The sequence below is a fragment of the Microchirus variegatus genome (genome assembly GCF_963457635.1).
Source record: "Microchirus variegatus genome assembly, chromosome: 5".
Classification (NCBI taxonomy): Eukaryota; Metazoa; Chordata; class Actinopteri; order Pleuronectiformes; family Soleidae; genus Microchirus; species Microchirus variegatus.
The window spans coordinates 6,140,137-6,284,315 of NC_139806.1; the positions used below are offsets into that span (position 1 = coordinate 6,140,137).

At 40.7% G+C, this 144,179-nt stretch overlaps 3 protein-coding genes across 3 annotated transcripts; 2 read left to right on the forward strand and 1 right to left on the reverse strand.

Annotated features, from left to right (window-relative positions):
* Positions 1-4,308: 4,308 nt before the first annotated feature.
* LOC310927705 (contactin-associated protein-like 4) lies at positions 4,309-117,205 on the reverse strand (the record flags this gene model as incomplete). The annotated part of the gene is made up of 24 exons (XM_083890076.1): positions 4,309-4,632; positions 6,400-6,471; positions 8,848-9,066; positions 11,985-12,072; positions 12,836-12,969; positions 13,729-13,953; positions 21,937-22,176; positions 26,128-26,346; positions 30,752-30,922; positions 31,461-31,588; positions 33,912-34,074; positions 36,985-37,185; positions 37,304-37,423; positions 38,986-39,092; positions 51,066-51,240; positions 52,163-52,312; positions 53,196-53,463; positions 57,111-57,257; positions 57,342-57,517; positions 62,249-62,455; positions 67,915-68,062; positions 75,468-75,661; positions 86,494-86,604; positions 117,121-117,205. 24 exons carry the CDS (start codon positions 117,203-117,205, stop codon positions 4,436-4,438), a joined length of 3,945 nt encoding a protein of 1,314 aa, XP_083746202.1. The 3' UTR covers positions 4,309-4,435.
* On the forward strand, positions 14,864-16,525 carry LOC310927611 (tripartite motif-containing protein 16-like; the record flags this gene model as incomplete). The annotated part of the gene is made up of 1 exon (XM_083889956.1): positions 14,864-16,525. One exon carries the CDS (start codon positions 14,864-14,866, stop codon positions 16,523-16,525), a length of 1,662 nt encoding a protein of 553 aa, XP_083746082.1.
* On the forward strand, positions 19,486-21,141 carry LOC310926660 (E3 ubiquitin/ISG15 ligase TRIM25-like; the record flags this gene model as incomplete). The annotated part of the gene is made up of 1 exon (XM_083888844.1): positions 19,486-21,141. One exon carries the CDS (start codon positions 19,486-19,488, stop codon positions 21,139-21,141), a length of 1,656 nt encoding a protein of 551 aa, XP_083744970.1.
* Positions 117,206-144,179: the final 26,974 nt, after the last annotated feature.

Here is a 144,179-nt window from a genome sequence, read left to right on the forward strand (position 1 = left end):
GTAAAAAAAAATAAAACAAAATAAAAGCTCCAAAGATCTAATTCCCAAACCACAGTAGGGGTTTCCAGGACAGAAGACGACAGAGAACACAAAGACAGACGGTTTCAAAGGAGCAGAAGTTCTCAGTCGTCTGCAGAGAATATTTCTTAGATTCCTCTCAGGTCGGGCTTTAAGAGCACCTCGACTCTTCACACCTTTCCTTCTTCAAACGAGATAATGCCAGGGCCTATAATCTCGTAGTAGAAGAATATCAGTCCCCGGGGGGAATCTGCGATAATCTGTAAAAAGAAAATAACAACAACTTTTCACACACACTGACTGTGTGAGGACGACTTGTTCTTTTTTTTAAAGGATGGTCGACTCTCTCCAGCTCCTCCTCTCCGGCTGCTTCCACACAGAGTCGGGATAGTTATCGCCCTCACAGCCTCGCCATCCCATAATAAATCGACTTCCTCCTCAAAACACATTACAGTTTCACCTCTGTGTGGTTTTTTTTAACGTAGCGGGGGGGCGATAAGAATGAGGAAGAGAACGCAGCACCGCGACGGATCAGAACTGGGGACGACCTTGAAGATTCATTAAGATCTTTAGTCTGAGCTTTGATAAGAGGCTAAAGACGCAAATCTGAGCGAAGACATAGATCATTTAGACTCAGCGTGAAGTCGATTAGATCATGTTGATACAGAGGAGACTCTCAAAGTGTGGCACGTGTAGCAAGCTTCCTCTGGTGGTACTTTGAGGAAAATCAATCAATAAATACTGTTCTGCTGAGGAATTTAGACCAACAATATATATATATATATATATATATATATATATATATATATACATATATATATAGCGATAGATAATGTGACTTTAATTATTTCATTGGTATTGTTTAATTTATTATATATATATATATACATATACATATATATGTATATGTATACATATACATATATGTATATATACACATATATATATGTATATGTATATATATATACATATATGTATATATATACATAACAATACCAATGAAATAATTAAAGTCACATTATCTATCGCTATATCTTGTGATTTTGTCGTTAAATAAAACACTGAAATGACAAACATTCATTTATTTTAAAGGTCCCATATTATGCAAAATCTTAATGTTTAATCACTTCAATACATCTATTTGGGACTCTGGAGGCCCTATCAGTCACCGAAGTGTGATTGATAGGGCTCACAGAGCTCCGCTATGTCCGCGAAAAGTTCTATTCTTGGCTCTACAGTGCAGCACAGAGTTCTACACAAACATCTATATTTGTCGTTATGCGATAAACTACAAACAACGTGTCCTGTTCCCGTTTCAAAGTAAAAGCACCCTGCTGTTTCAGTCCCCCTGAATTCCATAGACATTTTCACTGTGAAATATTTCCCGGAGCGACAGACTGCGCAGTATTTAAAAGTTTAAAAGCATTTTTTTTAAAGCAACAACCATAAACTATACAATAACAAGTGAAGTTACTTTTAAACTACAGCGGCTAAGCAAAAATAAAAGTGTTACTTTTTAAAAAATAACAAAAACAAATGGGATGAATGATGCACTTTAAAACATCTCTTTCATTAAAACCCCATCAGCTCTTTGCAGAAACACTGAAGAATATTTGATGAACAGCTGCTGTTGATCCTCTGTCTGAATTATAACACACGGCGGCGTTTTTGCATCATCCCCAGCGACTTATCGTACATGTTTTCTATACACTTTAACGTCTGCTCGACACTGTGCCTCTTGGATCACCTCCCGGTCTCATTTGGATCGTGTTGCCGCTTTCTATCGAGTCACAATCCACCTGTCAGACGGAGGTGGATTAGCATTTCAAAACCACATTAACCATCTCTGTGCGTCGCGACGGAGGTGACAGACAGACAAGCGGTCACCGTTAAAAGCTTCAGGGGGAGATTCAGGCTCATTTATACTAAGTAAGGAATAAACAGCGTGCAATTTTTCGCGATAAGTAGCATTATTTCCATGTCTGTGATTGCGAATGGGGGGAAAATCATTAAAATTGCATGTGGCCTGAGTGGCTTTAAAGTGTTGCCTCACTCGCTTACATAAGAGTAATAATGATTTATTTTCAAGTACCACAAGGGGGAGCCTGCATTTTTTCCAGTTATTCTAGGACTGGTGGAATAAAGGGAACAAATTAATATGCAGCATTTGAAGAACGAAACAATCATTTTCTTTGTTTTCGTTCGGGTGAAAGTGCGCATGATTTAAATCCATCTATGGAAAGCTGGCAGATAGTTTCCATCAGGGACAAGAAAAGAAATTGGAGTTTGAAATTGAAAATTGGAAGTGAACCTGTTTTGAGAGAAACTAACAAAGTTAAATGCTCATGGATGTTTCTCCCCTTCCCCATAAGCTTTCATATTACAGGGAAAAGGAAAGAAGTGCAGTAAAAGCAGAGAGGAACAATGGAAATAAATTGGACAAATCAATCAAATCTATAGAAATGTCTGTCTAACAGGAGTTTCCAGACATATCCGCATTATGTGCTCATGGTCGTGTCCGTGACTGGAGTGACTTAAGACTTTGAAGAGGCCACAGAAAATCTGTGGTGGCGGTACAGCGTGTTACATGCATGTTAATCGATAATGGAGCTTTTCCACTACATGGTACCGGCAGCACTCAATTCGCCTACAACTCTTTTGCTTTTCCATTAGCGATAATAGAGAGTAAAGAAGTAAAGAATCAACTTGTAGATCTTACTGTAGATCAGTTAAAAGAGTAAAAGATCCATGTGAAATCCATAAAAAACATGTGTTACTCTGCAACATTTAGCAAGGACATGTCTAAATTCATTTAACATTTAACAGGACACAGCAATTTCATGCAGCGATGACTCCGCCCACATTGAGGAGGTACTATAGTAATGGAAAACGATGAAAACTCTGCCGAAAAGCGACATTAGACAATAATTCAGTTTTCTTAATGTCATGTAAACACAGTTAGTCCAACTAAATCAAGCTTAGACTTAGTCAGACTAACATACCCGGATAATGCGATTCATAGTCCGATTACTCCTGCATGTATACGCATAGTCGGAATTGGAGTTCTGCGCATGCACCAACATTTTTCTTCTTTGGCTCGGAAGTAGGAGACGACATACGTTGCGGTCGTCTTTCTACAAGAGATTTGTATCACGATAAGCATTTACAGAAGTCAACAGGAAACCGATCCAACACATGCTAGCTTATAGAGAGATACAGCGCCACCTACAGATGTGGAGTCACACGTACACGGCCAATGAATTGTTTTTATCCTCCACATGTATAATCGGACTCGACCAGTCTTAGTCGGACTACGGCCTTAGCTTGATTAAGCTGTGCATGTAAACATACATGCATACATAGTGGTGAAAGAAATGAAACAACACAATCCAGCCTTGGTAATTGGGCGGTCTGCAGATTCTCCAAACATACACAGGTTTTCAGGGCCGACAAAGACGCCAATAAACTCACCATCAAACGTCCACACGGACCGCGCCGCTGTGACTGACACGCTCTTTCTCGAGGGCCTCATTAGGAGACAAACACTTCCACCGCTAATTTGGAGAAGATGTCCGTTCATCATCCTCACAGAAAAGTTTCCAAGCACAATGATCAGGGGGGGATTTGAAGCGCGTCACGTCTCGGCCTACTGTCACGTCCAAAGGTATCTTCCGATCTGCGGCTCCTTCTTCCTGGAACAAACTACGAGATCGTCTGAAACTGAAAAATCTGGGTCTCATTGAACATTTTTTTTTTTAATGTATTTTTAAATGAATCAAATGGCTGAAGAAGTTTTGTCTAAAATGCAGTTTATTGATTTTATTGAATCATCTCCTGATTATGTGACTTTAAATCACACACCCTGCATATGATAAGTACTATTTAATGTACATTTTATTTGTGTATGCTCGAGTGGTTGTACATGTACTGCTGTCTGTCTCAACCAGGACACTCTTATAAAAGAGATTTTTAATCTCAACGATTTTTCATTCCTGGTTAAATAAAGGTTATTATTATTATTATAATAATAATAATAAAAAGAGACTTTGGGGGATTTGGGCGAAAAGGAAACCTGAGGGATTCCTTCAAACCAAAAAGAATCAAGCCTGTGGCATTGGGTCGAGATAAAGGGGAACAAAGTTGTGCTTGGATTAATGTACAAAACAAAATGACGCCAGCTGTTTTTTTCATATTTACAGTTTCTGAAACAAGGAATATCAAGACCTTGCGAGTCCAGTTTTGTTGCCTGTTTGTATCAATATATACACAATATACAGAAAAATACCCATTTGTTTTTTTTCTATTTTCTCTCCCATTTTAAAGCTGAAGTCAGTGAAGTATCCAGTGCATCCAGTGTATCCTGTGCTTCAGAACCCACCAGTTCATCGGGTCACCAGGTCCTCGCAGGTCGGTGCGCTTAAATGAAATACTCCTTTGGGTTTTCACAGGACACGCTCTGCGAGTCAGTCTGGTTGTTGAAAGGAAAGTCTGGGCTGTCGTCCTGTTTGACTCCCTTCACGTCCCGGTTCCGATACGTCTCTTTTCGTCGGTACAGGAGTCTGGCGGTGATCGCCAGGCCGGTCACGACCACGAAGATCACCACGGCGATCACACCTGCAAGGGAAAGGAAACCAGCCATGAAGCTCTTTTACACTATGTTAAAAAAAAATAAGCATCTTTTAGAAAACTGGAAAAATGAAGATGAAAACATATAAAACTGGTATTAATCAAAAGGCATTAACCCTTTAAAACCAAGCGTATCGCGGATGACGCGTTTGCACATTGTGCATCACTGTAGCGGCATTTTCGGTTGCCAAAGTCAAAGCAAACGTGTTATTACGGTTACCTAAATGTAACATGCGAGATGAGAAGTTATTCTGGAAAGACAGGCAAAAGAACTGAGTTACAGGACATTTTGAGGGTTAGGTGTTAGAGGGTTAAGTTTATTCAAACTATATGACCTAATTAGGTGAATATTTCTAAGTTTGTAATAGCGGTTTTCTTTTTTTCAGCAAAGGTGTCAGAATTATTGGGCCTCATTTATTGATAATCCCATAATGAGCATCTCCTCTGATCTCTTAAATTTTACAGTCTGGTGCATACATTTACCATTTATTTTATTTACTTTTGTGAAGAAACTGGGACTATATTATGGGAGTAAATTCATAAACCTTTACATGCCTACGCCGTGGAAAAATGTCATTAATATATAGCATTTAGAGCTGCAGGGGGCAGCATTGCTGGAGAGATTATTATTTGTTGAGTTTGCATACAACTAAAATACATTGGTTTTAGGGATGTTTGTTGTTTTTTGAATGTTTATGCTTGATTCATTTGGCTCAAATTTGTGTATAAAAAGGGGAATTCAGTTTGTTATTTGCCAAATAATTTTTTTTTTTTTTTTTTTTTAATTTAAACAAGCTTTTGTTCTAAAATATCCTAACGTATTTGTTTTCTCTGTGTTTATAGCAATATTGTGACATTTTACTGTATGTGCAATTACCCAGTGTCCGTCGGAGTATTTTCAAACAATAAAATACAATATTTTTGAAAGATGAAATCGATATTTTATTTGCTTTAAAAAAGTCTAATTCCATAGTGGGTCAGCATGAAGCTCAGCCGTAACAACTACACGCAACCATGTTCGCATAAAAACAATTATTTATCTAGGAATTATTGATCTCGTGTGTCATGATGCAGGTTTCAAATCTTCAGTTTGCGAACGGCTGCTTGAGGCGTCGGGAACAGAATCACGCAGAACAGCGAGCGACACTTTCAAAGCTGTGACAGTTTGCAGTTTGTCTTCACGCCGCCGAGTCGTGACTGGCTTGGTGTTTGCTAACTGACACAAAATACTCCGCTCAGTAAATCAGTCACAGAGGACTTGGGTCCACAGAGTTTTGTGAGACTGGTCCGTGAAGTCGTCTCTCCCTCCTCTCTCTCTCTCTCTCTCTCTCGCTGCCATCTGGACGTTTAAGTAATTGAACGCACGCACATTCCATTATGTGGGAGAAGGTTTGCTTTAATTGGAATTCCAGACTACGGCTGAAATTAAATTTGCAGGATATTACTCTGGTTTTAAAATGTCCACACGTTTGAAGATAAACACGCGCGAGTCATTTCAGGAGAGCTTTAATTAGTTTGGCTCAGCGTCACAGATTGAATCGAGCGTTTTAAATAACTTTTGAGTCACATTTTTCCCCCCTTAGTGACACCGTTATACTGTAGGAGACCATGCAGTCTGATTTTTGCACACCTTTGTCGACCTTCGACAGACTACCATCGAGTAAAATATTCAGTGTGTACGTATGTGGAGGCAGATACAAGCGTGCTGAGACAAGGTGACACAGGTTTTCAGTGCAGTGAAAGCTGTGGCGGTACCTCCGATCAGAGCTGAGTCAGTCCTGATGGCATTGACTAAAGGTTGACCTGAACCCACTGAACCAGACTGGTCTACAGCAAAGAGAGAGAGAGAGAGAGGGGAGGTAGAAGAGAAAAAAGAGGAAGATTAAAATTGGGAAATAGAAGCAATCATAGAACAGCCACAAACAATTATAAGAGGCAGCGAGGTGGAGAAACACGGAAATGAATACACGAGACGAAGAAGTGTGAGAACGAGAGAACGGGCCAGAAAATGAGAAGAACTTTCAGAAACAATCCCAAATTACAGTAAAGGGATAGATTAGATTTTTTTAAGGGTGCTACCTGGGCCAAAGGCAATGTTCCGCCTCGGTGTACAGTCTTTTCTATTCTATTCTATTGCGGAACTATTCAGGATTTACAGTAACAGCTTTGGAGCTTGCTGTAGGAAGACTGGGGGCCGTCTCCACTCCCCCTACCGTGGAAATAAGTGGAAAAAACTCTCGGGTCTCGCGAGAAACAAATTGCCAAGATCGGCATTCATCATGAATTTTCAGAGAAAAAGAACCTGAGAAAACTGTTGTCTGAAGAAGCGAGGAAAGAAAAATCACCAGACTGACGACATATTTACTTCAGAATTAATCATCTTTTGCAATAGTACGCTACCGTTCAAAACTTTGGGGTCACCGTTCAAATTGTTTTTGTGTTTTCCACTAAAACGCACTCTTTTATTCATCAAAAGAGTTGCAAAATGAATAGAAAATATAGTCAAGACATTGACAGGATTAGAAATAATGATTTGTATTCAAAATAATAATTTCGCTCCTTCAAACTCTGTTTTCAGCTGTGCCAACATCATTGCACAAGGGTTTTCAAGGGGTTTTCTGATCATCCAATAGCCTTCTAACGCGATTATCAAACACAATGTACCATTAGAACACAGGAAATGGGCCTCTATACACCTATGTACATATTCCATTAAAAACCAGACGTTCACAGCTAGAATAGTTGTTTACCATATTAACAATGTATAGAGTGTATTTATGATTCATTTAATGTTATATTCATTGAAAAAAAGTGTTTTTCCTTCAAAAATAAGGACATTTTCTAAGCGAACTTTTGAACGGTAGTGTATATGATAACTAACTAAATAACTAGGAGCCTCAACAAGTAGTTCATGAATCACTAAATGAAAGGATAAAGGCCATAAAGGTGTTGCAGGTGAGCCTCAGACAGCGATATGGAAAAAGAAGCACATCACACAAGCACAGTGTGGAGTTTGTCATCACATAACAATTGTTCCTAAATGAAAAGCAACACATTCCACACACACACACACACACACACACACACAGCCTTAGCAAAAATCATGGTTACCAGCAGGGGGCAACGAGAAAACACATTTTAACGACTTCGCAATAGGCACCTCTCGCTCTAAATCTATACCCGCTAAAGCTATTTCACGTGAAGGTTTTTTCGAACTCATTCGGGAGCATAAACAGCACCTTTGATGCGAGTAATGGAAGAGAGCGCGGTGCACGACCTTTAACGACCCCTGTCTGACCAGTTCAATACCCATCAATATGGATGAGCACAAATCTGGATTCAGATGAAGATTGAATGCTGATGAGCAGGGACGCTAAATCGATACACACACACACACAGTTTGTATGAAGGTGGTGGTGACAGTTAGGATTTCAAATCTCATGATATGTAGAAACCGTGTGTGTGGGTGGTGAAACTGATACAGATACATAGATATGACTGATGTGATGGTTTTTAGAACACCTTCACATTTGCAGATACATGGTGAAATAATGATTTTGACCTTCACATGATGTGGGTGGTGATAATCATGAGGCAGGAGCCTCCATTAAAGTGATAGTTGGGTTTATGTTACGGGCTCATATTCAGCAGGGAAAAAAAAAACATGGATTTTCAACACTCATCTCTAAGAAAATATTTTTAACCAACATTATTTTAAGAAAATCTTGCAGCCATGGAAGGCTTTCCTTTATTTAACCAATATTTTAACAAATAACCTTATGTATAAAGCTCTAAAAAAAAAAGGCATTTCAGTGCACTTTCTTTATTTAAACTGTTCAGCCTGAAACTTTACTGTTATGGCTCCATCTCAGCACTTTGATGGTGCTGTTTTCAGTCCCAGCAGGCAGCTGTTAGCAGCAAAGAAGCTCTAAAACCCTCCATACACCACCTGCTCAGCACCAGACAGCAAACAGACACAGTCAGAGAGTGGCTGCTGAACACAGTGGAGCATTTAGCAGCCAATAAAGAGCCAGACAACTCCTTCAGGAGCGTCGGAGGTTTGAGCTCTGGATATTGTACACTGTTAAATATGTGTTGTTAAATCAACGGCAACACGCGACACATGATCAATCTGTCTGTCTGCATAATGGTAAATCAATAACTACCAGTGTCAAACTTCCCCAACAACCCTGTCCCCCTTACCTGACAGGTGGCGCTTGTTCTCGGCTGCGTAGGGATCGGCTGAAGTCGAGGAACCACAGCTGGACTGGACTAAAGGTCCGGTGACGACGACCTGGCTGGTGCCTGGGTGGAGCAGAGCAGCTTTCAGCGGGCTGATGGAGTTGAAACGGACGACTGAGAGACAGCCGGTGAATCCAAGAGATCCCAGCTGTGACAGGTCTGGGTCCAGCTCATCATAGTCTGACGAAAAAAAAGAAATAATTATTTTTGAATAAAAATCCTTATTTCTAATCTCGTCAATGTCTTGACTATATTGCAACTTTTTTGATGAATAAAAGTGTGACTTTTAATGGAAAACACACACTTTTGAACAATAGTGGATATTATGTAGCTTCTCATTAACGCTATTGCTTTTATTATTATTCTCTTCCATCTTTCATCTAAACCTTGTCCTTTTCTGAGGGTCGAACCCTAACTAACACGCAACGTTCAAGGAACGTAAGCCCATGGTTCTCCTAAGGTTAGTTAGAGCCAAACCAAAAACTAACGTTTAGAGAACATTTCCTCAGGGTAATGTGGAAGCCTAACATTCCCGAAAAAGTTGAGGCAACCAAAAAATGAAACGTTCTCCTGTGGTTGCTCCGTTCTGACAACAGCGTTCTGAGAAGGTTCTCCAGAGACTTGAATGTCACCTTACTTGTTCCTTGTAAACGACTTCAATTCCTCCATTACTGCTCAACAGCAACAAAAACCCCAACATTAACAGAGCGTCTGTTCGCACGCTCTAGACGATCGTTTTAACAGGACAATTTAGCATGATGACGAGAGCAGCAGGAAACATCATCTCCTCACTCGATCATCACCTCCTCCTCCTCCTCCTTCTCCTCCTCCTGCCTGTCTCCCTGTATTCCTTCCGGGTCCATTAGTCAGGCTGATGGATGAGCGCTTTGGAAAGGAGCGACAGAAAATCCACTTTCCCCCCGTTGCTTTTTCGGATCTTGATCTGACTCTGTGTCACTCATGGTTTGACAGAGGCGGAGGTACTGGACACACGCTGACATGACAAGGTTAAAAAAAAAAAAACGCTGAGCGACACTCATCGGCCCGAGATACCGATGATTTATATCCAAAGACATGAAAACATGGAGAGACCGTACGATGTGCTGTGTGGCTGTCGTGTCTCTTGTGTTCTCCCGATGCATCACAGACAAGATGCTAAAAGTAAAGAATAAGTGAGCTGTGTCCGTCAAGACATCCATGCAAGATTAAGGCAAATCAGTGTGACGACGAGTGAAACAACAGTTCCACTCCAGTCCACCAGGTGGTAGTAATGTAATCGTCTGATGGAGATTATTCCGTGTCCTCTGATGGTTACAGAACATTTGGCGGCAGCTACTTAAAACACCCACGTGTTTTACTTCTAGTTGCCAATTTGTTTCCTTGCTCGTTGCAGGTCTTGAGTCTCTCTCGTCAGAGACACCTGTGACCGGAGCTCCTTGTGTTATTAACAGCTTGTAGCTCAGTCCGCCTCTGATGGATCTGCTCAGAGGGAACATGAATAAGTCACGACACTGCCAATTACTGTCCCTCCCTGACTGTGGTACTGCTCCCCCTGTCCATGAAATAAAAACAGCAGCTTGATGATAATGATGTACAAGACGACAGCACTTCCATGCCGGACATCTGGAACAGCTCTGTGCTCCCTGAACCAATGTTATCTATTATACTTTCTATATCGAGGACATTTTATGTATAATATACATAAACTTTGGTTTGGCTTGATATGAGTCCTTAAAAGCATAGCTGCACAAACCTGTGTGTGTGTGTGTGTGTACGTATAAGTTATTACAGAAGGTGAAATGATTTTCACAACAACTCATCAATGATGCATCAAGTCCTTCCAGATTTGTTCTGACATCTAAATGAAAACCGGCAATTGTGGAGGTGCAATTTGCACAATGTCGGGGGAATAAATAAGCATCCTAATCAGATGTGCATCTCGCTTCGGCATCAATAATTCACCTTGATTTTTATTCATGATGAAGTGCTGAAACTTGTTTATATAGAAAAGATGGAATTTAGGCTATTATCATGTTTCCTGAGTAGACGGTGCAAACCACTGCATGGTGGTTGCATGTTGTTCCCGTGTGTGAGAGTTTTCTCTGTCCAGGGTTAATTGGACTCTCTACATCAACTGTATAGGTGTGAGCACTTGTTAGCGAAATACAGTGGATGGACCACAAATTGAAAGACTGACCGAGACAAACGCAACAAATGTATCACATGAAGTAGAAAAACTGGCAAAGCTGTGTTGGCTTCACACATATAGTGGAGCTATAAAATAAACGCTTTTACCTCAAGATTTTAGTTTCAAATTACACTTGATCCAAACTTAAAATCACATTATAATAGTGGGAATAACACACAACTCTTTATATAGACATCCTGGGCTGTGTGTTTGTTGTGAGTTGTTGAGTTAAGGCTATGATTCATTTTATATCATATCATATATATTTTATTCTTCATATTAAAAAAATAAAACACAAATATGGTAGTAGCGATAATATAATAGAGTTTTTCTTTTAATTTAGTTGATAAAAAACGAGCCAAGAGAACCTGAACTTTGATGTCTGTCCAAAAATTGGAGTACCTTTTTTACTCAGGTATAGGTTGTGCTGAAAGAAAAGATATAAGACATAATACTCTCTATTGCACATTGTCTTATACTCGGAATATACGTTTTATTTTAATAGTAATGGAAAAAAGCAGCCCCTACTGCAGTAGCACATACTAACCAGAGGGATAACTGAATCTTCCTTTTGTCCTTTTCCTCCTCGCAGTCCCTTTTTAGTGCATGTAATGGTTCATCCACTGATGCTATGGAATAATGATGCATATAGCAGCAGGCTAGCAGCACGGGGCCTTGTTAGGGGACAGAATTGTCATTGCTGTGGACTAATGAACTCAGATCTTCCCAGGGGGCCCCCCCTCAGATCAGGGGAGGCAACTGCCTGCTTTGCCTACCTTGTTACAACGTCCCCATTCACAAGCCTGTCATTCTAGATATGTGCTTTAGTTTATGTCATTTTCAGCAGACAGCTGAAGTCTTTTCCCTACGATGTCAAGAGCCTTGTACTTTACACGGATTCCTCACTTACCCCGTATTCTCCCCAGAACCAGAGACTTAATGGCATTGAATTCTCCATCAGATGTTAGGTTGAAGTCCTCTCCGTCATTCTGGTTAACCTGAAAGAAGAAAAATAATTATAAACCACCTTTTTTTTTGCAGGGAAACTTCTTTGTGTTTTCAGTCATATTCCAACCTCTTTGCAACCGTCTTGCTTTACAAGGGAAATGTTGTCTCTGTCTGTCTGGACATGAAATTAATAAACTCCAGTGTGTGTGCGCAGCAAGCAGCCATGCGCTTTGGTCAGTTATGTGTCGTTTATGGCTCTTTTACTGTCGCATTACTTGTCCAACTGTGCGGTGCAATGCAACTCAAAGTCCTTCACAGGATAGAAACAGAATCAAAGGAAGCGGCGCACACTGCCCAGCGACCACTTCAGCCGACAAATGGCCGGTGTTATGTGTTAAAAAATGGCAATTGAGAAGTGGAGAAGTGAGATGTAAGGGAGGGAAGGCAGGGGTGAAAAGAAGAGAGGAAAGGAAGTGAGGAAACACTATCATGGAACTAACAGCCGAGAGCGAAAAACACTGGAGACAACGGGTGATCCAAACAGGTAAAAGACAATGTGAGAGAAATTAAAAGCATAAATAGTAAGAGATAAAATAATAAGAAAATCAGTACTTAAAATAAATGAATAAATAAGGCAATAGAACATGATAAAAATAATGGTTGAATAAAATAGAACATTTACAATTTTGTTAAAAGACACTAAAGCATAAATAATAAAAGCCAGGTTATAAAGGTGGGTCTTAAGGGTCTTTTTTTTTTTTCTTTAAATATTCACATTAATATACTGCAGTGTACTGTGTGTGTGTGTGTTACCTGCACAGACACAGAGTTGCTCAGTCTCCTGACAGTAACGCTGTGTAGTTGTCCGTTGGACAGACTCTTCACTCTGCTCCTCAACACCTCTGCTACTCTGCTGCTGTCCAGCTTGTACCTCACCTCCAGCTCATCTTCACACACACACACACAACACACACACACACACACACACACACACGTGTCACTGATATTACCACATTTACAAAAGCAAACATCATTTCAAACACAGTATTTTCTAGATAAAGTAAACATTGCCACTGCTTCATAATCTTGGCTGACAAAAAAAAAAAATCCACTTTTTTAATCCTTTCAATCTCATAAAGAGGAGCTAACACCCCGTCAATTCAACAGAACTAATAAAATTATTTAGATCTCATTATAACGAGCATATTTAACCGAGACCCTGCGATGTGTTCAGTGTCAACTAAAAATCAGGGGAAAAAAGCTATATTCAAAAGACTTCAAAATTATTTTAATAAACCTTACAAATATAAGCGCAAGGACATTTTTTGACGCTTTGTAAATGCATTCAAAAGTGAACGATTTCAGGATGATTTAACATGACACTTCAAGTTTCAGTCCCGCTCCGGGCACTTTTCCACTGTAAAGTTCCAGCACGGCTACTCTAAAAGTACTCGATAAAGTTTTATTTTGAAATCTTTGAATATAAATTGTGAAGTAGTTTTGAGCTCATTTCACCCACTCTGACTGTTTTTTTCCCCAACAAGGTTGGAAGTTTTGTACATGACCGGTTTAGTGGCCCCGTGGTCACCTGAGTTTGAGAACCCTGGTGTGGTGTAGGAAAAGTAGGGGGAGGGACCAAAATCAATTTTTATATGTCAATCAAACAATCCTACTCCTTCAAAATAAAAGCCTGGCGTTCTCCTCACCGTGCTTGTTAATGAGCAGGGCCATGTACTCCCTGTAGTAGGAGCTGATGTAGAGCAGCAGAGCCGGACTCTGGTTGGTCCTGAAGCTCAGGGAGACGTTTTCTCCTCTCAGTGTCATGTCGGAGTAGATGGAGGACGGCAGAGCGCTGCTGTTCCTCATTAACTCGTACGGCTCCTTGAAGGTGAAGCTGACAGACGTGGCTGACTCGAAGGATGCCGACACCTCTGGAGAGAAAGATATCTTTGATTTTTGCGGATCAGATGTTTGAAATACGTAATCGACGGCTGCACTTAAAGGGGGAGTTACATTACACTCAATATAGATATGCATCCTATTCTGTAGCATTAATAAAATGTTTATGTAAAATGTATATATCAGTATGTAAATTAAGAAAACAGAAATAAAACAGGCGTCACACACAGTCCACAACAGAATGAAGAAAACAAATAATTACAACCTCATATTAATCACACAGCGCCATTCACGATGTCAACACAGACACACATCGGTGTCTTTAACCCGTGCTCAAACTCACGGGGCCAGGAAACCCCGTAATCACTGCCGCTAGCATTAAGCTAATCCATACATCCATTAACGTTTAAAAGTCTGTTTTCTACAACAATTTAACAAACTGAAAGTTACGTGCACAACGGAAATTTAACCCGCTACTTATTATTATTTAATTTATATATTTCTTTTGTTAATCATTTCATTTTCTATGCAGTATTAAGTATGAGAACCATGGTATTAGCACTTTAACGACATGTCAAGTAAATAATGTCAAAACAAGCTCTACAAAGTAGAAGAAGTGAAAACAAATCCACGTATCCACTCCCTGTATCAGATTTCACGGAAAAGTTTTGTATGATGCTGCCAAATGACACAGACACACCGAAAACATAATGTCCTCTTTCTGGAATGAAACAAAACCGGTAAACACCGCCTCCGTGAGCTCATTTAAAAGTTCTTTGCTGACTTGTTTCCTCCCATTCAATGAGCTGGTTTAAGTTTGGTGAACACGAAGTGCAACGCTTGTTCGCAAACGGATTTCGCAAACGGAGTTCTCAAGGTGACGAAAGCCAAGGAGTTAGAATTTAGGTTCAACTTTTGTCAGTTTCCCTTCAGGGATAAGAAATGGCAGCCAGAGGAGTTCAGCTGGGGCAGGAAAACATACGCTGTGTGATCTGTCTGGATCTGATGAAGTATCCTGTGACTATATCCTGTGGACACAGCTACTGTATGCACTGTATTAAATCCCACTGGAACACGGAGGACGATAAGATGATCTACAGCTGCCCTCAGTGCAGAAAGACCACCTTAAAGAGGCCTGTCCTGATGAAAAACACCATGTTAGCAGATTTGGTGGAGCAACTGAAGAAGACTGGACTTCAAGATGCTCCTGCTGACCACAGCTATGCTAGAGCTGAAGATGTAGCCTGTGATGTCTGCGCTGGGAGGAAACAAAAAGCTCTCAAGTCCTGCTTAGTTTGTTTAGCGTCTTACTGTGGGGAACACCTCCAGGCTCATTATGATTCACCTGTATTTCAAAGACACACGCTGGTGGACCCCTCAAAGAAGCTGCAGGAGAACATCTGCCCTCATCACAATGAGGTAATGAAGATGTTCTGTTGCACCGATCAGCAGTGCATCTGTTATCTCTGCTGTGAGGACCAACATAAAGGCCACGACACGGTCTCATCTGAAATAGAAAGGAACCAGAGGCAGAAAGGGCTCGAGCTGAAACAACAAAAAATCTACAAAGGAATCCAGGGCAAAGAGAAGGGTGTGAAGGTGCTTGAGCAGGAGGTGGAGGCTGTCAATCGCTCTGCTGACAAAGCAGAGGACGACACGGAAAAGATCTTCAAAATGCTGATCCGTCTCCTGGAAAAACAAAGCTCTGACGTGAAGCAGCAAATCAGATCCCAGCAAGAAACCGAACTGAGTCGAAACAGAGATCTTCAGGAGAAGCTGCAGGGGGAGATCTCTGAGCTGAAGAGTAAAGACGCTGAACTGCAGCGGCTCTTACGCACAGAGGATCACAACCACTTTCTGCTCAACTACCGCTCACTGTTGCCACACAAGCCTTCTGCACTCTCATCCAGGACCAATGTCAGTCCTCTGAATCTGAAATACTTTGAGGATGTGACAGCAGCCGTGTCAAAGGTCAGAGATCAATTACAGGATATCCTGACTAAGACGTGGACAGACACCTCCCATACAGTGAATCCAGACAATGTTTTACTGTCACAACCAGAGCCCAAGACCAGAGCTGAGTTATTGCAATATTCAAAGGAAATCTCATTGGATCCAAACACAGTACACAAACATCTGGTGTTATCTGACGGAAACAGAAAAGTAACAGCGGTGAAGAAAAAGCAGTCTTATCCGAGTCATCCACTCAGATTCAAGAATTGGCCTCAGGTCCTGAGCAGAGAGGTTCTGACTGGACGCTGTTACTGGGAGGTAGATTGTAGAAGTACAGGGGGAGACGTCACTGTAGCAGTCACATATCTGTGGAAAATCTGCAGAGACGGGACCTCAGAGGAAATGTTTTTTGAAGTCCAAGATGGATGCTGGGTGATCAATAATGATGATGATAATGACTTCAGAGTCGGAGTGTACGTGGATCAAGACGCGGGTATCATCTCCTTCTACAACGTCTCTGACAACATGACTCTCTTCCACAGAGTCCAAACCACATTCACACAACCTCTCTACGCTGGAATCGGAATATTTTACGGTTCTAGATTTCGTAGTTTTTACAGCGCCACAGCCGAGTTCTGTAAACTCAAGTAGACGTGTGTTATTTAAGGAGCCGTGAGATAAAGTCTTGTATTTTAGTGTTTAAAGCTTGAGTCATAATTTGTTCCTCAAACACTTTATCTAAAAAAAGAAGAAAAAAAAACTCAGTGGCCGTGGACCATTAAGTCATACAATATTGGTTGCATCATTTTCCTGCTATTACAAGCGTTTTATCAAGTCAGATTAAAATGTGTTTTTGAAGCAAATTGTGGATGCAAGCTTTGGTCACAGTTCTGTGATTATCTGTCAATCAAACAATAAATCAGTGCATTGATATCATTTTAAATTGTTTTTCCACTTTAATATTTTTTTTTAATACATGATAATAGAGTCACGTCACTGTCACTGTTATTTTAAAATCATTGCTGTTAAAGGAAAACTGTTTTAATTATTATTTATTTGATAAATAAATAAACATTATTTATACTTTTTAATATGGTATCTGTACTGGAAAAAACTACTAATTCACAGTCATAACTACTGATACACAAATACACAGCACACTGGGATTTACTGTATATATTCACAATGTATTTACCACACTTTGCTTAATGACTTCTTCTGTTATCACTGTGTTAAGAAAAAAAAAGAATTGTAATTAGATTTAACTTTTTTTTTTCTAACTAGATTTGATGTACTTTGTGATAAACCTGTAGTCAACATGATCATAAACAACGCGATTTATTCATTTATATTTTATAGAAGTAAGGATGAAGGTGAAACAAACAAAAAAACACCTGTATGTGCAGTCGCTGTGAATAATTTGCTGATTAAATGTGTGGAAAAAGGGAAGATTTCAAAAAAGGAATAAAGTGTTTTCTTTAGAGTACTGAGTGTTTCATTACATTAGAAAATATGGCTGAACAATAATAAAATGCACATGAACAAAACAATTAAAAAATTACCCCCTCATATTAATCACACAGCGCCATTCACGATGTCAACACAGACACGCAGCGGTGTCTTTAACCCGTGCTCAAACTCACGGGGCCAGGGAAACCCTGTAATCACTTCCGCTAGCATTAAGCTAATCCACGTATCCATTAACACACATAAAAGTCCATTTTCTACAACAATTTAACGAACTGAAAGTTGCCCGCGCAACGGAAAGTTAAGCCGCTAAGCAGTGTGTATTAAGAGCGACAAACAAAAAGCTTTAAAAAATAAAAATAAAAACATAAATTACTAGCTCCTAGCGTCAGTGCTGACGAAGCTGGACACACAGGTGCAACGTCAAATTACTCCCCAGGGAAACAAAAAAAGGTATGGTATGGAAAACAATAATGTGGAACCAATTTACAAAAGGGAACACTTTTAGGGGAGTTCACAATAGAAAATCTTGTGAATAGATAACCAAAATATTTTATTTTATTTTATTTTATTTTATTTTATTGTATTGTATTGTATTGTATTGTATTGTATTGTATTGTATTGTATTTTATTTTATTTTATTTTATTTTATTTTATTTTAAAAATAATAAAATAAAATAAAATAAAATAAAATAAAATAAAATAAAATAAAATAAAATAAAATAAAATAAAATAAAATTAAATTAAATTTAATAAAATAAAATAAAATGTATCTCAGCTACACAGACATACTCAATTGAAGGGCGTTTCCCCACACATAGCTGCATTAGCTCAGGATAGATAAAGGTAAATGTTTTGTCCGGACCTTCTGGACATTACACATAATGGTCCGACTAAAATAACATCAGATCATTACACACAGGCCCCTCTGTGGTAAAATATTGAGCTCTTGAAGTAACACCATTTTCTGCAACGTTAACATATAGAGGTGCAAAAAGGCAGAGCATAAGATAAGATAATTTGCTCGCTCACCATCCTCCTCTTACTCAAATATACTTCACACACTGGTATAGTTAAATTAGATGAATATCAGGGTATCCACGGGGGTCTTAAAAAGTCTTAAATCCAATCATTTGAGTTTAAGGCCTAAAAATGTCTTAAATTCTCCTAAAATCTCCTAAAAGGTCTTAAATACAATTTTGAAAGGTCTCAAAAATCTATGAACGTTACATTTATTTAAAACATGCATAAACTTCAGTCTCGCTTTGAAATGTTTTCGATTTTTGAGGATGCGATAACAACACGGAACTAAAGTAGGCCACCTGTGCTGCCCGGTGAGAATTTATCGAGCACCAGTAGCTAGAGTGCTGTGCGCGCGCCGTGGTGTGTTACAGCTTAGCATAGCAACGGAGAAAACTTAACGAAAGCCCACAGCTAAGCCGAATTGCTTGCATAAGATGGATAAGTGCAAGTTCAACGATTTGTGGCTCTAATTTTCCTTCATGTCTTTTGTCCATTTTTGCCATTATGGATGTGAAATGGGTCTTAAATTGTATTCATTATGGTCTTAAAAAGGTCTTAAAAAGTCTTAAATTTGACTTGTTGAAACCTTCAGAGACCCTGTAAGATGGAGCGAGCAATAAGGTGACTCTTACTATACTTATTACTGTACTTATTATCATTTAATTTAGATATTTCTTTGGTTATTCATTTCATTTTCTACGCAGTAATTGAGTTTGAGAACCATGGTATTAGCACGTCCAATTTTTAGTAATTCATGTCAAGTAAATAATGTCAAAGCAAGCTCTACAAGGTAGAAGAAGTGACAAAAAACACATCCACGCATCCACTCCCTGTATCAGATTTCACAGAAACGTTTCGTATGATCCTGCCAAATGATACAGACACACCAAAAACATAATGTCCTCTTTCTGGAATGAAGCAAAACCGGTAAACACCTCCTCCGTGTGCTCATTTAAAATACAAAGATATTTGCTGACTTGCTCCCTCCCATTCAGTGAGCTGGTTTAAGTTTGGTGAACACGAAGTGCAGCGCAGTTCGCAAACGGATTTCGCAAAGTGACGAACGCCAAGGAGTTAGAATTTAGGTTCAACTTTTGTCAGTTTCACTTCAGGGATAAGAAATGGCAGCCAGAGGAGTTCAGCTGGGGCAGGAAAACATACGCTGTGTGATCTGTCTGGATCTGATGAAGCAACCCGTGACTATTTCCTGTGGACACAGCTACTGTATGCACTGTATTAAATCCCACTGGGACACAGAGGACGAGAAGACGCGCTACAGCTGCCCTCAGTGCAGAAAGACCACCTCAAAGAGGCCTGTCCTGATGAAAAACACCATGTTAGCAGATTTGGTGGAGCAACTGAAGAAGACTGGACTTCAAGATGCTCCTGCTGACCACAGCTATGCACGAGCTGAAGATGTGGCCTGTGATGTCTGCGCTGGGAGGAAACAAAAAGCTCTCAAGTCCTGCTTAGTTTGTTTAGCATCTTACTGTGGGGAACACCTCCAGGCTCATTTTGATTCACCTGTATTTCAAAGACACACGCTGGTGGACCCCTCAAAGAAGCTGCAGGAGAACATCTGCCCCGATCACAATGAGGTAATGAAGATGTTCTGTTGCACCGATCAGCAGTGCATCTGTTATCTCTGCTGTGAGGACCAACATCAGGACCACGACACGGTCTCATCTGCGACAGAAAGGAAGCGGAAGCAGAAAGGCCTCGAGCTGAGTCAACCAAAAATCCACCAAGGGATCCAGGGCAGAGAGAAGGATGTGAAGGTGCTTGAGCAGGAGGTGGAGGCCGTCAATCGCTCTGCTGACAAAGCAGAGGACGACACGGACAAGATCTTCAAAATGCTGATCCGTCTCCTGGAAAAACAAAGCTCTGACGTGAAGCAGCAAATCAGATCCCAGCAGGAAACCGAACTGAGTCGAAACAGAGATCTTCAGGAGAAGCTGCAGGGGGAGATCTCTGAGCTGAAGAGTAAAGACGCTGAACTGCAGCGGCTCTTACGCACAGAGGATCACAACCACTTTCTGCTCAACTACCGCTCACTGCTGCCACTCAGGTCGTCCGCACTCTCATCCAGGACCAATGTCAGTCCTCTAAAATACTTTGAGGATATGACAGCAGCCGTGTCAAAGGTCAGAGGTCTACTACAGGATATCCTGACTAAGACATGGACAGACACCTCCCATACAGTGAATCCAGACAATGATTTACTGTCTCAACCAGAGCCCAAGACCAGAGCTGAGCTATTGCAATATTCAAAGAAAATCACATTGGATCCATACACAGTACACAAACATCTGGTGTTATCTGACGGAAACAGAAAAGTAACAGCGGTGAGGAAAAAGCAGTCTTATCCGAGTCATCCACTCAGATTCAAGGATAACGCTCAGGTCCTGAGCAGAGAGGTTCTGACTGGACGCTGTTACTGGGAGGTGGATTGTAAAAGTACAGGAGGACACGTCACTGTAGCAGTCACATATAAGAAGAAAATCCTCAAAGACGGGACCTCTGAGGAAATGATTTTTGAAGTCCAAGATGGATGCTGGGTGATCAATAATGATGATGATGATGACTTCACAGTCGGAGTGTACATGGATCAAGACGCGGGGATCATCTCCTTCTACAACGTCTCTGACAACATGACTCTCTTCCACAGAGTCCAAACCACATTCACACAACCTCTCTACGCTGGAATCGGAATATTTTACAGCACCGAACTTCTTCGTTTTTACGGCGCCACAGCCGAGTTCTGCAAACTCAAGTAGGCGTGTGTTATTCAAGGAGCTGTGAGATAAAGTCTTGTATTTTACCCTTTAAACCTTGTTCCTAAAACACACTCCAGTGGCTGTGGACCATTAAGTCATACGATATTGGTTGCATCATTTCCCTGCTATTCTGTCCTGGCTGTCCAGACTTGAAGAGGATTTTTATCAAGTCAGATAAAAAAGTGTTTTGGAAGCAAATTGTGGGTCACGGTTCTGTGTTTAGTGCATTGATATCATTTAAATATTATGTCTTGCTGCATTGATGTTAAAAGTTGTTGAGGTTATGTTTGTTTTTGTTCCATTTTAATAGATTTTTTATATACATGGTAATAGAGTCACTGTTATTTTAAAATCATTGTTGTTACAGGAAAACTGTTTATTTTTATATAAATAAGCATGATTTGTACTATTTAACATGGTATCTGAACTGGAAATCACAGTCATAACTACTGATACACAAATACAAAGCACACTGGGATTTACTGTATATATTCACAATGTATTTTCACCACACAAAGAAACTAGATCTAGATCTGATGTACTTTATGATAAACCTGTAGTTAACGTGGTCATAATCAACGTGATTCATTAATTTTTATTTTATAGAAGTAAGATTTAAGGTGATACAAACAAAAAAAAAAGATCTGTATGTGCAGTCGCTGAAGATAATTTGCTTAATACATGTGTGAGAAAAGGGAAGCTTTCAAAATAGGAATAAAGTGTTTTCATTTGAGTACTTTGAGTGTTTCATTACATCAGAAAATGAAAAAAACTAAAATGTGAGTATGTGCGTACCTGTTTGACAGAAGACTCCCGTGTAGGCAGACTGGCCACAGTCGCAGTGGAAGCCGTTGGCTCTCTCCACACAGCGGCCCCGGTTCTGGCAGAGCGAGCCGTAGCTGCTGCAGTGACCGGGGCAGCCGGCTCGCACCCCGGGCGTGATCTTGGCCCTCTCCTCCAGGTCCAGGGTGACGCCGTTCAGCTGCAGAGAGCGAATGCAGCCTCTGAAGCCCTTCTGCCTGGACGCAGTGCCTCCTGTAGACAACAGAGCAATAGGCGGTTAACGATGGATGAGCTCCACTGTACGCAGCCCCACACGTGAACCGCGAGCCAAGAAATAGGTATAACGTGCAGGCAAGTGTCGGCTACCTGTAAAGTAACCTGGCTCTTAATATTCTGTTTAAATGCCATCTTGCTATTCCCAACCTAAAATAAAACTCAGTCTGTTCAGTATTGGAACAGTCTGTTCAGTATTGGAACAGGCGAGAAAATCACGAAGAGAGACAGGACACGGAAGTAATCCAGAGTATAATGAAACAAAGCTGTGTATACAAAATAATCAAATATAACATTACATGTTATATTTTATTATTTTGCTTCCTTGTGGCTTCTGAGAAATGACTCAAATCTAAAAATAGCTCGACAGGACAGGTTATCTTTCACGATTTAATTGAAACTGTAACGGGAATTGAATTTATTGAAAAAAAAACAAACAAGAAAATTACGTAAAAGAGACAGGAATTAATCTGGAGTATAATGAAAGTTGGATGTTATTTGGAGAAAATTACACTCTGGTTTGAACATAGACTGTGTATGAAACACGATCGAGCATAATTACTAGTTAAGTGACAATTACCAAAACATTTTGCTCCCCTGTGGCTTCAATGACTCAAATCTAAAACAAGCTCGACAGGACAGGTCGTCTTTCACGATGCAAGTGAAACAGGCGCGGCGAATAAAGGAGCAGCTCATCAGTCGCACATTATACCCGTTTTTCCCAGTGTGTGCGTGAGTTTTATCCGGGTTTTTCCGGCTTCTTCCGACTTTCCAAAAACATGCAATATGGGGATTAGGTCAATTGGACACTCTAAAATTGACTGAAGGTGTGAGTGTGAGAGTGAATGTCCCCTGTGATGAAATGGGAACTGTCCACGGTGTACTCCACCTATCATCCTATGTCAGCTGAGATTGGCTCCAGCGCCGGGTTTTCTCAACAGAAATGGAATTGGATTTATTGAAACAAACGAGAAAATTACGAAAAGAGACAGGAACGCCGAAGTTATCCGGAGCATAATGAAACAAAGTTGGATGTTATTTGGAGAAAATGACCAAAAAAAAACATTTCATTGACACTCTGGTCTGAACATAGACTATAATCAAGCATAATTACTATTTGCGTCACAGTTACCAAAACATTTCGGAGCAATGACTCAAATCTAAAAATAGCTCGACAGGACAGGTCGTCTTTCACGATGCAAGTGAAACTAGCGCGGCGAATATAGGAGCAGCTCAAACACACAAAGGCTCGACCACCATCCTAAACCAAACCTCCACCGTGGAAGTCATTTCACTTTTCATTTCCGTGTATGGATTTGTTTGTTTTTTTAGCACCTACGGTCCAAACAGCAATAAATGAATCAGAAAATAAACAACATGTTGGATCGTAAATCTATGCAAGGCAATAACACGGCTAATTAATCATAAACAATGGCATCCACTGCTTTGTAGAGCTAAAGGCAGGATTATCACTCACGTGCACTGGGTCTAAATTTACACAACACAAATAAATACACTGCATGTGCAAAGATGAATTTGTGAGCCGGGTAGCGAGTGGATGGATGGATTAACATTCACGGTATATACACACGCACAAGTGACATCGAAATACATGAAAACGTTTTCTTATGCACTTGATTAAATATATTTTTATGAATTAGTCAAACTGTGAAAACAGGTCAGTTATTTCTCCTGTGGCTTTGGAAGGAATTTCTTTGAAGCCTGAATTATTTTGTTGGCCTCTTGTCCTAGATTAAAACATTAAAAGACGAATCAGAATTGCAAGAGCTGTGTTTGACAACACGGCAACCGTTTAGACGTCAACAAAGATCGGCAATCAATGTGAGATCGCGCATCTAGACACTCTTAGAAATAAGGGTTCCAAAAGGGTTCTTCTACAAGGACTGAGGTTCTACCTGGAACCATTTGCTTCTGAAAAAACCCTTTCCCAAAGAAAGGGTTTTTCAAGGGTTCTTGGTAACACAAACGGTTCCAGTATACTCTTAGAAATAAGGGTCCCAAAACAGTCCTTCTACAAGGGCTGAGGTTCTACCTGGAACCATTTGTTTCTGAAAAACTGAAAGGGTTTTTCAAGGGTTCTTGGTAACACATATGGTTCCAGTAAGAACCATGTTGATCCAGAGAACCCTTTAAAACCCCTTTCCCGTATAAAGGGTTTCAAAAGGGTTCTACCTAAAGCCAAAAAGGGTTCTCATATGAGGACAAGGCGAAGAACCTTATATGGTTCTATTTAGCACTTTTATTTCTAAGAGTGTAAGAACCATTTTGATCCAGAGGACACTTTAAAACCTCTTTCCTGGATAAAGGGTTTCCTGGTTATTGGTGGAACCCTCCAAAAGGGTTCCAGGTGGAACCTTTATAAAAAGGTTCTACCTGAAGCCAAAAAGGGTTCTTCAAACCGAAGAACCTTATATGGTTCTACTTAGCACTTTTATTGCTCAGAGTGAAAAGCAACAGGAAGCATGTTCTCAAAAAAAAAAAAAAAAGATCACTTAATTCCTTCATGAAGTGAAAAATTAGCATACTTTGGGGGGTGGAAACCAAGGACAATGTGGACTGACAGCATAAAAGACTGAACAAAACTTAAATACAGTCCTTGTTTTAAGTATCAGAGCGGGACAAGATCGAGAACCATGGAGATCCAGGAGGACCATGAAGAAGAAGATGACCCTGGAGTTCAGTATCTACTAAGTGTGGCAGGTAACCTCATTAAAACAAGATGTCTGCAAACTTGAAAACTGAAAACACTCGCAAAAAAACAAGCCCAAGAAAAAGTTTCAGTGCGTGAATTCTACTGCTCAAAAAGCCCAGTCCATCATCATTTGATTGGATAACACTGCTCGTCCTCTGCTCTGCTGCTGTATACACACAAACACTCCCTGAGTCAGATCTGATAGCTTAAAGATCAAGGAATAATAAGCATAGAAATAATGTTACATCATTTCTATCCAAGAAGCCCAAACGGAGGCAGAATAAAACACTCGGTTTTAACACACTGCAGCTTTAAAAACCCTAGCAGGAGAAAATAACTTTAAACACAATATTTCTATGTACTGTTCACAGTATACCATAACTACTCCCCGCTGCATGCTACTGGGCCTTATTTATTGGATGTAATCAGCGGTTATTTGACTCAGCAATTTCAGCAGCAGTTTTAGGAACATTCCTCCGTCTTCTTCGGTCGTGCAGGATCGCCAGAGGAGGCCACACTTGCTACCGTCTTGGGAGAGAACCAGGAGTTAATGCTGAGGGCGAAATGAGCCGACTCAGCGTCTGATGAAGTCTGCTGGCAGGAAAACAGGATTGAGCCGAAAAAAATTAAACAAAACAAAAGGGAATATTTTTAGGGCCTTTGTATAAGGATGTAATCACACCCATCCAAAAAGGGATCTTTCCATTTTTTATGTCAGGAGGAGGTGGACTTTCCTGGATTCTGGACTTGATATTAGATGATCTTTGATGATTGAGTGTATGATACGGTACATGCAGCTAACAGAGCTCTATAGGCTTTTTGTCATATTGGACATTCACACAAAGAAGAGTAAACGGGCTTTGTTTTCAGCGTTTAAACCAGTTACTCAGTAGTTTCCCGTCCTTCGCTCATCTGTTCTGGTCTAACTAGAGCCATACAGAAGACATAAGTGAGGTAATTCTGCACTGACGACGACAAAAAAAACCGCACATTATGAGCTTCATTTGTGCGATTTCCCCCAGAAGTTGTCTTGAGTTTTCTGTCTTAGTGAGGTTGAAGTGACACATAAACTATTCGTAGACTTGGTGGATAACACAGATGGCTGAATTAGATCCTTAACAGATGAACTATTCATCAGTGAACGGCTCTGCAGTGATTCAAACAGTGGCATCAAAACGCAGACACTGCATAATGAGGGTGATGTCGGCTGTCGTCACCTATGAAGAGCTGGCTGTTGAGCTGCAGGTGGAAGTGTCCGTCAGTGGGAGCTTCCCGGGTGGCGACGGGAAGCTCGTCCAGCCGAAGCGACGCCTCCTTGACGTTCCGCTCAGCTCGGATGCGATGCCACCGGTTGTCGTCGAGCGTGGCGTTTGACTCCGCATGAACCTCCAGCGGCCCGTTGCCCACATCGAATGAGAAGACCACCTGAGTGGAGGCTGGAGGAGGGTGGAATCAGAGACGACATGCCAGACTGACACAGCAGTAATACAATTGCCAATAACAATCCCATTTCACATCTCTTAGCCCATTGGTTCTCAAAGTGCGGCCCGCGGGCCAATGGCTTGTTAAATGTTTATTGGACATTACTGGATACAGACCAATAAGAGTAAACTGTACAACTGTATTCACTATGTCATCAAATTTTGGATGACATAGTGACAAAGTATAGTATGATTTTTTGTCAAATTTTGGCATTTAAATTTTTTCCCAAAAATGTGGGACGGCATAATGTAATTTTTGGCAAATTTTGGACCAAAATTTTTTTGAAAATTTTTTTAAAATTTGGGGCGGCATATATGTAATTTTTGTCAAAATTTGGACCATTTTTTTTTTTTTTTTTTTTTTTTTTAAATTTGGGACGACAGTATTGTACAACGTTTTTGTCAAATTTTGGACCAAAAACTGTTTTCCCCAAAATTATTTACAATTTTGAATGACATAAAATAGTATGATGTTTTTGTCAAATTTTGGACCAAAAATTAAAAAAATAAAATAAAATTCACATTTTGGACGATGTAGTATAGTATGTCGGTTTTGTCAAATTTTGGACGCCATAGTTATTACAAATGGGATTTCTTTCAGTTTTTTTTCTTTTTTTTCCCTTTGGCGGCCCTCAGTCCAATGTTGGGTTCCTAAATTGGCCCTCAGGTATCAAAACTTTGAGAACCCCTGTTTTAGCCCTATAACTCTTTGGATATTCCTTCAAGGACGAGACACATTATCAACAGTAGATGTGCATCATGTTTTTGCCAAAGAATCGACGTTCTATTGTCAATCAAACAAAAAGCAGTTGTTTAAAGGGCCACTCAAGCCTTCATCTAATCCCTAGCCTGGCTAAACCCAGACATCTAAGCCTGGAAAGGGTGTAATCTCACAGCGAAGGGGTGTGACCAACAGATGTAAATCAAAATGGGTCTGTACGAAATTGGAAAGACCTACAGATGACGTATGCAGTGACGGAAAACGTTGTGATGCCATCTTAACGACTTTTGCCTTGCCTGGCTAAAGTCAGACCACAATCTCACCTAGGCCATGTTAGATGTATACAAAAAGCTCCTGAATGTTGCTTTTCCGTTGCTCCAGGGGTCACAAAATCGCTGTTTGTGAATGTTTCCCTTCTTCAGGAGACTCCGTGTCCTGGCCAGACCAGAAGTGATAGAGGAGAGCACCAATTTAAATCCCGATGGGAGCAAGTTGAACTGGTGAAAAGGCAAGTGGAATCCATGCTAGTGGCCTATGTTTACACGAGAGCAGGTGTATCTGCTTAAAGAGCAAGACTATTCTAGGGAAGGTGTGCAAGAGGCTATAATGTAGGAGGAAAGCCTGATGAGATGCACGATCATGGTCATGGTTAGCATTCAGACCCAGGTTCCTGACCCAGTTGGAACGAGGGCCTTTCTGCATCGAGTTTGCATGTTGACCCCCATGTGTGAGGCGTTTTCTCCGGGTTCTTCAGCTTTCTTTGGATTTGGGAATTAGGCACATTTGACACCCCATATTGACCAGTGAATGTGAGCGTGAATGGTTGTTTGTCTCTATGTGGCCCCGCCTTTTACCCCATATACATTGGGATTGGCACCACTGCCCCCTACCGCGACCCTCATATGGAGGATAAAGTGGTACACTCTTAGAAATAAGGGTTCCAATAGGGTACTTCTACAAGGGCTGAGGTTCTACCTTCTGAAAAACCCTTTGCCACAGAAAGGGTTTTTAAAGGGTTCTTGGTAACACTAATGGTTTCAGTAAGAACTGTTTTGATCCAGAGAACCCTCAATCGATGGGGAAAAACTCTACATTAGACATTGACAGCTTGATCAACATCAGGTTCAGGTAATTAATTGGCTCATTGGCAGAGAAAAATGTTGCTGTTCACTGGGTTAAATAATAGCTCTTAATTTGATATGCATGTATAGCCTGATGTGAGCCACAGGACAAAAAGAACCATTGGGTAGTGATGCCAAATTCTAGGTACTTTAAAAAGCTTTAGCAAAACTTTCACAGCACAGCCCATTTGTTTGATTACGGCTGCTTATCTGTGACTCACGTGAGGGAAATTAGTATGGACAGGATGGAAAAAAAACATTTCATCTCAGCAAATGTGTCAACGATTAACATGGTAAAAAAAAAAAATCAATTGAGAGGCTTTTCATGGATACCAGCTGAGAATTCTTTTTCACAGTGCAGCGAGCAATTAAGCTCATAATCACCCACAATGGTATAATACAGAAACAGCACATGTACTGTAGGTTACAGATCATCTTATTGGTCATTCCTGATTATAGAAATGGAAAGAATGAACTTCTGTTCTCGCTCTGCTCACATAATCATTTCACTTGTGTTCATTTGAATAGCAAAGAGAATCTCGGAGAGGAGCAGGTATTTTTGAAACACGCTTGTCCTTCGCGTTTTGAAAGGAGAGAATGCGTTTCTCTGCGAGGGCAGAACAAGATGAAACAATACCACGAGCTTCTGAAAGTTTATTTCGAGACTGTTCTCGGGACCAGCTGCAGTGGTACAAGAGCGATCTGAGGCAGCTGCCAACAAAGGCAGCCGTATTCAAAGCCGGAACACCCGCACTGACAATGATTTCCCTCAGGAGAGAGGCTGTTTGTGCAGCAGTGTCCCTGCATTAGATTCCGTATATGTTCCTTCAAATCTAATCCATAGTGAAGCGTGAAAATGCAGCAAAGTAAACTGAGATTAAATTGAAGAAATGGGCTCATTACGGTTCAAACAGCAACATATTTTAAGACTTTCTCCACAAGAAAAGCTTGTCTGCTTCTTAAATGCGCGCCGCATTGTTTACTGCATTACTGTCCTGCCCGTACACATAGTAAAGAGCACCATGGGGGATATATATGTCAAATGAATAAAACCACAACAGAGAGGGGCTGTAAATGTAAATAAACAGCCACAAAGTAGTGCCATCCATAAAGTACACTAGCCTCTTGGTTATTGCCGTCGTATTCCAACATAACACTCACTTTGTAGGATGTTAGAAAGCTAAGCAGAGCACAGAGCGAAATCAGAGGCGATAAAAAAAACAGAAAGGTAAAGCTTTCCGCTTTTAGGGCCAATTCCAATTCCTATTTTAACCCTCAAGCTCAACCCTTAATCTTAACTGGCCCTCAAAACTAAGTGTTGAGGGTTATTTTGTCACTTAGAAATGGGACACCCCTTAAATGCAGATACGTCTTCAGACTGTAGGGGGCAGAATAACGCGAAAGCTGCGTCCAGTCGGTCAACTCCAAAAAAGAAGAAGAAGAAGAAGAAGAACACATTTACGTCAGGATTATTTATTACGATCCGTTTGTCAGTCAAGTTGTTAGGTTGTCAGTTATAAGATGATACTCATACAAATACCACAACCACGGACATATTCAGCTGACAGTTACCACACACCACGGCTTATTGAAAAGTAAACCATAGCAAACCATCGCTTGTCCGCACCGGCCGGCTATTGACAAAAGATCGTCAAATAAAAATAAATGTTGCGCAACTAAACTAAGATAATACAATGGTTTTCATCATTTTTATATCTCTATTAACAAAGAAAATACTTAATTTGTAGCGTACTCGTTTCGCTGCTTTCGGCGCCATCTTTGTTATGTGAAAACACGCAATGCATTCTGGGTAGCCCTTGCTCCCAAGGGTGGTCTCGGAAAATCTCAATATTGAGGGCGATACAGCCCTTAAACTTAACCCTTAATTTTTCTGAGAATCGGGACAGCACTTGCACTAGAGGGAGCGTGCATTTTTGGGATTGAGGGTTAAGATTGAGGGTTAATCAAAGAATTGGAATTCACCTTTATTCTCAGCGTGTAAATATTGCAGAATAAGCAGAACTAAACTTCCCGGCAGTGCAGATTAACTCCTCTGTTTGGGTCAAAACTATATGAGAAACATCTTCCTGGTTGGTGGTTCTCTTCAGACGTCACTTGAGGTGTTTCTCTTACTTTGACAAACGGTTCTTTCTTTCCATAAAATGCTGACACAGACATAAAAAAAAAGCTTCTCTATTCTCTTGTGGAAACAAAGCAAATGGGGAATCTTTCCCGTATTGATCTGAGGGCTGTAAAAAAGATCGTAGGATTAAACGTTCCTTTGTAGGATCAGGATATAGCTCCTGCTGCAGCTTTACAACACTGAACAAACATACACTCTTTTTTTTTTGCATATTTTCACCCTTCAGGGTACTGCGATACCGATTAAGTGTGAAACCTCTGGATTTATGGGTCGCACTAAGAACCAGATTAAGACGTCGACTTCCAGGCTTCACTGACACATCACTCTAATCCGGATTAAACATTCCCCCCCCCCCCCCCCGGGGTCTTTACTTACACCTCAGTTCGATGCGGATGAAGTCTTTGATGCCGAGGTTTTCCAGGAACACACCGGAGGAGGCCGTGGTTTTGAAGAGGAAGGAGATGTCTGCGCTCAGCTCTCCGTGGAACGTGGGGAAGTGGAGGTACGACGTCTCCTTGTCGAAAAACGCCGCGTTCCAGAAGCTTTCTGACAAGCGAGCGAGAACACGCAGTCAAGATTTGTTTTTTTCTTTTTTTCACATGCGAATCACGCAGGGAACAGGTTCTGCTAATTAGCTTATACACAAGGGCTCGATTTCTGTCGCGGGGTCTCGTTGGATTAACCACGGCAAACATTTATTTGTCTATTTACTTGGGTGGATATAAATGGATGTGATTACAATGAACGGAAAGAAGGGAAAGCAGCACGTTTCTCTGATCTGCTTTGTAATGCATTTGACGAGAGGCGAAGTGTTGCAGTGTGACATTTCTACAAAGGGAATATGCATTAGTAACAGTTCTGCTCACGATAATAAGCCTCTCGTTGGGGAAGTGCACGACCCCGAATGATTCATTTATCACGAAATTGTCAGGCGGAATTAAAACAAAACACAGAAATCTTAGAAACAATGCCTCGTGTATTTCTTTCCCCATTTTGAAACAGGTGAGCATCTTCCACAAAAAGAAAGATTTCCACTACTCATTTAATTTCCAGTGTAACCAGGCAACCCCGAAACTGGACTTACTGTCTCCATGACAACGGAGCGGTCCCACCCTGTAGGCAGCGTCTGACCCCGGCCTCTGGACGTCACCCAACACCAGAGACCTAACAGGGAGGCTGTCCTTATAGGTGAGCAAGCCCGAGTCCTCAGCCCTGCAGGAAGAGGAGGAGAAGAATATGAAGGAGAATAAAAGGTTACAAGGAGGATGTAAATGAATCGAAAGAAGAAGCAAAGACACTGGAACTTTTTGGGGTTGTAACACTAACACACAGCCTTTGGGATCATGACGACTGTATCGTGGTCCACCCTGACTCTCCGTGTGCAGCTCTACGCTCTCTCCTGATCCTTGTATCAATCTTACTGTCAGGTGTGAATTAGAATTAGAGAATTCTCCAGGACACAGAGACAAATGTGTTTCCAAAACAGTTTGGACAAAGACAAAGGGTGAATTCCAATTCCTTGCTTAACCCTCAATCTTAACCCTCAATCTCAAAAATGCGCGCTCCCTCTAGTGCAAGTGCTGTCCCGATTCTCAGAAAAATTAAGTTGAGGGGTAAGTTTGAGGGCTGTATCGCCCTCAATATTGAGATTTTCCGAGACCACCCTTGGAAGCAAGGGCTACCCAGAATGCATTGCGTGTTTTCATATAACAAAGATGGCGCCGAAAGCAGCGAAACGAGTACGCTACAAATTAAGTATTTTCTTTGTTAATAAACCATTGTATTATCTTAGTTTAGGCCCATATTATGGATTACTGACGTCATTGTTGCGTAACATTTATTTTTATTTTACGATCTTTTGTCAATAGCCGGCCGGTGCGGACAAGCGATGGTTTGCTATGGTTTACTTTTCAATAAGTCGTGGTGTGTGGTAACTGTCAGCTGAATATGTCCGTGGTTGTGGTATTTGTATGAGTATCATCTTATAACTAACTGACAACCTAATAACTTGACTGACAAACGGATCGTAATAAATAATCCTGACGTAAATGTGTTCTTCTTCTTCTTCTTTTTTGGAGTTGACAGACTGGACGCAGCTTTCGCGTTATTCTGCCCCCTACAGTCTGAAGACGTATCTGCATTTAAGAGGGTGTCCCATTTCTAAGTGACAAAATAACCCTCAACACTTGGTTTTGAGGGCCAGTTAAGATTAAGGGTTGAGCTTGAGGGTTAAGATAGGAATTGGAATTGGCCCAAAGTCTGGTTGATTCAATGTACTTGAAGACATTTGGTTGTTCTCACAATTTTTGTCACCGCGGGTCTTTATTACAGGATTTTATTTCTTACGTTCATCTGTGTGCGCGTTTCTTGTTTCGCTTCCCTTTGCATTTTAAAAGACTTTAACTGCAAGATCGTATCATAAAATCAACGCACAGCCTTGGAAATATCATTGCAGGCATTAAACTTTCATTAGTTCTACTTGCAGCCGCACGAAGTAAGAGACACAATACAAATGAGAATGCAGAGGATAGCGTGGCTCTGCTGATGTGTTAGCAAAGAGGGACCTTATTAGTGTAATTATTAGCAGTGCATTAACAAGCAGACTACACGGGATTAACTTCAGAATAACTGCATTGATAAAAAATATATAACTAGAGAAAGACAACAGAGAAAGCAGAGCAAAAACCTCCATTATAAGTCACTCTGTTTTCAGCAGTATCCATTGTTAGCTTGTGGCTAGTCATTTGCATGTCAAGTGCTAATGCTTTATCCTCTACATGAGGATCGCAAAAAGCTGGAGCCAATCCCAGGTGACATAGGACGAAAAGTGGGAGTAACGTACTGTTCACTCTCACATTCACACCAGTGGTCATTTTAGAGAGTTAATCTCTGCATGTTGTTGGACAGTGGGAGGAAACCGGAGAACCCGGAGAACACCCACATGCTCACAAAGAGAACATGCAAACCTCAGTCAGCTTGGGTCACGAACCTGGGTCTTTTTGCTAAAAGGTAACGGCACTAGCCACTAGGGGACCGTACCTATGTTCCCCGGGTCCTATGTTCCCGGGTCCTATGTTCCCCGATTTGTATGTGACCGGGGAACATAGGACCCTTTCTCTAACCCTAACCCTAACCCTACCCTTTTTCAAAAAAAGGGTCCCATGTTCCCCTGTCACATACAAAGTGGGGAACATAGGACCTTTTTGGGGAAAACGGGGAACATAGGACCCGGGGAACATAGGTACGACCCCGCCACTAGTCCGCCGTATGACCTGATGTCCGAGTGTTAGCTTATTCTTCTATTTCTGGGTGAAATGTCAGAGGCATGAACATGATTTAGAAACATTTTAGTCGGACTAACATGTTAACTTTGTGTTCTAAAAGTCTGTTTTTAGTCTTGGTTTACGCTAGCATAGCAAACATCGTGTTAATGTGCTGAGTGTTTTGTGGGTGCGGGTAGGAAGTATCACGCTAGCCTGTCAGAGCATAGCTTTCATAACACTTGGTGAGGGGGGGGGGGGGGGGGGGGGGTTACCACTCAATGCGATCGGCATCACAGTTGCAGTAGTGATGCGGGTCCACACAGTCGCCCTGCAGGCCACAGGCACACTGTTGGCTGCCCGGCTGAGCTCCACCCCAGTAAGCGTGGAGACGACCAGTGCCGGGACCACCGAGCCACCAGCTGAGCGGAGAACCGTCTGAAACACGACCACAAACAAACTTTCACGTGTCTCAAAGGTCGACTGCTAAAGAAAAAAATATATACCTCTACAGAAAGACATTTGACCTCTGGCAAAGGAAGGTTTACCTCTAGAGAATACCATTTTACTTCTGGAGAGATATTTTTTACCTATCGAGAAATACATTTTACCTCTGGAAAAGTAAGTTCTGCCTTTGGAGAAAACATTGTTACCTCTAGAGAATGACATTTTACTTCTATATATATATATATTTACCTTTAGAGGATGACATTTAACTTCTAGATATATATTTTTTTCTTTACCTCTAGACTAGAGGATGACATTTTACTTCCAGAGATATTTTTTTTGTTTTACCTCTAGAGCAGGGGTCACCAACCTTTTTGAGACAGAGAGCTACCTGAAGGGTAAAGAATAATATGGAGGGCTACCACATTTACATTTTTTTTATTTGTTTACCATTTAAATTATTAATATTATGCATTAAACTGCATACACATTCATTCCAGTGCTTACTCCTAACGATTACCAGTTTTTATAAACAATATCAAAGATATTTTACTGAGCGATCATACGGATACATGCAAGTGAGGTGAAGTGAAGTGAGCCCGCGGGCACCGTATTGGCTGCCTGAGGGCTACCAGGTGCCCGCGGGCACCACGTTGGTGACCCCTGCTCTAGAGGATGATATATTACTTCTGGATATATATGTATATATATATATATATATATATATATATATACATATAATTTACCTCTAGAGTATGACATTTTACTTCCAGAGAGATTTTTTTTTTTTTTACCTCGATATTTTACTTCTGGAGATATATATATATTATTTTTTTACCTCTAGAGAATGACATTTTACTTCTGGAGAGATATTTTTACCTATCGAGAAAGACGTTTTACCTCTGGAAAAGGAAGTTTTGGACCTCTAGAGAAAGAAATTTCACATTTGGAGAAATATTTTAATCTCTACAAAAAGAAAAAATTGCTCTGGATGAAAATTTGACCTCTGCAGGACTGAATTTGACCCAAACTGAAAGATGTTTTTAACTTGAAAAGTCTCATTATGTTCACTTTCAGCACCGCTGTTAGTTTTGAATTCCCCAAGAACAAAAAATAAAAACCTGACCCATGTGAGTCCAAATTAAAGCGACTTAAACCACACCATCAGCTCTTTCTGGATTATTACATGCATCTTGTTCAAAAGTGATAACGTCGTAAAGGCCTCATTGATCGCTCACGCTGCTCCTTCGAGGTTCGTCGTGAGTGTGTTCAATAGCTGCTTAACCGAATATAAGAGCGGTTGTAAAGTAAGAATCACCAGAGCAACAAAAAAGGTTATGAGGGATGCAGATCATTTTAATGTTCCACGTATACTTTCTGAGACCAGTGCTCACAGGACAGCAGCCTCTTGCAATCAATCAATAATTGACTTGTATGCTCACAGTACATAAAAGCTGTGACACAGTGGGAATAACGTGCGCTGTACTGGGATTATAAGAAAATAAGTAAAGAATGTGCGGAAAAACAAAACCTCCCAAGATGACTCCAGTGTGCGCAGGGAGAGAGAGCTAACGCTGAATACGTTATTTTGAGTTGAGGTCCACGATAGTATAAGTGAAAAAATAATATATAAAAAAAGTGTGTGTAGGTGGGGAGGATGCAGGGTGGGTGGTTGGAAAGGTCTCTGCTGAGTCAGCGCGTCGGAGAGAGCACCAGAGAGCTTAAAATGAAAATTCTATTTCTTTACCCATTCTATCGTTGCTGCCTCTTTGGCTATCTCCATCCATCATTTCATATCCCATCTCCCCAAAAAAGGGCTGCCTCACCACTCGAGCATCTCTCACATATGGTTTTTGTGTAGTTCAACAGGAGTGAAAAAACTCAATGGTGTGTGTGTGTGTGTAGTTGCCTTGGTAGATATAAACAGACCTGTCAATCAATACAGCTATGAGTACAGACTACCATAATCATTCTTGTTCCAGTCCAGTTTTCACGTCACGAGTGATTGAAAGGTGTTTTTTTTTCAGGTGAACTGAATTTTGGACTGACATGGTATTTTGTGGTATTAGGTGTAGGTGTATAGTGCAATATGTGAACAACAAACATTATGTCCACACCATAGCCCCGCCCACATTAACAATATTAATATCCCTTTTATATATATTACTATTTATTAAAGGAGACATATTATACCCTATTTCTGCAAGTGAACCTAGTTCCCTGGTGTCCTAATGAACATGTCTGTGACATGCTTTGGTCAAAACACCTTAAGGATGAAGCACCACAGCAGTTCAATCACCCTGCCAAAACAGCCCTGTTCAGAACGCTCAGTTTAGTATTATCTCTTTCAAAAAATAAAAATAAAAATGAAACTTAACGGACAGGAAATGACATCAGCCACAGAGGCTATTGGGAGCTAACAGCAGTTAGCATTTGGAAAAGTGATCATTTGCAGGCTCTAGCAGGCACATTGCCTCATCTATAAAATGTATCTGCTGGGCGCATAAATCCTCTGAGGATGGAAGTTTGTGTAGCACTCTGTGCTACCACTGTGCAGCCAAGAATAGAACTTTTCGCAGTCTTTGCGGCCATCCGGTTTTCGTATACTATTGCCCTCACCAGAGGACCACAAAAACATGAGTGAGTCATTTTTTTTTCACGCTTTGCCGACTGATGAAATATAAGGATTTAAATGATAAAAAAGTTGATTTTGCATATGTCCCCTTTAATGCATTTGCAATTAGAATAACCCAGTGACTATCACGCCATTGATAGTTGCAGATACACATGTGTTTCCATCTGTCAACAGCCATATTCATATCACAAGCTCTTGGTTGTTCCAGGACAGACAGGAAGACCATGTCCAAAAAGAAATGTCCAGGACAAACAAACATTCCTCACCTGGCGTGTTGAGGAGGCGGGACTTCCTGCAGTGATAGGACAGCTCCTGTTCGCAGTGCTGCGATTGGCCGATGATGGCCGACAGCTGCTCCTCACGAGACGAGTAGTCAAAGTGAACCGAGTACTGGTTCACGCCTGGAGAGGGTTGGACTCTGGTCAGCTCTGTGTTGTTGTGCTGGACCACCATCCATGTGTTCTCCTCTAGGGCGAATAGACAGACAGACACAGTGTTATAATGTAAGTACAAATACTTCATCACCATAGTTCAATGATCACCTGATGAAAGGCTGAAGGTGTGCGTGAACTTGTGTGGAGTCACCTGTCATGTTGCAGTAGACCAGCTGCGGTTTGATTGGTCCGCTGCCGTCCACGTCGATGTAGAAATGTCCCGACGCGTTGCCGTTGTGCTTGTAGGCCTCGCAGGACTGTTCGTACACAGCTGTGAGGGGAATAATGGGATCAGCAACTGTGGAGGATTACGGCTACTGCTGCTGCTGCTGCTGCTTCATACACACTGTCACCACTGAATCCTCACTGGATTTTGAATTTCTTTCGTCATCTATCCAACTGGAGAGGACAGGGCAGCAATGACTAAAGTTAGACCTTGATAAAAACCCTCCTTGCATTAATTCTTTCTTCACAAATCCCAGTTTCCACTCTCATACGCTTATGAGGTGTGTTCAAGGTCAGTCACTGAGGACCTTCTAGTGCAGGGGAGTCAAACTCATTTTGATTTTTCAGATGTAACTGTAAGACAGAATAAATGTAACTAAACGTAAACGTACCCTCAGAAAAAGACTTTGAAGCACGGGTGATTTCTTCAGCCACAATAAATCTAGCTTTCACTGCTGCATCGTTTTTGGTTATGGCTTTTGTGAACACATTCTGCTGCCATCCCAGTTTGCCTTTTAATTCTTTGACAATTTTTTGTTTTCCTTGAAGGCTAACTTTGGCAAACTTGGCTCCTTGTTTGGTGTCAAAATGCCCATGTAGATTGAAGTCTTTGACGACCGACACCGCCTCAAAAGACATACCGGTTCTTCTCTTTGTATTCGCCTTCCCATCTTTCTTGAAACTGCCGTCCATCTGCATCAATCTTTCTCTTCCTGGACATTTTGGGATCATTTGTGGATATTTCAATCTCAATTTCAGTTGTGTCACACATGATGCATATACAATGATACACTGCAAACTAGTAGCGGGATGCCGTCACTTCACGGGTAACACGATCGCCATGCATTGTGGGAAATGTAGTTTATGGTCAACGCGCGCCTTAAAGAGGCATAGACCTCGCGGGCCACATAAAATGATGTGGCGGGCCACATCTGGCCCCCGGGCCTGAGTCCATGGTACACCAAACACACAGTGTCAAACAATCATTTAATCTCACCTATGGTTAATCTAGCATGTCCAATTAACCTCTGCATGTTAATTTAAACAGAGGAAACTGGATTAGCTGGGGAAAACCCATGCGCACACTGGGAAAATATGCAAACTCCACACAGGAAGACCCTAGCTCAAGCCAGGATTCAAAGCGATGACCTTCGTGCTGTTAGACAACAACGCCGCTATTCCACCATGTGGTCTGAGCTCAGCTCAGAAAGCTGCAAATCCGAAATATTAGTATTTTAAAGTCTTGCAGATTTGACCAATCTCGTGTACAGCTGCTGTTTGAAATAATTATGCCGCACAATTAACCCTGAAATCAGTTCCATGTTTTGGGGGTAAAACGTGTTCATGAGTCTTAATGGGACTTCAAAGGTGGCAAATCAGATTTTATCTGAACTCAGTGCAATCACAGCTCTCATCTGTTTCGCTTCTGGCGTTAATTTATGCGGGAAGTATTCACCGTTTCCCTTCATTATCGTGTTTCACATATGGCTCCCTTTTTTGGGCAGCATTTCTTCCGTCTCGTCTTCCGCTCCCTGTTTCTCTGCCACGGGGCGTTTATGTTGGGGGTGTTAAAACGCGGTGGCATCAGCCTGACGGGGAGAGACTCACAGCTGTGGCAGGTCGCGCCGCTGTAGCCGCTGTCAGAGCAGTTGCAGTGGAAGACGGTCCAGGATTGGCTGCAGTGGCCTCCGTGTTCACACCGATTGGGAGAACACCTGGAAAACAAAAGAGAATCACAGAATGAGGTTGGAAAACGCTCAAACAAGGCAGTTGACTTACAATCCCTGCTATTGTTTAAAGACGAATCTCCAAGGTTGTTTATATGAATGTTGGTATAAAAAACGTTTCTTATTCGTACACAGAAAATCACCTCATCAAAGAGGAAATGGCCCAGTTCATTTGGGAGGATTTAATTGGCAGATATTAAATATATTCTATCCATGTTGTGTAGGTTCATAATTGCTTTAAAGTAGACATCTTATACACTATTTCTCCGAGTGAACCTAGTTCCCTGGTGTCCAGTTCAAGCAGTTCAATCACTCTGCCAAAACAGCCCTGTTCAGAACGCTCGCTTTTGAGTGCCTGTCTCTTTAAATATGCAAATGAGACACAGGAAACTACGTCAGCGTCACCGAGGCTAACGGCAGCTAACAGCAGTTAGCATTTGGAAAAAGCCATTATTTACCGACTCTTGCCGGCACATTGTCGTCCTATATAAGATGTAAATCCTCTGAGGCCGGAAGTTTGTGTAGAACTCTGTGCTGCACTGTGCAGCCAAGAACAGAACACTTCCATAAGACTCGTCTGCTCTTATCGTGTAATATTTCTGCAATACTGACACACACTTATTTTTCTTGGTGGGGGTCTGGGGTCAATTTAGAGCAGGGGTGTCAAACGTACGGTTGAAATTGCACTTATTTTTCCACAAGAAATGTCATGTTTTGTAAAAACATACTTCATGAAAAGAAATTCAGAGTTCTTGTTGTTTATAGGTTATTATTATGAGATTATTTTACAAGGCTGGCCCTGATTAAGATTGTCCAATTAACAATGAGCAATGGGGATTGGGTACCTTGCTCAGGGGTAACCAAGCCCTTGACCTGGTCGGGACTAGAATCAGCAACCTTTCAGTCACACGTTTCTCTTTATATAGAACTGCCCCATATGCAGTACCCTGTAAAATATACATTGCATCTTCCTTTTACATAAATCATTCCTCTCATTTGATCTGTTTTTAACACTGTTATTTATCAGGTCTTATCTTCTATGTTTTTATCAGGGCTTTTTCTGCCCAACTGTGTTTTTTCTCTCCAAAGCTCTATAGCTGTAGCTGTGTTTGGAAAAATAAAAACCTCTATTCAAATGAAATATTGCTGTTATTTATTGTGACATTTTTTTTTTTTTTTTATTATTATTTCATGGCGGTTATAGCCTTTTAGCTGCAGCTATTGAAAGTAATTTATGTGATGGCCAATATGTTTGTACTTAGATATAAAGCTGTGGGAGTTTGGTTTGAAAAATGAATGAAATAAAAAATCTACCATTATACTGAAATATGACATCAGAAGAATACCTTCCTAGCCTTTCCCCGGAGAGATGAAAAGAATAATTTCATTACTTCACAGATTTCTCTCCAAACATTTTTCTTTCATATCACATGAAAGCAAAGTCTGTCTTTTTTTTTTCTTTATTTCCTGAATAGAAAGTCTCCACTCACTTCTCCTCGGCAGCAGAGCTTCACTCCTGTCAGACTGTTTGAAGAAGATCTCTAAATGAACCCAGCCGCGATGAGATGACACTGAAGCTCGGCGCGTATTTATAGATAAAAATGCCACTGCCGCCGTGACTGTCGTGACATCAATCGTGTTTATAAGCAGAAGGAAAGGGACGCGGGGAGAAGCAAATGAGGGATTATAAAAAAAAAAAGAACCCACCACCACACATGAAGCGAACTATCCTTATGCTGCATATAGGCCATGTTTTATGTATGTGTGAATACACGATTTATATGCAGGAGATACTGGATGTGAAGGTCAGAAGGAAAGTGGTTTCCACAACCATCCATTTGTAAGTTTTGGCACGGTAAATACATTTTTTTATTTAGATGTCCGATACACATCCAATGCCTACTATAGGTTTAAAGGTGCATTATGTAATAAATCTAAAGCAACTGGCCATAAAATCCTCCTAATATGTCACAGAGACTCAGGAATAATGTTCATATAACAAACTGAACTCACCAACTGCAACAATACAGCAAATCATGTTTTTGGCATGTGGCGCCACCTACCGCTGTCTACCAATTATCGCAGTCAGTAGAGTCTCAGCTGCCGAGCAACCACGGGTTGCCAGTTACGTCAGAAAACGAAACCTCAAAGACCTCGGTATTTTGAATTTGAATGTAGTAACCGTAGTTTTGGCCACATTCTTACATATGGCGCCTTTAAGTAATTTAGGAAAGCCATTGATAATGTTTTATTTTTGATAAGAACCAAATGGTTTAAAAGAGGCCACGCAATTGGCGTAGTGGTTAACACTAACCCTAACCCTAATCCCAACCCGAACCCCAACCCTATCCTAATTTCATCCCACAGTCCAAAACAAACAGACTTGGCGATTAGGGCGAATTGGACACTCTAAATTGACCGTAGGTGTGAGAGTGAATGGTTGTTTATCACTATATGTGGTCCTATGGTGGACTGGTGACCTGTCCACGGTGTCACACTGCCCCCCCCCACGACCCTCATGTGGCGGATAAATTGGTAGAAGAAGGCTGGATTAATGCTTTAAAAGGAAGCAGCAACTGCGTATGCAACATTTTCCTTTCATCCCCAAATTTAAGTAGTGAGATTGAGAAATTGAAAGGAACTTGTGTGGCCCACTGAAACCTTTCATCATCCATCTATAAAAACGCTTTCCTTCTTATACCTGAAAAGCTACCCATTCCTTGAGTTCTATCTAAATTTGTTCACTTTATGCTTTCTCTTTACTGCAACCGACTCACGGAACAGAAAAAAAAACCAGCACAACCTTAAGAAAAATACCCTTCCTTTAAATCTCTCAAATCTAGGAGAAAAAAAAATAAAGCCATTGCCAAATGGAATATGAATGCTTGAATGTAGCAGACATTCATTTTCGTTTAGAAGCTACACATTGCTTTAAAAGTGTACTGCAGGGAAAGTTCATGTATGTGGCGTACGCGTTTAGGTCATTCTGGAGACGACAGAAGATGCATCATCTTGTTTGAGATGAATCAAGTGACTCCAGGAAAGGATTAGTGCATACAATTTATGCACAAGTGAGGTTCTTAAGTGTAATCCTTTCGCTTACCCTTTGGCTCTAATTAAACTACAGTAAATACCCAACTTACACAGGCATCAGACGAACACTCAACCTTTTGACAAACTGGAGTTCAAACCCCACAACCTCCTTCCATGCAGCAACAATACTAACAACTTCAGCACTGCGTCAGGCAGCGAAAAACTGTTCAAACTAGTAGTCAGAGCTGAATCCACAACTCTGTAAAAGTGAGATGGAGCGACAGACAGCAACGACAACAGAAGACGATGAGTAATCGTGTTTTTATCCACACTGCTTTGACTCCATCTGTTCTAGGACCAGCTGTCACCTCCAAGGGGTTTGACACACACATACACAATTTTACGTCAATGCTGTTTAAAAAACGGCAGTATGAGTATGTGCCTGAATGCACATTTTGCTGATTATGTTTACTTGCCCAAAATACTGAAAAGAAATGAGGTGACTGTACAAAAAAATGGCAGCCTTCCTTCCTTTAATTAAGACTTTAAGAAAAGCCACGACTCAGCAGCTGGTCAGTCCGCTGTGATGTGATTTCCCTTCTTCACGTCAAGCTACACTGCTGCTGCTTTGAGAGAAACCTCAAAACACTTCAATATTCACATTACAACACTTCTTGGTCCTTATGTTTGGTGTTCACGTATATGACACAAAAACCTAATCGCACTTTTCTTTGTAGCTCTTGCTACTTCACCCGAGCAACAAGGAGCAGGGGTTAAAACCTACCCCAACAAAATGAGGTAGGTAAACATTTTTTAAAAAGCAGAGAATTCAATGATTGATTGAAAATAGTCCAATTACATGACGGTATTAGTCTCATGTCGGCCAGATCTGGCCTCTATTTGGAGATCAAGTATCTATAGGTCTGAGAAGTTTTGGAAAACAATTACCATCATTGTAACACGGCTAATATCTCCAAGGGTCGAGAAAAGCAGGCGAGAAATTCAACTGACCGCCACCAGTACCGTCATACCGGTACAATGACATGTACATGTATATCCAACACTACAAAGGAGGACATCCAGCAGCTTGTTTTTTTCCTGCTCGGTTTCTGGCTGTTTGTCTCAACAAGACACTGGACGCAATGGAGTGACGTTTTTCTGTCACCCAATCAGCTGACTGTCGTGGGTGGAGTCTGTCTAGCTCTACTTGCTCCACTTGGTGGAAACATGGATAATATCCCCACGGGTCGCAAAATGAGGCGGAAAAACAACCTCACCACCACCAGGATGGCCGAGAGGTTAAGGCGTTGGACTTAAGATCCAATGGGCAGATGCCCACGTGGGTTCGAACCCCACTCCTGGTATGGTGTTTAATACAATAGACTCAAGTTAGTAAGCTGTTGTATATACTGTAAGTTGTACTGGAACAGTATAGTACAGTTTGGGAATGATAAGCCCTGGGTCAGGCTTGCATTTGGACTGAGAACAGTACCTTTACTTGGTAGGTGGGATGTGGGTCAATTCGATACATCGTGTGACGTCATACTGGTACAAACATGGACATGCAACACTACAAAGGAGGACATCCAGCAACTCTTTCTTTCTTTTGTGGCTGTTTGTCTCAACAAGACACTGGACGCAAGGGTGTGACGTTTTTCTGTCGCCCAGTCAGCTGACTGTCGTGGGTGGAGCTAGCGCTCGCTCTACTTGCTCCACATGGTGGAAACATGGCTAACATCCCAAAGTGTTCCAAAAGGAGGTGATAAAATCCACTGACGGCCACCAGGATGGCCATGAGGTTAAGGCGTTGGACTTAAGATCCAATGGGCAGATTCCCACGTGGGTTCGAGCCCCACTCCTGGTATTGTCTTTAATACAATAGACTCAAGTTAGTAGGCTGTTGTATATACTGTAAGTTGTACTGCAAGGGGTCTGGAACAGTACAGTTTGGGAATGATAAGCCCTCTGTCAGGCTTGCGTTTGGACTGAGAACAGTACCTTTACTTGGTAGGCAGGGTGTGTGTCAACGAGATACATCGTGTGACGTCATACCGGTACAAACATGGACATGCAACACTACAAAGGAGAGCATCCAGCAGCTCTTTCTTTCTTTTGTGGCTGTTTGTCTCAACAAGACACTGGATGCAAGGGTGTGACATTTTTCTTTCGCCCAATCAGCTGACTGTCATGGGTGGAGCTAGCGCGCGCTCTACTTGCTCCACTTGGTGGAAACATGGCTAATATTTTTGTTATATTTTTGTTGTTGCAAAACGAGGTGATAAAATCAACTAACCGCCACCAGGATGGCCGAGAGGTTAAGGCGTTGGACTTAAGATCCAATGGGCAGATGCCCACGTGGGTTCGAACCCCACTCCTGGTATGGTGTTTAATACAATAGACTCAAGTTATTAGGTTGTTGTATATGCTGTAAGTTGTACTGGAACAGTATAGTACAGTTTGGGAATGGTAAGCCCTGGGTCAGGCTTGCATTTGCATACCTTTACTTGGTAGGTGGGGTGTGGGTCAATTCGATACATCGTGTGACGTCATACTGGTACAAACATGGACATGCAACACTACAAAGGAGTACATCCAGCAACTCTTTCTTTCTTTTGTGGCTGTTTGTCTCAACAAGACACTGGACGCAAGGGTGTGACGTTTTTCTGTCGCCCAGTCAGCTGACTGTCGTGGGTGGAGCTAGCGCTCGCTCTACTTGCTCCACATGGTGGAAACATGGCTAACATCCCAAAGTGTTCCAAAAGGAGGTGATAAAATCCACTGACGGCCACCAGGATGGCCATGAGGTTAAGGCGTTGGACTTAAGATCCAATGGGCAGATTCCCACGTGGGTTCGAGCCCCACTCCTGGTATTGTCTTTAATACAATAGACTCAAGTTAGTAGGCTGTTGTATATACTGTAAGTTGTACTGCAAGGGGTCTGGAACAGTACAGTTTGGGAATGATAAGCCCTCTGTCAGGCTTGCATTTGGACTGAGAACAGTACCTTTACTTGGAAGGTGGGGTGTGGGTCAGCGAGATACATCGTGTGACGTCATACCGGTACAAACATGGACATGCAACACTACAAAGGAGAGCATCCAGCAGCTCTTTTTTTCCTGCTCAATTTGTGGCTGTTTGTCTCAACAAGACACTGGATACAAGGGTGTGATGTTTTTCTGTCGCCCAATCAGCTGACTGTCATGGGTGGAGCTAGCGCTCGCTCTACTTGCTCCACTTGGTGGATAATGGCTAATATCCCGAAGTGTTGCAAAATGAGGTGATAAAACAAGCTGACAGCCACCAGGATGGCCGAGAGGTTAAGGCGTTGGACTTAAGATCCAATGGACAGATGCCCACGTGGGTTCGAGCCCCACTCCTGGTATTGTCTTTAATACAATAGACTCAAGTTAGTAGGCTGTTGTATATACTCTAAGTTGTACCGCAAGGGGTCTGGAACAGTACAGTTTGGGAATGATAAGCCCTGGGTCAAGCTTGCATTTGGACTGAGAACAGTACCTTTTCTTGGTAGGCGGGGTGTGGGACAGTGAGATACATCGTGTGACGTCATACCGGTACAAACATTGACATGCAACACTACAAAGGAGGACATCCAGCAGCTCTTTTTTTCCTGCTCGGTTTGTGGCTGTTTGTCTCAACAAGACACTGGACGCTGGAAAAAAAAGAAAAAAAAGTGAACTGACCGCCACCAGGATGACCGAGAGGTTAAGGCGTTGGACTTAAGATCCAATGGGCAGATGCCCACGTGGGTTTGAACCCCACTCCTGGTATTGTATTTAATACAATAGACTCAAGTTAGTAGGCTGTTGTATATACTGTAAGTTGTACTGCAAGGGGTCTGGAACAGTACAGTTTGGGAATGATAAGCCCTCTGTCAGGCTTGCGTTTGGACTGAGAACAGTACCTTTACTTGGTAGGCAGGGTGTGTGTCAACGAGATACATCGTGTGACAAACATGGACATGCAACACTACAAAGGAGAGCATCCAGCAGCTCTTTCTTTCTTTTGTGGCTGTTTGTCTCAACAAGACACTGGACGCAAGGGTGTGACATTTTTCTTTCGCCCAATCAGCTGACTGTCATGGGTGGAGCTAGCGCGCGCTCTACTTGCTCCACTTGGTGGAAACATGGCTAATATTTTTGTTATATTTTTGTTGTTGCAAAACGAGGTGATAAAATCAACTAACCGCCACCAGGATGGCCGAGAGGTTAAGGCGTTGGACTTAAGATCCAATGGGCAGATGCCCACGTGGGTTCGAACCCCACTCCTTGTATTGTGTTTAATACAATAGACTCAAGTTATTAGGTTGTTGTATATGCTGTAAGTTGTACTGGAACAGTATAGTACAGTTTGGGAATGGTAAGCCCTGGGTCAGGCTTGCATTTGCATACCTTTACTTGGTAGGCAGGGTGTGGGTCAATTCGATACATCGTGTGACGTCATACTGGTACAAACATGGACATGCAACACTACAAAGGAGAACATCCAGCAGCTCTTTCTTTCCTGCTCGGCTTGTGGCTGTTTGTCTCAACAAGACACTGGACGCAAGGGTGTGACGTTTTTCTGTCGCCCAATCAGCTGACTGTCATGGGTGGCGCTAGCGCTCGCTCGACTTGCTCCACGTGGTGGAAACATGGCTAATATCCCCAAGTGTTGCAAAACGAGGTGATAAAATCAACTGACCGCCACCAGGATGGCCGAGAGGTTAAGGCGTTGGACTTAAGATCCAATGGGCAGATGCCCACGTGGGTTCGAGCCCCACTCCTGGTATTGTCTTTAATACAATAGGCCCAAGTTAGTAGGCTGTTGTATATACTGTAAGTTGTACTGCAAGGGGTCTGGAACAGTACAGTTTTGGAATGATAAGCCCTGGGTCAGGCTTGCATTTGGACTGAGAACAGTACCTTTACTTGGAAGGTGGGGTGTGTGTCAATGAGATACATCGTGTGACGTCATACTGGTACAAACATGGACATGTAACACTACAAAGGAGGACATCCAGCAGCTCTTTGTTTCCTGCTCGGTTTGTGGCTGTTTGTCTCAACAAGACAATGGACGCAAGGGTGTGACGTTTTTCTATCGCCGAATCAGCTGACTGTCATGGGTGGAGCTAGCGCGCGCTCTACTTGCTCCACTTAGTGGAAACATGGCTAATATTTTTGTTATATTTTTGTTGTTGCAAAACGAGGTGATAAAATCAACTAACCGCCACCAGGATGGCCGAGAGGTTAAGGCGTTGGACTTAAGATCCAATGGGCAGATGCCCACGTGGGTTCGAGCCCCACTCCTGGTATTGTCTTTAATACAATAGACTCAAGTTAGTAGGCTGTTGTATATACTGTAAGTTGTACTGCAAGGGGTCTGGAACAGTACAGTTTGGGAATGATAAGCCCTCGGTTAGGCTTGCATTTGGACTGAGAACAGTACCTTCACTTGGTAGGTGGGGTGTGGGTCAGCGAGATACATCGTGTGACGTCATACCGGTACAAACATGGACATGCAACACTACAAAGGAGAGCATCCAGCAGCTCTTTTTTTCCTGCTCAATTTGTGGCTGTTTGTCTCAACAAGACACTGGATACAAGGGTGTGATGTTTTTCTGTCGCCCAATCAGCTGACTGTCATGGGTGGAGCTAGCGCTCGCTCTACTTGCTCCACTTGGTGGATAATGGCTAATATCCCGAAGTGTTGCAAAATGAGGTGATAAAACAAGCTGACAGCCACCAGGATGGCTGAGAGGTTAAGGCGTTGGACTTAAGATCCAATGGACAGATGCCCACGTGGGTTCGAGCCCCACTCCTGGTATTGTCTTTAATACAATAGACTCAAGTTAGTAGGCTGTTGTATATACTCTAAGTTGTACCGCAAGGGGTCTGGAACAGTACAGTTTGGGAATGATAAGCCCTGGGTCAAGCTTGCATTTGGACTGAGAACAGTACCTTTTCTTGGTAGGCGGGGTGTGGGACAGTGAGATACATCGTGTGACGTCATACCGGTACAAACATTGACATGCAACACTACAAAGGAGGACATCCAGCAGCTCTTTTTTTCCTGCTCGGTTTGTGGCTGTTTGTCTCAACAAGACACTGGACGCTGGAAAAAAAAGAAAAAAAAGTGAACTGACCGCCACCAGGATGACCGAGAGGTTAAGGCGTTGGACTTAAGATCCAATGGGCAGATGCCCACGTGGGTTTGAACCCCACTCCTGGTATTGTATTTAATACAATAGACTCAAGTTAGGTGTAGAATCATGGGTATCGTGATTTTCCTCCAGTGAGTCATTATCTTGATGGTTTACAGCCTTTGTATAATCAGGATGTGCCGAGTGGTAAAGGTGTTGCACTCAAGGCGCAATGGACACAAAGTCTGTGTGGGTTTACATCCCACTCCTGGTATTCACCTCTTTATTTCTCAGTGGATGTTTCACCTTAATCACTGCAGTATGGTACATTATGAACTAACAGCTTTGCAATAGCCAACCCACCATGTCAGAGGAAATAAAAAAAAAATGTGTGTGTGGAGATTTATAAAGGATCCTTTATATAATGAGCCTTAAAAGCATGAGTGCCTGTCAGTGTGGGAGAAAACATAACTTTGACTTATTGACCAAGTTGTTTGTGATGTGACTATAAACCAGGCCTAAAAGTAAATTAGATACGACTTTTGATTCAGTTCTTATCCAAAAAACACGGTGTGTGAATTTTAATTAAAAAAGTGCTAGTGAACTGTGGAACCACAAGCCCTCGGTTGGTCCTCGGTTGAATGCTGCCCAGCAAAAAATATGACTATAAAACTGACATTTTACAGCCTCCTTTAGAGGCTAAAAAAACTGACAGAGCAATAAAAAAAGAAACGCATTCAGAATAAATAAAACCAGAGTAAAATCTCCGTCATTAGCAGAAAGTCTCACAGACTTTGTGAGTGAGAATCGCATTCTGTGGTGAGACTGAAAAATGAGCAGGAACGTTGATTTATTACATACGGGGAGAACATAAATCAAACAGGGATTTCAGTGGTTATTTCGAAGCCTTTGATATTCACTGAACAATAATTGTCCATTTTGAATGCAAGTGCTGTGAGTGAGCACACTTTTTTCTTCTTTTTTTTTTAATGCTCGTTTGTGACTTTAGTACTCTTTGCACCACTTCACCCTGCAAAGAAATCACTCTGCCAAACAAATAATTAAAAAAGAATTACAGTTTACCTCCACAGAAGATGAGTCTCATATAGAACTGTCAAATAATCAGCGGAAAAAAAGAACAGAAAATAACTTCAGCTCCTCTTTTCTTAGAGGTTAGGGCGTTGGCCAACGTGGATTAAAACCCCACTTTTGGTATTGTGTGTAACACAATAGGCTGAATGAGACTTTTTTTTTTTTTTTTTACTTTATTTAAGAATTTGGCACATTTCCCAGCATGACATCAAAAGATCAGGGGATAAAAATTCAAAAGTTAATTTCACGCATGAGAATATTAAATTCCAGTGCACACGCCACTGACTTCATTCAAAGCGTGAGAAAAGGACGAAAATGAAAGATACAGTAAGAGCAGTACAGTTATGACTGTAGACGGCCGCTGTTTCACATCGAACTCTCCTCCGCTGTGCTCCTGCCTCTGCCCTTCCATGTCGACTGTATACATAGTCTGTTAACTGACACAGTTTTCTGGTTTGAAACAGGAAGCCCAGGAAGTAGGTTGGAAGGAGCGGATAGCCACCAGGGGGACGACTCAGGTGATTGCACAAAGAACTCTGTCTGAATGCAGGTCTGTTGGGAAATGAGCCGACTTCCCCCTTGATTTATAACACCGGTACACATTTTTCTAAGGAGTTCATGATCTCAAATGTTATTTTCAAGTCGTCTTCAACAGCACATGATGAACCTTTCGTAAATAGTATTCCGATTTATAGGAAAATGAATTGTTGACTGAATTGTATGGTATTTATGAGTGCACGGCAGTGTGATTGGCAGCTGGTACTGTCTAACTTTTGCAAGTGGGAGACTACGTCCACATTTATTTTAAGTGTTTGATTGCCACCATTACGGTGACATATTGTATTATTCTCACAAAATATCGATAGTAAGGTATTTTAGTAGTAGTAGTAGTACCTAATGTGTACATTTATTACATTTGCTTAAAGTTGCCATATGTAAGAAAGTGGCCAAAAACGAATGTTACTACATTCAAATTCAAAATACTGAGGTCTTTTAGGTTTCGTTTTCTGACGTAACTGGCAACCCGTGGTTGCTCTGCAGCTGAGACTCTACTGACTGCAATGAGTGGTAGATGGCGGTAGGTGGCGCCACATGCCAAAACATAAACATGATTTGTAGTCTGCAAATTATTTTTTTTAATGCAAATATTTTGTCTGTACTGTTGTTGTTGGTGAGTTCAGTTTGTTATATGAACATTATTCCTGAGTCTCTGTGACATATTAGGAGGATTTTATGGGCAGTTGCTTTAGATTTAGATTTATTACATAAGGGGATAAAAAAGAAATAAAGGCAAGCTTCTCTACTGGCAATGGGAAACGAGTCAATGGCCTTTTTACATCGAGTTTTCCTGTATTTTACACAATATGTATCCAGATAACTTTGGCATAAAAGAGGTATTTGAACTGATGTTAGGTCTTTTTCCCAAGTTGTGATAAACTGAAACTAACTAGCTCTTTTGGGAAAGACTCAAATCCCTGTGGTGCTTGTAAAGGGAAGTGAATCATCTGCATAGAAACGAACACCAATGACACACAAGCTGCAAAAAATGTAAATAATCTTTTCCTACCCGCAGAGAGAGTTGCAACTTTAAAATAAATATGTTTCATTATCACATTATATACGATTGTGGGTATATCAGCAGAGTCTCGGTGCGATAAACCGGTGGTTTAACGGTAGATAATTTAGCCGATTCTGACCTGTCAATGATGCCGCACATGTCGATCTGCAGGTAGCTGTAGTTTCCCAGCAGCCTTTGCTGTACCAGGATCAAGTCGACCGGCTGGTCGTCCACAGTGAGGAGACGCATGCAGCCTTGGAAGGTGTCAAAGGGGTTTCTACATTCCCGACTTTTGTCGTTCTCAGCGGGACAACCTGAGCATGAGCGACGTAAGAAGGAGAAGTTAGATGAGAGCTCAAAAGTCACAGGGATGCAATCAAAAAGCAAGAAATGGATCCGGGGGGAAGCCACGAGTGAGGTACACAAACAGGTCTACAGCTGCGTGACTACTCATGTTTTATTTGTACCCAGTGCTTTTTAAATCTTCGTCTGAGACGTCCTTGAGTTTTATCATTTGACCAGCGTCATACACTCATAACATGTGCCATCTTTTATTGTCCTTTTTCCTCTCAATTGGAAGATAATATGCAAAAATTACATCATCAAAAACTCCTCGTCCTCTGGTAACATTTAAGCTCTCATTACCAAGCTATTACCTGGATATTACAGGGTTTTACTACAATATTATCAATTTATTACCACTGTTACCACAAAGTTGGAAATCACATCAGAAATAAGACAGTATTACTGCAATATTACCATACTATTATTTTATTATATTATCTATTATGAAAGTTAATACTGGCTCACCAAATAAAATCTAAAACATATGTTGGGAATCACCTTTATATGGAAACCTAAGATTGCAAATTGCTCACTGTATTGCACAAAGGTCTATGGAGAAAATCTATGCTTCAGCTTGCTCGGATGCAAACTGAAGACATAGATAGATAGATAGATAGATAGATAGATAGATAGATAGATAGATAGATAGATAGATAGATAGATAGATAGATAGATAGATAGATAGATAGATAGATAGATAGATAGATAGATAGATACTTTATTCATCTCACAGAGAAATTCACATGCTGCCCTAAAGCAGTTCCTGACACAAGATTTGTCACTGAAGTCACAAATACTGATGGAGGCAGCAGTGGATCAATTTGAGATGATTCTACAGTATTATTATATATTTGTTTACTGATATTTGTATAAAACATTTTCCGCTCTTACCACCAAAAAAGAGCTGATGTCTCACGGTGACAGGAAACGAGGGGCTGGAGTGAGCGACACCTCCCCCTCCTTCGTCGACAGCGATGGTCACGTGTCCTCGTCCGGAGGTGAAATCCACTGAATGCCACTGACCGTCGTTCAGAGCTGAACCTGAAGACGTCAAACAAAAAAAAAAAAACATTTCCAAAGGATGGAATGAAAACGTAACCATCGAGGTTACAATCTGGCTTTTACAAACAAATGCAGTCTCTTCTTGTTGTTCAGTCTCATATCAACTTGCAAAAATCCCACCGTCGTTGACTTTCCTGTAGTCGTACTCCATTCTGAGCCGAAAATACACAAAAGGCTACGTCACTTAACCCCCACGTTGATCCTGTGCCAGCAGTGTGTGAGTGGGTATGAAAGATGGGTGATATGTATGAAAGTGTGAGCAGTGCATCCACCGTTCCAGAGGGGGGCGCTGCGCTTCTGAGAACGGATGTGCTGGATAGTAATGGCCCAATCACAAGACTCTGTCTTCTGGGGGTGAAAGTTCACTCTGATATCTCGCAGCAGAAAAACACCGTCAGAAAAGAGGATTTCTATCGGCTCGTTTACAGAAACTAGGAGGTTTTTGACCATAAAAACAAGTTAATAACGGTTAGCACACGTTAACGCATTAACGGCCGTTAGCGCACGTTTACGCATGATGCGTTTCCATGACTACTGACCGGAAAAAGACGCTTGTGGCGTCATGTTTACGAGTCTCTAAAGTAATGCTAAAGTTTAAAAACTGTACACAGGTACGCTGCTATTTGCTCTTTTGGTTTAATAAACCAACCGGTCCAGTTCAACTGTAGGTGCGCTAACGGCGCTAAAGGAGCTAACGCAGTTAACTGGTAAACGGACTCCGGTGCAGCGGCACGTAAACATAACGTCACGTGCGCCTTTTTCCTGTCAATCGTCATGGAAACTAGTCATGCGTTAACGTGCCCAGCACTCATTTTCTCACATTTGACATTCACAGAGTATTTTTTTAGGTGGTCAGACCGACCTGTACCGAGCTCCAGCAGGCTCCTGCCAGTCTTATGAATCCGTAGCCGCAGTCGAGCCTCGCTCAGGTACAACCAGACCACTCCGCCCTCATTAGGAATTTCAAAGGTGACCAGAAGCCCCGCGCCGTTCCACGTCCTGAACTGAAACCCCACGGACACGCCCTCCGAGTCAGACGCCGCATCCGCCGGCAGCCGGAGAAAGCTCTGGGGGCCGAGAAACGTCGCGGCGACGGAAACTGGCTCGGCACAAGAAAAGGTCACATTGCCCTGAGACAGAGAGGGAAGTCGGGTGGAGTGAGAGTAAAAGTGACAAAGAACATGAATATTAATACGCTGATGATTCGATTCAATTCAATTTTATTTGTATAGCGACAAATCCAGAGGTGGAAAAAGTACTAAAATATTGTACTCAAGTAAAAGTACCAGTACTTCGATGAAATATTACTCAAGTAGAAGTAAAAGTAGTCATCTGAAAATGTACTCAAGTAGAAGTAAAAAGTAGTTCGTTTGAAATGTACTTTAAGTAAAAGTTACTTAGTTACTTTGCGTGGGGTGTGAGGGTAGTAGAAATATGACAAGGGCTCAGAATTTCTAAACTATTTTGGAGCTCACGCGCCCGGCGCGACACAGGATATTACGTCACTTTTGGCCACGCCCTCTATGTTCACGCGCCAGTGACGGTGCTAATCACATCATCATTTTTCTGGTTCTGGTGTATATTTTCCCCCTGTAGGTCTTCATTGTGCTGAATTTTTATTTTTACTCAGTAACGGATAGGATTTATAAAGTAACTAAGTACAATACTTGAGTCAATTCGTACTCAAGTAAAATAGAAAATCCTGATTTTAAATTGTACTTTAAAACTACAAAATACACAAAAAAAGTATTCAATACAGTAACTTGAGTAAAAGTATTTTGTTTCTTTCCACCTCTGGCCGAATCATAACATTTGGAGAGAAAAAACTTCCTTTTAACAGAAGAAGAAACCTCAGACAGAACCAGACTGAAAGATGTGCCTAGACTGGTTGGGGTGAAAGGTAAAATGTGGGACAGATGACAAATTATACTGATATTGACTTTTAATTATAGCGTAACAATAATGATGATGACATGTATGCTAATAATAATAATAGTAGTAGTAGTAGCCTTGAAACTGGATCTGGATCCTGCAACCTGCAAAATGAGGACACAGAGAGTGAGAGGAAAGGAAGGAAAGACACAAACTAGGGAGAGAATGAACAAGGTTGATGGCACATAATGGAGTCATATTCATACCCTGAGTGAGATCTCATCAGCAAGTCTCCTCGAGAACAACCGTGAAACCATCAAACTGAAGAGACCAGTGTCACAATCTCAGAGGCGCGGAGTGTCGGATATGTGTGCGAACATTTCTATACAGACATTTCCTTCTGCGGTCCATTATTTTGAGTGGTGGTAATGACACCGGGTCCATTGCTAAAGCTGCAGCAGTAATACATTACAATACTCAAGTCTCGGTCGGGCATCTCAGTCTTCTATCTTTGTAACGCTCTGGAAACACAGATGACATCTAAAAGCCCTTTGTAGAGCTGTTAAAGTGATATATGAAAGTGCACAGGAGGACGCGGCAGTGCTGGAATACATGAAGTGGGGGGGAGAAAAAAAAAAAGTGAACAATGAAACCTCCAAAAACCACTCACTTCCACTCATGCAATCCTGAAAATCCACGCCATGCAGACGTATGCCATTGAAAGTGCCACTTCTTTTTGTTAACACGGCCTTTATGAAAGGCCAAAAGCGCTCTCTCTATTAAAAAGGACAATAACTGTGTTAATACGCGACCACGCTAAGAGCTACAGTGCTCTTTTGAAAAAAAAAAGAAGAAGCCTCTATTAAAACCGTCGTCCATGCATGCAAATCACCCAGAGTTCTTGCTTCCTTGTGCTGTGGTCCTTAAATATAACGAGTGGCCGTTTATCAGAAATCGCTCCACTTGTCCTCTTATAGAAACTGGTGTAATGATAAATATAAGGAAGAACGACTGAAAGTCCAATAATCCTCGTCTTTCCTCTGGTCTGTCGTCGCTCACTGTCCTTGTTAAGTGCTTGTTATCGTTGTTAACTAGGCCGGGGGCTAATTAGCACATGACGACACACGATTCCCAATGGTTTCCTAAGAGTGTCAACAATAGGCTGTAAATAGAAAGTGAAAGTGAAGCCAATACCAGTGCCTGAAGCTGTCTGAAGTCTTCTTTTTGGCCATCAGGGGACGACTCAAAGTGCAGTATTTGTATTCTTCCAAATACAGTTATTTCTGCTTCCCAAAAAAACAAGATGGTGCTCGCCTAAACACCCTTATATGTGACTATTAAATGGCGATTTACAAACAATGTGCACATAGGCATAGGCCATAAACGGCATACCGGATATCAATGCAGCAGCAGCAGCAGCAGCAGCAGCAGCAGCAGCAGTTACTGTGTGTCATGGTGTTTCTTGGAAAAAAATACAGAAATAAACAAAACCTAAGCAGCATGTTTTATTAGCTTGCAGGTTTACTGTGGGTGGCAGCTCCAGCTACTAATGCTCAATCTCTCTCAGGAGCTAAATGTCAATGTTTTTCCCTAAAATGACTTACGAGGTTTGTCGTCGTCAACATCACGTTGAAGAAACCTAAACTAATCTATACTGTTTATGAATACCTACAAAGTTGATTTTTGTTGTCGAGGCCCATTACACGGAAACCAAGGTAAATATCGGCATTAGCATTGACGAACCTTCATAATGAAAAAAGTCAGAAATGTCTATAAATCCATTCTGTGTACTGAGCAGCAGCACTGCATCTACCCAAATTATGTGCTGAGGGTGAATTAAAGGGGACTCACACATGGAGGCGTCAACTGAAACGCTCCTCAATCACTTTGAAAAGATGTTGCCAAGCTGAATTTTGGCTCCGCTGCTTTGCTTTGCTCATGTTGTGTGCAGCAAGTAATTGAGAAATGTTAAATTTTCCAAGCGACGGTGTGAGCACAAGCACACAAATATTCCAGCACAGGCACGAGCCAGTCGAATCACATTTATGAGTTCAGATCAAACTCTACAGTATACTGCTCAAAAAGAGTTTTTTTGCAGAAGGCAATTAACCCCCATGGACAGTGTTTTTGTCAGACAAAGTGCAGCCAACAATAGCAACATTAGCAGCTTCTGCTCCAAATTAGGCCATGACAGACACGGCTCTGCTAACCTCCCCACATCATCAGCCTGTATCATCAAGGAATGTAAAGGCTAACCCTGTGCAACCTCATTAAGCACAACACAAATGTTTTCATTTCCGATCAGCGTTAGCGTAGCTAGATGTTGTGACCGTCAGCCATGCCAGTGTATTATGTTAGCCCTACGCTAGTGCTAACCGTAGCCTCGCTATCTTACCTTTGGAAACAGGTTCGCCAAGTTGGCCGCAAAGTAGAAGAATGCTAATACAAAATAAATGTGCTCGCATGTTGGCTAATGCTAATCGTAACCTCGCTAGCTTACCTTTGGAAACAGGTTCGCCAAGTTATCCGCAAAGTAGTAGCATGCTAATGCAAAATAAATATGTGCTCGCGCGTTGGTGCATGGACACCTCGTCGCTTCAGTATAACACCGTGTTCTGCGGTGAACCGTGTGAAAATGTCTCACCCACAGTGAGGACAGCCTCTTCACTTCCACCTCCCCGGTCCAGACAGCGCAGCTGCTGCTGATGAGCCGCTGCCTGCCCGGTGTAGCTCGATAAATCAGCGAAAATTAAAATTCCTCCAAAAAATGTGAAAATCAAGGATGCACACCATCGGGCCATGCTCAACCCAGATCCAAAGTCTTAGGACGATCTGACTGAGTCAACATAAAAGATTGCGCAGCAACTTTGAATGACTTTCCTGTGCACAGTTTGAAAGTGCTCACCAAGAGAGTAACTTGTTGGTTCTTGTGTTTAGCTCGTTCTATCAGGTTCAGGCCGTTGTACAGCAGGTTCTCCAGGCAGCCGTGGAAGTTCCTCTTGGAGTCGAGCAGCCTCAGAGGGTTGAGACTCAGGGACGCCCCGACGCTCAGCTGTGTTGGGATGAAAAGTTTAATAAAGCAGCAAAAAATGTAAATATAGTTGCAGTATGTGTGTGTGTGTGTGTTTCATCTCACCTGTTCCATGTCCCAGTGTCTGAACATGGCAGGGATTTGAATGGTCTCACTGTGTTTGTCCACAGTGAGGTTGAAGTGGGAACTCTGCCGCTCCACTGCGACGTGATGCCAGTGGCGATCGTCTAACAGGCTGCCAAGGGAAGCAAGACGCTGCGGTTCTGAGGACAAAGCCCCATCTAGAAGAGAGAAGGGGTGGAGTACACTCTTAGAAATAAAAGTGCTAAGTAGAACCATATAAGGTTCTTTGGCTTGTCCTCATAGGAAAACCCTTTTTGGAGGGTTCAGGAAAGGGGTTTTAAAGGGTTCTCTGGGTCAAAATGGTTCTTACTGGAACCATTAGTGTTACCAAAAACCCTTTCTTTGGGCAAGGGTTTATCAGAAGCAAATGGTTCCAGGTAGAACCTCAGCCCTTGTAGACAGAGGCACAGTTTGTGAACAGGCAGGGCAGGCAACTGCTTGGGGCCCCGAGCTGATAGGGGGCCCCCCCGACACTCGGAGCCTGAGGGCTGTTTTTACTGAAATGTGCAGTGAGGAGCCGCCTCCACGTCCCCCTTAAAAAACAATGGGCGATTTGCAATGACATGTCAGTAGGAAACCTCCCTAAAGGGGCCCCACCTCACTTTAACCTGTGTGAAGTTATCGTTCTGCAAGTTGGAAAATGAAGAGGATTATTTACAGAGTAATGCATCTTTTTTACGAAGTTTATATATGTTTTTTTCAGTTATTTACAGTATTTTATTGTTCTATATATTTATATTGTTTCATAATATGGGTTCTTTACAGTGTAATGCATATCTTTTTTACTAAGTTTATATAGTTTTTTAAAAGCTATTTACAGTATTTTATTGTTCTTTACATTTATAGTTTCACATACTTTTTAATTACAAGGTTTTTACCATGTTATTTCAATCATTTCGGGAAAAAAAAATTGAATTCATACATTTTTTGTTGGTGTCAGATTATTTATAACATCATGGTGATGAACACTGGTTGGAAGGGCCCCCTGGGAATTTTTGCTTAGGGCCCCTACAGACTCTAGAATCGCCTCTGCTTGTAGAAGAACCCTTTTGGAACCCTTATTTCTCAGAGTTGTAGATAAGTGGTAGTGGAGGAGTTAAAGAGGAAGAATGGACTGAAATGAAAACACATGACAATGTTGAAGATCTACGTTGGCACCGTGAGACAATGATTCTTGCAGACTATATAACCTTTATTTGCTTGGACAAATTGAAGCCTTGTTTATACATATATAAACGTACCGTACAAACCATAAATGCTCCAAACCGCTCGGCAGCGTACAAAGGAAATATGATAAACAGGAATTCAATGAGACATCTGCTGCTGCACGGTGGTTATTTTGGAATAGATTCAAACGCTGTAACCATCTTTTGTTTACACGTTTAAATTTAATTTCACACTCTCTCACAGCGCTGAACGCGGCTCAAATTGGACTTCTTCCCTGCACCGCTTTTTTAAATTAAGCCGTAAAAACTCCATCTACGTTAAGTACACTCCAACTGCGGCAATTAATTGATTAACGGTTTAATAATCACTTATTTCATTATTTGGCGAGCGAGTTAAGCTTCTTAAATGTGAATGTTTTTCTGGTTCTCACAGAGAGGAGCACAGTGACGTTCTCCTCGCGTCTCATTACGAGGACAACGTCACTGAGAACCAAAGACAAATACAGTACAAGTGATAAAGTCTGATCTGCAAATGCACACCAAATACAGCGAGGAATGATTAATGATGGATGAGCACCAGAAAGTCCAACTACGTAGATCCAATCCCCCAAAGTGCTTGGAGAAGAAACTTTTTCCTGAAAGAAATGCCGTTAGTCATTAAAAATGTATTGAGTATTCTTTGGGGAGAGACCATCCCAGCTTCAAAGACACAAACACAGACAGTTTGGAGGGTGATGGACAAATCTATCTTTGATATTTCTGCAAAGTTTGTGGGATAATAATATTATTATCGAGTGTTTCGCGGTGACATGAAGGGAATAAAGACTCTACGTCCATCCACACAGAGTTGAGACGTGGACTTCACGGCGCAGAGAGGAAGTCTCTTCATTCGCTGCGACGACTTATTTGATTAGTCTGAGTGACTGGAATGAGATGGTCCAATCGATATACGAGAAGAAGGATGGCGAGGCTTAAAAACACATATTATCACTTTAGCGACATTGATTAATGGAACTATTATTATGTTGATGGAGCGCGGGAGAGAGCGGAGAGGACTTCATGAGCGAGTGTTTCATTGGATGGATGATTTCATTACTGGCTGACTGGAAAGTGAGCGCAGGGATCAATATGAGAGGTCTGAGGGTAAACAAATAGAAAATATCTTCATTGATATTAATCCACAGAACCATCACTGCGTCTCTCTCTCCGTCTATTTCCTCTCTTCTTGGCAATGGGGTGATTTTTCAGGACAGTACTTTCAGGACTTGCAGGTGTTCCAGAACTTTGAGCTGTTGTAAGTGAGTTAGAAGAAGCTGCCTTGGAAGTTGAGACTCGGGATGAATGAATGACATCACACCAAGGGTGAATTCCAATTCCTCGCTTAACCCTCAATCTCAAAAATGTGCGCTCCCTCTAGTGCAAGTCCTGTCCCGATTCTCAGAAAAATTAAGTTGAGGGTCAAGTTTAAGGGCTGTATCGCCCTCAATATTGAGATTTCCGAGACCACCCTTGGGAGCAAGGGCTACCCAGAATGCATTGCGTGTTTTCATATAACAAAGATGGCGCCGAAAGCAGCGAAACGAGTACGCTACAAGTTAAGTATTTTCTTTGTTAATAGAGATATAAAAATGATGAAAACCATTGTATTATCTTAGTTTAGGCCCATATTATGGATTACTGACGTCATTGTTGCGTAACATTTATTTTTATTTTACGATCTTTTGTCAATAGTCGGCCGGTGCGGACAAGCGATGGTTTGCTATGGTTTACTTTTCAATAAGCCGTGGTGTGTGGTAACTGTCAGCTGAATATGTCCGTGGTTGTGGTATTTGTATGAGTATCATCTTATAACTAACTGACAACCTAATAACTTGACTGACAAACGGATCGTAATAAATAATCCTGGCGTAAATGTGTTCTTCTTCTTCTTCTTTTTTTGGAGTTTGTCAAACTGGACGCAGCTTTCGTGTTATTCTGCCCCCTACAGTCTGAAGACGTATCTGCATTTAAGGGGTGTTCCATTTCTAAGTGACAAAATAACCCTCAACACTTGGTTTTGAGGGCCAGTTAAGATTAAGGGTTCAGATAGGAATTGGAATTGGCCCCAAGGTTAAGTGCTTTCCAGTTTTGGCAGAACTTCAAACGGCGGACAATTTAGTGGTTCATGTTAGCATTATAGCTAGGGCGGAGCGGAGCAGCCATCTTGAATAGTGTAGCCCCTTAAATGAGACAGAGCTTTCTCCCATGTCCGCCATGTTGGATTGGAAAAGTTTTGCTGCTGGCGCGCAAAGAATTGTGGGATACGGTCAGCTGCTAAAGGATACCCCAGACCTATGTGTCCCAAACAAGCTAGCGTCATCCGGTCGACGAATCCGCACTTCCTCGACTGCAGCCGAGCATTTGGGACATGCCTACTGTTCTGCCAGGGCAGCAAGCTATGCTAACTAGCCTGTTCACAGAACATGGAGCGTGTTGTGTGAGAAATTCCAACGAATTGAACTTTAAAGGCGCCATATGTAAGAATGTGGCCAAAAACGGTTACTACACTCAAATTCAAAATACCAAGGTCTTTTAGGTTTCGTTTTCTGACGTAACTGGCAACCCGTGGTTGCTCGGCAGCTGAGACTCTACTGACTGCAATGATTGGTAGATGGCGGTAGGTGGCGCCACATGCCAAAACATGACTTCAAAACATAAACATGATTTGCAGTCTGCAAAATATTTTTTTCAATGCAAATATTTTGTCTGTACTGTTGTTGTTGGTGAGTTCAGTTTGTTATATGAACATTATTCCTGAGTCTCTGTGACATATTAGGAGGATTTTACGACCAGTTGCTTTAGATTTATTACACAATGCACCTTTAACATTATAAAACCTAGTTAGCATCTATGCCGTGGTGTTTGCGTGGCTGTTTTCCAGGACATGTTGCAGCGCTGTTACTCAGAGTTGCCTCATAAAGCAAACTGTCTCTGCTCTGGAGGAAGGAGGAGCGTGAGGTTCTGGGAGATTTTGAGGTTAGACGTGGATGTGGATGCGTTCGTGTTAGCGGAGCAAAGTGGACCATGTGTGAGCTCAGGGTCAGTGCGCACAGGGAAGACGACCTCAATTGCGGAATCCGTAACCTACAAATGCAAATCGAGAGAGAGAGAGTGAGGGAATAAAGAAGAAAATGTGAGACATAAAGATGAAGGACACTGAAGTTAAAAAACAGAAAAAGGGCTTATGTGTCTGCATATCAAAAAGGACAGACATAAATAACAATGGAGAGGAAAACAGAAGGAGGGGAGGTGGGGGGGAGGGAATTTTAAAAGGATCTTCTGTGCGTGTACGAATAAAGAAACGAAGACAGTTCAGCAACAAAAAGAAAAAATTGTCGTTTCTGAAGAATGGAGAGCGGTGCAGGCGAACAACAGCAATTAGAAACACAACAAACGGCGAGAGAGTGAGATGTGGATGTAAACAAACTGGGAAACAGAGGTAGAAACATATGAGATTGAAAGAGAGGACGACGTGTCGGCTCACTGTCCTCCTCCTCCCCCCCGAGATAAAGGCCAGCTCTCACTGAAATGTTGAAAAGTGTGCAAAAGTATAGATTGTGAAGGACTGCCTCTAAACCTCATCGCATATTTAATCGTCGTGTCTCCTGATTTTCCATTTCAACGTGTTTCCCTCTAAATTAAAAAAAGGACATTATTGTAAGTAGTCATTGGACTGTGTCCTACCTCGTCTTAGGAGCAACAGTAGCCTCCCCCTCTCCAACTCCAGACTGATGCCGAGTCCTGCCTCTCCTGCGGCGTGCAGCAGTGTCCCAGAATTCCTCAGGGTTTTGAACTGCAGAGAGACGACATCTCTGGACGCCCGCCTCAGCCCGGGACTCGGCCTGTACACCAGACTGCTGCTTCGCCCGTCGAAGCTCACCACATCAGAGGCTGAAAGATTTCAAAGGAAAAGAGACGCAGGAGTCAGACGATGCTGATTAGATAATAGTGAGAGATCGGAAACCAGAACAGCAACTGACATTAGCTTGGAAATACTTGAATTTGAGCCCAGGACAGTTGTTATACAAACATACCACCGAGACATAATGAGCCACGAAAGCACTGTATCGGATATCTGACAGTTGCCACATGTAAGAATGTGGCCAAAAGAATGTGGCCAAAAACTGTTACTGCATTCAAATTCAAAATACAGAGGTCTTTTAGGTTTCGTTTTTCTGACGATACTGGCAACCCTGTGTTTGCTCGGCAGCTGAGACTCTACTGACTGCAATGATTGGTAGACGGCGGTAGGTGGTGCCACATGCCAAAAACATGATTTCAAAACATAAACATGATTTGCAGTCTGCAAAAGTCTTTTTTTAATGCTTGTTTAATGCAACATTATTCCTGAGTCTCTGTGACATATTAGGAGGATTTTATGGCCAGTTGCTTTAGATTTATTACATAATGCACCTTTAAAAATGTCAAATCTGATGCAATCCAAAAAGCCTATATACAGTATATCACATGCTTCACTATGCACAGACTGTAAAAATGCAAATAAAAATCAGCAAAAACATTTTTAGCCGAGTTCATGTTTGGGGCTGTTTATTTCTTCTTTTTGGGAGAACACACATATTAGTTACACAGTTAGAGAATTATGTGTCGTTAACAGCTTCATACGTTCATAAATGTTCTAAAATGATTAGAAATAAAAGTGCCAAGTAGAACCATATAAGGGTCTTCGACTTGTCCTTATAGGAGAACCCTTTTTGCCTCCAGGTAGAACCATTTTTATAATATTCATATTCACAAAAGCGCAGACAGACAGACAGAAGCAACAAAAAAACACCTGTGGCTGAAAACATGCTCGCCACCTGTTACTCTGATGTCGCAGCAGAGGTTACGCGTTGTAAACTATTTTCATCTTTTCATCAGAAATTTCACTTTCATTGTTTGCTGCTTGCTGAAGAATTAGGGCTGAGGCTAAAGGACAAAAGCAGCAGCAGCAGCAGGAATTTAGCTTCAATTTCCTTTTCAACTAATTTCTATGCGAACGTATTTTTTTTAATGAACTTGGCTCGTCTCTCACTCCCTCACGCTAAGACTCAGCCACTTTGCTCGCGCTAATGCTCTTATTGGATTGTACAGTGTATTTCCTGCTGATTACTGAGCAGCAGGCTGAGGCTCCACAGCGCTGAGTCATGCTCTGTGTGTGTGTGTGTGTGTGTGTGTGTGTGTGTGTGTGTAAAGCTGAAAGAAACCACACACAAAAAAAAAAACCCTCACAGCTCTGATCATCTACATTTATCCACTCCATCCTTATTCATACACGTAATCTATGATTTATATCATTATCATTATCCAGAAAAGTACAAGAGTCCAAGATTGGAGAGGTATGAAATTAATGATTTTTCATTGTTAGACTCATGCACATTCATACTGAGTCACATCCAACACTGGATTACCATTAAAGCAGAACCAAGCTGGATTTATAAGCTAATTTAACAGCTTCTGATTTATTGTGATGGTTAATTGTCTTGCGGTGCGGGGAGATCGAGAGGCTGTCTCCACTCCCCTTACTGTCTTTTAGCGGAAAATCAGCCTTGCAAAATTAGGGCTGCTGACCCACAATCAGGAGACGAGCCGTCTCAAACTTGTGGCTTGAGGACCGTACGTGGCCCTCCAGTCTATTTCATGCGGCCCGCCATTTAATATCAAGTTATGGTGACTTCTTTTTTAGTAATGTATTCATTTTTGCATCAGAAAACAGTAATTAATTCCATATGATCATAGAGACTTTTATTTTGAAATTCTGCGAAACAACCACTCCTGGACAGTTGCTTTTCCCCCCAATTTTAAATTTTTGTTAAAAATTTTTTTTTTTTTTTTACTTGACTGACCTCTTACTCGCACATTGGCCCCCATGTTATTTGGATTTGACAACCCTGATTTAGACAGCGCTATAGTTATTTAATGTTCTTGTGTGTTATTTAGGTTCTAACTGGTAATTCTTCGGGATAAACGCTCTGTTCTCTATGCATTTATGTGTATTTGTACATGTTGAAAATAAATGCACATGACCAGGACAGGGGAAGGAGAAAGGATAAAGCCACAGACACAAAGGAGGAGCTCTGTAGAAAGAGAAAACAGAGAAAAATCTCCTTTTAGCTGTCCTTCGTTTTTGTCCACCATCTCCTGAGGGAGATCTGTGGCTGTTTAGCTGCTACATGCTCCACTACATTTGTCTGAAATCTCTCTTTTTCTGTTTAATGATATGATCTTTTCTTGTCACGTTGCCATGACCACAGATTGATTAGCTGCATCTTTATATATATATATATATTTTTTTTTTCTTCCACACCGTTTGCCACAAGCAGCTTTACTTCAGCTTGCGTCAGTGTATTATTTCCTTTTTCTGAGGAGAATTCTGCTCTGCACGCTACATTAGTTCACCATGAGGATTCTGTCAACTCTCATGACGCCTAATAAACACTGAACGTGGCCGTAACCACTGTGTCCTTGAGTATCCAGAGTATCTCTAAGCCAGGGGTCTCAAACTGGCGGCCCGGGGGGCCACATGCGGCCCCCTAATCGATTACATGCGGCCCCCCACTTAATATCATGTTACAATGGCCCACAACCTCACTGTCTAGCTGAGGCATATGTTTGCTAGCAATGTTTTTTTATAACAGTAATAATAAGACATTTGGTCATAATTATCCCATTATTAAATGTATCATACAACAGAGGTGTCTAATTCATTTTTATGCAGCCACATGCAGCGCAATTTGATCTCAAATGGGCCGGACCAATAAAATAACAGCATAATAACATATGAACAACAAGAACTCTGAGTTTTTTCCCTTTTGTTTTACATTTAAAGCTCACATAGAGTGGTCCTGTTGCACATAAATGTTAGTTATGGAGGTCTACTTACATACATTAACTTGTTTTTATGGGCAAAAACCTCCTAGTTGCTGTAAACGAGCCGATAGAAATCTCTCTTTTCTGACGGTGTTTTTCTGCTGCGAGATTTCAGAGTGAACTTTCACCCCCAGAAGACAGAGTCTTGTAATTGGCCTGTACTATCCAGCACATCCGTTCTCAGAAGCGCAGCGCCCCCCTCTGGAACAGTGGATGCACTGCTCCTCATTATCAAAATATTGTTTTAACAGTGTTTAAAAATAGCTTCTTCACGACTCCCCGCCGCAGTCCCTTTTATGACTTTAAACTGGAGTCAGACCCAGAGTCAGAAGACACTGTTGCTCGTGAAACACCTCCACAACGGACATTATTCTTCTTCTGCGGTTCAATGTATGCAACCGGATGTGCCCGGACTAGTGCCCGGAGCAGGACGATTGGTTGTTCAGGAGAACCGCTGCTTACTTAACTATTACGGGATTTTCAGTGATCTCGTTGAGCCCCGAGATTACAATAAAACACAACGTTCTCAGCAGTGGCTGAACTGTTTGTTTAGAACCGTCAGGGCTTCATAAACAAGGTAAATGACGCAGAAGTATATTTTTGAAAAAAGAAAAAATAACTGCAATTTCAACAATATTATCCCTAAATTTACCATTTACACATCACACAGGTAGTTTAGTATAGTATTTCAACAGCATACTAATCCTGTGGGCCGGATCAGATCCTCTGGCGGGCCGGTTCTGTATGTTTGACACCCCTGATATACAACATTCAATTACATACACTTGTTAGGGCCCGAGCCACGAATGGCAGTGGCCCGAAACGTCGCTAACGTGCTAACGTGCCAGCACACACACAAAAAAAACCCCTGCACATTTTAATATATGTCTTGTAATGAATCTTCTTCCAGAGGGAACAGCCGCAAAAAAAACCTCAGAAAATAACCCACGCTTGCATATTATTATTTTACTCACCTGGAAACTTCCCTCAATATTTCCCGAGAACTAAGCTAAGCTCTAAATCACTGGGATGTTTTTTAAGACAGGCATAATGCAATTAACTGAATATTTCCCTGTCAGAGTAAAAAAAAAAAAAAAAAACAACCCCTGACATCCATTTGTGAGTTATTTTTCACTTAGCTTCTACATTTGAGCAGGTGCTTAATAATTGAAACAAATTATGACTTTTTCAAATTGGAGAGGTTGTCACAGGGGCATAATTCTGAGGAACAGCTCCCGACAAATTATCTTTTGAATAAATGATGTGTTAAATATGAGTTTAAGTTCCAGTAAATCCGTAGTTATTACTCCGGAAAACGCAAGCGCTGAAGTATGAACGAAGATAAATATTATTTTGTAATGTGCCCATTTATGAAGTTTTAAGTAGTTTTGTCTAAAAATGCAAAAAGGAACCAGAGCTTTTGAATAAAAAAACACTAAAACCAATTCATAAATTAGAGGAAAAAGCTGTAGAATAATAAGTAATCTATTAACCATCAATTATGGTACAGTCCTATATATATATATGTTACCAGATTTGGCTCTGCGAATGTTTGAGATGAGATTTTAGGGAAAAACTGAAGTTTAATTTAATTTTGTTTAGTTTGAAGTAAACTCCACGGGGAGTATCTTAAAAAAAAAGTTAATTAAAGTTCATTTATGTTCCTTTATTTCTTCATAATACTGACACAGAGGTAGATGTATATACTACATTTAGATATTATGTATTTCATATAATAAACAAACAGGTCATAAGGCACAAAATGGGGCAAAGACACAGCAGGACGCTGAAGCTGAGAGGACAAAACTTTACAAACGCCTGCTTTTTCACTAAAATATGCCAACTTGGTAGTTTCACTTTTTAATGGGAGTCCAACAGAGTTGTGCGTCCTAAACTTCTTCATCTTTTCTAGACTATAAAACCGTCTTGTGTGAAGCAAATTAATGTTTAAAAGGTTTTTGTTTTCGTATTAAAGGTCTTTCCTGTGATGGATTCAGTGCTGATACGAAATCCTGCTGTGCTTAGTGCGAATACATCAGTTATCGATCATTCAGGTGTCTGTCATACAGCCAATCGGCCCTGAAACGCCAGTTGTTGTACGAGAGGAATTAAAATAGAACAAAAGGAAACACAGGCGTGCTTTGTGTGGAAGGCAAACAATGCAACACATGCTGTTTTTCACTGGTAATAACGAAGGTGAGAGTGTTAATTTCGTGGAAAAACAGTAATTACTTCCAAGAAAAAAAGGCTGCCAGGAAGCATTTGTCGTTGTTTTGTACGAAAGGGAAAAACATAAGCAATGGTCCTTGAATCAACTAATCCATGGTATATCCGTAAGACAGTGTGGTTATTATTCATTTTAGTCCAGCAGTGAACATGTAGCCCCGTGTGACCAACTAAGTTCAGCAGGATGTTTGGATGAAACCAATGTCACCAGTGTTCACAAAATGTTCCCATGCTGAATAAAATAACCCCCGACTTACTATAAGGACATCCATACGTCTCCAGCCTGAGTCCGATCCGTCCGTTGGGATTCCAGCCCAGAGGGATGAGGCGGAGGAAGCGAGCGATCACCGGCTGCTGCAGCTTGTACTGAACCACACTGTCTGCGTTAGTGTTCCCTGGAAAAGACTAGAAACAACACAGAGAAAACACTCACCAGCAGCTCTGAGAGGCTTAGGACGTTGAGGAGTGCTAGCCTTTGCTTGTTAGTGATGATGGTTGAGTATGCTGACGGCTGACAGACCACGATTAAGTGCCAATTTAAAAAGGCTGCATCCTTTGAAGGCTACGGTCTGCAGCCTATGTCACAATAAGATGGCCTTCCCTTCTGTCCCACCATTACTGCCATCACCAACAGTCATCAACATCATGGAAAATACGATTTAGTGGAAAAAAACGATTGGCGTAGTGGCAGCAGGATGACCCGGGCCTTTCTGCATGGACTTTGCATGTTCTCCCCAGTGTGTGCAGAGATTAATTGAATACTCTAAATTGACCTTTCGCCCTCTGTCGGCTGGGAGTGGCACCAGCGGCCCAGCAACCCTCACTCACCCTCATATTATAGCCTATTTCTCTAAGTGAACCTAGTTCCCTGGTGTCCTAATGAACATGTCTGTGACATGCTTTGGTCAAAACACCTTAAGGATGAAGCACCACAGCAGTTCAATCACTCTGCCAAAACAGCCCTGTTCAGAACGCTCGCTTTTGAGTGCCTGTCTCTTTAAATATGCAAATGAGACACAGGAAACTACGTCAGCGTCACTGAGGCTAACGGCAGCTAACAGCAGTTATATATATATATATAAAATGTAAATCCTCTGAGGCTGGAAGTTTGTGTAGCACTCTGTGCTGCACTGTGCAGACAATAATAGAACACTTCGTTGACTTCCGCTCTTCCGGATACTATTGCCCTCGTCTGCACTCTCACATTTTTTTTAGGGACAAAGCGAAGCTCCACGAGACAACAATTCCACGTATGTCTCATTGTGACGTAGCAACGAGTGCGGAAGTCAACATCGCGTGTTTTATCTCCTGTACTTAGACTGAGGAGGACCACAAAAACATGACTGAGTCATCTTTTGTCACACTTTGCCGACTCATAGGGCCTCCAGAGTCCCATATATAAGGATTAAAAAGTTAATTTAGCATAAACTGTCCCCTGTAAAACGTTCAAGCTTCATGTCCCCTTGCTTGTCCCTACATGACTGTGAGCTATTGAAGTCTGGTACTCGTACTTTAAAGTGAATCTGCCCTTGAGACGTTTATTCTTCATCAATAAAAGGATGCATTTGAGGGAGGACCAGAAATGGGACAGCCTCGTTGCATAGCTGTGATGCTATCAGCCTGAAGGATGTTGTCCCCGGATTGGGACATAGCTCATAGTCACACAGTGGTGTGGTTTTCCTTTCATTCATTTACTCCAAACTGAAAAAAATATATATAAAAGTCTGAAGGTTACAAATATCGTCCACATCTATTTCTGCCTCTTCTGATTGAAACAATTCATCAATAAATAGATCGTTTTATGACCTGCAGACTCTGTTTGTTTTCAAATTGTTTGATTCAGGTTTAAAAGTGACAAATCCAAGTCTCACTGCGGAACAAAAGTCAATGAGAGACAGTAAATTGGAACTAATTTAGCTGTGATTCTGTAATCATAACCCTTATTGGTATCGGGGTGTTTTACTATGACGAGAATGCCAGATTGGTTGTGTGGGTAACTGGCAGCAGCTCGGTCTGGACGGGACACAAATGCTCGAGGAAATGAGGACAGCCAGGAGACTGCAGAGGAGGCTCGAGAGAGAGAGAAAAAAACACCCACAACTGGCATTAACACAGCATACAGTAAGTACACGAGTCCTAACAACAAGATCTGTGGCTGCAGGAGTGGGATTTCCTGCCTCCAAAAGCCTCGCCGTTAAAACACGGAAATATGCGTCACCAGTTCAGAAGACGCTGTCGCTCGTGAAACACCTCCACAACGGACGTTATTCTTCTTCTGCTGTTCAATGTACGCAACCGGATGTGCCCGGACTAGTGCCCGGAGCAGGAGGATCTGCTGTTCAGGAGAACCGCTGTTTACGTAACTATTACGGGATTTTCAGAGATCTCGTTGAGCCCCGAGATTACAATAAAACACATCGTTCTCAGCAGTGGCTGAACTGTTTGTTTAGAACCGTCAGGGCTTCATAAACAAGGTAATGATGCAGATACACACCAAAAAAACAGCGTTAATAGGAACTTCCGGTCTAGTTCCGCTTTAACAATAAAGACAATGTAAAGAAAGAATTTGAAACTTAAATAGGTAATATTGTGTGCTCTTTCTTTCTTTGGCCTCAGTGGAGGTTTGTTCTCCTAGAGGAGTGCTTCCTCTGAATCACATGCAGATTTCAGTGACCTCCTCTTTGGAAGTTGCACCCCCATGTGTGTCCAAGCCTGGTCGAAAACACTGTCACCCTTTTCTCCGCACGGAGAACAATCTTAAAGCTCCGGGAGTTCCAAATAATGTTGTTTTATTTTTGCGCCATTACCTCTTTATGAAGCCCTACATTTTAGAAACAAACAGTTCAGCCACTGCTGAGAACGCTGGGTTTTATTTATTTATTTATCGGTCTGAAAAAGCCTGGAATCGTGACGTAAGGATCCCGTCTCCTGAACAGCGGATCCTCCTGCTCCGGGCACTAGTCCGGGTACGACCGCTTGTGTACATCGAACCGCAGAAGAAGAATGTCCGTTGTGGAGGTATTTCACTTCACGTTGGCTGGCCAATCACAACAAAGTTCTGTCTTCTGGGGGTGAGCGTTCAGTCTGAAACAGCGCGACTGACGAGAGCTTCAGTGAGGAGAGATTTGGATCGGGTGTTTGCAGCAACTAGGAGGTTTTTGACCATAAAAACAAGTTAAAGGTGCCATATGTAAGAATGTGGCCAAAAACGGTTACTACATTCAAATTCAAAATACGGTAGACTGCGGTAGGTGGCGCCACATGCCAAAACATGATTTGCAGTCTGCAAAAGATTTTTTTTTATGCAAATATTTTGTCTGTACTGTTGTTGTTGGTGAGTTCAGTTTTTTATATGAACATTATTCCTGAGTCTCTGTGACATATTAGGAGGATTTTATGGCCAGTTGCTTTAGATTTATTACATAATGCACCTTTAATGTGTGTAAGTAGACCTCCATAACTCACATATATGTGCAATAGGATCACTCTGGAGCTACAAAAGGTCCTCGTCAGAAAGAAGTAACCATAGGTCAGTGTAAGAGCTGTTATATGAAGCAAAGTTGTTGCTTTGCTCCGTTGACGATAATCCCATATGATCGAGCACAAGAGAAGCGTTTTTGTGCTTGAGTGACAGTTTCTACAAAGAAGAAGACGCAGAGAGTGAGAGTGAAAATGACAGGGAGAGAAGAAGAGTCATTGGGAAATACAGAAATGTAGGGAATAACAAAGAGAGGAAAGGGCAAAGAGTACGAGACATGACAACATACTGTATAGCGGGAGGAAAGTCGCTGTGAGTAAAGAGCGCAGTCAGAAAAATGAAAATAAAGACAGGGATTGATTTATTTCCAAGAAACTAAAAATAAAGAAGGGGGGGGGGGAGGGGGAAGCAGAAGAGAAGTTTGCCTCTGCAAACAGAGGCTCAGCAGGTGATCTGCTGTGGTCGATCCACCAGCTCTGCTACAAAACGCTCTCCTCCGACAGCCTCGCTAATCCTAATCCGCACACACTAGTACAAACAATTTCCACAAACACTTTGGAAAGGAACTGGAAGTGTGGCGACGGTTTAATGCGCGGAGCGTCACATTAACATGTTTCTTTAAGCTGCTGCTGCTGCTGCTGCTCTCCGCTCTCTCGCACCGACAATCCTCAGCGCTGAGATTAGCCCGGGATTCTCCTCAGAACGGAGGAAACTGCCACAGCTTGGGCTCTAATCAGAGGCTTCTCTCAGCAGGACTGGAAGGAAAATGAGGCTTGTGCTGGAATACATGTTCAGACAAATAGAAGGTATATACTGCACCTTAGTTCTTCTGCTGGTTCTTTTGGTTTTGAGCTCAGAATAATGTATAATGCATCATCTATGCCAGCTTATTTTAAGAGTAAGTTTGCTGCTTTATCTCATTATTAGTTAGTCTGAACTAATATGAAATATATTCCTTTTTTTTTTAGCTTTGATTTATGAAATTAATTAAATGCATTATGTAATAAATCTAAATATGTCACAGAGACTCAGGAATAATGTTCATATAACAAACTGAACTCACCAACAACAGTACAGACAAAATATTTGCATTTAAAACATTTTTTTTGTTTTGAAATCATGTTTTGGCATCATGTGGCGCCACCTACCGCCGTCTACCAATCATTGCAGTCAGTAGAGTCTCAGCTGCCGAGCAACCACGGGTTGCCAGGTACGTCAAAAAACAAAACCTAAAAGACCTCGGTGTTTTGAATTTGAATGTAGTAACCGTTTTGGCCACATTCTTACATATGTCACCCTAAGTTAATGGTTCTCAAACTGTGGTACGTGTACCACCAGTGGCATGAGAGCTTCCTCTTGTGGTACTTGAATATACACCATAATAAAATTAAGCTAAATAATATTGATTAGAGTCACCTCGTCTCTCGCTCTATCTTGATCTAATTTCACTATACCAGTGTGTGATGTTCACTCTTAGAAATAAGGGTTCCAAAAGGCTTCTTCTACAAGGGGCTGAGGTTCTACCTGGAACCATTTGCTTCTGAAAAACCCTTTTCAAGAAGAAAGGGTTTTTTTAAGGGTTCTTGGTAACACTAATGGTTCCGGTAAGAACCATTTTGGTCCAGAGAACCCACAAAAACATGACTTAGAGTCTTAGTTTTTCACACTTTGGCGACTGGTAGGGCCTCCAGAGTCCCAAATATAAGTATTACAATGATTAAGTAATCTTGCATAATATGGGCCCTTTAAAACCCCTTTCCTTGATAAAGGGTTCTTCAAGGGTTCTTGGTGGAACCCTACAAAAGAGTTCCAGGTGGAACCAAAAAGGGTTATCTTATGAGGACAAGCCGAAGAACCTTATATGGTTCTACTTAGCACTTTTATTTAAGAGTGTATACACGGATGATGAGAGAGCAAATTATCTTATTGGGAATAAATTTGCCTCCTGTGAAAAGCCCGTAGCTGACTTTGCTCGGTCTATTTACAACATTTAACTTCGGTGATAATGACCTCAATATTTTTCAGCTATATTTCAGCTGGTTCTTCATATAAAAAAACTACAGAAACACTAGTTTCTGCCAAACGAGGCAGCAGAAGACCAGCAGGTCCTATGTCCTTGTGAGCTACAAAAGCTGGTTTTCTCTCTTGTGCAGAAGATTGAGCGGTTTACAAACTTCACTCTCCGCACAGAAAAAAGGCTGCCAAATAGTGAGATTTATTCCTTGAGCCTTTTTGTTCAGTCGCTTAAATCCGTTTATCCCATATCCTGTTGTTGGCACAGGTGGAACAAAGAAAGGGGAAACACGACGTGTCAGTCAGTACCTGACACGGCCACACCTCGCAAACCCTGGAACAATCATTTTAAACTGCTTTGTATTCCAGTGTGTGTAACGGTGAACCATTTAAAACGGATCAATAACGAGCCCTACATGACACGACAGGCAGTAGGAAGTGCTGCGTCGAGCAGGAGCTCAGAGAAGATGCATCACCGTCTCTGACTCTGCGGTCCGTCTGACTAAATTCTACTTTATCGAGTTTTTCAGACACCAGCTGAGCTTTTTCTCAGCCACTGTTACCAGAAATTATGTGATCTTTCCTTTTTTTTCTTTTTTTTTTGAAAGGACACTCTGTCTGGTCTGTGTCTGCCTCTGTGCCTGGATTTCTTGGAACAAATCAGGAGGGGATGCAGTTTAGGTACAGTCCTTCATCCATCCACTGTATACCGTTTTATCCTCCATGTGAGGTTCAGGGGGGGTTGCAGGTGCCAATCCCAGCTGACATAGGGCAGAAGGACAGGATCACACACAGCCTATGGTCAACTTAGAGTTTTCCAATTAATTTTCTGCATGTTTTTGGACCGGAGAGAACGCATGCAAACACAGGCAGAACATGCAAAATACACAACTGGGTTGCCAGTCCTGGTCAATTTTTGTGCAAGGCAACAGCGCTAACCGCTACCAGCACATAGTCCATTAAAATATATAATTATTCATTATATACTAAGGGTCAGGTGAAGAGAGAGAGAGAAAGAGTGTCTTTGAAAGGTTGGATATTTATGGTAAATACTTTTGCTTGTGATTTTAGGCCTAAGAAGACAATAAGGAAGTGTTTTGTGTATGCTAACAGGTCACGGTGGACCTGGACTTGGATTAGCGATAACAGCAGGTAAGAGGTTGAGTCCATTAAAGTGCTCTGCAGGTGTGTGTAGGTAGAGGATTGCAAAAAATAGACCTGACTAGGAATCTGCCATCAGTTTATCAGTATCAAAAAATCAAAACACATCACTTAAGGCGTCCCACAAGGTTCAGTGCTTGGTCCCCTGTGAGTGCAGAACCTTCATCCCTCTGGAACAGTCACACTCACTCTCCTCTTTAAAAACTCACTTTTAAAAAAAAAGATCTTTGCCGCTCCCTTCTCATTTTATAACTACTGTTGTCGGTTGGTTTTACTGTTGTTTCCCCCTCCGTTTCATACCGCTATCTGTTTTAGCCGCTCTGTTGTTTCGCTTGTTTTTATTTTTATAAAGTGCCTTTTAGTACCTTTTTAAAGCAACATATGAATAAATTGGGCTTTATGTTTACCAACATTTAATCACTTAAAATCACAAAAATCCGAACCCCTGTTCTGAAGCAATTGCTATTTGGCCGGAGCCATCTTCACGTTTTGCAACTGGAAGTTCAGAAGCATCACCTGCAACCAGACGTACTTTGTCCATTTTCCTCTAAACGTGAACATAATTTTACAAAATTGACATTATGTGCTATAGAAAAACATCTGAAACTAGCCTGGTGGCTATTCACTATGGTTTTACTTCCACATTGGCATCATCAGAAAACCTGGAGGACAATGTCCACCTATGTAAATTCAGTCTATTCTTTCCAGCTTTTTGACACCTTTAACACTGACACACGGCACTGACAACACGTACAGACGGCTAAGAGCACAACAAAGACAAAGAAACAACACAACAAACATGAAGCGAAACAAGTCTATTCCTGCATCTCTCCTTCATCATCCCAACAGCTGCTGAATTATTTGTGCACTCTGCTCGAGCTCCTGCAAGCTCTCAGTGTTTATGAATGAAGCGGTAAACTCGCGCTGATTGAGTTTAGCCATAAAACTTACACGCGCTCTAGAACTGCTCGACTCTACATCACCGAAATGAGAAGCGCAAAAACAATGTGTGGTGATGCTTATTGATCCCTGAGGGGAAATAAAGACGAAAACAAGGACGTAGCGAGTGTCACTTATTTGTTGTGGTGGAGATAATTAGTGGCACAGTGTGCTGCTGCTGCTGCTGCTGCTGCTGCTGCTTTCTAAGCACGGACTCACCCCGGTGCTGTCCTCCTGCCTGTACTGTTTCCAGTTGTGTCCCGTGTCGCTGAACATCAGCAGGTATGACGACAGCCAATCGGAGCTGCCGTAGCGACCCTGCGTGGCCACGGCGGCGATCCTGGTCCGCTCGCCCAGGTCCACCTGCAACCACTGATACCTGTCTGAGGTGAGGGGAGACCAACCTCCAGCTCCTGCACAGAGACAGAGACGGTTGTTGTTACAGTTTGATTTGAAAAAATGGATTTGAATGATGGAGATTTTTGAAGACCCTTTCTTGAATGTTTACACTCATGTCTTTATGATCTTTTGGGAAACTTCTTCTTGATATTTACTGGATATTTTTATAGTACACAATTTGCAAAATTAAAATATTATTTTTAGGGCTGTCAAAAGATTAAAATTTTTAATCAGATTAATCACAGGGTAGCTGTGGATTAATCACGATTAATTACCATTCGTAAATATGCCAAAAAAAAATCACATTTTCTCTTTATATTGTTGTAGGAACAGAGAGATAAATAAAGTATGTGAAAATATAAATGTAAAGAACAATAAAATACTGTAAATAACTTGTAAAAACCTATACAAACTTAGTAAAAAAGAAACATTACATTGTAAAAAAAAAAAAAAACACATTATAAGACAATAAAAAAAAATAAAAAAAATAAAATACTGTAAATAACTTTAAAAAAAAAACTATACATTGCACTGTACATAACTCACATTATAAACAAAATATAAAGTATAGAAGTTAAATAGTTTTCTTACTAAACCCACAGCAGGAAATTCCTCATCAGCACTTTGAAGCACTGCTTCTACTAGTTAGCGTTAGCGTTAGCGTTAGTGTCAGCTAGCATTCTGACGCTAACGTTAGCTGCTGTCTGTGTCCCCGTTAGTAAGACAGTGACTGTTAATGTTATGATTATATCATTATCTGCGCCAGCAGCGCCACTTACAACTGTGTGTCTTTCTTTCTTTTTTCTTCATCCTCTTTTTTTCTTCCCCTTCTAACTTCCTGATTGATAACTCCTCTTCATTTTCCTTCAGCTTCACACAGGTTAACGTGAGGAGACGTGGGGCCCCTTTAGGGAGGTTTCCTACTGAGATGTCATTGCAAATCAACCCTTGTTGTTTAAGGGGGACGGGGATGCGGCTGCTCACTGATGCATTTAGGCTCCGAGTGTCGGGACCCCCCCTATCGGCTCGGGGCCCCAAGCAGTTGCCCACCTCCTTGCCTGTTCATAAACTGCACGTCTACCCATAGCGCGATGAAAGTGCATTAATTCGTTAAAAAAATTAACGCGTTAATTCCACAAATTAATCATCTTGCGTTAACGCGTTAATTTTGACAGCCCTAATTATTTTCTATTCTATTAAAACACACTTATGAGCGCATGATGTGTGTATCTCTGTTAGAGAGTGTGTGTAACTCTTGACAATCTTCTTTTCTTATCCTAATAAGGCAGAACCTGCTTAAGTTTAAAGGTGCATTATGTAATAAATCTAAAGCAACTGTCCATAAAATCCTCCTAATATGTCACAGAGACTCAGGAATAATGTTCATATAACAAACTGAACTCACCAACAACAACAGTACAGACAAAATATTTGCTTTAAAAAAATATTTTGCAGACTGCAAATCATGTTTATGTTTTGAAATCATGTTTTGGCAGGTGGCGCCACCTACCGCCGTCTACCAATCATTGCAGTTAGTAGAGTCTCAGCTGCCGAGCAACCACGGGTTGCCAGTTACGTCAGAAAACGCAACCTAAAAGACCTCGGTATTTTGAATTTGAATGTAGTAACAGTTTTTGGCCAGCTTCTTACGCATGGCGCCTTTAAGGCTAAGATTCGAGGTTAGTGGTTGGGTTATGGTTAGGGCTTAGGCTTTGATTTGCTTGTCTAAATAACGAAATAACTCGATTGATCTGTCGATTATTTTCCCGATGAATCGTTTGGTCCACAAAATGCCAGAAAACGTTAAAAAAAATGTTGATCAGCGTTTGTCACACCTGGAAATGACGATGTTCTTGAATGTCTTGTTTTTGTCCACAAACCAAAAATGATTGAGTTTTAATGATTTCTTTGTTATGTGGAGCAAAGAAACGAAGAAAACATTCACATTTAAGAAGCTAAAACAATCAGAAATGTTGTTTTAATCGTGAAGAAAAATCCCACACATTGCTTAATCCTGGATCTAAACAGGTTTCTGATGTTTTCATCTGCATTTATTCTGGAACAAAAAGACTAAGGTTTTTTTTATTTTTATATATCAGCTGGCTCTGATTGAAACAGTGGGAACATGCTAATGTCTTAATTTCTTGTTTTCTTTTCTCTCTGATTGTCTATGACCAACCACTGGCAGTGGGAACGGCGTTAATCAACAAGCTAATTACATAAACTTGAAGGAGGCCTGCGAGGCACGGGGTATTTTGTTGGTTGCAAACATGCCACTGAATCACACTCACTGGTCCTTTAACGACACTGTCGGAGCGTTTGTGTGAATGAAAATAACAGGAACAGGTCGTCTCCTTGACGAATGTCTTGAATTTGCCAATTGTTGGTGACTATAAAGGCTCCGAAAACCTTCACTAATGTGTCGGCCGGGGCCAAGGAAATAAAGCTCTGCAGTGACAAAAAAAATAAATCAGTGTCGCTCCGGTGGCTGGTGGAACTTGATCTTTCAAGAGCTAAAGGCCAAAGCTAATAAGAACTTGACTAACAGACGTGTCCAGTGACAGGCGAACAGAAAAGAGCAGGCGCTCTGACATTTAGCCGGTGAGATTAGCCTGTAGAGGAGAAAGAGAAAGAGATCTGAGGGAAACGACTCTCAAACGAGATTGAGAGGCGTTGCAGAGATTCAGTGTGTCCGCTCACTGTCAGCGTAACTGAAACGAATATAACTGAGGTGAAGCGATGGCTGACGGACGCCCTCAATACTTATTGTCACGGCCGTCACTTTCGATCAAAGAGATCTCACTGTTTTTCTCCTCGGCGTTTGTTGAACCAAACCGCCCACTGAGAAGAGTGCAGGTTAATGGAGGACATCGTCACGTTGAAAGGGCCGAATGTGGGATGAAATGATTATTTCAGCCTTACAAATATAAGACTACAATGAAGACGTCTGTGTCTTGACATTGAATATTCTACCCACAGGCATGTCTGTACCGGTGTGTAATCGTTTTCAAACAAACATGGTTCCGTTGTTTAGACGAGGGTCGTGTTTTAATGAAGTCCACGATTTTGTTGCCACCATGTTTTTACAGCAACAGACAAACCGGTTTACTGCATACACAGAGGGGAGTTGTTAAGGCCACAAAAACCAACAAAGATGAAAAAAAAACCACAGCAGAGATAGTGGAAGTGGACAGCTCCTACACTCTTATAAATAAGGGTTCCAAAAGGGTTCTTCTACAAGGGCTGAGGTTCTACCTCGAACCATTTGCTTCTAAAAATTCAGATTTTCAAGGATTCTTGGTAACACTAATGGTTCCAGGAAGAACCATTTTGTTCCAGAGAACCCTTTAAAACCCCTTTCCTGAATAAAGTTTTAAAAGGGTTCTTGGTGGAACCCTCCAAAAGAGTTCTTGGTGGAACCCTCCAAAAGGGTTCCAGGTACAACCTTTATAACAAGGTTCTACCTGGAGCCAAAAAGGGTTCTCCGATGACGACAAGCTGAAGAGCCTTATATGGTTTTACTTAGCACGTTTATTTCTAAGAGTGTAGAACAGGCTACTTCAACGCCCAAGGACCTGTGCTGTGACACCGCTACAGATGGTCCACAACGCTGCAGTGCATCTGGTCTTCGATCAGCTTGAAAAGGGTACATTTCACCCCTCTGTTCATTGAGCTCCACTGGTCACCCATAGCCACCCGCATCAAATTGAAATCACTGATGCCAGCCTGCAAAGTGCTCCATGGGTCTTGCTCCCACCAACTTTAATGCTCTCCTCAAGGCTTATGTTACCACTCGACTACTCATATGTTCATCAAAGGATTGTCGCCTGACGGTGCCAACAACCCTGCACAAGACAATCAATCCAGACTCAGTATGATACTACCAGAACAGGGGACGTCCCTGTCTACCTTCAAGAAGCTCTTGAAGACCCAACTCTTCCAAGAGCATCTTATGTCCGAGCACGTACCTTTACCCACTCCAAGGCAGCTTCTATGTGAAAGGAATGGGAAACTTGTTTATAAAAACAGCACAACAGCACGTCTTCAATGATTCAGCATCGGAGCCCAAAGAATCCAGTTGCTAACGCAAACATTGATGTTAGCTGATTTAATGTAGCTTACTAGGGCTGCAGCTATCGGATATTTTTGTAATCGAGTATTCAACCGATTATTCCTCGATTAATGCGGCCCTACACTCTTAGAAATAAAACTGCTAAGTAGAACCATATAAGGTTCTTTGGCTTGTTCTTATAGGACATTGGTTCTCAAAGTGCGGCCCGGGGGCCAATGGCGGCCCGCAGAAACATTTCTGGCGGCCCGCAATGAATTACAGTTGATAGTTTTAATCCAGGAGCTACTAAGCTTGTTAAATGTTTATTGGACATTACTGGATACAGACCAATAAGTGTAAACAAAAATACTGGCTATTTACATGGTTTCTATATGGTGAATTTTAGTGTATTATTGGGTTATAAGCTGGTAATAAGCAGGTAGCTACAGCCCCCAATTACTAGCTATTTACCCAGTAAATATATGGTAACAGAAATGTGTTACTTGGTATTAACCTGTTAACCATTAGAATGTAAGAACAATGGCCAAAATACTGGGTAATTACCCAGTAAATTATAAAGCGTTATTATATTAACGCTTAAATTACATTATATTAACGCTTATATTACTTAACGCTAAACTGTAGAACTGCAATCTGGTCATTAAAATTATTACAAATGGGATTTCTTTCTAGGTTTTTTTCCTTTGGCGGCCCTCAGTCCCATGTTGGGTTCCTAAATTGGACCTCAGGTATCAAAACTTTGAGAACCCCTGTTATAGGAAAACCCTTTTGGAGGGTTCCACCAAGAACCCTTTTAAAACCCTTTATTCAGGAAAGGGGTTTTAAAGGGTTCTCTGGATCAAAATGTTTCTTACTGGAACCATTAGTGTTACCAAGAACCATTGAAGCAAATGGTTCCAGGTAGAACCTCAGCCCTTGTTGAAGGACCTCTTTGGAACCCTTATTAATAAGAGTGTAGTAACCAAGCAAATCACGGTTTCAGCATCAACAACGCATTGACATTTTGTGAGGCAGCTGGAGAGAGAGACAGACAGACAGGTTGGATGTGAAGTAAAAGGCGAGCAGACAGGTGGAAAGGAAAAGACCACACACGCCGAGCCAGAAGCAGCTTACACTTTGTGTAGAGAAAGACTTTTCTCTGTGAAGACGTGTAACAGGCAGCCTGCTGAAAGTGCTGCGCCAAGAATGAGCGCTGGTCATTTGCATGAGAATACAAAGTCTGAAGGGGTCATTTCTGCAGCCTGATAAAATGTCAGTGGAACAGAGCAGCCCAGAGGAAGCTAATGGGCTCGGTGCTTCTGTGGCAGCAGCAGCAGCAGCAGAATGGGAAACAGGAAATGTTTCCATTTTTCAAAACATAACTTCTTTGACCTGCTTTTGGTCTCCATTTGTGTGTTTGATCGATCAGTTGACGTCAGTATTACCCGTCTGTTCAGTCTTATTTCTTATTCTGGAGTGGAACGGTTCGGTTCAGTTTCTATTAGGAAACGTGCCATTCCAATCCTGGTACCTTTCGCTTACCGGGGGCACCAGAGTAAAATGGTATGATGGAAACACGACATAGATAACTGGGGAAAATGTACATTGTGATAAAGATGTCTATTTATAGGCTCTAGAGCTGCAACTAACGATTATTTTCGTCATCCATTAATCTGTCGATTATTTTCTAGATTAATCGTTTGGTTCATAAAACGTCAGAAAATTAACCGAACGCTGTTTGTCAAACCTGGAAATGACGATGGTCTCAAATGTCTCATTTTGTCCACAAACCAAAATTATTAAAGGTGCCATATGTAAGAATGTGGCCAAAAAAAGTTACTACATTCAAATTCAAAATACCGAGGTCTTTTAGGTTTCGTTTTCTGACGTAACTGGCAACCCGTGGTTGCTCGGCAGCTGAGACTCTACTGACTGCAATGATTGGTAGACGGCGGTAGGTGGCGCCACATGCCAAAACAGGATTTCAAAACATAAACATGATTTGCAGTCTGCAAATATATTTTTTTAATGCAAATATTTTGTCTGTACTGTTGTTGTTTGTGAGTTCAGTTTGTTATATGAACATTATTCCTGAGTCTCTGTGACATATTAGGAGGATTTTATGGCCAGTTGATTAAGATTTATTACATAATTCACCTTTAAGTTGTACTTAAGCAATCACCTTCACTGGAAACTTCACTCTTAGAAATAAGGGTTCCAAAAGGGTTCTTCTACAAGGGCTGAGGTTCTACCTGGAACCATTTGCCTCAATGGTTCTTGGTAACACTAATGATTCCAGTAAGAACTATTTTGATCCAGAGAACCCTTCAAAACCCCTTTCCTGAATAAAAGGTTTCAAGGGTTCTCCTGCGAGGACAAGCCGAAGAACCTTATATGGTTCTACTTACCACAAACACAGTTAAAATACACGTGTGTATGCTGGAATTTATTATTTCTCTAACATAAAAAGTGAACTATCTGTTATCTGAAATTAACTTTCAAACCTTTTGTAGATTACGAACCGAGTCCAAACTTCTCCGCTCTTGATTAACAAGCCATTATTTCACACCAAATTACAGGCTCCAACTTAGGTTTAATTCCACCTTCAAACCTCACTCTTTGGGGACAAAAAATGCCTAATGTGGCGCAATAACTCTCTGCAAGTCCATTCCAGTGTAATTGCAGCTGCGTCGCTGATAACTGTCAGCGTCGCCCGGCGAACAAAGAAAATGTTTAAACATGGAGACTAGCCATTAATGGTTTTCGCAAGACGGCAGAGCTGACTAAATTAGTCCTCGGCGATGGAAATGGAAATCGGACAGAAGACGACAGTGAGACTAATGACTGTAACAGAGGACACACTGTACAGGACAGGACATAGAGAGGGACAGGGACGAATCAGACGTGGATAAAAGAACATGAGAGAATTAGCCGAGAATCGAAAAAAGGATTTTAAATAAAAGAAGCAGGGAGGTTAAGTGGAATCGGTGAATAAGAGACACCAGTGAGGAGACTGGAAGAATCCAGTTATTCATCTTTCCAGGTTTATGATAAAAGTCAGATCGACTCCAAACGCTTGACTATCGCTGCTTTTCATCGACGTCTTCATGCACATTTTTACTAGAGGGAGACTGAATGACTGGGATTCTTGAATAATCAGCAATGGCCGAATAATTTTTTATTCATGTGCCAGTTATTACACATACACACTAACATATATAAGTCGCATACTAGCCCTTTATTAGTCATCATTAAGCACGTATTAACACCTTATTATACATAACCTTATTCTACCTCTATTACGACATGAATTAAGATTCTTTCCTACATAAGGTGTTAATACTTGCTTAATATTTACAAATAAAGGGATAGTACGCTACTTATATGCATGTTAGTAAGCACCTAGCTAATGGTGAACATACATATATATATATATCTATATACGTATAAAGATATATATATATATATAAATGTGTATATATTGCATGTTAGTAAGCACCTAGTTAATGGTGAATATATTTATATATATACATATACATATACATATATATATATACATACATAAACCTATATATAAATATATACACATACATATATGTATACATATGTACATATACACATACATATATATGCATGTTGCATATTGCATGCTAGTAAGCACCTAGTTAATGGTGTATATATATATATACATATACATACATATACATATATATACATACATAAACATATATATATATAAATATATACACATACATATATGTATACATATGTACATATACACATACATATATATGCATGTTACATATTGCATGCTAGTAAGCACCTAGTTAATGGTGAATATGTATATGTATATACATATATATACATATACATACATATGTACATATACATATATATGTATATGTATGTATATACATATACATATATACATATGTACATATACATATATACATTTATATATATACATACATATATATACACATATATATACATACATATATATATACATATATTCACCATTGACTAGGTTCTTACTAGCAATATGTAACATGCATATGTATGTATATATGTATATGTACATATGTATACATATATATATACATATACATATACACATATATGTATACGTGTGTGTATATATATACGTACAAGTTCACTTCCAATTGTATTTGTCTCTGTGCAGCTTCTTAAATCTTCCTTCTTTTATGAAGAAACAAACAAACAAACAAATAAAACCATCTTGTTCTATTATAGATATATATATATATATATATATATATATATATATATATATAATGGTACACATTGTCATGTATATTAACACCTGGATGATTCTCACGGGACATAAATAACAAGCAGCCCCCTGTGAACATGTGTAATGTGATACAGTATAGGTTCCCGCTGTGAGACTGTGTCTGATTAAATCCCCTGTAAAGGTGCTGCGTGGGTGGTTTTTTTTCTCTCAGACTCTGATAAACTCTCTCTCTTCACTCGGCGGTGGGTTAATGAATTGAAAGCAAAGTTGCTCCTCAGAGAGCGAGAGGAGGAGAGAGAGAGAGAGAGAGACCTGGAGGAGGCAGAGTGATGGAGGCAGCAGCAGCAGCAGCAGCAGCAGCAGCAGCAGCAGCAGCAGCAGCAGCAGCAGGTGATGGAAATTAGACAGAGACTTTCATTTATCCATCCATTTTCTCAGCGAGTGTCTGGGATCGCTCTGCCTGCGATTCTGCTGTGCAAATGTTCCTACAGAGGAAAACGTGACGCACACACTTTCTCCTAATCTACGCTTGACATAGCAGACTAAAGCCCAATTTATACTCCTGCGTAAAGTGCTCTGCGTAGGTTACGCAGAGACTCTGCGTCGATGCAGAGCCTGTCGAAGAGCCTCTGCATCGTTTTTTAAGTGTCAGTCACTCCGTCAAAGGACAACGGAGACGGCAAGAGCTGCGATTGGTCCTCAGGACAGGCCGAGCTAAGCTGCTCTGTGCCGGCTCACAGTGCGCACCGAGCGTCCACAGACGCGGAGCTGATCCCCGCCGATAACGCCGCTGCCAAACTATAAATACGTCATATCTTAACACACACAGCACATGTTTAGACTCTAAATAGCCAATTTCTCGCCTCAAATTATCTTAAAACTGCGTTCCGTCACACAGAAAAGTGAGAAACGGCCACTGTTTCAACAACAACAGTCTTTCTCTCTCTTTCTTTCTCGGACGCCATTGCATCACTGTAGCCAGAAGCACAACAACCTTGCGCAGTGACCCCTACTGATCGGGCGGGAAATTGCAGCGCGTGTCCGTCACCACGACGCAGAAGTATGAAGGCTCGAGGCCTTGAGAGAATATCCAAACAGTGTCTGCTGTCTCATATTATTCTGCTTCTTTACATTATATTTCCATCTCCAGTTACTGTATAATATATGAAAAGGTTCAGTTTCAGGTTCCATTCATGATGTCTCTGACATCATCATCACATCGTCCTTCGATGAATGAAAGAGCAGAAAATGTCAGCTGTGCTTTTATCAAAGACCATCTCTGCTCTCTGTTTCCTGACCTATTGTGTCAACGTGACCTCTGACCCTATTATTTCTAATTACTGCAAAGATAATGCAAAGATGGCAGCCCTGAAGGTAAATCTAATTACTCCATACACTTTACACTGTACGGCATTTATCTTCACCACTAATACACTGAACATTAGCCTGAAGCAGCGATCGCACGTCTTTAAACTCACAGAATCTGACAGAGGATAAGTCAGATGTGTGTGTGTCCTGATTGCTTTGCACGGTGCTGTATCATCCAGGAAATGAGCAATAATTTATACGAATGATGGCATATTTCAAGTAGAATTTCAAAATAAAAGTGTTTTCTTTGATATGATATCATGAAATATTAAACTCTAAAAAGTCTGCACACTAAATAAGCTTACACAGTACATATCATTTCATGTTTTCAGTAGTCAATATCATTGCATTTATTTTTAGCTCAGAGGTCAGATATCATCACTCTGACTGGTGAGGTAAGTTTATTGATGCACTGGCAAAAAATCAATATTCTGATTTAAACAAGAGGCGATGCCCATCGTCTTTCCGTTTTTTTATTTTTTATTATTTAGGGTCGAATTACGGAGCCACCGAAGTGACATGAGAAAAAAAAAAAAAAGACAAAAATTATTATTGTTATTATTATTATTATAAAAAAAAATTAAAAAAAAAATGTTTTCAGTATTTTTTTGGAAACTCGAGGTAGTGAGAGTAAGAGAAAAAAAAAAGATTATAATTATGAATTATAATTATTATTATTTAATTTTTTTCTCATGTCACTTCGGGGGCTCCGTAAATTACACAAACACCACAAAAGCAATTTAATTTTTAAGAAGCCAAAAAAAGACCCAAAAATTGGCGCCAAATTAGGACAGAAAGTCCTTCATGATGCTTCTAAGGACAAGGACTGGAGGTTTGTACAAGAGTATGTATTTTAAACTGATTTTCAATATCTACATTACTGCAAAAATCACTGTGTTGTGTTTTTAGTCAACGTTGTGTCACAAAAAGTCCCAAAGTGAGAAGAGAAGACAGACATAAAGACTCAACAGTTAAACTGAGGACTACATCGTTCCGCAGGCTCAACTTCATTTACCATTAAGTTTTTCAGAAGCAAATGGTTCGGTTCGAGGTATAGAACCTCAAGCCCTTGTAGAAGACCCCTTTTGGAACCCTTATTTCTAAGAGTGTATACGTCTCTGCGTTATTGATTTTCTTTGATTCAAATCCACCAAACAAATCATCCGACTCACCTTCTCTCCTGTTGAGTTTGGCGTAGCCCGCTGCGTGGCTGCTGGACAGCTGCGAGGAGCTCCTGAAGGACGACGGCGGCAGAGCGGACACCAGGGGGCCGTCACACACTTCTGTCAACAGAGAAGAAAAGGAGAACGTTAGAACTTAGAAGCAGTGTTTTTTTGGGGTTACAGTTGCTGTTAATATGACAGAGTCAAAGGTTTCTGATGATTCGTAAAATGTCCTGTTTAAAAATGTTATGAAACCCGAGGATTGACATTTTAGTCCAAAAAAGTACTCTGTTTTGAAGCGATATCAGGCAAATGCTGAGACATTTTTATATTCAGAATTATGTTTATATTCAGAAACATGACCTCACTGACACACTCAATACAACAGGAGCAACAGGAGAAGCAAATTTAAGAGAGTTTGAGAATTGCACATTTTTGGTTCCTCCAGGAGTTAAAGCACTGACGGTCTAAGAAAAATAAAACCTTTTTAGAGTTTAAGAGTCATCGGAAAGATGCATGTAAACACATTTGATTCACTTAAAGCAGCTGCAGGTTTGATGTCACTAAGGTGAACATAGGTATTTTAGTGTGGCTGAATAACTTGGGGGAAAATATCGAATAAATGTCACTGCAATTACGATATAAAAATACTTGATAATCTTTACGAACATATAATACTCCCAGTGCCAAGAGTGAAAATATATTCAAATTAAAGTATAAGTTGGTTTAAAAATAACCAAACGATAATTCTCTATTATTTAATGCAACTAATAACATCAGGGCTGGCACAAGGCATAAGTGAACTAAGCCGCTGCTTAGGGCCACGTGACCACTAGAGGGCCCCCAAGAGCAATTCACTAAAAAAAAAGAAAAAAAAAAGTTCAGATTGCTGTAGTTTATTTAGAATTTTTCTCCCCGTTTTTACCAAACTTTATCACAGTTTGTACATAGTTGTCAGATGTGATAAATTAACTTTATATTTTATATTTTTTATTACCTTGTTCTGGGTGCCTCTGTTGATTTACATTATTATTTAAATAATTGTTTGATATGTATTTGTTTATTTTATTTAATGCTGTGTTTTTTTACATATAAAAGTCAACCCCCCCCCCTCCCAAAGACTGTGCAATTTTTAGATTTTCAGACCTTAATATCTTAATATTTTATATTATTTTATATTTTATAAACCGTTTGGTTTTATGTATTGATTCTCTGTGTCACCAGTAGGGGGAGTTGCTGAATTTGCCAAATATTAATTGAAAGATTTTTCTGTAAGTTTGCAAATCTGGTGTCAAACAAAAAGTTCTCACATTTAGTTTTACAAGTGTATTTGTATTCGTTACACAGAGTGGAATAAGTAGAATACCTTTAGTATAGTAGGTGTGTGAATAATCAATAATCATTATTATTGGCAGTAACAGAGGGCCCTAAAATCTAATTTTACTTAGGGCCCCATGGAGGCTTGGGCCGGCCCTGAATAACATTATTACATAAACGTATATGCTGCATAGCACATCATACATTGTAAAGCATCAAAAGGTATTTAACTCATTAACATCCCTGTAGAGCCATTTTCCCTTTGTTTTAAAATGAATGAAGTATCATAACACTTTAGATTTGATACCATTAACTAGGTGCTTACTAACATATATAAGTAGCATAGTAGCCCTTTATTAGCAATCATTAATCACGTATTAACACGACATAAATTCAGATTTTTCCTACATAAGATGTTAATACGTGTTTAATATTTACTAATAAAGGGCTATAAGCGACTTATAATAGCACCGAGTTAATGGTGAATATGTGTACCCTAATCTAAAGTGTTAGCGAAGTATCTTTTTTACAAAACATATGATAAACAACCTGAAATTTCCTGAGAAAAATAAGTGCAATTTCAACAATAGTATGCCTAAGTTTATCAGGCATCTGGACATGAAGAATATAGGATTTCACATTATGAAGACAGTGTGTGACGGTTGGACACTCTGGCGGGCCGGTTCTGGCCTGCGGGCCTTATGTTTGACAGTGCTGCTGTAGAGTATTATTGAATTGTGTTGTTTAAAATCGGAAAGTAGTTTGTGGCCCTTACATTTGACGTTACGATTCAGTCCCTTTGTGGACTTTGATAACTGCACAACAGCAGGTTGAGATAATGAGAATACATCGATGATAATAAATCACTAACATAACCGAACAGACGCAGCAGGAGGACGGATTATTCTCCGTCTCTCAGAAACTATTGAGAAGAAGAAGGAGAAAACTGCAGGACAAGAGCTCACCGGTGTTGTGAGATGAAAGTTTTTGGTGTAAACGGCACCACAGTAAACGAATGAATGTATGAACAGTGTCGTCACGTCCGGTTCGACGAATGAACGGCGTAAACTCTGCGCTGTACGAGAATACGTTGTAACGTAGTGTCATTACTGTGGAAGACGAATGACTCGGATCAGATCAGAGGGAACCTTTGTGTGTGAACACGCGCTCGTCGTATTTCCCCGACAAACGACTGCAATTAAGACATAATATCACACATAATGTGCTAATTAACAGCAAATGAGTGCGTTTTTAATTGGCCTCTCGTTCATATTCTGCCATAAATACGCAACGCGTGAGACAATTTGTGAAGAAAAATGGAGAGACGCTACAGCATTGCAGGAATTTACTGGCCCCCCAAATCTTGCTCTTCATGATTAGATTTTCTTCTTATTCTCCTTTTTTTTTTTTTTTTTTTACATGAACGCGATGCAAAAAAATAATCAGTCGTACCAATTATGAACAGCAACGCGGTGCGTTTTTCATCGCAGAAACAAACTCTGTACTTGTTTTGTTGATTTTTCGTTCAGCTGTGAAATTACAATAGGAAAAAAAAAAACATGATAATAATAATCGCAATAAGAATTTGTCGAATTTGTCAAAGACGCTCTGTGCTGTGAACAGTGTAATTATATCTCGCACAGAAACTTCTTGTTATATCTTAGAGTGGACACATAATGCATTACTATGGCTCTTACCCTAAAGCCCAATTTATACTCCTGCGTAAAGTGCTCTGCTTAGGTTACGCAGGAGCTGATCACCGCCGACAACGTCACTGCCAAACTATAAATACGTCATATCTTAACACACAAACCACATGTTTAGACTCTAAATGGTCAATTTCTCGCCTCAAATAATTTTAAAACTGCGTTCCGTGACACAGAAAAGTGAGTGAACAACAGTCTTTCTCACTGTAAGACATTGCTCACTGTAGCCAGAAGCACAACAACCTTGCGCAGCGATCCCTACTGATCGGGCGGGAAATGGCAGCGCGTGTCCGTCACCACGACGCAGAAGTATGAAGGCTCGAGGGGTCGCTTTGGTGACGCAGTCGGATAATGCATTACGCAGTCGGAGAAGTATAATGTGGCCTTAACATTACCCATCACAACTAATGGCCCTTTTCCACCATGGTCGCCTCTAGAGCTGCAACTCACGATTATTCCCTCGATTAATTGATGACCAGTGTTTGTCAAACCTGGAAATGATGATGTTCCACCTACAGTGGAACTGGTCTGTTTTATTAAACGAAAGAGCAGCGCTACAAATAACCAGCGTTATCTGTAGCGTATGTGTGCCTCTGTTTTTTTAAAGTTTAGCGCTACTTTAGAGACTTATTTTAACAATCCAGAAAACCACAAAAACATGAAGTCGCGCACGTTTTTTTCGTCACGTTTGACAGCACTAAGAAAAACAAAAGGTTTTATTTAGAAAAAACACTGTCGTTGTACACGAACACCAGATTTTGTTACATTTGAAATTTGAACAGCATAAAACATACATAAAATAACATTTCTTTGAGTCTTTGTCTATATACAGGTGATTTTACAACTCTCTCCTCTCTGCTGACTAAGACTATGATTCTCCGGCTTCCCGCGACAGCGTGAGTAAAGTTACCGTAATGACTACACGGTCGGTTTGTTGGCTTTGACGTGCATTTTCTCAGCTTTCAGAGACAGTTGGAAATTTTCCGCACAAGCACAAGACCAGAGCTATTTTTATTGCAGTGTAATAATTCAATGAGGTTACAGCCAATTAAAAAAAATGAATTAAAAAAAGTCTTTTTTTAATACTGGTGTCATAAATTAAATAAAAGCAACTTGAAACTCACTGCCAAGAATATATGCAGGGGTGTAATATATATATATATATATATATATATATATATATATATAATTATTTATAGTCCATTGAGTTTAAAATGTGTTTTTTCAGCAGGTATCACTTTACACCACGACTTTTTATAATTAGGACCATAAGTGGGTTTAAGCTTCAAGCACAATTTCATTTGACTTGTCTAACAAGCAGACAATGATCAGAGTTCCTCCAGCTCTGCTCACAGGCCTGAGGCTGACAGACTCTCGCCCGCGTGGATGTTGAGTGAGCAATCAGCATAAAAAGCAAGGGAATTACAGACAGTGTGAAGAGAGGGAGTGAGAGGCAACAGGGCTCTCCAGCTCTAAGAGCGCTGTAATCCCCCAAGGTGATAATGTGCGGTGGTGAGAGTGCTAGCGTTTGCTGTGGTAACGTTCAGTGACAGCGGCGTTTCAAAACCACGGGGGCCACTTTTGGGTAAAACGGAGCCAAAACCTGTTTCCACAACTAAAAAAAACTAGCGCTGGGCACGTCGGCTAACGGCGTTAGCGCGTGACGTCATGTTTACGTGACTCCAGATTGTTAAAATGAGTCGCTAAAGTAACGCTTAACTTTAAAAAACAGAGGCACACATATGCAGCACACAGGTACGCTGTTTTTTTTTTTAGCGCTGCTCTTTTCGTTCAATAAACAGACCGCTTCAGTCCGACTGTAGGCACGCTAACGGCACTAAAGGCGCTAAAGGAGCTAAAGGAGCTAACACAACTAATTGGTAAACGGTGCCTGGACTCCGGCGCCGCGGCACGTAAACATGACATCACGCGCGTCTTTTTTTCCCGCTCAGTCGTCATGGAAATGCGTCATACGGTAACGTTGACGCCGTTAGCCGTCGTTAACTTGCCCAGCACTAGCAAAAAAACACAGATAAAATGTTCTGTAGACATTTACAGCAAATCGCAGACGACACAGTTAGCATAAGCGCATGTTGCGTTATCGTATTTTCACAACGGTTTGTGCTATTGGGAAAACTTCAACGGTTTCTGAAAGCTGAGAAGGTGCACGTCAAAGCCAACGTGTGGTTATTACGGTAATTTCACTCGCGCTGTTGCAGGAAGCCGGAGAATCGGCGTCTTTTTGTCGCTAGAGAGAGAGAGAGACTTTTTATAATGTTCAACTGTCAAATTGAAGCAATTGAGCAAAATCTGGTGTTCATGTTTTTTCTCAATAAAACCATTCATTTTAAATGGTTGATAGACCGTTTTAACATGCAGTAAATTCTAAAATAACTGCCAGATATTGAAAGTTATTCTGGAAAAATGGGCAAAATAAGCCTCAAAACAACCAGACGGACATCTTGAGTATTAGGTGTTAAAGGGTTAAAAGAAGGAATTAGAATAACGGCTTCTACTGGACAATGAAGTTTCTGTCAACAATGTTTATAAAATAACAGTCACTCGTTGAGTTAAAAATCCAGTGTGTACGAATTAGTGACATCTAATGGTGACTTTGCAGATTGCAGCAAACACACGGCTCCCCCTCGAGAATGATAAGAGAGCTTTGAAATTTATTTCGCGTCACTCTTGACGTACGAAGGCATTAACTGACTCACCAAAAATATGTTTTCACCTCAGGTGAAATATTGCAACTCAAAATGGAGAATGACTTTACGACACCCATCAAAATATTAACGACGACGCTCTAATACAAGGAAGAGAGGATAAAAAATTTTAACGGTTTCTGACACACAATATATTGTTTTCATTATCGACTTAATCTCTTGACAATTTTTCTTGATGAATCCATTAGCGCGTGTCCATAAAACACAGGAAGTGTTTACTGTCGTAGTGGAGCAAAGACACTGATTGATTATGAAAGTAGTCGGTGATTCATTTAGTAAATTAATGAATCAATTAATAATCAAAGCATGGATGAAGCCTGAACAATTAAAAATAAAACAATGAAATTACAGCCAGTCCAATTTACTAAGTGGTTTTTTTTTGTATTTTTTCAAACTGAGATTTTGATTTGGGAATAATCAATTTTTTCAGCCTTAATTATCCATCAATCATTAAGAGACTGGAGGAGATGTAATAATCACCGCTGACATGGCAGACTAACTCCAGAGACAGGGAGGGAGGACACGGCTTATTCACCTGCTCCGTCCACTTCTTCTTTACTGTTCTGCTGAATAACAAACGCGTCCGCACCGGAGACCCTGAATACTGATGAGCTCCATCCATCAGTCCAACAAACAGCAGTGAACTGAGGCTGGAGCACTTCAGAGCTCTGTGAGCCACATGAGTTCAGAGCTGTTCAGACTGAGTGACCTGAGCACAATCAGATTCCTCTGTTCACAGCACAACGATCGTCCTCAAGCAAGGAAAAAACATCAATGTCCATTCTTTTTACTAATGTTCACAACCTCTGGGTTTAAGGGTTTAAAGCCAGGCCACAACAACATGTGGATAATCATCAGAATTAACACTTTCACGAACCTGAGGTTATATCTCACCGTGTGCAAACATTTTCATATCAACTGCAGGAAACTGCTTAATGGAGGACAATGAACGACACATTTTGTTTGTTAGCATGTTAGCCCATTAGCTTTTTGTTTGTTAGCATGTTAGTGATTGTATGTCAGCCCATTAGCTTTTTGTTAGAATTTGTATATTAGCCGATTAGCTTTTCGTTTGTTAGCATTTGCATGTTAGCCCATTAGCTTTTTGTTTGTTAGCATTTGTATGTTAGCCCATTAGCTTTTTGTTTGTTAGCATTTTAGTGTTTGTATGTTAGCCAATTAGCTTTTTGTTTGTTAGCATGTTAGTGTTTGTAAGTTAGCCCATTAGCTTTTTGTATGTTATCGTTTGTATGTTAGCCCATTAGATTTTTGTTTGTTAGCCCATTACCTTTTTGTTTGTTAGCGTTTCTATGTTAGCCCATTAGCTTTTTGTTTGTTAGCATTTGTATGTTAGCCCATTAGCTTTTTGTTTGTTAGCATTTTAGTGTTTGTATGTTAGCCCATTAGCTTTTTGTTTGTTAGCATGTTAGTGTTTGTAAGTTAGCCCATTAGCTTTTTGTATGTTATCGTTTGTATGTTAGCCCATTAGATTTTTGTTTGTTAGCCCATTACCTTTTTGTTTGTTAGCGTTTCTATGTTAGCCCATTAGCTTTTTGTTTGTAAGGATTTGTATGTTAGCCCATTAGATTTTTGTTTGTTTGCATGTTAGTGTTTGTATGTTAGCCCATTAGCTTTTTGTTTGTTAGCATGTTAGTGTTTGTAAGTTAGCCCGTTAGCTTTTTGTATGTTATCGTTTGTATGTTAGCCCATTAGATTTTTGTTTGTTAGCCCATTAGCTTTTTGTTTGTTAGCGTTTCTATGTTAGCCCATTAGCTTTTTGTTTGTTAGCATTTGTATGTTAGCCCATTAGCTTTTTGTTTGTTAGCATGTTAGTGTTTGTATGTCAGGTCAGATCATTATCATTATTATTATTATTTTAAAGGAACAAAGAGGATGGTCCATGTCTTCCACAGATTGTTGTAGGATGTTAGACTTTTGAGAAAAACGATAGAACTGGCAAGAACTGCAACTAAATCAACTGGGGAAAAAAGTACTATTCAAAACTAACTATTATTATAATAAGGCTTATTTTTGTTGAATTGATTGCTTTGTGTGTGTGTGTTTTTCGTCATGGTTGCTTATTTAGTCTTATCAGTACAACATTATTTAAACTGCATTTTGTGTTTTCTTGGTTCTAATTTGTTAATCTAAGAAGTCTTTCATGTTGAATTAAGACTCGTTACACACAGATTTCTTTTGCAAAAAAGCTGGTAAAAACATTGTCTTTTTCCTCCTCCCTCTTTAATATGGACACAACACGGTCACAAAGCTCAACACTTTCAACTTCAGCTGCATAAGAAAACAACAAGAATATCTTCTCCGGGTTCTTTGATCGACTCGAGCGCACGCTCCTGCATAATTTAACTTCCCATTTTTTTTAACCTTCAAGCATTATCCAGTCTGAAAACACCATAAATAATAAGCTCATTATGCACATGCCCACACATAATATATCCACACAAAACAGCGTCCTAATGTACACAGGACTATCGCCCTCCGCCTCTCCACGGCTCATCACAGTGAGCCAGGCATCAACCAAATAAAGTGATCATCACAGCGCCGTTTAAAACCCCTTCATCTTCAAAACTGACGGATTTGACTCGTGTGAGCGCGGACAAAGAGTTGCCGCTGAGAAACGGGCTTTTCACAGGGGCCCGGTTTAAAAAAAGAAAAAAAAAGAAACAGTCACTGTGAATTATAAGACCAGAGTGATGCAGATTCAGAGGGAAGGCTGCACTACATCACTCACTACAAATGGCTCCGGGGCGGAACATGTATCATAAAACATCGACTTATTCACAGGCTGCACTGTGTAAATAATATGAATATATTTGCCTCCAAATGTCTCTTCATAGAGAGCAGCACGGACAGTAAAAGTCTCTGAAGTACAAAATATCATTTTTGTTCCGTCTATTTAAATGAAATACAACGAGGCACGGGGACATTTGCATCGTCCTCTTCAAATCTAATTCATTTCAAATATGAAACTCTGAATTAGACACTGGGGATTCATAAAACTCCAAACTCTGCAATGCACCAGTAACTTCTACTGTACCCGACAAACAGTTTCTGTGCAACAGCCAGCCGGAGCAATATGGAGCACCTTCTGTTCTGTGATAGGGATGGAGGGCAGTGGGAGTAGGCTCATATTATGATTATCCTAACTAAAATAGCTGGGATTCAGGATTTCTAACTGTAAACTATGGTTTCATAAATATGTTTTTGTCTCCGCCGTCCAAAAACGTGACAACAATCATCGCTTTCCATCTTGAACCATAAACAGATGGAGTCCTGGACAAATAGAACAGATACAAAGTCATGTTTGATGGATCGATTCTAGCTCTCATTGACCGGAAGTTCCAATTAACGCTGGTTTTTTTGGTGTGTATTTGCGCCATTACCTTGTTTATCAAGCCCTAAAGTTTCAGTTCAGCCACTGCTAAAAGTGGGTTTTATTGTATTCCTCGGGCTCTGCAAGCGCTCTGAAAAAGCCTGGAATCGTGACGTAAGGATCCCGTCCTGCTCCGGGCACTAGTACAGGTGCGTACATTGAACCGTAGAAGAAGAAGAAGAAGGTCCGTTGTGGAGGTGTTTCACTTGCGACAGTGTCTTCTGACTCTGGGTCCGACTCCGGGTCAAAGGTCGTAAAAGGGACTGCGGCGGGCAGTCGTGAAGAAGCTAGTTTTTAAACAATGTTTTGATAAAGAGTAGCAGTGCATCCACCGTTCCAGAGGGGGGAGCTGCGCTTCTGAGAGCTGACGTGCTTATGACGTCACTTCCGGGTACCTGGCCAAACACAAGACGGTTGGGAAAGCTCTACGCTGGCTGGCCAACCACAACACAGTTATGTCTTCTGGGGGTGAGATTTCGGTCTGAAACAGCGCGGCTGACGAGAGCTTCAGCGAGGAGAGATTTGGATCGACGGTTTACAGCAGCTAGGAGGTTTTTGACCATAAAAACAAGTTAATGTATGTAAGCAGACCTCCATAACTCACATATATATGCGATAGGACCACTCTATGGGAGCTTTAACCCTTCCGTTACCAATCCGACAGGAATTAGCATGCGTACTTCTCATTACCGTAACTCCTAGACCGTTGGTGATATCTATAAAACTCAAAAACTTTGGACTGGCGATTTGTCCAGGGTGTGACTCCGCCTTTCGCTCTATGTCACAGTGACCCTCGTGTGGAGGCTAACGTGGTAGAAGATGGCTGGATGGATGGATACCGGAAAGCAGATAAATAGAGCTTTGCGCCCATACACTTGTTATTACGGTAGAACCTCTGGGCTTCCTCGGGAACAGACGTCAGCTTCTCAGTTCCGTCATTCCTGAACGGTTGAATAACTGCCAGATATCGAAAGTCGAAAAAGTTATCTTGGATTTATCTTAAATAAATCCAGGCAGCCTGATTATCATGATGGTGATAACAGGGTTAATTACAAAAGGGGTCTATAAGACAGAAACAAAATTGGGTCCTGTATTTCAAAACATTATAATGAACAGATTACAGGTTTTAAATAAAACATTCTGCCTTCTTCTCTCACGGGCTGCGATAAAGACGGTTCACCTTTCTGCTCAACAGCTCGAGATTCTCATAATCATACGACAAAACAAAATCAGACGCACACGAAGGACGTCCTTCGACAATAAATGAACCACATTCTCGCTTCTTCTGCACAAACTGACAATGAACCCGTCGGTTCATGGAAAAGTTCATCAACACAACAGTCCTCATACCTTTATAATCTTGTGTATAAAGTGTATTATAGTGGGATAAATAAGACATTTGGTCCTGTGATGAGTGTTCGGATGCAGGCTCCCCTTTGTGGCAACTCCCAATAAATCATTAGGACTGTATGTCGGTGAGGTAAATGTAATGTTCTAGTCAATCTCGTGAAATATGAAAGATTTTATCGATTCAGGAAATAAAACATTCACCACAGTCAACTCACCGAGGGCGCTATTAGGTCGTGCGATTGCTCACACTGTGTAATACGCAATCGCACATTTACGGAAGAAAAAAAAACCTCCATCATAGAAATACTGTGTAAGTGGAAAGGAAAACTGACAATGACACCTCTGTCACAACTGGGAAACAGAAAACCTCCCTGTGCTGCAGTAACACGCACGCACGCACGCACGCACGCACGCACGCACGCACGCACGCACGCACGCACGCACGCACGCACGCACGCACGCACGCACGCACGCACGCACGCACGCACGCACGCACGCACGCACGCACGCACGCACGCACACACACACACACACACACACACACACACACACACACACACACACACACACACACACACACACACACACACACACACACACACACACACACAGAGACGTCCAAAAACAGGGTGTTTTATGTGTGTGTGTACGGTCTCTTCACACCTTCCCCTGAACCACAACAGAAGCCGCAGTTGAAGCATCTACTTAGTTTGACTTTACAGCCATCCCTCCCTCAGGAGACATTACAAGATAAATGGTCTTGAGAAAAAAAAAAAAAGAAAAAAAAACACTCCTCTGCAGTGAATGTGATGTTCTCCATCTTCCCCTCACACACACTCACAACTCAGCTTTCCTGCGGCTGCAAACACAACACCTGCTGAAACACCCGAGAGAGAAGTTACTGTCATTTACAAAAAAAAAAAAAAAACTGTCGAGAGCAGCACAAACACAACTTTTGGCCTGAACTACTGAACTTCCACGGAGCAAAGTAATTATGGGCTCGCTGGGGTGAAAATCCCAACAGAACCCAATTAGTGGCCCGTCTCTGCAAAGGAGGCTCAGGTGCAGAATTTGTCTGGTCGCAGCTTCTTGGCCACCTTCTTCTTAACAACCTTTAAACAAGATAAAACACACACTGATGAGACCTCCTCAAGACACGTCCTACTTCCTCCTACGACACGGGTTATATAGAAATAAGGGTTCCAAAAAGGGCTGAGGTTCTACCTGGAACCATTTGCTTCTGAAAAACCCTTTTCCCAGAAGAAATGGTTTATAGTCTTCATAATCTACATCGAGTTACCGCTCAGTATTCAGGTTAAGGAACTGCACAACACTCTTAGAAATAAGGGTTCCAAAAGGGTTCTTCTACAAGGGCTGAGGTTCTACCTGGAACCATTTGCTTCTGAAAAACCCTTTCCCTGAAGAAAGAGTTTTTCAAGGGTTCTTGGTAACACAAATGGTTCCAGTAAGAACCCTTTAAAACCCCTTTCCTGAATAAAAGGTTTTAAATGGGTTCTTGGTGGAACCCTCCAAAAGGGTTCCAGGTAGAACCTTTTTATAAAGGAGCCAAAAAGGGTTCTTCTATGAAGCTTATATGGTTCTACTTAGCCCTTTTATTTCTAAGAGTGTAGGTCCCGGGGACCCACTGACCAGATGTTTCCCTGGTAACGACCCATTCATTCGAATCAGGTGTGATGGAGAACATAAACATTAAATCGTGTTTTGGAATGTGGCGCCACCTACCGCCATCCACCAATCATTGCAGTCAGTAGAGTCTCGGCTGCCGCGCAACCACGGGTTGCCAGTTACGTCAGAAAACGAAACCTAAAAGACTTGGAATTTGAACGTAGTAACCGTTTTTTGGCCACATTCTTACATATGGCACCTTTAAAAGTTATCCACTGCAGCTTTAACTTAAAGGTGAAGTAAGTAGTTTATAGTGCCATCTAGAGGAGAGGCTGAAATTTGCAAAATCTGCTCACCCCCTCCCTTCCCTGAGCGCTACGGTATCCTCAGTCGGTCAAATGTCGTCCTCGTCGTCTTTCTCCGTGTCAGCAGATGAGGTTCGTGAGGTGAGGGAGAGGGCGAGCTACCGCGGCCGTAGCAGACGAAGCGGAGAGAGTGGAGGCTGGACTTCCGCTACAAGTAAAGAGACGCTTGTTTTGTTCTCTTGCCTTTGTCCTTACAGGCTCCGGTAGAAACATGGCGTCTCGCTGCTAACAGTGGCTATGCAACTGCGGCCCGCGACCATGTTATTTTACATGACTTTTTGAAACACTACGAAAATGAAACAAAAACTATTATACAGCGACTAGACAATGCAGGAGCACATAATATGTATAAAAAAGTGGATTTTGGGTCATATAAACCCATAAATACTACACACTGTCCCTTTAAAACTTCCACTTTCAAAGTTTTTTTTGTTTGTGTGCGATGATAATGATAACCCCTGCTGTTGTGAACATATCTGACCAGGACGATCTCCTGCTGCGTTGCTTTGGTAAAACGTCCACATTGACGGACAGTGGGAGTGCATGAAAACAGCTTACAATGCAGTCTTTGTTAGAACCGTCAGCCATGCCAAGCCAGTAGAACTCTTCCAATACATTTGGGCGTGCACGTAAGAGAAGTGAACTCCATGTTTCTCTCAAAGTGACACAAAAAGAACATGGCTCCAAACCAAAGGTGAAAAGCTGTTCATTAAACTTTTTTTGGCGGGCAGGCTTTGAAAAACTCAACATGAACGCGCCGTGTGAGGGTGAAATCGTAGTGGCAGGAGAGATCGTCTGAGCAGGAGAAACTATTAGCTACACATCCATGTTTCTGTCGCCGTCTCCCACCTCTTCCTTATTCTGGTTCTGAGCTCTGATCCTTTGCTTTTTCATCACACCTGCCATACTTTCCCCGTCATCTTCCCCCCCCCCCCCCCGCACCTTTGTCTCCTGTGCCCATGCAACAGAGTCACTGAGGGATAAAATGGGGAAATGTCACTGCAGTTGTGAGGAACCCAGAGGGAATACATAGTTGACAGCCTGCAGACCTTAAAGTTTATCTCCTTATACTTTATATCCTCTATAACCTCTTGCTAAAACAAGACGAGGTACACCAGGTGAACTGCTAAAAAAAAAAAAAAGGGCCACCATCACACTTCCTGTTACCAGTGACTGTTTTGACCTGTGGTGTCAAAAGAAGAAAACACGAATAAAAACACAATGGAGCTCAGTGATGCTGTAACAGTTCTTACTATTCTCTATCTTAGGATGCTTTCACACCTACAACATTTGGTGCGCACCAAACGTGTTTGGTCCCTTGGTTCGGTTCATTTGTGTAGGTGTGAATGTAATCTCGGTACTTTGGTGCGCACCAAATTAACTGGTCCGAGATGTGCCTGAAGGGGTGGTCTCGGACCGCTTTATGTGTGTGAAAGCAACTGAACCAAATGGGACAAAACAGTCTAGTTTAACCCATTAAGGCCTGAAGCGCCTAAAAAAATGCCTCTAAAACTTGAGCTTCAATGACTGATTTCTCAGCCTCTGTAGCAGATATAGGAACACAATTCAAAAAGTATTTGAGAGCTTACACCTGTGGCTTTCCTGTGAAATTTAGTTTATTTAGATACTAAAATGTAAAATTAAAGTGAATAACTACTTTCAATTAAAAAACAGTAAGAAAATAAACTCCTCAAAATCACTGCCTTCAGAAATCGCTCCGCTGTCAAAGTCCTCCATGTTTGCGCAAAGTAATTTCAAAACAATGTCGTGAGGTACCATTATACACCCGAAAATTGACGTATCCGCTTTACCGGCGTCTATGGTAGAATAAAACGCGCAGCCGCTCACCCGGCGCCAATGGTAGAATTGCGGCAATGCTTTCCCGGCGTCAATGGGTTAATGCATTATCGGTATGAGATGAGATATATGGGTTCACCCCGAATTTCCAGCGGGCGCATTATTTTGGTTTGTTTAGAGCTCCGCATATGTGAAAGCAAACCGTACCCATGTCTGTTTGCTACATTGCAACATTTGGTGCAGACCAAAGAAATCGAACTATAGGTGTGATAGCACCCTTACACTGTTCCTGATGATGAAATCAAAGCATTGCCCCAAGCTTTAAAAAGCAAGGCGTGCTAAAAACATTCATGGCTAATGGCTATGCTAACGGACGGAAGAAGGATGCCGGAATACAAACTGCTGCCAAAAATGAAGCAGACAAAGAAGTAGGGATGAGCCGAATCACTGGATGAGATATCGACAGATGAAAATGGAGATTAAATGTCTTTGAAAATAGCTTGAAATTACTCAGCATTCACTGATATTGGTATCGGAGATACTCAAATTTGTGATATCATTATTGGTATCGGACATAAAAAAAAGTAGTATCTATGTATTACTGTGGACACTGATTGTTTTTTTAATGTGAAAATGCTGTTTTCAAATTAAAGTAGTAGTGGATGTAGCCTTTGTGTTAGCACTAGGAATGAGCCGATACTCAGTATCGGTCAAAATCAGTGGATCAGCTGTCGGACTGATGAAAATGTAAAATCTGTCATGTTCTGATAAGAATATTTGGGACATAGTTGGAGAATTATGTCTTTGAAATAACTTAAAAATGACTCGGCACAACATTTGTTAAAATAATTTCCAAGTTCTATTCTGTTCTATTCATAGCTTAAAATGGCTGTATCGGACTGATATCGGTAGATACTGGAGTCTGTGATATTGTTAATGTATGGGACACAAAAAGTGGCATCGTGCCATCCCTACAAAGAAATCAGCGTGCGCTAACAGGTCCTCAAATGTTCAAATGAATGTGAATTGAAGCCGAAGCCGATTAAAACCAACGTGCATTGCAGAGTAATGTGAATGAACGCCTATTAAAGACATTACCACTGGTTAAAAAGCCATTCAAACCTGGGAATAAATTGTTTTCTTTGACCAAGGACTCTTAAGGATAACTTTAATATGAATGATGTAACTCCCTCACCCTCTTTAGCCCTGATTTTGCTCTGTCTTGTTGTGTTAAAATACAGCCGTTATTCCCTTCCCGTCTTTAATGACCACTGACTCAGCTCTCCGTCCTCTACTCTAATACGAACCGACCGGGCCCTGCTTCGTCTCATCAGCGGTGGCTGCAGAGTATCCGGAGCAGCAGGCTGCACAGCTGTGGTCACCAGGTTCATAAAAAAAATAAAAATACACAGCGGACATGACATTAAACTGTGATCAGCATATATCTCAGCGTGTAAAGAGGACACCTCCGAGTCATTTTGACGGAAAAATATCTCCTCAGCCTCCAGGGCAGGAGAACCAAACCACTGTCTGACAATGTCACTGTTTGCACTCAATCTTCATATGTATTTTTAATATAGATATAATGGGACGAGAGCCCAAAACATTACATAATTGACTAAATTATTTGAAACTGGAGCCTCTATTGGTCTTTCTTAACAAACAATTTCAAATATCAATTTCCATATAGGAGTTTTAATGTATATCATATTTGATACAGCGGGTCACAATTATGGAGGACGAAACCTGACATATCGATAAATAAATAAATACAGGAATAAATAAATAAATACATAAATAAATGCATAAATAAATAAATACAGGAATAAATAAATAAATGCAACAATAAATAAATACACAAATAAATACACAAATAAATAAGTAAATGTAGGTGAACAGAAATAAATAAATGTAGGTGAACAGAAATGTAGAAATAAATATAAAGCATTTATTTATTTATTCATGCATTTCTATATGTATTTATTTATTTATTTATGTATTTATTCATTTATTTATGCATTTATTAATTTATTTATTATTGTACTTATTTATTAATTAATTAATGTATTTATTTATGCATTTTGTTATTCCTGTATTTATTTATATTTATTGATATGTCAGGTTTTGTCCTCCATACACAATGCTCAAAAATACACAACCAAATCCAACAAATCCAATTAAAACAATGCAGCAATGGAACTGGCGGGGTGGAAGTCTGGAAGACATAACATTTCGGTAATTTTTTATTCATTTTGCTGTTCACAACCTTTTTATTTTGAGTGATGGTCGGCTTAAAAACAGCCTACGCATCGCTTACATCTCCGTCGGGTTTCTCATAATTTTATACATTTTTCAGGGAAAAAAATTGCCACACTGCTCATGTGGAGGGCTCAAAACTCATGTATCACAAATGATACGTATGGGTTAAAGTTAAAGTTACTTTGACATAAAAAGGTGCATGTTATTGTTTTGCACTCGAGTAGGAATCAAGGAATCAATTCTGTAGGGTGATTTGGGAGATGAGGGAGAGTGCAGATCTGCAATATTGCAACTTTTTGATAAACTTTCCCCTCATCCATTGCACGCCTATGCTGGTTTTATGGCAGTGATCAGGTAAATCACAACTGTTTTAGCATTCTTCGACCACAACAACTATCCACCAGTTGCCTGGTATATACTGTTTTATGATTGAATCGTGTGACGCCAAAGAATAATAGATGTTTTTGTCACTTAGCGTCACATTTTCACTTACATTTTATTTACACGAAAGGAAAGGAAAGGAAAAAGAAGCTTTTCTGTGTGCACTGTGAGAATATTCTTTACTGTAATTGAGACTGAAAGAGCCCGGTGACCTTGATAACTAACGCAGCTACAGTTGCTAAGTTTAATGTTCCCCGATATAATGTGGAATTATGGTCGGCCGTAACTAATATATTAGCTGTGCCAAATAGAGTTGTCGGCGTAAAAACCCATTTATTGTCGTAGTCTGTCGTCTCACAGTGACGAAGTACCGCGACCTCGGCGGTAGATCTGATATTTGAAGAGACAACGAGTCATCTTTGATGACAACAGCGCCACATGATGGATGAGTCAGATTTCTCCAGGGGAACGGCCCTCGGCCACATATATCAGTCCTGCAGGTCCTAATGGCAAATGGATGGACTGCAGTCATCTGCTCGTCGTGTAACTACCTGTTCCCGGGTTAATAAACACAGATTCATGAGCGGCGACGCCACATTGGTTCTGTAACCTTGACTTCATCAGATCCCATTAATGGCTTCACTTTGCCCGGGACACACATTTCCATAAGTGACGCTAAAGAAGAACGATGCGGCTTCGATTTATCCTCCGCGACCCGTTTCGCCACATATTCAAATAAAAATGGCAACTGCTTTCGCTCTCAGTGCAAACAACCAGCTCACAAAAAAAAAACGGAAATAAATCCCATGAGACACAGCTTTGCCACACTTCAAATAGACTCCTCAGCTATTTCAACACTGGATTAATCCTGTAAGAGATTAGCGGGCGTTTCATAATATCTGCTATTTAAACAGTTAGCACTAATATTTCCCTGCAGCGCTTTTGTCTTAAATAACCCGTTTTTGTTTTTAAATAAAGGGCACAAACTGGCACTCACTGGATGAGTAATGACATGCCCCCAGCATCTCTGTAATCTACTGTAACTCAAATTTAATCCACAGCCTGCAGCAGCCAAACCGAGTAACAAGACCATGAAGATCCCTGACCCTAATTAGCTGAGACACTGACCATCAAGTCCAAGGTTAAAAAAAACAAACTCCACTCATTCAACAGGATGAACTTCAATCAACTAGTTTAGTTGAGGAAACTTTCAGATTTGTATATTTTATATTATCGTTTAAACCATAGTTTACCCCCAGTCCAGAATAAACGCTAGATTACACCCCAGGTATATTATGGCCGAGGCCACTTTAACCCCAGAATATAAATTAGCTTAGGCCAGAATATACCCCTCTAGGCCAGAATATACCCCTCTAAAACAGATTATACCCCTATAGACCAGAATATACCCCTGTAGACCAGAATATACCCTGATAGACCAGAATATACCCCTGTAGACCAGAATATACCCTGATAGACCAGAATATACCCCTCTAGACCAGAATATACCCCTTTCGACCAGAATAGACCAGAATATACCCCTATAGATCAGAATATACCCTTATAGACCAGAATATACCCCTACAGACCAGAATATACCCCTGTAGACCAGAATATACCCCTATATACCAGAATATACCCCTCTAGACCAGAATATACCCCTATATACCAGAATATACCCCTCTAAGCCAGAATATACCCCTGTAGACCAGAATATACCCCTCTAGACCAGAATATACCCCTATAGACCAGAATATACGCCTCTAAAACAGAATATACCACCCATAGACCAGAATATACCCCTATAGACCAGAATATACCCCTATAGACCAGAATATACCCCTATAGACCAGAATATACCCCTCTAGGCCAGAATATACCCCTATCAACCAGAATATACCCCTCTAGGCCAGAATATACCCCCCATAGACCAGAATATACCCCTATAGACCAGAATATACCCCTCTAGGCCAGAATATACCCCTACAGGCCAGAATATACCCCTATCGACCAGAATATACCCCTCTAGCCCAGAATACACCCTTATAGACTAAAATATACCCCTTTATCCAGAATATAGCCCTCTAAGACAGAATATACCCCTCTAGGCCAGAATATACCCTTGTTTTCCATAAATGTATGAAACTTACTAAAGTAGTCAATGACTTCTATAGCCCGCATTTTGTTAGGTTGCTGATGAAAGAAGCTAATGTTTTATTTATTAGTGAGTGAATATACTGTGTAAATACAATAAAAATCTCTTAACAAAAGAGGGGTACACTCTGGCCTAGGCCAAACTACACCTGGGTTGATTCTGGGCAGGGGTTCATATTATACATCTACCAAAGATCCAACCTCCATGAGGGTTCTTTCTAACGCAGAGCGTTATTCATATATATTCATGTTATTCACTTAGCCATCCCTCTCTGGTATAAATGCAGCGGTCCTTAATGGCTGCCGTTAAAGTTGACTGTTGTCTCTCTCTGTTAAATAAGAATAAAAAAGCAGCTCAGCGGCTCACGTACAGATTTACTGCGAGGGGAGAGACACAAATATGAAACCCCTCAGGACAAAATACTGCCGCCTTAAATTCCCTCTGATAAATACTTGACCTCGCCCCTGGCTCTGGCTCTGGCTCTGGCTCTGAAATATGAAATGTGGAGAGAAAAGCAGCTGCACACGATGATTAAGTGAATGATGTCCTGCATTAAAGGTGGACTCGCTGGGGAGTGAATGGTTGAAGGACATCTTATTGGTTTCAGGGAGCTTCGAGGTTTGATTGCTTTGTTTCTGTTTCATGGATTTTAAACGGATGACGTTCCTCTGGGTCAGAAGAGCTTTTTCTTTAGTTTTAATTTGGTTCTGTGCTCTTGTGGTGTCACCGTTCATCTCAATCATCTCTATCTTTATAGTCCTAACCCTCAACTATAACTCACTGTTACCAGTGATATCAAATTATTATGATTATTAAATCCAGACTAAACTTTCACACGATAACGTACAACAACTATTTTCATAAATCGACTACTTGTTTTGGCCATAAAATGTTGATCAACGTTCCCCAAAACTTAAAAATGATGATGTTCTCAAAAGCCTTATTTTGTCCACAAACTAAAATGAGTCACTTTTACTGATTTCTTTGTTATTTGGATCAAAGAAAAGCAGAAAATATGTATAAAATAATATATATACAATTCATTAAGCAAATAATCAAAGCTCACTCCAGTGCACTGACCTCCATCTTGTCGTTGTGTGATAAACTGAAGATTTCCATTAACGTTTTAAGATTTTAACCACTACACTAAACCTTGGAGACATATATTTTAATAATAATTTGCGAAAAAATTTAGATTTTAAATGCTTTCTACATGCACAAGGTGCATTATGTAATAAATCTAAAGCAACTGGCCATAAAATCCTCCTAATATGTCACAGAGACTCAGGAATAATGTTCATATAACAAACTGAACTCACCAACAACAACAGTACAGACAAAATATTTGCATAAAAATTTTTTTTTTATGTTTTGGCATGTGGCGCCACCTACCGCCGTCTACCAATCATTGCAGTCAGTAGAGTCTCAGCTGCCGAGCAACCACGGGGGTCGCCAGTTACGCCAGAAAACGAAACTCTGTATTTTGAATTTGAGTGTAGTAACTGTTTTTGGCCACATTCTTACATATGGCACCTTTAAGTCTCTAAAAAAAATGTAACAGTATAAAGTCCTGTGAAACTGTAACAGACGATAACTATCCATCCATCCATCCATTATCTACCGCTTCATCCTTCTTTTAATCTGGCAAATTTAATTTTTTATTTTATTTATTTAAATAAAGCCCAGTTTTTCTAAATAAACGCAACAATTTTCTCTTAAAATCATTTTTCAGGCGAACGCAGTGCGCTTCCACGCTTGCACGCTCGAATCTCAATATCTCTCATATTTAATTCATCCGTCCTTTTTTTTTATCGTTTGTTTATTTTCTCCCCCTCTTCCACTGGTATAGTGACCCACTTCCACCCACCGGGAAAACATTAAAGTTTAATTTCTTCTCATCCTCTCTGATCCGGGGCCTTTTCTCGCCTCCCTGGGAGAAAACTCGCTGCTCCTCTCCTTATTGATCCACCGCCCCTGATTCCTCTTTTGTCAATAAAGCCCTAAAGTGTGTCTGTGCATGCACTGTTTTCATTATCACTGGTGTTCCAAGAAGTCCTTACATGTGTTGAATTGACCCTCCTTCTTTTTTCTTTTTTTTTGTTACTAACAGCATGATTTAATAGTTGCCTGTTACAGTTGGTTTCTCTATGGAGATCAGTGGAGTGAAATAATAGCTTCCTGCATGTTTTATTCTCCATTTCCCTGGGCACAGTTTGGTGCACAAGTGAGAGACACGAAAATGAAATGAGAAATCTACTTGTATTTTCTTGTAAAGCTGCACTTTTCAGCACTTTTATATTAACAGTTGGTCTGATGACTCACGGTGTGAGAGAAGTTTCTGGAGCGACCGCAGAGATTTATCACCCAATTCTCCTCTCGGTCTTATTATATGGAGCTGATTAGTATTCGTTTAGTTTCCCCTTTTCTGTCGTTTTACATCAAACCCACACATTTTTTTTACTCTGACAACCGCGCGCAGTATGGAAGACTTAAAATTAGCTCATTATCAACGATGAGACAGCAGTTTAAGCATTTAACAACCTCAAAGCAAGCATTGGTCTGGATGATATGACCCAAAAGAGCTCTTAACCTAACCCAGCCACTCTTTGACCTCATTATTTATAATTATCTGGTCACACTTTAGATTAGGGAACACATATTCACCATTAAAGGTGCATTATGTAATAAATCTAAAGCAACTGGCCGTAAAGTCCTCCTAATATGTCACAGAGACTCAGGAATAATGTTCATATAACAAACTGAACTCACCGACAACAACAGTACAGACAAAATATTTGCATTAAAAAAAATATTTTGCAGACTGCAAATCATCAATCAATCAATCAATCAATGTTTTGGCATGTGGCGCCACCTTCCGCCATCTACCAATCATTGCAGTCAGTAGAGTTTCAGCTGCCGCGCAACCTCGGGTTGCCAGTTACGTCAGAAAACGAAACTCTGTATTTTGAATTTGAATGTAGTAACTGCTTTTGACCACATTCTAACATATGGCACCTTTAACTAGGTGCTTATGGACATATACTGTGAAAGTCGCATACTAGCCCTTTATAAGTCATCGTGAAGCATGTATCAACACCTTATTCTACCTCTATTATGACATGAATTAAGATTTGTCCTACATAGGGTGTTAATGCACGCTTAATATTTACTAATAAAGGGCTAGTACGCTACTTATACGCATGTTAGTGAACACATTTTAGGGCCATATTCATTGTTTAAAGGTGCCATATGTAAGAATGTGGCCAAAAACTGTTACTGCACTCAAATTCAAAATACAGAGGTATTTTAGATGTCGTTTTTTGACGTAACTGGCAACCCGTGGTTGAATGATTGGTGGCGGCGGTAGGTGGCGCCACATGCCAAAACATGATTTCAAAACACAAACAAGATTTGCAGTCTGCAAAAAAAAATGTTATGCAAATATTTTGTCGTCGTTTTTGGTGAGTTCAGTTTGTTATATGAACATTATTCCTGAGTCTCTGTGACATATTAGGAGGATTTTATGGCCAGTTGTTTTAGATTTATTACATAATGCACCTTTAAATCTGGGGTTTCCACACTGTTTCACTACAAGGACCAGCTGAGAGTAATTTACTACGAATGTCATGATAAATAAAAGCATTATTCAACCTTGTGAACACATAAAAGTCAATCCTTAGCTTAGCATCTGTGCTCTGAGCCTGTTTCCACTCTGCTCCGACCTCCTTTTGGTTTGGTCCGTTCAAATTAATACGAATTACATGGCGATACGTCATGTTTTTGCACGACAGTTCGGTCTAGTGGTCTATTTTTGTAATTATCCCAGTGTCAGGTGTGATTAAGGGCCCGGTCATACTTTCCAAAACAAGATAACCACTGTTTGTTATTTACAATATTGAACAGCAGTTGTCTTACTATTATCCACATGCACACCTGGCTGAATGTCTCAGACATTTAAGGAAAATGAGTCAGCCATCGTAAACGTCTACAGATCACGAAGAGGTTTTGTTGTCGCATCTCACACCAATTTCACAGCCACAGTCCTCCTCGCCTCAAAAGACTCATTTTAATCCAAACCACTGGGAAACGGCATGTTGTGACATTGTTTCGCGCTCGCTCTTTCTCTCTGCACTTAATTCTTCTCCAGGTGGAAGCTCATTGTGCCGTCAATCACTCATCTCCACCTACGCAGCGTACTCTGCATTGCAGAGAGCGCGCTCCTGACAAAGACCTCACCACGACACTTCAGACACCACGGATTAAAGCGACCAAGTTATTTAATTTCTCTTTATTTTATTTCTACCTGCAGGAAAAGAGCAGAAATACTTTAAAATTTAGGAGAAGACCTGCGATTGAGACCATTAAATGGGACATATTATGCAAAATCAACTTTCTAACCCTTATATTTGGGACTCTGGAGGCCATATGAGTCGGCAATAGTATCTGGAAGAGCAGAAGTCTGTGAAGTGTTCTATTCTTGGCTGCACAGTGCAGCACAGAGTTCTACACAAACTTCCAGCCTCAGAGGATTTACATTTTATATATGACGGCAATGTGCCGGCTAGAGTTGGCAGCAAATGATGGCTTTTCCAAATGCTAACTGCTGTTAGCTGCCGTTAGCCTCAGTGACGCTGACAGAGGTGGAAAAAGTACTAAAATATTGTACTCAAGTAAAAGTACCAATACTATGATGAATTGTTACTCAAGTAGAAGTAAAAGTAGTCATCTGAAAATGTACTCAAGTAGAAGTAAAAAGTAGTTCATTTGAAATGTACTACTTACTTTGCGTGGGGTGTGAGGCTAGTAGAAATATGACAAGGGCAGAAATCCAAAACTATTTTGGAGCTCACATCATCATTGGTCTGGTTCTGGTGTATATTTTCCCCCTGTAGGTCTTCATTGTGCTGAATTTTTATTTTTACTCAGTAACAGATAGGATTTATAAAGTAACTAAGTACAATACTTGAGTTAATACGTACTCAAGTAAAATACAAAATCCTGATTTTAAATTGTACTTAGAAAATACAAAATACACAAAAAAAGTATTCAATACAGTTACTTGAGTAAATGTGTTTAGTTACTTTCCACCACGTAGTTTCCTGTGTCACAGTGCAGCACAGAGTTCTACACAAACTTCCATCCTCAGAGGATTTACATTTTATATATGACGGCAATGTGCCGGCTAGAGTCGGCAAACGATGGCTTTTCCAAATGCTAACTGCTGTTAGCTGCCGTTAGCCTCAGTGACGCTGACGTAGTTTCCTGTGTCTCATTTGCATATTTAAAAAGACAAGCGCTCAAAAGCGAGCGTTCTGAACAGGGCTGTTTTGGCAGAGTGATTGAACTGCTGTGGTGCTTCATCCTTAAGGTATTTTGACCAAAGCATGTGACAGACATGTTCATTAGGACACCAGGGAACTAGGTTCACTTGGAGAAATAGGTTATAATATGTCTACTTTAACTCTTCATAAATCAAATGGGAAATCGATTCATTTCCTCATAGATTTACATGTAAAACAACAGGCTTGAGGCACTTCCACATTGGCTTCACTTTCCAAAAACCAGAGACTGCAGGACACAAGTCCACAGTAGCTCGTAGTGATTATCCCTCCTCCTCCTTTTCCTCCAGTGCCACCAGCACGCTGACACTTTTGGCTTCAACTGAAATCATTTAACTAATAAAGTCGTGGCTGTTAAATAATTCAGAGCAAATGTACTTTGTCTCGGGGAGAAATAATGTTATTCCTCAAGCACAAACAAGCAGACCAACAACTATCGACTCCGTCTTCATCAGGGACACTTAATCTTTTTTTTTCTTTTTTTTAATTTAACTTGGTCATCTGCATAACTCAATACCCGAGACTCCAGGGATCGTTGCTTTTTTGTTGTGTTGTTGGATGGATTACTGTGAACTGAGGACCAGGCAACTACATTTCTGGTGATCCTGTGACTTCAGCTAACCGTGTGAAATTATTTACGGCTAACGATGTCCGCTTCATCCTCAGATGTTGGCATGGTAACACCAACATAAATCATCACTTTTCCTGAGCACAATGGTGCCGGCGCTGTTGTTTTTCGACATCATACTGCATTGTGTTCAGCTGAAGCTTCTTTTCTCAGGAGTAATTAAAAAGGTCCCTCATTCGAAAAAAACCAAAAACATTTGTCGCTCAACAAAACGTGTGCTTAAGTGATTTCTGTGTGTTTTTAAGGACCAATTTAACCATTTAGGCCCATTTAGTACACGACTTTAAGATCATCCCACATACAGAACCGTTCAAAAGTTTGGGGTCACTTAGAAATGTTGTTATTTTTAAAGGAAAAGCACTTTTTTTCAATGAATATAACATTAAATTAATCAGAAATACACTCAATACATTGTTTATGTGAGCCTGTTTTCAGAGACAGTGTGGTCGTTCCATGGTGTGATCATTTTTACCGTCCGCTCTGCTCTGACCACGTTTTGGTTTGGTTCTTTCAAATTAATATGAATTACATGGTGATACGTCAGGTTTTTGCACTACTGCTCTGTCTATTACTCGATTTCTGTAATTATCCCAGTGTCAGGTGTGATTAAGGGCTGGGTCATACTTTCCAAAACAAGACAAAAACTCAACAAAACGTGTGCTAAAGTGATTTCTGTGTGTTTTTAAGGACCAGTTTTACCATTTAGTACACGACTTTAAGATCATCCCACATACAGTACCATTCAAAAGTTTGGGGTCACTTAGAAATGTCCTTCGAAGGAAAAACACTTTTTTTCAATGAATATAACATTAAAGGAATCAGAAATACACTCTATACATTGTTAATGTGGTAAACGACTATTCTAGCTGCAAACGTCTGTTTTTTAATGGAATATGTACATAGGTGTATAGAGGCCCATTTCCAGTGTTCTAATGGTACATTGTGTTTATTAATCGTGTTAGAAGGCTATTGGATAATTAGAAAACCCTTGAAAACCTTTGTGCAATGATGTTAGCACAGCTGAAAACAGTTTTATTTTGAATAAAAAAATCAGTATTTCTAATCGTGTCAATGTCTTGACTATGTTTTCTATTCATTTTACTCTTTTGATGAATAAAAGTGTGACTTTTAATGGAAAACAAAAAAATTGTATAGGTGAGCCCAACACTTTTGAACGGTAGTGAACATACAATGCTTTCATGTGACCAGGAATCATAGAAATCTCAAGGATTCAAACTCAAACTCCACCACGACCCACTAATCCATGCACTAAACACACAAAAAAAATAAAACCTCTGAACCAAAACACAACTGCTGAGCGCTTTTTGAATCATCGCTCCAAGAAAAGAACATCTCACACTTTTCCAATTAACACCGACACTAAAAACTAACCTGGAACACAAACGACAGAGGAGTGAGTAACTGTTTGTGGTCGGCTTAAAGCCACACTTCCGTTTAAAAAACGAGTCATTTGTCTCGTCTTCTCTAAGCTGTTCTGTCACGTCCTAATACTGAGCGAGTGTGTTAAATGCACGGTGGATTTTACGGTCGTTATTCACAGCGAGTTCCCCAGAGTCTGGTCGAGTTAACTCGCTCGCCGTAGCTTCCGCTAACCCCCGGCGTCGGAGCGGCGTCTGTGCCTGTTCAAATATGCACTTCTACTAATTTCTGAACTCATGTCTACTCTCCGCTGAGGATGAAGTCGTGAAGCTCTGTGTGAAACCTGCCCGCCGAGATCTCTGCAGACTGCCACAGACTTTACTTATTGAGGTGCTGTGGTTTATGGTCCGTGCATGATGTGTGTGCTGCTGGCTCTGACTGTGTGAGACGGGTTAGAGAGTGGGAGACGAATGCACAGAAAGAGACAAAACTAGAGGGAAGAAAAGGCACTGATATCAGAATACACCGTATAATAACACACTGGAAAACCTGCAACACTTATATTTTTATTTTTATTCGATAATAACGTCGTCCATTTTCAAGAGTTTAAAGCTGGATCGCTAGAAAATGACTCGATTGTCTTGATTAGCTGATTGTCACAGCGCAGACGAACGCAATTATTTTTATGCTCGACAGATTTTCAGGGTCAACCGTTCCATCTCTGAAACGCTCTACTCGCATCGATGTGTAATGGTGTATTTATTGTGCAATATTTTGGAGACATATCGTAGCCTATTTCTCCAAGCTAACCTAGCTCCCTGGTGTCCTAATGAACATGTCTGTGACATGCTTTGGTCAAAATACCTTAAGGATGAAGCACCACAGCAGTTCAATCACTCTGCCAAAACAGCCCTGTTCAGAACGCTGGCTTTTGAGTGCCTGTCTCTTTAAATATGCAAATGAGACACAGGAAACTACGTCAGCGTCACTGAGGCTAACGGCAGCTAACAGCAGTTAGCATTTGGAAAAGCCATTATTTGCCGACTGCAAATTGCCGTGATATATAAAATGTAAATCCTCTGAGGCTGGAAGTTTGTGTAGAACTCTGTGCTGCACTGTGCAGCCAAGAATAGAACACTTTGCAGACTTCTGCTCTTCCAGATACTATTGCCCTCTCCTGCACTTTCGTGTTTTTTAGGGACAAAGCGGAGCTCCGCGAGACAACAATTCCAGGAATGTCTCATTGTGACGTAGCAATGAGTGCGGAAGTCAACATCGCGTGTTTTTATCTCCTGTACTTAGACTGAGGAGGACCACAAAAACATGACTGAGTCATCTTTTTTCACACTTTACCGACTCATAGGACTTCCAGAGTCCCAAATACAAGTATTAAAATGATTAAAAAGTTGTATTTGCATAACATGTGCCCTTTAAAGGTTTCTTTTCAACATAGGCAGCTGTTGTTGGTGCCGGAGTGGCCAGATTGAGATTTGTGCGTTCGCTTTCCCCAACAATGAGTTGTGCGGCGATAATAGCATTAATCAGTGTTGCGTGAAGTCATTTCACCACGGTGTGACATTTGTTTTTATTCAAAAGTCATGTACTACAGCCTTAAAAAATATACAAGTGCACTGAAGACTGGAGTTTTGTGAATTATTTGTTAGATTTGATCAGATGGAGAAAGGGAAAAAAAAAAAGATTTACAGACCTCAAAGAATTAGCATTACATAACGGCTGACAGCTGCACTGATTTATAAAGATCAGCATTGGTCGTAGAAGAACTTTATTATTTAACAAGCCGACAGTGGTGAATCTCCTCCAAATACCTGCACTTTACTTTTACCTTTATTTATTTTTCAGGAAACACATGCTGCCATGATCTGAAACCACGTACAGCACAAGCGCCTTCTTATGGAAACTGCAGGAGAGAGAGAGATAAAAATGAGCAGCAGCTCTTTTGATTCATATACAGCGGGAAGTCCGTCATCCAGGTAGAAGAAAGAGAAAAAAAACGAGTAAGGAGAGAGACGCACAAAAGGGAGGAGAGGGGAAAAAAAGGATGGATGGGGGTAAAGGATCAAAGGAAGAGGAGAGGACAGTGATCTGAGTGAGTCTGAAACAGCAGCAAAGAGGATTATTTTGGGCTGTCACTTTTGATTACGGATAACCGTTCAAAGCGATGTTGCCTCGCAGCGAGGCGGTTGCTGGTTCGCGCGGTGGTCCGAGTATGATGTTCTCCCCCGTGTGTCGTTTTCCTTCCACAGTCCAACACTCTCAATCACCTGTGAATGGTCGTTTGTCCCCGTGATGGATCCCCCCCCCCATCCACCCGCCCACCTCTCGCCCTACATCAGCTGGGATTGGCACCAGCAGCCGCACAAACCCTCACGTGGAGGATACAGTGGAAGACAATGGCTTAAAGGTCACATAGAGTGGTCCTGTTGCACACAAATGTTAGTTATGGAGGTCTACTTACATATATTAACTTGTTTTTATGGTCAAAAACCTCCTAGTTGATGTAAACGAGCCGATAGAAATCTCTCTTTTCTGACAGTGTTTTTCTGCTGCGAGATTTCAGAGTGAACTTTCACCCCCAGAAGACAGAGTCTTGTGATTGGCCAGTACTATCCAGCACATCCGCTCTCAGAAGCGCAGCGCCCCCCTCGGGAACGGTGGATGCACTGCTCCTCATTATCAAAACATTGTTTTAACAGTGTTTAAAAATAGCTTCTTCACAACTCCCCGCCGCACTCCCTTTCATGACTTTAAACCGGAGTCAGACCCAGAGTCAGAAGACACTGTCGCTCGTGAAACACCTCCACAACGGACGTTATTCTTCTTCTGCGGTTCAATGTACGCAACCGGATGTGCAGGACGATCGGTTATTCAGGAGAACCGCTGAATACGTAACTATTACGGGATTTTCAGTGATCTCGTTGAGCCCCGAGATTACAATAAAACACAGCGTTCTGAGCAATGGCTGAACTGTTTGTTTCGAACCGTCAGGGCTTCATAAACAAGGTAATGACGCAGATACACACCAAAAAACAGCGATAATAGGAACTTCCGGTCTAGTTCCGCTTTAAAAACTGTTCCAAATGTACAGCCTAGAAGTGCATACTGATGCTGATGTTGTTTCCCTCAGGGAGGCATAACAAAGGAAAGAAGGATGAAGAGAATAAAATGCGGTGTGATCAAACATCCTCCTCCTCCTCCAAAAACATCACTTTTTTTTCCCCTTCCATCCTTCAAGGTTATAGAAAAGTGTTAGAAAATGCATGTCGTTGGAAATAATGGCTCTTCAATTTAAAGCTGAAATGACACTCAGGTTTCGACATAATGCTTGGCTGCACAGCAGGGTTTTTTTTTTGTTATCCTGAAGAAAGGAGACACTGTGCTGTAAGATAAGGGAGGTGGAGGAGCAGGAAGATGGAAGATGGAAGCGTAGAGACAATTTTGAACAGTGAGGAGAGGAAAGTTACAGAAGAGGCGCGAGGAAACCGGGACAAGAAACAGCGGGAGGATGGAGACACGTGTCGTGGAAGAGGATGGAGACACACAAGCGTACGTCATCATCGCTATCCTTCTCCTTACTTTGTCCTCCCTTCGCCTCCCTCTTATACTCCTGCTCCCTGCATCACAGAATCAAACCAACAACCTTTCCGTTCCAAAAAAAAAATACAAACCCTCTGGACCTGTGTGAGCACAGACTGGCTCAATCTCACGCTTCTCTGAGCACCAAATTAACCAGAAAACTAAAAGATTAAGAGATTAATTTGGTTATGCTGTGGCTCAGAGGTAGACTGGGTCGCCTATCAACAAGGTTCAATCCCCCAGCTCTGCTGTGTGAAAAGGCTGAATGAGAATTAAATGGATATATTTACTATTACGCACACATATAACAGCAACATGTGCATTTTGCGTTCAAAAAGGACACGGATGGACGCTGCGTAAAAGTTGAATCCAAAACGCGTTCATTGATCCAGATCACACACACAATCACATCATCAAAGCGTTTCCACTCATTTTTTTTACTACAAACGACAGGCATCACATTCTGCAGTAAAAACACTTTGATTTAATTTAATTTCATTGAATCTAAACGCGACAAATCGCCGCTCCGCGCGCAGCCCGGACTGATCCGTCTCCTCCAGGGGAAAGAGGAGAGAGAGAGAGAGAAAAGTGTCAGAGCGCACACAGCAGCGTAATCTCTCACCTTCTCCTCTTGTCCCGCACGAGCTGGAGAGAAGCAGAACCTGAGAGATGATAATCCCAGCGACTCTTTTAGTCCACACGTGCATGATGGAGAAGAAGAAACTGAGACTGCAGAGAGGCAAACACACGGAGACTGAGAGAGAGGAGAGACGACAGAACCTCTGCTCTCCAGCAGCTCCGTCCTCTCACATACACCACACTGAGAGAGAGAGAGGGAGGGAGGGAGAGAGAGAGAGAGAGAGAGAGTCCTCCTCCTCTCAGTGAACAACATTGTCTTTTTCCATCGAGTTTCAAAGATTTGCGAACATAAGCATTTCTTCCCACATGGATATCAACAGATGTTCTGACATGAATAATAATAATAATAATAAAAAGATTAAAATAGTCTTTCTTTTTTTTCATGGTTGGTTTTTCAGAGTAATTCCACTCAGATCTGATCGACATAGCAATGTTAACTGACCCAGTACCGGACACTTGAACATTGCTAATTAACTACCGATAGTTAATTATGGGGCATGGTGGGTATGTGCAGGCAGGAGTCACCATCGGAGTCACTTGCAGGTTGGAGATTCTCGTGAGAGTTGTCGAAAAACAAACAAAAAAATACTCAGCAAAACATAAAAACCCCCCCCGAAAAACCGATAAAAATTGACTCCAAAAACAGAAAAAACATTACACAAAAAAATACTCTAAAAAACAGGGAGAATAATTACTCTGAAAAACAGTAAAAAAAAAAATGTACTCAGAAAAACAGAAAAAATCCCCCGAAAAAACAATAAAAATTTACTCTGAAAAACAGAAAAAAAAATCACTCCAAAAAACAGAAAAGAAAATGATTCCGAAAAACAGAAAAAAATGTACTCAGAAAAACAGGAAAAAAAATGACTCCGGAAAAAAAAAATTATCTGAAAAACAGAAAAAAAAAATTACTCTGAACTGAAACTGAAAAAGAATTACTCCGGAATACGACAAAATTACTCAGAAAAAGAGAAAAAATATTCTCTGAATAACAAAAAAAAAAAAACTGAAAACAAAATACTCGGAAAAAACAGATTAATTACTCTTAATTAAACAGGGACAAAATGAGTCAGAAAAACAGAATTAAAAAAAAAAAATTATTAAATTAACTTACCTAGAAAAAACTTTTTTTTTTTTTCCCCAAATGAATGCAATGTGCTTCCATAGATATCAACAGATGTTCTTACATGAATAAAGAATTTCCTGTGGGAGAAAGGTTTGCAGAACAAGTTGAAGTGTTGAAATGAGCTGGAAAATGTCTAAACATGAAGATGTGTCAATTTGTGAATTTCCCAAAATCCCCAGCTAATAAATAGATTTTTATAGATCTTTGAGTGACAGTGAAAAGTGTTTCTCCAGTTATTTCTTCAGTTATTTCTGGTGGAACCACAGGCTGGGGCCACTAAGAAGCTGCTTATGGGCCGCATGTGGCCCACGGGCCACGTTTTTTTGTCACACAGCAACCTCACCGGATCTTACCCTTCAAAATAAAAGCCAAAATGATCGACACAACAGAAGGGATACAAAAGAGACCTCATGTCTGCTGATGCGATTGATTAGTTCCTCTCAAATCTTGTGATGTGTTGAATAAAACGGGCAAATTATCGTCCATTTTCTGCCTTTTTTGAAATGATCGATCATACGTCGTACAGTGGACGATAGTTATCGTACATTTGCCAACACTGATTTGTAGTAGTTGTAATTAGTTTGTTGTAAATGTGTCATGTCATGGTCCTTTAATGTCACATCCTTTGATATCCACACCAGATCCACACCAATATCAAAAAGACGTTGGGTCCAGAAGAAGACGGTGATGCACCAAACATGGATCCCGAGCGCCGTTAAACACCGCGGCGAAACAGACCAACGTAGACGATGTGTGATGTTGCTTCTCCATCATGGTCGGCCTCGCAGTGGCCCGACGCCGAAACGGCCTTTTCGAGTATATCCAGTATCATCCTGAGGCCCGTGTATCAGCGTCTGGACTTCTTCGGCACAAAGGCAGAAGATCCCGGAGCGGCTTCCAGGAGCGAGGAGGACGAGATGTGCGAGCTCCAGATCAGGATGAAGGGAATCGAGCTCTGCAACATGATCGAGGAGACGTCGGCGAGTCCACGAAGTAAGGAGACGAGAGTCCACTGTTTTCAAAAAATCAGACAAAAACAATCCTCACAGATGATGCTGTGTTAGCTGTTTGTTAGCGTTTGATTTGGGCTTCTTTTTTTTTATCTGACTTAATGTCCCGCTTTCTTTCAGACACGTTCCTGAGAAACATCACATGTCTCATTAGAAAGCAGACAAGAAACTTGAAATTTGGAAAAATATCAAGCTACTTGCTACCAAGCAAGTTTTAAAAAAAAAGAAAAAAGCTTCCAGAATCGTGATTAGCGAACAAACTCCGCTCCACAGTTTACCACGCGGTTCCCTCTAAAATCAATATTGCGACCGATTCAAGAGCTGAGAGAAGCAGCTGCGACATCGATGCTGAGGTTATAAATCAAGTGCGAGTTTAAGGCTTGTTTTCTTCCATCACTGGCAAACTGGAAATTCTTTTACATACAGTCGACAATATTTTCTGTCAACACTAGAGTCGTTTGTTCGATCGGCACTTTCTAAAACCCTCCTCAGTCCGATGCTCAGTCTGAACGTCTAAATGCAGTGAGTCTCTACCGTGTGATTGGCAAATAAGAGATATTTGCTCAGACGAAACAGGATGCCGCCTCATAATCGTGGCGGTGTAGCATAGATTCCGGGTTGTTATCACGCACATTAAACAGTCTCCATTGGCATATTTGGTTCTCATTTCATGCGTCACAATCTCAATCTCTCTATGTCAAGCACAGGAACGCAAAGAGCGTTGAACGTTTCGTATTCACATTCGTCCGATTGTGAAAAAATGACCTTTAATATGTCAATGATGATGTGACGATAGCTTGTGAGTCGCTTTGGATAAAAGCGTCTAAGTGTCATAAATGTAAATAAATGCTAATAAATGTCATTCAAAAAAAAATTATACTTTTTCTTGCACGTTTTCTACCACACAGTCTCCGTTAGTCTGGTTTTAGTAACTAAATACGAGTAGAATGATGAGTAAACGATAAAAACTCCCATTTTTCCAGAACAATTTTCAATATCTAGCTGTTATTAACAATGCACTGCATGCTAATAGTGTATTAAACAAAAGTTTTCTTTCAAAAAACGCTGCAGTTGTACACGGACATGAGATTTTGCGTGTGTTAAATTTGACATGTGAACAGTATAAAACATTATTTAAAGTGACATTTGCTTGAGTTTTTGTCTCAATGTCCAAAAACAGGACAAAAAAAATGGAAACGATAAATAACGTACAGGCTGTTTTTGTCCAACTCTCTTTGACGCTGAATCGCCAGCTTCCGCGGGAGAATTTATCACGGTGGCTTCGACGTGCAACTTCTCAGATTTTCAGAAACTGTCTTCCGATCGCACAAACCGTTGTGTGACTACGGTACATCTGCAAATAATTATTTTCTTAATCGATGAATCTGTTGATTATTTTCTCTATTAATGGATTAATCGTTTGGTCCATAAAATGTCAGAAAATGTAAAAAAAAACAAAACACCGATCAGTGTTTGTTGAAACTGGAAATGACGATGTTCTTGAATGTCTTCCTTGATTCAGTTTTAATGATTCTTTGTTTACGTGGAGCAACGAAACATAAAGTAAACATTCACATTTAAGAAGCTAAAACAATCAGAAACCTTGTTTTAATCATGAAAAAAGCTTCAAACTGATTAATTGCTAAGGGAAATAGTTGTTTCAGCTCTAAACTACCTGGAGATCTGGAGATCAGCTCATCAGATGTAACTCAACATCATCTAAAAGCTAAAGTAAAAATCTGAAAGGCAAGATAGATTTTTTGGGGCCAGTTTTATGGAAATGCTGTCAAACTTTGCACCTTATTTGGACGAAAGCCGAGCTACTTTCTGTTCACTTATCAACTGCTTGTAATTAGAACAGGTGGATCAAAGCAAAGGCAATTCAACTCACATCAGGGGTTTGAGAACAGAGCTGCCCGAGGAGCGAGGATGAGGAGCCACACTGAACCGCTCGATTCCTGCAAACTGAACACGTTTATGAGAGAGAGAAGCTTTCGGTTTCACTCGGTCAACGACGACATGCGTTGGAGGAAAAAAAGCAGACGTGAGGGAGGGGGAGAGAGAGTCAGCGGGGAATCTGATCATGAAAATCTACTGAGAGTACAGACAGCAAGAGAATCAGGGGATAAAGAATTAAAAAAAAAAAAACGGTGGAGAGCGAAACACAGCAGGGGAATCAGATAACAGCGAGAATCTGTGGAGAAACAAGGAGTCCTGCGGTGCAATAACACACACACACAGTCAACACACAAGCGTCACACACACCTCGCTGGCCACACACAGAGGAAGCAGCTGACACTTTATTAGTATACAAATAAGAGCCGAACGTGACATTTACAGGGAGGCGACGATTTTGTGATCGGATCCTACTTCCCCTGGGCTGTATACAAATACACAAACATGTAATAGTATGTTTTTTTGGCTTTTGTGTCTATAAAGTTAGGAAAAACTGTATCTAATTACCAAAAAACAGCTTGCATTTAATGTAGTTTTTGTGTTGCCATTCCCAATCTTGGCTTACAAATATTGATTCAAATCAGCTTACTTCGAACAGCGATGCAAGGAATTGTTAATTCATAAAATAATACAACAAGCCCACGTCGGCTCTGCTGCTGTATACACAAGACGAGCTCCGCTACGGGAACCCCCCACAAAATCTCCAAACTCCAGGGCCAATGAGCCAAACAACCGAGAGCTTATCTCTACATTTGTGAAAACATAAGAGCTCTCGAAGTAAACGCAATTATCACCAACGTTCAAATACAGTGGTGTAGCTGTGCTAGCATATTAGCACAAGGGTTTTCAAGGGTTTTCAGATTCTACTTCCCCTGGGCTATATACAAATACACAAACATGTGATAGTATGTTTTTTTTTGGCTATCTTGTGTACATGCTTTTATTTTTGTGTCAATAAAGTTAGGAAAAACTGTACCCAATTACCAAAAACAGCTGGCATTTAATGTAGTTTTTGTGTTAGCTTACAAATATTGATACTTGAACAGGGATACAAGGAATTCATAAAATCATAAAATAATACAACAAGCCCACATCGGCTCTGCTGCTGTATACACAACGTTCAAATACAGTGGTGTAGCTGTGCTAGCATATTAGCACAAGGGTTTTCAAATCATCCACTAGCCTGCTAACGCGATTAGCAAACACAATGTACCATTAGAACACTGCCCATTTCCTGTGTTCTAATGGTACATTGTGTTTGCTAATGGCGTTAGCAGGCCTCTATACACCTATGTACATATTCCATTAAAAACCAGACGCTTGCAGCTAGAATAGTCGTTTACCACATTAACAATGTATAGAGTGTGTTTCTGATTCATTTAATGTTATATTCATTGAAGAAAAAGTGCTTTTCCTTCAAAAATAAGGACATTTCTAAGTGACCCCAAACCTTTGAACGGTGGCACACATACTACAGTTTGAAAAGCAAGTAACTCACCACCACCTGGTTTGTGTCGTGACCGGCTCGTCCAGATGGACTAGTCCACGTCTGTCCCGATCCTCTCTGATGTTGTGGTAACTCCACGTCTCAAATGTCTCTGGTGTCTTCACTTCCTTTGGTGTCTCATGTCTCATCGTGGCAGCCATTTCCAAACAAGCCTCTGAATGTCCACAGGTGAAGCGGCTAAAAGCTAAAGAGTCATTAACCCAAAGCATATAAATAACGTTACTGTTAGAATGAGCCTCAGTGAAAATGGAGGGAAAATAGCCGGAAAAAAACAAACAAACCACAGTAGTAAATCAAACACGGTAGCACAAAGATCCTGAGTTCTCACTAGCATCACAGACACATGTAAAATGGCCGCCTTCTTATACTGTGTCACCTGGTTGTCAGCTCTGGCTCTACCATCAGCAGGTGAACTCACAACTTAATTTCTATAAACAAACTTGTATTTTTAACATGTTTCAAACAAGTTGTTTAATTTTAATAATTTTTTTCAAAAAAACAAACCACACAATAACAATTAGGATAAATATATATACATATACATATATACCCATCTTCCACAATTCCCCCTCTCCTATCTCCACACATGGTCTGTCCCGGGAACCATTGAAAGGTGCCTGCTCCCCTAGGGACTCTTTTATGTGAACACCAGGAAGAAGGTGAAGTGTTTTTTTTTTTTTTTCAAACTTATTCGACTCCGTATGAGACGTTGTTTTTTTTTTATTATTATCTTTTTTATAGTTTTATTGTATAACCTGTTTATTATATTTTCTGCAGTATTTTATTGTTTTATTGTTTGTTCTTTGGTCTATTAGGTCACACCTTTGTATATTTTATATATTTTTCTCTGACGTACAGCACTTTGTTTCAGCTGTTGTTGTTTTTAAAGTGCTTTATAAATAAAGTTGGATTGGATTTGTTAACTATAGCACTCGTAACACATCGGAACATGGAAACTAAGGGCTTCTATCATTAATTCAGACATGAATCTGCACAAACATTATTATTGTCCTTTTGTTTTCCAGGACCAGCTGAGGAACAAACTTACTTTACAAACAGATACAAACATTTTCAGTAATTACCAATGACTCAAACATTTTATGGAAAACGTTCTCAGTAAAATGTTAAAAAAATTAAATAAAGGTTATGCACTGCAGCTTTAATGGCCGCAAAAGCATGTCCACAATGTTACATTATACAAAATATAGTGTTTATTTGGAACGCTGTCAGGTTCATCAGTGAAACAGTTGCCTGTGCAGCACAGATGGCTTCACTTGTTCGCTCTCTCCGAGTCAAATGAACCACGTCCAAGTCATAAACGGCGGCGAGATTGAATCAACTTCAAAGTCTTTATGCGATTGCACATTCATTCAGCCACTCGCTCTCTCTCTCTCTCTCCTCTTCCTCCTCCTCGTCTCAACTGTTCAGTCGACTGCTCCGAGCTGCCGTCAGATTTTTTTTTACCCACAGATCCCCTGTGAAGAAGCAACACGCCTCTTCTGCAGCACGCAGCCGTCCAAATGTGTGTGTGTGTGTTGTTTTTTTTTTCCCTTTGCCATGGCAACTTCCAAAACATCTGAACCAGCACTGAATGGACTTTTGGAAAACGGAGAGGAGAGAAGCATGAGAATGAGTCGTGAAGGGAAAAAGCAGCAGGTTTACGCGCGAGGAAATAAAATATACTTTAATTGGATCGTTATTTTCTGTTTTCCACACAATCTTCATCTACAAACTCGGGAACTTTTCCCTCATTTTTTTTTAAACATAATGAGACGGGGAATGATTATTTTTGTCGCGGAAACACCGGGCACTGAGTGACTGTTACGTCCTGTCCATAAAAATGTCCAACCTCTCCATTAAAGACACCACAATGTCTTCATAACAGTGAGCTAACTGACGATAGATGCACTCGACCGACCGACCGGCCAGTTGACTGAAAGAGAAAGTTTCTTAGAGAGCAGAGCAGAGATCAAGCTGCTGGGTGCTAGAAAGGAAAGAGAAGTTAGCCAGTTTCAGAGAGGAGGCCACTACTCTGTGCAACCCTAAAGTGATGCATTGCGTTTGATAACAACCTTTAAAGGAGACATATTATGCAAAATCAACTTTTTTAATCATTTTAATACTTATATTTGGGACTCTGGAGGCCCTATGAGTAGGCAAAGTAGACTTCCGCACTCATTGCTTCGTCACAATGAGACATTCCTGGAATTGTTGTCTCGCGGAGCTTCACTTTGTCCCTAAAAAACGCGAGAGTGCAGACGAGGGCAATAGTATCCGGAATAGCAAAGTGTTCTATTCTTGGCTCCACAGTGCAGCACAGAGTTCTACACAAACTTCCAGCCTCAGAGGATTGACATTTTTTATATGACGACAATGTGCCGGCTAGAGTCGGCAAATGATGGCTTTTCCAAATGCTAACTGCTGTTAGCTGCCATTAGCCTCAGTGACGCTGACGTAGTTTCCTGCGTCTCATTTGCATTTAAAGAGACAGGCACTCAAAAGCAGCGCCGTTTCTTGCTATATGCGGACTATGCAGCTGCATAGGGTCCCACAGCCACCAGGGGGCCCCCAAACTGCAAGTTCAGACTCATATTTTATTATATTTTTGAGAATTAAAAGTACCTGTCTTTATTTGCATGTATTGGATGCATTCATTGTGCATATATTTGCAAAGCATGCAAGTGTTTGTGGGGTAATCGGAAAAAGTTAGGAATCTCTACCTCGAGATTGAAAAAAAATAGGGGCCCCCAAATAGTATCTCGCATAGGGCCCCCAAACAGCTAGAAACGGCCCTGCTCAAAAGCTAGCATTCTGAACAGGGCTGTTTTGGCAGAGTGATTGAACTGCTGTGGTGCTTCATCCTTGAGGTATTTTGACCAAAGCATGTCACAGACATGTTCATTAGGACACAAGTGAACTAGGCTCACTATAATATGTCTCCTTTAAGGTCAAACACATTTTGAATGACATACTTTCAAAAGGTGCAAAGTCATTTTTTACCATGCACCCTATTGAAAAAGTACCCATAGTATGTTTTGTTAAAGTATAAGATATCAGCCGCCTGAGAATAAGCCTTTTAAATGTACTTTAGCAGAGAGCTTTGCTTTGCAGAGGCTGAGGCTGTAGAGCTGAAAAAAAAAAGTGAGCTCACCAGCTTTCTCCTCATCTCCGCCTGAGGCAACATCGGCTGCTCTGAACACATCGCAGCCAAATCTCCAGCCAAACTGTCAGCGCTTGAGCTGCATTGTGGGTAATATACGCACAAGGTTTTGACAGGTTGACGGGGGGGGGGAGGGGGGAGAAGAATGTGTTGAATAAAAAAAAAAAAAAAAAGACAATATCTCTGAATGAATGTAAAATGCTTAAAGAGTCAAACAAAATAAAACAACTCTGGGTCCGACACGTTATCGGTGTTCTTTTGCATTTACACTGTTGTTGATATCTTGTCACTGGCACGAAAACAGAGGATACTGGTGACGTGACTGGCATCTCCATGCAAGAGGGAAAGCAGAGAATTGAGCAAATAATGGAAGTAACCTCCAGGTCTGAAGAGGGGAAATAAGGCCGTGTTTCCACTACATGATCGACACGGTTCAACAGTTTGGTTGTTTTTCCACTACAAAATAGTACCTCCTCAATGTGGGAGGGGTCATCACGAGCCAAAGGGGCTTAAAGTAGACATATTATATCCTATTTCTCCAAGTGAACCTAGTTCCCTGGTGTCCTAATAAACATGTCCGTGACATGCTTTGGTCAAAACACCTTAAGGATGAAGCACCACAGCAGTTCAATCACCCTGCACAAAACAGCCCTGTTCAGAACGCTCTGTTTAGTAGTATCTATTTAGGTCCACCAGGAAATGACATCAGCCACGGAGGCTACTGGGAGCTAACAGCAGTTAGCATTTGGAAAAGTCATCATTTGCAGGCTCGAGCAGGCACATTGCTGTCATAAATAACATGCATCTACTGGACGGATAAATCCACTGAGGCTGGAGGTTTGTGTAGAACTCTGTGCTGCACTGTGGAGCCAAGAATAGAACACTTTGTGGACTTCTAGTTTTCGGATACTATTGCCCTCGCCTGCACTCTAGCGTTTTTTACAGACAAATCAGAGCACCGCAAGACAAAAATTTCAGGAATTTAGCGCATTGTGACGTAGCAATGAGTGCGGAAGTCAACATCGCATGTTTAATCTCCTTTACTTAGACTGAGGAGGACCACGAAAACGTGACTGAGTCATCTTTTTTCACACTTTGCTGACGAATAGGACTTCCAGAGTCCCAAATATAAGGATTTAAATGATTAAAAAGTTGATTTTGCATAATATGTCTCCTTTAAAATGGAGGAGCCTGTAAACTGTATTCTGCTGAATGGCCATTAGGGGGCGACTCACTGGTGTGCACATAACACTGGACTCACATTCACGTCGTTCTTATTTGTGACATGAAACGTGTCACTGTGCTTATTCTGTGTGTGTACGTGAACGTGGCTGGATTTCAATAAAGTTCTATCAAATCCCAGATCACATTATCAGAAGCATACTTTTTAATGATAAGTATTTAGCTTTTACCTTGAAGAGATACCAGAACACCACTGATGATCAATGATCCACACTCTGAACAGGTACGAAATATTAATTCAATAAAATAAAATAAAATACTGGCTGACTTTAATGACTCCTGTAATTATCCCTGCTCTCTGAATCTCATGAACTTAGAATTAATAGGTGGGGTGGAGAAAAAAAAGAAAAAAAAATTCATTTTTTATTTTGTGCTGTGTGAAAAGGCAGAGAAAGGATAGCCTTGGGTCCACGCTGTTTAATCCACACCTGACAGATGGTGTGAAATGGCCGCAGGCTGCCAGTCAGAGAGGCCACTTCATGCCTCTGCCTGGTGGACTACAGGTGAACTACAGGTGAACCGCTCTTCATCTGCTCTCAGAGAAGAAATAAATGAGGTTTGGTTAAGCTCTCAGGTTCTTGTCTGTCTGCAGCTCCGTGTCGTCATCGACCCTGGAAAAGAAATGTGGAGCATTTGGAGGTCACGCGACGGTCACTGTTGTATTTGTAACCACAGTTTGAGACTCACTAATTGATTTTTCAAACAAGGCAAATATCAAACATTAAAGGTGCCATATGTAAGAATGTGGCCAAAAACGGTTACTACATTCAAATTCAAAATATTTTTGGTTTTGTTTTCTGAAACGCAACCCGTGGTTGCTCGGCAGCTGAGACTCTACTGACTGCAATGATTGGTAGACGGCGGTAGGTACATATTATCACATACTAGCCCTTTATAAGTCATCGTGAAGCACGTATTAACACCTTATTCTACCTCTATTATGACATGAATTAAGATTTTTCCTACGTAGAGTGTTAATGCACGCTTAATATTTATTAATAAAGGGCTAGTACGCTACTTATACGCATGTTAGTAATCACATTTTAGGGCCATATTCATTGTTTAAAGGTGCCATATGTAAGAATGTGGCCAAAAACTGTTACTGCACTCAAATTCAAAATACCGAGGTCTTTTAGGTTTCGTTTTCTGACGTAACTGTCAACCCCGTGGTTGCCAGGCAGCTGAGACTCTACTGACTGCAATGACTGGTAGACGGCGGTAGGTGGCGCCACATGCCAAAACATGATTTCAAAACATAAACATGATTTGCAGTCTGCAAAATATTTTTTTTAATGTAAATATTTTGTCTGTACTGTTGTTGTTGGTGAGTTCAGTTTGTTATATGAACATTATTCCTGAGTCTCTGTGACATATTAGGAGGATTTTATGGCCAGTTGATTTAGATTTATTACATAATGCACCTTTAAGATCCACCCTGTCATTTTCAAAATATAATCCTCATAGATGATGGACTCGAACATACACCAGAACATACAGTATGTATATGTACAGATAAGAGGTATATTATTTACACATGTGACTTCACCGTTACCCCTGCACACACCATCCATTTACTGCAGTAAGATGATATTCTTGCTCATAACCCATTGATCAGCAGCGGCTGCACGGCACTTACGAGAAGACGCAACCTTGAATGAAAACACGTTAGCGCTCCACGAGCATACGTTAGTCTAAATATGGAAGTCCAGGAATCTTGTCGCTCCGAGTGCAGCGGCAAATTTTTTACCCGTGAGGAGATGAATTCAATCAGTCCGTCAATCGGAGCTCCGTGTACGATGATTCCCGCTGTGAATTGATTCGACCAGAGTGTCACTATTTTTGTGCATTAGTGGAATGAAGGGAATGTGACCTTCATTAAACCCTGGAAATAGCTTCTCAGTTCAACTCCTTCATTAAAAAAAAAAAAATGTTTTGATAGGAGTCCAAACCAGCCAGAGGAAATTAATCATGTATTTTATAAGTTTCTCATATGCTCAAAAGTTTATCAGGGATTTTTACAAGCGTTGCTTTTCCATCATTCATTCATTAGCTTTACTGATTATGCTTTGAGGCGGAAGCTGGAGCCAAACAACACAAGCAGAGAAAAACTCAAATCTGTACGTTGAACCTTTAAAAGACAAAAAACATCAGTTGTATTTTGCAAAAAGTCGGGACAGTTTGTGCAAGTAATGCTCCTCTGGAAGGTTCCACATTTAAAGTTGCATTATGTAATACATCTATAGCAACTGGCCATAAAATCCTCCTAATATGTCACAGAGACTCAGGAATAATGTTCATATAACAAACTGAACTCACCAACAACAACAGTACAAACAAAATATTTGCTTTAAAAAATATATTTTGCAGACTGCAAATCATGTTTATGTTTTGAAATCATGTTCTGGCATGTGGCGCCACCTACCGCCGTCTACCAATCAAAACGAAACCTAAAAGACCTCGGTGTTTTGAATTTGAATGCAGTAACCGTTTTTGGCCACATTCTTACATATGGCACCTTTAAGTTCTTAACCCTTTAGCGGTTCTTTGCCCTTTAGCAGGCAAAGAACTATATTAAAGGGACAATGTGTAGTATTTATGGGTTTATATAACCCAAAATCCACTTTTTTATACATATTATGTGCTCCTGCATTGTCTAGTCGCTGTATAATGGTTTTTGTTTCATTTTCGTAGTGTTTCAAAAAGTCATGTAAAATAACATGGTCGCGGGCCGCGGTTGCATAGCCACTGTTAGCAGCGAGACGCCATGTTTCTACGGGAGCCTGTAAGGACAAACGCGAGAGAACAAATCAAGCATCGCTTTACTTGTAGCGGAAGTCCCGCCTCCTCTCTCTCCGCTTCGTCTGCTACGGCCGCGGTAGCTCGCCCTCTCCCTCACCTCACGAACCTCATCTGCTGACGACATTTGACCGGCTGGGGATACCGTAGCGCTCAGGGAAGGGAGGGGGTGAGCAGAGGAGCAGTTCTTTGTTGTAAATTTCAGCCTCTCCTCTAGATGGCACTATAAACTACTTACTTCACCTTTAAGTTACGTTCGCAGACATCCGAAACTGCGTTACCGTGAGAGGGAAATATTTATCCTGAAATCTGACCGATCAGTGCTCGAAACTTCAACGCAGTTCTTGAAGGCAAATGGTACGATCATACAGCTGGGCCTTCTCCTGCATCTGGTCATTTCTCAAAAAGCTAATGATGGAAACAACTAATATGTGGAGGACCAGGATTCGGAATAAAATGCGTATAATGTTCTAAAATAATGTTCCTTTCACTTTATTTGTGTTTTTCTTGTATATTCTTATAGTGCTAGGCACATGACGCGTTTCCGTGACGACTTACCGGAAAAAAGGCGTGCGCGACTTCATGTTTACGTGACTCCAGATTGTTAAAATGAGTCTCTAAAGTAACGCTAAACACATACGCAGTATACACAGGTAGGCTGGTTATTTGTAGAGCTGCTCTTTTAAGTTTAATAAACAGACCGCTCCAGTTCGACTGTAGGTGCGCTAACGGCACTAAAAGGAGCTAATGCAGCTAACGGCGCTAACTGGTCAACGGTGCCTGGACTCCGGTGTCGCGGCACGTAAACGTGACGTCACGCTCCTCTTTTTCCGGTCAGTTGTCATGGAAACGCGTCATGCATTAACGTGCATTAACCTAGTACTTTATCACAGACGGGCAAGGAACCATGTGTAGTACGTTCATGGATGGTGATTTTCACAGGAGGCCAAAGAAAACAACACCACTCATGTAGAACACCGCAGACTCTGCTGTAACATCTTTGCAGTCGTTCCAAGGTAATTATCAATTATCCCTGCTAATTATTCGTCATCAGCAAAAAAACTGTAGTGCAGAGCTGTAGTGCACTGAACAAGAGGAGAATCAGGAGAAGTAGCTCAATTACCCAGAATATTGCTTGGCTAATGTGCTGAGCAGAGAGAGACGGACAGGACGACAGAGAAGCGACGAGTCAGCAGAATTATTCCGTTCAGTGCCTCTTGATTTTCTGCCAAAAAACCTTAAGAACAACTATTCCACACCAGAATACCTGAGATAAAGAGAGGAAAAGCTCATTTATCAATTGAGATTTATCAACACAGTTACAGTGTTTTCTACACCTGCTGCTTTGACTGATAAGGGCCTTAACTGTGTCTGGTGATCACAACAATGATTTTTGTTGGAGCTTTTAGTGACGTTCTTGTACACAATAACAAGTTTAAGATAGAATAAATAAAAAAAGCTCACATGAGGCAATAAAATCAGTGCTGGGCACATTAACGGTGGTTAACATGGCGCGTTTCCATGACGAGTGACTGGAAAAAGACAAGAAATTGTAGAACTGCAATCTGGTCATTAAAATTATTACAAATGGGATTTATTTCTGTTTTTTTTTTTCTTTTTGGCGGCCCTCCGTCCAATGTTGGGTTCCTAAATTGGCCCTCTATCAAAACTTTGAGAACCCCTGCTCTAAAGTAACGCTAAACTTTAAAAACAGAGGCACGCATACGCAGTACACAGGTACGCTGGTTATTTGTAGCACTAGAGGTGCTAAAGGAGCTAACGCAGCTAATGGAGCTAACTGGTAAACGGTGTCTGGACGACGGTGCCGCAGCACGAGAAAAACTGTTACTTTAGAGACTAATTTTAACAATCGGGAGTCGCGTAAACGTGACGTCAAACGTGTCTTTTTCCAGTCAGCCGTCATGGAAACGCGCCGTGTGTTAACTTTAATGCTGTTAACATTCCCAGCACTAAATAAAATACACCTAAAAACCAACTAAAATAAACTAAAAGACGTTAAACATGGGTAAAAGTAACAGCCATACAATAAACGAAACAAAAATAATACAACAATAACTTAAATAGTGTGAAAAGTCAATGGAAAACGGTGCGTTTTAACCCTTAGCGCTCACGTGGCACAGATCTCCTTATATGGACATCCTGGGGGTCTGTGTTTATAGGTCACATATTCAGGCTTTACAAAATGCCTTTCTTCTGTCTTCTTATGTGTGGTTGAGTCAAACTGATGATTCATTTTATATCACATTTTTAGTTGTGACATTAAGTAGCAATAATTGTGCGGAAGTCACAAAAATAGATCTTTTTGTTCATAAAAACGAGCCAATCGAGCTTTTAAAACCGCGACGTGTTTCCAAATGTCACAAATTCAATCCAATTTTGAACATTTTGAGTGCTTTTTTTGCTCGTGTGTGTTTATATAGTTGGTGAAAATGACTTTGTTCTTCATCAGATTGCGGCTGTACAGTAGGTTATTGTGAAAAAAGGATATAAGGCTCTCTGTAAATCGCACATTCTTATAGCAGCTGAAATGCACTGTGTTAGGGATTATGAAGAGATTTAAAAACAGAGCGTTCCCTTCTGTCAGGAGCAGTTGGTCAGCTGACCTGAGCGAGCGGGAAGGTGTGTGAGGGTGTAGCAGCTCAGAGAGGTGGGGCAGAACAAGGCCGTTTAGGGATTTAGACACAAATAAAATCATTTTAATGAATCTTAAAAGAAAAATACAGGCAGCCAATGGAAGCTAAAATGTAGAAAATGTGCCGAGACGGCAGCGTTTTGCACCGTCTGAAGAGTAAAGTGCACTACAGTAATCCAGCAGAGAGGTGACAAAGCCGTGGATTACTGCTTGAAAGTGCCGCCTTGAGAGAATTGGCTTTATTTTGTCCACTTGCCTCAATTGGAAAAATATCGATTTTTTTTTATGACTCACTGTCAAACTTAAGATCTCAGTCCATTTTAACTCCCAGGTTAGTGATGGTTGGCTTAATATACTGGAAATACTCAAAAACCTGTCACTTCTGTGAGTGATTAAGTTGATTAATATCACGATAAAATGTCAGGTGCTTCACATCACGTCTCTGCTCACAGGAGCAGGAACGTAGAGGAGAAAGTCAGAGTTTTGGTTTATCTGCACTGATAGAGAGCAACATGTGAAGGAGACGCAGTTTATCTCAGATCTGTCACTGACGACTGGTTCACGAGTGATTCATGAGAAACCTTTCAAGAAGAAGAAGAAGAAGAATGAAACACCACGTTGATCTGAAGGTGTGCCTGTGGACATTCATACACACATTATTTTGCTTTTTAATCTCGGTGCTTCATGTTATTTTGTCTTGCGCTTTATTGTTTGTCTTTAAAGCTCCAGTACGGATCTTCTATGGAGTCCAGAATAGCCAAGCAGTTGCTAAAAGAGCGCTTGATTTGCTTTTAACCTACTTTTTCAACACAGTATAAAGCACAGTAGTAAAAAGTACATGTACGTTATACCAGAAAATGACTTTGATCACTTTTTACGTTTATTACCTAGTAAGTAAAAGTCTTAAAGTACTGTAAATGACTGTACTTGGATTGAGCCTCAGTGGTAGGGCAAGTTGTCTTTCAGCTGGAAGGTTGCGGGTTCAATTCCTCACTCTGCCAGTCTGTATGTCCATTTTTCCAGAATAACTTCCAATCTCTCTCTCAGTTACTGACAATATTTACTGCACGTTAAACTACTGTTAAAATTAAGAAAAACACTGCAGTTGTACACAAACATAATGTTAAATGTGAAATTCAGACAGTATAGAGTATATGTATATATGTTATTTACAATAACTTTTTCTGAGCCTTTGTCCCTCAATGTGCAAAAAAAAAGCAGACCAAAAACGGAAAACTACATGTACAGGCGACAAAGACGCTGATTTTTGGAAATTTGTCAGATAGCGCAAATCGCCACGTAACTACGGTTACGGTGGCCCAGAGGTGTCAGGCCAAATACAAAAGCCGCAACACAAATACAAACGCCACAACACAAATACAAAAGCCACTACTTTAACTACTTTAACACATTGTTATTGTTCCTAATAATATTTAGATAATTATATAAGGGAAATCAGTCAAAAACAACACAATTCCTGTAACACATACAAACTAAAAGTCACGGTCCTAACCGCCGCATTGTCAACATCCGTTACCGTTCACTTCCGTTGTGGCTTCTGTGTTTGTGTTGTGGCTTTTGTGTTTGTGTTGTGGCTTTTGTGTTTGTGTTGTGGCTTTTGTATTTGTGTTGTGGCTTTTGTATTTGTGTTGTGGCTTTTGTGTTTGTGTTGTGGCTTTTGTGTTTGTGTTGTGGCTTTTGTATTTGTGTTGTGGCTTTTGTGTTTGTGTTGTGGCTTTTGTGTTTGTGTTGTGGCTTTTGTATTTGTGTTGTGGCGTTTGTATTTGTGTTGTGGCTTTTGTGTTTGTGTTGTGGCGTTTGTATTTGTGTTGTGGCTTTTGTGTTTGTGCTGTGGCGTTTGTATTTGTGCTGTGGCGTTTATATTTGGCCTGACACCTCTGGGCCACCGTACTACGGTGACGCAAAGTGCAAACGGGTCGTCAGCGATGCGCTCGGTGTTAACGGGTTAAACCTACAACGCTTTGTTTTTGTCATGGATGTTGACGCTAAATCATCATCTCTTCGTCTCTAACCAGGTGCTGTGTTTGTCAAAATCCTCGAGTGAAACAAGTGAAACAAAAACACATTAATACAGAAGTTAGAGGTCACACGTACCGTATTTGTTTTGCCCAAAAGTACAATCTTAACATAATATCCTTGAGACTAGTTTATGAGTTAGTGGAAAAACCTCGACTCGATATTATTTATGTGCTCGTGGTTGTGGCTCTTGTTGCCCAATCCAATAAAACCTTGGGTCCAGACTCTCAGAGTTTACAGATCCTCGGTTGTTTCACAGAAAAGGAAAGAGCAGACGAGTCCCTGTTTCCATCTGAGCTGTTTTAACGTGACAACTGTGCTGAGTTCTTCTCCCTGCTTTGCTTTTGGAAAAGTTTCGTCTATTATTACAAAAAAACAATCTCATCGGACGCTTCCCACAATCACAACCAATAAATAACGTTTACATGCATTTTTTACATCCTTTTCAAGCTCTTGGGTTTATTATACAGTCGAGTCATTCAATAAGTAGTAGAGGCTTCTTCTCTGAGGCTCACAGACTGAACCCTTTGCTTTGTAATTTGACAGAAACAGGCTTCAATATTTGGAAAATTGATTATTTACGGGAATAAGGTCAACATTTTTACGAGATTAAAGTCATAATTTTGCGAGAATAAAGTCATAATTCTAAAAAATAGTCATAATTTTAAAAGAATAAATCATAATTTTACAAGAATAAATCATAATTTTACAAGAATAAAGTCGAAAATTTACAAGAAAAGTCATAATTTTTACGAGAAAAAGGCCATAATTTTACAAGAATAAAGTCAGAATTTTGCGAGAATAAAGTCAGAATTTTTCGAGAACAAAGTCAGAATTTTTACAAGAATTAAGTTGTAATTTTTCCGAGAAAAAAGTCGTAATTTTACAAAATAAAGTCTGAATTTTACGAGAATAAAGAAGGAATTTTACAAGAATAAAGTCGGAAATTTACAAGAATAAAGTCGAAAATTTACATGAATAAAGTCAGAATTTTCACAAGAATAAAGTCAGAATTTTTACAAGAATTAAGTTGTAATTTTTACGAGAAATAAGTCGTAATTTTACAAAATAAGGTCAGAATTTTACAAGAATAAAGTCAGAATTTACAAGAATAAAGTCGTAATTTTATTTTCATAATCTATGCTTTATGCTTTTATTTATGCTCTATTTCACATGTCGACAAAAACTAAAACGCCTTAAATGTGAAACTGGACCATGCTACATAACCACACCATTTGGGAAGTGATTTATTTATCTAAAGCAACAAGAAATCCTGACAAACGCTTTTGACTTGCTTGGTTTTCATCATATCCTTTACCACACACTTGCTTCTTCAAGAGCCTGTATGGGAATCCACAGAAAGCTACTTGTAAACATGATATTTTTACCCCGAGGTAAAAGTCTTCACTGACAGATTAGTAACATGGCACACTTGGAAAGGACTAAAATCACTGAGAAGCTCTGATAACAATGACCTAATCCAACCTCTCCATGTTAAACTAATCCTCTCTGAATAGAGCTAAAGACAGATTTATGGTCTATGCTGATTTCCTTGGTTCCTCAGCTCCAGATTCTGTGTTATTGACTGATTTTTCCTTAACATTCTGTTACATGCTCTCAGACTTTGTAGCCGTGGAGCGACTTGCCTCTCATCTCTTGCTCTAAACACCTGCCCGTGCTATTAAACGTCTGACTCTCAAGGTTTGTATCCAGCTGTGAAACCCTGAGGGGAGCTGTGAAGCGTGATATTAGACCCTGAGCTTTCGCAGTGGGAGTCTTCCCACTCCTGACAGCATCGGCAGCATCTCAGATCCATCAACCTGCGACTGACGGAGGCTCTCACCCAGAACACAAGACTGCTAAGAGAGGGAAGCTGCCACGACGGTGGACTAATAAACTGCTATTAGAACAGAGCGAATACAGATCTGCAGAATGCTAATGAGACAGAATCTAACCACAGATCACTGGACAACACCATGACACAGTTACCAAGATGCAGAATCATTCTCTGTTTAATCTGTTCACTAAATATCTGAGCATGAAGTCTGTCCTCGTCATTCACCTATCCTCATCATTCACTTGTGTCCTCATCATTCACCTGTCATCGTCATTCACTTGTCCTCGTCATTCACCTGTGTCCTCATCATTCACTTGTCCTCATTATTCACCTGTCCTCGTCATTCACTTGTCCTCATCATTCACCTGTCCTCGTCATTCACTTGTCCTCATTATTCACCTGTCCTCATCATTCACCTGTCCTCGTCATTCACTTGTCCTCATTATTCACCTGTCCTCGTCATTCACTTGTCCTCATCTTTCACCTGTCCTCGTCATTCACTTGTCCTCATTATTCACCTGTCCTCATCATTCACCTGTCCTCATCATTCACCTGTCCTCGTCATTCACTTGTCCTCATCATTCACCTGTCCTCATCATTCACCTGTCCTCGTCATTCACTTGTCCTCATCTTTCACCTGTCCTCGTCATTCACTTGTCCTCATCTTTCACCTGTCCCTTCATTCACTTGTATCGTCGCCATTCACCTGTGTTATCGTCATTCACCTGTCCTCATCAATTCACTTGTCCTCATCATTCACTTGTCCTCATTATTCACCTGTCCTCATCTTTCACCTGTCTTTTTCATTCACCTGTGTCTTTATCATTCACCTGTGTCGTCGTCATTCACCTGTCCTTATCATTCACCTGTCCTTATCATTCACCTGTCCTTATCTTTCACTTGTCCTCATCTTTCACTTGTCCTCATCATTCACTTGTTCTCATCATTCACCTGTCCTCATCATTCACCTGTGCTCATTCATTCACCTGTCATCATTCAGTCATTCACCTGTCATCATTCATTCATTCACTTTTCCTCATGAACAACAATTTAAAAACCTCATTCTCCACAAAAAGTCAGCAGCAGTTTTCTGCCTGAAGAACCATCTCAATGTCACCAATCACATGTTGATTCGCTAACTTTAGCATTTGACCCGCGCGGCTACGTCTGTGACTTTTCTCTGCACATGCTCGTTTAGTCCACGAAGCCGTTTGAATCTTGGTCGCTGAACTCCTGAGTGTGGAGAATTAATGGAGACTAATGACTCCACTGAATCAGTCTGGAGCCCTTTTTGCGCTCCAGCGGCTGCAGGTTCAAAGGCTTAATTGATCATTTCTGCTTCGGGGGCAGGAAGGCAAAATAATGTGCTAATATGGTTTTCTCAGGAGAGAGAAGAGAAAGTGCTTTCTTTTGTTCTACGTGTCCTTTTCCTTGTTTTTCATCCTCCTCTCCATCGTCAGAAGCAAACACATTTTAGACAACAGCGGTGACTCAGTGCCTCGTTTTACTCATAGTTACGCTCACTTTCTGTTCTGCCAGGACTAATAAGCTGCTTAATATTCCCTTTTTGTCACGGCAGAATTAATTAGTGCCCTGACCCGAGCCAAGAGAAAGGAAATATCTCACCTCACATCATCCTTGTTTTTCCTCTCTCTTGAATACATATTGAAGTGAACCCTGCTGCACTGACATTAAATAGTTCAGATTTTATTTTTGGAGCGCTGCAAATCATGAACTATTTAGTTGAAGCTGAAATAATAAGAACCCAGGGACGACCAACTAATAACCACTGTGTCGAGTTTAAATAAATAGAGAATTGAAAACGTGAACTGTTTATTGTTTGCAAAATTCTAACGTAATTTCTTTTTACCATCTATTATTCTTGCATCAAACTGGGAGATTGCTCTAAATGTCCAATATGTGCATTCAACAAGATAAATATAGTAGTACAGTGGTGTAGAGCTGTGGTTCTCAAACTGTGGTACTTGTACAATCAGTGGTATACAAGCTTACTCATTAAAATTGTTCCTTAAGAGGTTTGCAAATATTTTCAACAGATCCTATGATAGTGGTCAATTTCAAGTCATTCTGAGATACTTTTTTTTTTTGTGAAGAAAAGCAGTTCACTGTCAAAGTGCATCATTGCAAATGGATCATTTCCTGCATTTCAAAAATTCATTAAAATTATTCCTTAAGAGGTTTGCAAATATTTTCAACAGATCCTTGTTCAGGGCAATGCTGACTATTATGGTGGTCAATTTCAAGTCATTCCAAGATACTTTTTGTTTTTGAGAAGAAAGTCAGCTCACTGCCAAAGTGCATCAGGGCAAATGGATCATTTCCTGAATTTCACAAATTCATTAAAATTATTCCTTAAGACATTTGCAAATATTTTCAACGGATCCTTGTTCAGGGCGATGCTGACTATTATGATGGTAAATTTCAAGTCATTCTGAGATACTTTTTTTTTTTTTTTTGAAGAAAGTCAGCTCACTGTCAAAGTGCATCAGGGCAAATGGATCATTTCAAAAATTTCAAAAATTAATTAAAAATATTCCTTAAGAGGTTTGCAAATATTTTCAACGGGTCCTTGTTCAGGGCGATGCTGACTATTATGATGGTAAATTTCAGGTCATTCCGAGATATTTTTTATGTTTTTGAGAAGAAAGTCAGCTCACTGTTAATGTGCATCAGGGCAAATATTTAAAAAAAGATATTAAAAAAATATTTTCTACGTAAATTCACAGAAATGATTTACAGTGTATGACGGCAATGGGCCGGCAAATGATGGCTTTTCATGTTCATTAGGACACCAGGGAACTCGGTTAACTTGTAGAAATAGGGTATAATATGTCTACTTTGTGTGTGTGATTAAATCCTGATTGATTTATTGATCATGGAAAATTTTTTATTGTGTCTCGCCTCGTATACGACTGAGCCAGATTTAAAAAAACAGATCACAGCGAAGCCGTCTTCTACCTGTAAGAATTATCAACGCCTCGGCTCCCATCAACGTCCTCGGCTATCACACGGCAATTATCTCGTTTGTGGTCACTTTGCTTCTTCACATCTTCAGGCGCTTTCTTCCTGCTGTAAATTCTGACCTATCAGACGGCCTGTGCCAGGTTTATCCAGGCTATTTATATGCCTCTATTATGCTATTGATGTGTAGAGCTTTTAGCAATTCAGCTAATAAAAGCTTAACGATTTGTGTGAGTGTTTTTTTTTTTACTGCTGGGAATCTGTTTCATCACATCCTATTTACTGACCTTTGCTAAAAAAACGAAAGAGAAATCAGGCTTTTTTTTCAAACACCCTCATTAACCTCGAGTCGTTGTGACGGACCTTTTGTGTCAATCTCAATTCTCCGTAGAGTGGAATCAATAAAAGTCCATTTTATCTCAGCCATGAGGGCAAATGTGTCACAGTCTCAGAGCCAAAACTCTGGGAGGCCAACGCTGCCACGAACATCTCACTAAAACACTTCATTTGAGAGAAAATCTAATCAAATATAAGGATTATTTTAATCTTTAAAACACTTTAAAAAAAAGTGTGATTACGAGTTTTGAGGTGAATTGTGACAGATTTAGATATCGATAGATAAAATGAAAGTTTGCTCGCTAAGGTAAACAGATGATAGCTAGCTAGCTATAATGAAAATTTGTTAGCTCAAATTATACATATATATCATGAGAGAGCTAAAATGAAAGTTTAGATAGATAGAAGTTTGCTAGCTAAAATGATATATAGATAGATAGATAGATAGATAGATAGATAGATAGATAGATAGATAGATAGATAGATAGATAGATAGATAGATAGATAGATAGATAGATAGATAGATAGATAGATAGATTAAATTAAAGTTTGCCAGCTAAAAGGTAGATAGATGATAGCTATAGCTAGCTAAAATGAACGTTTGCTAGCTAAAATTATATATAGATAGAAATAGCAATAGCTAATTTCAATCAATATTTTATAAAATTCTCTTTAGGTGTTCTATCATGTTTATGAATAAATTAGGTCACATTTACATAAAATGAAAGTTTGCCAGCTACAAGGTAGATAGATGTTAGCTAGCTAAAAATAAAGTTTGCTAGCTAAAATTACATAGAGAAAAAGAGAGATAACTAAAATGAAAGCTTAGATAGATAGATAGATAGATAGATAGATAGATAGATAGATAGATAGATAGATAGATAGATAGATAGATAGATAGATAGATAGATAGATAGATAGATAGATAGATAGATAGATAGATAGATAGATAGATAGATAGATAGATAGATAAAGTCCAAATAAACGTCTCTTTGTGTTCTTAATACTTTAAAAATAGAGGAAGATCCACTGTAGCGACCCCTAAACGAAGAAACCGAAAGAATAAAGTCACTGGGACATTTTAGGCTTTGTCCATCAACCACCAAAATCTATTCAGTGAACGTTCACAGACAATTTCAAAGGATTCTCTGCAGGTATTTTCTGATATTTTGCATTTAAAAGGCAAATAAATGTCTTTTTTTAAAAGAGAGCAGTGACCTTGAACTGTGACCATGCACAGACTTAACAGATCTGAAGACATAACACTTCTGGCCTCTGGCTGAAGACATACTGTAAATCAGATGTGGCTCACAAGACATAAAGGATAAAGAAAAAAGGAGGCCTGCTCATCATGGGAAAATAAAAAGCAACCATTAAAATACATCTCGACTAAAAGCTTTAACCTCTCTCATTAGGGCACGGAGAATGAATCAGGCAGAGCTTTTAAATACCTGTTTGTCTGTCAGCGTCTGCTCTCCAGAGTCTTCTCCTCTCTCTCCTGGTTTAAAGAAAAGAACTGTGTTTAAAACTGTCTCTGGTTCAGGAGTGGAATGAAAGTTTGAGTGGCTTTCATTATTATTTAGAAATGAAAAACAAACATTCAAATGCACATACAAGTTCAAAAACTGAAAACCCTCCCCCAGGCCAACCACTGACTGATTATATTAATTGTCTTAGCATTTATTGTGTGTATTTTTACTACAAGGTATGACAATAAACACATAAAACTCATGATAAATAATAAAACACATCACTTATTCAGACTTACTGTCCTAAATAACTAACTAACTAAATATTTAGACAACAGCGGCCCCGCAACCCACTTAGACATGGTATCTTCCACCATCATCACACCTGTGTGTAATCGCTCATGCCTCATGACAAGAGGAGGCTCTTACCAACGCTCATGAAAGATGATTTCTGTCAGATATTAAACAGAAAAAGCATTCATGGCCCAGTCTTTGTGGTCCTGTGTGTGACATCACCCGTTACCGTTGTGTGATGTATTACTTGTTGACAGATTTCTTTGTCGCTTTGTAAAATCGCTCACTCCTTCCACTAACGTCCATAGAGAAAACCATAGAGGTGATGTTTTCATGTAGAAAGTCAAGGTCCATGAAGGTACCATATATGGTTTCTCGTCTCCATATATGGTTTCTCGTCTCCATATATGGTTTCTCGTCTCCATACATGGTTTCTCGTCTCCATACATGGCTTCTCGTCTCCATACATGGTTTCTCGTCTCCATACATGGTTTCTCGTCTTCTCGTCTCCATACATGGTTTCTCGTCTCCATACATGGCTTCTCGTCTCCATACATGGTTTCTCGTCTTCTCGTCTCCATACTTGGTTTCTCGTCTCCATACATGGCTTCTCGTCTCCATACATGGTTTCTCGTCTCCATACATGGCTTCTCGTCTCCATACATGGTTTCTCGTCTCCATACATGGTTTCTCGTCTTCTCGTCTCCATACATGGTTTCTCGTCTCCATATATGGTTTCTCGTCTCCATATATGGTTTCTCGTCTTCTCGTCTCCATACTTGGTTTCTCGTCTCCATACATGGCTTCTCGTCTCCATATATGGTTTCTCGTCTCCATACATGGTTTCTCGTCTTCTCGTCTCCATATATGGTTTCTCGTCTTTCTCGAAGAAATTCATCCGAAAAATGTATGTACAATGTATAAGAATGTACACAAAAATCACAAATAATGTGAAAAGAACATTTTTTTCAGACCATTATTGAACATTTTAAAACAGTGTTTCCCAATCCTGGTCCTAGGGGACCCCTGTCCTCCATGTTTTAGATGTTTCCCTGTTAACACCTGACTGATTTCATCAACTTTACATCATTAGAAAATCCTATTAGAAGATTTTACCACAGATGCAGGAGAAGACTGAGCCGTATGACTGTACTGCACTGAAGTTCCGAGCGTTGCAGGCCTCCACCGATTGGTCAAATGTCACGACGACACTTCCTGTGACGTAGCTGGATGAAATCCACGTATTTTGAAGATCTTGTAACGATAAAAATAAGATAAGAAGACTTTATTTGTCAGCTGCAGCCAACAATCACCGCATATGTAGACGTTTGAAATAAGCAATTAACAATATGAAAACAAGGTAAACGACAATAACTTCGCTTTAAACCGTATATATTATTAGTACAACAGTGCACTCTGGGAAGACGGTGTCATAATTTGCAGTATTTCACAGGGAATGAGTGCATAATGCTAATGCTGTGCGGAAGTTACCAAATGTAGTTCTTGACCTGGTAAAAGGTTCTGGTAAACTTCTGTCTTTTGTTCAAATTAACCTCATTGACAAAAACTTATCAAAGGAGGAAAACAGTCAACCAGCAGCTAAAAACACAGATTTTCTCCATGGACTCTTAAAAAAACATCAGTTTTCACAGTGTGATACAGCGTGCAGACCGTAGACTTACGTGGGTGTGCGTTCCCTGAGGTGAGACTGTGTGTGTTTTCAGAGAGAGTGAACCATACAGACATTGCATATAGAGGTCAATGTTAACTATATTTCAGTATCTCATCTAAAGACAAGAGCGTTATGAAGGGAAACTATTCAGACGTCGCGATAAGGAGGTGATGGTTTGATGGATTTTAATGTCACATGGTGTATATATATAATAAATGGTGATTAAATTAATAAATAAATGTGCTTTCAGAGGTTGATCCACGGCCAAAGATAAAACAAAAAAAAACATAATTTATATGTATGAATGGTGGCATTTCTCTTGTATCGGCAATGTCTCACTGCATCTGAGTGGAAACTATTCCAAGGTTATAATGGCCTCCATTCAGATATCAGGACATCAACGACCTCATAAAGGCGTCGTATAGAAACCCATCGCTTTCAGGCGGCTTTCAGGTGCATGTAATGGATTTCGACTGAGAGCAAAAGAGGCAGCAGAAATAAAACAGTTAGAGGACACAGAGTGCAAGGTAATACGAGATGAGAGGAGTGAGACATTTGGGGACGATTCAGACGACTTCCCTCTGTCTCGTTCCAACGCTGACGGGATGAAAGAGTGGCAGAGACAGAGGGAGGACAGAAGAGGTGGGTTCTTTGTGTAGGAAAGAAAAGACCAGAGACACTGGACGCTGTGTGTCACACACACAAAAAAAACCCACCTTCATTCCCTCTTATTCTATCGTCTTTCACTCGTCCAGTCGAGACACATGAACTGCAGAGGAGCTTGCGAGCAAGGCTGCCATTGTGTCTGTGTAAAAGAAGCTGAGACGTGATCCCAGTCTGTGACAGACTGTATTCAGCTGCCGGAACAATAACCAGGACACAAGTGATTCAGTGAGATACACTCACCCAGACACTTTATTAGTATTAGTAGAGTACGGAGTATAGTCCACTGTAGAGCTCTACAG